The sequence below is a fragment of the Arachis hypogaea genome, chromosome 18 (assembly GCF_003086295.3).
Source record: "Arachis hypogaea cultivar Tifrunner chromosome 18, arahy.Tifrunner.gnm2.J5K5, whole genome shotgun sequence".
Taxonomy (NCBI): Eukaryota; Viridiplantae; Streptophyta; class Magnoliopsida; order Fabales; family Fabaceae; genus Arachis; species Arachis hypogaea.
Window position 1 is genome coordinate 4,953,370 of NC_092053.1, and position 144,179 is coordinate 5,097,548.

Genomic DNA, 144,179 nt, shown 5'->3' on the forward strand with positions numbered 1-144,179 from the left:
ATTCAATTCACGCGTACGCGTGACTTTGTCGCGTGCTGGACGTATCAGAAATCGCTGGGGGCAATTTTTGGGCTGTTTTTGACCCAGTTTTTGGCCCAAAAAATACAGATTAGAGGCTATAAAGTGGAAGAATCCATCCATTCATTCACACAACTTCTCATTATTCACAATTTTAGGTTTTAGATGTAGTTTTCTACAGAGAGAGAGGCTCTCTCCTCTCTCTAGGTTTTATGATTTAGGATTTCTCTTAGTTTTAGGATTATCTCTTCTCAATTCCAGGTTCAATATTTCTTTAATTTAGTTTCTCTTCTACTTTTATTTATTCTAGCATTCTAGTTTATCTATTTTCCTTATTGATTACTTTATGTTGCTATTTGGTTTATGAATTCTCATGATTACTTTGATTTTCTATTTAATGCAAATTAAGGTATTTCAGATTTATGATTACTTTCTTCAATTTATGTGATTGATGCTTTCAATTTAATTTGGATTTCTCTTCTTTTGGCTTTGGTTGAGTAATTGGTGACACTTGAGTTATCAAACTCCTTTGTCGGTTGATAATTGAAATTTGCTGGTTGATTTGGATCTCTCTAAAGCTAGCCTTTCCTTAGGAGTTGACTAGGACTTGAGGAATCAAATTGATTAGTCCACTTGACTTTTCTTTATTTAGTAAGGGTTAACTAAGTGGGAGTAATGAACAATTTTCATCACAATTGATAAGGATAACTAGGACATGATTTCCAGTTCTCATACCTTGCCAAGAGCTTTATTAGTTATTAATTTAATTTCTTGCAATTTACTTTTCTTGTTCCTTATTTCAAAAACTCCAAAAAGATACAATCTCATAAGCAATAATAATTCCACCTCCCTGCAATTTCTTGAGAGACGACCCGAGGTTTAAATACTTCGGTTATTAATTTTATTAGGTTTGCTTTAGTGACAAACAAGTTTTTGTACGAAAGAATTCTTTGTTGGTTTAGAAACTATACTAGCAACGAGAGCTAATTTGTGAAATTCTTTACTAGCAGAAATTCCGTTCGTCAGCTGCCTTCGCGCCAATTGCACAACCCGTCACTTGAAACCGAGAATAAATCGGGTCAAGAGGATATCAACGTCGATGAAACCGAGAAAGCCTTTCCAGTAAGGGACATTGCACGGTTCACTAACCACTACTTTGAGCAGATGTTCCCCATCCTGGCTGAGCGAAACTACAACAATGAGCACCTACTCATCCTCCCTACCCACATTGTTGATTTTGTAGAGCCCCGCATTGAGCGCAGACAATGGAGATTCTTACGGAGGTAGCCACGGCAGGTCAACCTCTCATGGGTAGTTGAATTCTACTCTAATTTTCACATGCCAGTCCTGCAGTCTGTCTACGTCCGTCAAAAGCAAGTCCCTATATCCGAATGGGCCATTCAGCGAGCTTTAGATCTCCCCCCCTGCTCCAGAAGGATTGGACGCATTCCAAGAAGCCTCTGTCAAGCGCCAGATATACCAATTTGGCTGGTGGTGCACGGAATTACAATCACACTTTTGCAACTCCGTACAACTAACCAGCAAGTGCACTGGGTCGTCCAAGTAATACCTTACGTGAGTAAGGATCGATCCCACGGAGATTGTCGGCTTGAAGCAAGCTATGGTTATCTTGTAACTCTTAGTAAGGATATCAATAATTCTCAGATTTGATTGTAAAAAGTAAAAGAACATGAAATAAATACTTGTTATGCAGTAATGAAGAACAGGTTGAGGCGTTAGAGATGCTTTGTCCTCTGAATCTCTGCTTTCCTACTATCTTCTTCTTCATGCACGCAAGGCTCCTTCCATGGCAAGCTTTATGTTGGGCATCACCGTTGTCAATGGCTACTTCCCGTCCTCTCAGTGAAAATGTTCCAAATGTGCTGTCACCGCACGGCTAATCATCTGTCGGTTCTCGATCATGCTGGAATAGGATCCATTAATCCTTTTGCGTCTGTCACACGCCCAACAATCACGAGTTTGAAACTCATCACAGTCATCCCTTCCCAGATCCTACTCAGAATACCACAGACAAGGTTTAGACGTTCCTGATCTCAGGAATGACCGCCAATAATTCTAGCTTATACCACGAAGGTTCCAATCTTAGATTAGAAACCCAAGAGATACACATTCAAGCTTGATTGCATGTAGAACGGAGGTGGTTGTCAGTCACGCGTTCATAGGTGAGAATGATGATGATTGTCACGGATCATCACATTCATCAGGTTGAAGTGCGAATGAATATCTTAGGATAGAAGCAAGAGTGATAGAATGGAAAACAGTAGTAATTGCATTAATTCATGAAGAACAGCAGAGCTCCTCACCCCCAACAATGGGGTTTAGAGACTCATGCCGTAGAAGATACAATATGAAACGTGTAAAATATCATGAGGTAGAAGATGAATCACTAAAAATAATTTTTATAGTAAACTGGTGACCTAGGGTTACAGAAAATGAGTAAGCTAGGGTGTTTAGTGTAAAAATCCACTTCAGGGGCCCACTTGGTGTGTGCTTGGGCTGAGCATTGAAGCTTTCATGTGTAGAGACTTTTCTTGGAGTTAAACGCCAGCTTTTGTGCCAGTTTGGGCGTTTAACTCCAGCTTTTGTGCCAGTTCTGGAGTTAAACGCCAGAATTCTTGAGCTGACTTGGAACGCCTGTTTGAGCCATCAAATCTCAGGCAAAGTATGGACTATTATATATTTCTGGAAATCCCAGGATGTCTACTTTCCAACGCAATTGAGAGCGCGCCAATTGGGCTTTTGTAGCTCCAGAAAATCCACTTCGAGTGCAGGGAGGTCAGAATCCAACAGCATCTGCAGTCCTTTTTCAGCCTCTGAATCAGATTTTTGCTCAGGTCCCTCAATTTCAGCCAAAAAATACCTGAAATCACAGAAAAATACACAAACTCATAGTAAAGTCTAGAAAAGTGATTTTTATTTAAAAACTAATAAAAACATAATAAAAACTAACTAAAATATACTAAAAACATACTAAAAACAATGCCAAAAAGCGTATAAATTATCCGCTCATCACAACACCAAACTTAAATTGTTGCTTGTCCCCAAGCAACTGAAAATCAAATAGGATAAAAAGAAGAGAATATACAATGAATTCCAAAAACATATATGAAGATCAGTATTAATTAGATGAGCGGGCTTTTAGCTTTTTTGCCTCTGAACAGTTTTGGCATCTCACTTTATCCCTTGCAGTTCAGAATGATTGGCTTCTATAGGAACTCAGAATCCAGATAGTGTTATTGATTCTCCTAGTTAAGTATGTTGATTCTTGAACACAGCTACTTTATGAGTCTTGGCCGTGACCCTAAGCATTTTGTTTTCCAGTATTACCACCGGATACATAAATGCCACAGACACATAACTGGGTGAACCTTTTCAGATTGTGACTCAGCTTTGCTAGAGTCCCCAATTAGAGGTGTCCAGAGCTCTTAAGCACACTCTTTTTGCTTTGGACCACGACTTTAACCGCTCAGTCTCAAGTTTTTACTTGACACCTTCACGCCACAAGCACATGGTTAGGGACAGCTTGGTTTAGCCGCTTAGGCCAGGATTTTATTCCTGTGGGCCCTCCTATCCACTGATGCTCAAAGCCTTGGATCCTTTTTATTTTACCCTTGCCTTTTGGTTTAAAGGTCTATTGGCTTTTTCTGCTTGCTTTTTCTTTTTCTTTCTTTATCTTTTTTTTCATTCATTTTTTTCGCATATATATATTTTTTTCTACAAGCTTTTCACTGCTTTTTCTTGCTTCAAGAATCAATTTTATGATTTTTCAGATTATCAAATAACATTTCTCCTTTTCCATCATTCTTTCAAGAGCCAACAATTTTAACATTCATGAATCAACAATTTCAAAAAATATGCACTGTTCAAGCATTCATTCAGAAAAACAATAGTATTGCCACCACATCAAAATAATTAAACTGTTTTAAAATCTGAAATTCATGAACTTCTTTTTCTTTTTCAATTAAAAACATTTTTCATTTAAGAAAGGTGATGGATTCATTTTCATAGATTCAAGGCATAGACACTTAGACACTAATGATCATGTAATAAAGACACAAACATAGATAAACATAAAGCATAATTTTCAAAAAATAGAAAATAAAGAACAAGGAGATTAAAGAACGGGTCCACCTTAGTGATGGCGGCTTGTTCTTTCTCTTGAAGATCTAATGGAGTGCTTGAGCTCCTCAATGTCTCTTCCTTGCCTTTGTTGCTCCTCTCTCATGGTTCTTTGGTCTTCTCTAATTTCATGGAGGAGGATGGAATGCTCTTGGTGCTCCACCCTTAGTTGTCCCATATTGGAACTTAATTCTCCCAAGGAGGTGTTGATTTGCTCCCAATAGTTTTGTGGAGGAAATTTCATCCCTTGAGGTATCTCAGGGATTTCATGATGAGGAAATTCCTCATGCTCTTGTTGAGGTTCATGAGTGGGCTCTCTTGTTTGCTCCATCCTTTTCTTAGTGATGGGCGTGTCCTCATCAATGAGGAGTCTTGGCCACACTTCATAGAAGTGGTCTTTGATGGACCTTTGAGATGAATCTCTCCATCTCCCATGACTCGAAAGTGGAAGCTTTTGCCTTCCCTTTCCTCTTTCTAGAGGTTTCTCCGGCCTTTGGTGCCATAAATGGTTATAGAAAAATAAAAAGCAACGCTTTCACCACACCAAACTTAGAAGGTTTGCTCGTCCTCGAGATAAAGAAGAAAGAAAATAGGAGAAGAAGAAGAAATGGAGGGGATGGAGGGTAGTGAAGGTTTCGGCCAAGGTGGGTGGAGTAGTGTGTAGGAAGTGTGAAAATGAAGGAGTGAAGATGGGTTTATATAGGGGTGGAGAGAGGGTTGGGTTTTGGCCATGTATGGGTGGGTTTGGGAGAGAAAGTGGTTTGGTGAAGGGAGAGAGTGAGTTGAGGTTGGTGGGGATCCTGTGGGGTCCACAGATCCTGAGGTGTCAAGGATTTCTCATCTCTGCACCTGTTAGGCGTGCAAAACGCCCACTGCTGCCAATCCTGGCGTTTAACGCCAGCTTCTTGCCCTTTTCTGGCGTTAAAAGCTAGTCTGGTGCCCATTTCTGGCGTTAAACGCCCAGAATGGTGCCAGACTGGGCGTTTAACGCCCATTCTGCTGCCTTTACTGGCGTTTAAACGCCAGTAGGCTTCTCCTCTAGGGTGTGCCATTTTCATTATATTTTTCGAATTTTTATGCTTTTTTTATTATTTTTGTGACTTCACATGATCATCAACCTATAGAAAACATAAAATAACAATGGAAAATAGAAATTAACATAGATAAGTAAAATTGGGTTGCCTCCCAACAAGCGCTTCTTTAATGTCAGTAGGTTGACAGTGGGCTCTCATGGAGCCTCACAGATACTCAGAACATGATGATGGCCTCTTAACACCAAACTTAGAGTTTGAATGTGGGGGGTTTTATTTGACTCTGTATTGAGAGAAGCCTTTCATGCTTCTTCCTTTTCCTGTCTGCAAACCATGGTGCTTCCTGAATGGCGAAGAGTTGCTCATCCGGAAAGGTTTCAGAGATCTCAGTAGGAGGGTGGGACGCCCCTGCTACTGGTTCTATCCGGGACAGGTGATTAGCTACCTGGTTCTCTGTCCCTTTTCTGTCTCTTATTTCTATATCAAACTCTTGCAGAAGCAACACCCATCTTATGAGTCTGGGTTTTGAATCCTGCTTTGTGAGTAGGTATTTAAGAGCAGCATGGTCAGTATACACAATCACTTTTGAACCTACTAAATAGGATCTAAACTTGTCAATGGCATAAACCACTGCAAGTAACTCTTTTTCTGTGGTTGTGTAATTCTTCTGTGCATCATTTAAAACACGGCTAGCATAGTAAATGACATGCAGAAGCTTGTTATGCCTCTGTCCCAACACTGCACCAATGGCATGGTCACTGGCATCACACATTAGTTCGAATGGTAATGTCCAGTCAGGTGCAGAGATGACTGGTGCTGTGACCAGCTTGGCTTTCAGGGTTTCAAACGCCTGCAGACACTCTGTGTCAAACACAAATGGCGTGTCAACAGCTAGCAGGTTGCTTAGAGGTTTTGCAATTTTTGAAAAATTCTTTATAAACCTCCTATAAAATCCTGCATGTCCTAGAAAGCTTCTGATTGCCTTTACATTGGCAGGTGGTGGTAATTTTTCAATTACTTCCACTTTAGCTTGATCCACCTATATTCCCTTGTTTGAAACTTTATGCCCAAGGACAATTCCTTCAGTCACCATGAAGTGACATTTTTCCCAGTTTAAAACTAGGTTGGTCTCTTGGCATCTTTTCAGAACAAGTGCTAAATGGTCAAGACAGGAGCTGAATGAGTCTCCAAATACTGAAAAGTCATCCATGAAGACTTCCAAATTTTTTTCCACCATATCAGAGAAAATAGAGAGCATGCATCTCTGAAAGGTCGCAGGTGCATTGCACAGACCAAAAGGCATCCTTCTGTAGGCAAATACTCCAGAAGGACATGTGAATGCTGTTTTCTCTTGGTCCTGAGGATCCACTGCAATTTGGTTGTAACCTGAATAGCCATCCAAAAAGCAGTAATATTCATGACCTGCTAGTCTCTCTAGCATCTGGTCTATGAATGGTAAAGGAAAGTGATCCTTTCGGGTGGCTGTATTGAGCCTTCTGTAGTCAATACACATACGCCACCCTGTAACTGTTCTTGTAGAAACCAGTTCATTCTTTTCATTATGAACCACTGTCATGCCTCCCTTCTTGGGGACAACGTGGACAGGGCTCACCCAGGGGCTATCAGAAATAGGATAAATAATCCCAGCCTCTAGTAACTTAGTGACCTCTTTCTGCACCACTTCCTTCATGGCTGGATTTAGCCGCCTCTGTGGTTGAACCATTGGCTTAGCATCATCCTCCAATAGGATCTTGTGCATGCATCTTGCTGGGCTAATGCCCTTAAGGTCACTTATGGACCACCCAAGAGCTGTTTTGTGTGTCCTTAGCACTTGAATTAGTGCTTTCTCTTCCTGTGGATTTAAAGCAGAGCTTATGATCACTGGAAAAGTGTCACCCTCTCCCAGAAATGCATATTTTAGGGATGGTGGTAGTGGTTTGAGCTCGGGTTTAGGAGGTTTCTCCTCTTCTTGAGGGATTTTCAGAGGTTCTTTTATTTCCTCTGATTCCTCCAGATCAGGCTGAACATCTTTAAAGATGTCCTCTAGCTCTGATTCAAGACTTTCAGTCATATTGACCTCTTCCACCAGGGAGTCAATAATATCAATGCTCATGCAGTCATTTGACGTGTCTAGATGCTGCATAGCTTTGACAACATTTAACTTGAACTCATCCTCATTGACTCTCAGGGTCACTTTCCCTTTTTGGACATCAATGAGAGTTCGTCCAGTTGCTAAGAAAGGCCTTCCTAGAATCAGAGTTGCACTCTTGTGCTCCTCCATTTCCAGCACTACAAAGTCAGTGGGAAAGGCAAATGGCCCAACCTTGACAATTATGTCTTCAATTATGCCTGATGGGTATTTAATGGAGCCATCAGCAAGTTGAAGACATATCCGGGTTGGTTTGACCTCTTCAGTCAAGCCAAGCTTTCTGATGGTGGATGCAGGTATTAGATTGATACTTGCTCCAAGGTCACATAGAGCTGTCTTAGTACAAGCACCCTCTATTGTGCATGGTATCATAAAGCTCCCTGGATCTTAAAGCTTCTCTGGTAAGCTTTTCAGAATGACTGCACTGCATTCTTCAGTGAGAAACACTTTTTCAGTTTCTCTCCAATCCTTCTTATGACTTAAGATTTCTTTCATGAACTTAGCATAAGAGGGTATTTGCTCAAGTGCCTCTGCAAATGGGATCTTTATCTCAAGAGTCTTGAGATAGTCTGCAAAGCGGGCAAATTGTTTATCCTGTTCCGCTTGGCGGAGTTTCTGAGGATAAAGCATCTTGGCTTTATATTCTTCAACCTTAGTTGCTGCAGGTTTATTCCTTACAGAGGTGGTTGGAGAAGCCTTCTTAGAGGGGTTACTATCAGCACTTGCAGGTGTCTGATCCCTCATTGGCGTTGGAACGCCAGGATTGGGCATCCACTGGGCGTTTAACGCCAGTCTTTCACCCTTTTCTGGCGTTTGAACGCCAGAATTATTCCTCTTTGGGCTCTTGCTATCCTCAGAGGGATTTTGGGCAGTGGTTTGGTCATCCTCTGTCATTTTTTCCTTTCTTGACTTTTTGCTATTTTGAGCTGAGTTATTTAATGTCTTCCCGCTCCTTAGTTGGACAGCTTGGCATTCTTCTGTTATCTGTTTAGATAGCTGCTGTCTTGTCTGATTCAATTGTGCTTCTATATTCTTGTTAGCATTTTTAGTGTCTTGGATCATCTCTTTGAATTCTGCTAATTGTTTTGTCATAAGGAGTAATTGCTGATTAAGTTCAACAATCTGTTCTTGAGGATTAGGATCAGTAGTTACTGCCATAGCTTCTTCTTTTATGGATGACTCACTGTTTGAGTACAGATGTTGATTTCTAGCAACTGTATCTATGAGCTCTTGAGCTTCTTCAATTATTTTTCTCATGTGTATAGATCCACCTGCTGAGTGGTCTAGGGACATCTGAGCTTTTTCTGTAAGCCCATAGTAGAAGATGTCTAACTGTACCCACTCTGAAAACATTTCAGAGGGGAATTTTCTTAGCATCCCTCTGTACCTCTCCCAGTCATTATAAAGAGATTCATGATCCTCTTGTTTAAAGCCTTGGATGTCCAGCCTTAGCTGTGTCATCCTTTTTGGAGGGTAAAATTGATTCAGAAATTTGTCTGATAACTGTCTCCATGTTTTTATGCTTGCTGTGGGTTGGTTATTTAACCACCTCTTAGCTTGATCTTTTACAGCAAATGGAAATAGTAATAATCTGTAGACATCCTGATCCACTTCTTTATCACGTACTGTGTCAGCAATTTGTAAGAACTGTGCCAGAAACTCAGTAGGTTCTTCCTGTGGAAGACCGGAATACTGGCAATTTTGCTGCACCATGATAATGAGCTGAGGATTTAGCTCAAAGCTGCTTGCTTTGATGGGAGGTATACAGATGCTACTCCCATATGCAGCTGTAATGGGGTTAGCATATGACCCCAGAGTCCTTCTGGACTATTCACTTCCACTTATGTCCATGATGGAGAAAAGGGAATTGATATGAATTATATATATTTTTTTTATTTAATTAAAAGTGACCGAAAATAATAAAATAAAATAAAATTTCAAAAACTAAAAGAAAATAAAATCAAAGCAAATTGAAAACTAAATTAATTAATTAATTAAAAAGATTTTAAAATTAGCAATTAAAAAGATATGATTAAAAATTATTTTGAAAAAAGATATGATTGAGAAGATATGATTGCAAATTAAAAAAAATATGATTGAAAAGATATGATTGAAGAAATTAAAAAGATTTGATTTTTGAAAAAGATTTGAAAAGATCAATTTTTGAAATTAGAATATTGACTTGACTAAAAAGAAAGATATGATTTTGAAAATCTTTGACTAAATTAATGCAAAATTTCGAAATTTATGAGTAAAATAAGGAAGGGATATTTTTTTTATTTTTGAATTTTAATGCGGAAAGAGAAAAATAACAAAATGACACTAAACTTAGAAATTTTAGATCAAAACACAGAGAACAAACAAGAAAACTTTGAATGTCAAGATGAATACCAAGAACACTTTGAAGATCAAGATGAACACCAAGAACAAATTTTTGAAAAATTTTTAAGTAAATAAAAGCACAAAAACACCAAACTTAAAATTTTTAGAAAATCAAGCACAATATTTTCGAAAAATTAAAGGAAAAACAAAGAAGACACCAAACTTAGAATTTTTAAAGATCAAGAAAGACTAAGAACATGCAAATTCGAAAAAATTAAAAGAGAGTAAAAGCATGCAATTGACACCAAACTTAAAATATGAAACTAAACTCAAATAAAAGACTCTAAACCAACAAAAATAAAATATTCCTAATCTAAGCAACAAGATAAATCGTCAGTTGTCCAAACTCGAACAATCCCCGGCAACGGCGCCAAAAACTTGGTGCACGAAATTACAATCACACTTTTGCAACTCCGCACAACTAACCAGCAAGTGCACTGGGTCGTCCAAGTAATACCTTACGTGAGTAAGGGTCGATCCCACGGAGATTGTCGGCTTGAAGCAAGCTATGGTTATCTTGTAACTCTTAGTCAGGATATCAATATTTCTCAGATTTGATTGTAAAAAGTAAAAGAATATGAAATAAATACTTGTTATGCAGTAATGAAGAACAGGTTGAGGCTTTGGAGATGCTTTGTCCTCTGAATCTCTGCTTTCCTACTATCTTCTTCTTCATGCACGCAAGGCTCCTTCCATGGCAAGCTTTATGTTGGGCATCACCGTTGTCAATGGCTACTTCACGTCCTCTCAGTGAAAACGTTCCAAATGCGCTGTCACCACACGGCTAATCATCTGTCGGTTCTCGATCATGCTGGAATAGGATCCATTGATCCTTTTGCGTCTGTCACACGCCCAACAATCGTGAGTTTGAAGCTCGTCACAGTCATCCATTCCCAGATCCTACTCAGAATACCACAGACAAGGTTTAGACGTTCCGAATCTCAGGAATGACCGCCAATAATTCTAGCTTATACCACGAAGGTTCCAATCTTAGATTAGAAACCCAAGAGATACACATTCAAGCTTGATTGCATGTAGAACAGAGGTCGTTGTCAGTCACGCGTTCATAGGTGAGAATGATGATGATTGTCACGGATCATCACATTCATCAGGTTGAAGTGCGAATGAATATCTTAGAATAGAAGCAAGCGTGATAGAATGGAAAACAGTAGTAATTGCATTAATTCATAAAGAACAGCAAAGCTCCTCACCCCCAACAATGGGGTTTAGAGACTCATGCCGTAGAAGATACAATATGAAACGTGTAAAATGTCATGAGGTACAAGATGAATCACTAAAAGTAGTTTTTATAGTAAACTGGTGACCTAGGGTTACAGAAAATGAGTAAGCTAGGGTGTTTAGTGTAAAAATCCACTTCAGGGGCCCACTTGGTGTGTGCTTGGGCTGAGCATTGAAGCTTTCATGTGTAGAGACTTTTCTTGGAGTTAAACGCCAGCTTTTGTGCCAGTTTGGGCGTTTAACTCCAGCTTTTGTGCCAGTTCTGGAGTTAAACGCCAGAATTCTTGAGCTGACTTGGAACGCCTGTTTGGGCCATTAAATCTCGGACAAAGTATGAACTATTATATATTGCTGGAAAGCCCAGGATGTCTACTTTCCAACGCAATTGAGAGCGCACCAATTGGGCTTTTGTAGCTCCAGAAAATCTACTTCCAGTGCAGGGAGGTCAGAATCCAACAGCATCTGCAGTCCTTTTTCAGCCTCTGAATCAGATTTTTGCTCAGGTCCCTCAATTTCAGCCAGAAAATACCTGAAATCACAGAAAAATACACAAACTCATAGTAAAGTCTAGAAAAGTGATTTTTATTTAAAAACTAATAAAAACATAATAAAAACTAATTAAAATATACTAAAAACATACTAAAAATAATGCCAAAAAGCGTATAAATTATCCGCTCATCAACTGGGACGACGTCCTCAGAGTTATAGCACAATCTAGTAGCAGATGGATCTATGGATACCATCGATCCCGACCTAAGGGCATATTGGCTTCAGCACTTACCTTGGAGGCTCGAGTGTGGGCACAGATTATATCCCACTACGTCTTTTCGAGCACTCACGAGTCTTCCTTCACTGTAGACATGGCTGTTCTCATTTGGTATATCCTTACAGACCAGACTCTCAACTTACCAAGACACCTCCGGCACGCCATGGGACACGTACAGATTGTGGACAACCTACCCTTTTTCGCCTTGGTTTCAGATCTAGTCTCGGCAGCCGGGGTCTCCTACAGAGCTGGGGACACCAAGACCATAATTTCGCGGGATGATCAGTATGTCTCCAACGGAAAGTACATCAGTCCCCCAGCAGCCACTACCAGCCAGACTGCAGACCCGGCCGGAGATATTCCTTCTCCTTCCACATCACAAGCACCTTCAACAAATCAGCTACTCCTTCAGATACTTCAGAGGTTGGACCGGCTTGACCGGCAGACGAAGCGAAGGGAGTACCGTAACAAGCACCGATTTACATACCTTAAGGAGCTGATTGTTGGTCACTACCCACCTGAAGAAGAACCAGACACTCCGGACTCCACTTCACCTACCAGTACTGGGAGCCATGATAACCCCGACTGTGGAGATGCTGTTACCAACCCCCCCTTTTTTCCTAACTGATGGCACCGAGGACGGTACCAAGCTTTAAGTGTGGGGAGGTCGATCAGTACCTGACTTCCGGAGGTAATTGCTTCTTCTTAACACCAATAGGTTATTTTTTCTTTCTTTTGTTAGATAGGATAGATTGCATAATAATAAGTGTTTGCATGTATGTTCTACTCGGTTGAAAAATAATAAGTTTCTTTTTAAGATCCTATTTTTGAAAATTTCACTAATTTAAATTGAAAATTTGTGTTAAACTTGTTTGAAGATTGTAATTTGGAACATGGTTTAGAGCTAGAATACACAACCCGGTGAGATTTTGAGCCTAATTGTATGGTTACATGATTTAACCATTATCTTTATTCTTGTGTGTTTTCTCTCCTCTATGATTACAATCTATGGTATATGTCCATTGTTAAGTGTATTCACATGTATGCATATGATTGAGGCCATCATTTGTTATTAGCTCACTTATCCCAAATAGCCTACCATTTCACTTACCTTTATTAGCCACTTTGAGCCTTTTAATCCCCATTTGTTCTATATTTTACCACATCACTAGCCTTAAGCGGAAAAATGAGTAATTACCTGATTTGAATCTTTGGTTAGCTTAAGATAGAGATTGTGTGTCAACTAAGTGTGGGGAAACTGTGGGAACATGGGTTATAGGGAATGTGTTATACTTCTACTTTATTTAAATACTGGGAATTTGGGTACCTACTCATGTGAGACCAGAAAAATTAAAAGTCCATGTGCATTGATATGTTATGTTTACTTTTATATTCTCAATAAATAAAAAAAAAAGAGAAAAAAGAATATATATATATATATATATATATATATATATATAGGGGACAAAAATTACCCCCAATGCTAAGTTTAATAAAAGATCATTGTATGTGTGATAAAATTAAAAAAAAAGTTGATACATGAGTATGTGATACAAAAATGGAAATTTTGGGTAGCTAAGCATGATTTTAGAGTTATATAGAGTGTGTGTGTGTGTGTGTGTGTTTAGGTGAGAACTTAGGTTAGTCAAGAATTCAATTTATAGCTCACTTAGCCATACATATATCCTCACCCTTACCTTAGCCCCATTACAACCTTGAAAAGACCTCATGATGTTTGCATTGGTACATTAAATATTTGTTGATTGGTTAGATGAAGAACAAAATTTTAGAAAGCATGACTAGAGAAGAGTAGAGTGATCCACCCTAGACACTTGAGAGATTAGAGTGCATATACACCACCTGTGAGGGTTCAATGCTTGATTTTATGTTCCCTGCTTTCATGAGCCATCTTCTTACAAGTTTACTTGTCCTTAATGTATGATTTGAATTAGTGGAATCTGATTTATATTTGTCTTGGAGGACTTGTTTATTTTCAACCAATTATGCAGGACCATCTTGGCATATAGTTGCATTCATATATAGGTTGCATTTCATGAGTCTTACTTTCCCCTATACATTCTTTTTGTCTCCTTGAGCTTAGCATGAGGACATGCTAATGTTTAAGTGTGGGGAGATTGATAAACCACTATTTTATGGTTTATCTTGTGCTAATTTGAGTGGTTTTTATCAAACCTTTGCACACTTATTCATACTATTTGCATGGTTTTACAATTCCTTCCCAGATATTGTTCTATAATGGAAAACTTGCTTCCTAAGCCCTTAAATTGCATATTTTAATTCCCCTTTATACCATTCGATGCCGTGATCTGTGTGTTAAGTGTTTTCAGGCTTTATAGGGCAGGAATGACTTAAAGGATGGAAAGGGAGCTTGCGAAAATGGAAGGAGCACAAGAGACTAAGGAGATAACCAGCGAGCATCGACGTGCACGCACGGCTCACGCGTGCGCGTGATCTGGAGATTTTCATAGCGACGCGTGTGCGTACCTGACGCGTGCGCGTGGATTGAAGTATTGCACGGCGACGCGTGCGCGTGCCTGACACGTACGCGTGACACGCGAAGATGACAAACGACGCGTACGCGTAACATGCGCGACCTGCAGAAATCGCAGAAAACATTGGGGGCAATTTTGGGTCGAGTTTGGACCCAGTTTTCGGCCCAGAAACACAGACTAGAGCCAGGAGACAAGTAGAGACTCAAGACACATTCACATTACGCATAGTTGTGGTTTTAGTTTTGAATCTTAGAGAGAGAACACTACTTCTTCTAGGTTTTCTTCACACTCATAGAATTCTAGTTTTTATGCCCTTTTATGCTTTTGCTTTGGATATTGAGAAGAGTCCCTACTTCCGTTGAAGTTTCATTATTCTAGTTTGTTTTTTTAATCCTTTACTTTTTATTGCCCATTAACTCTGCTCAGATAAGTATGTTTATGATTTTGGGATTTATTAATGCAAAGTACTATTTTTATTTTTAATTAATTTTTAGTTATTATTTAATTTATCATATCTTCCTTTTATTCCCTTTTTTATTCTGTGCAAGTAATTTTCATGTCAATGGAGTAGACTCCCAACTTGACTTGGGAGTTGATTAAAAGGAGACCCTAGAGTTAGAATACTCAAGTGATTAGTTAAATTGGAAGTTGTTGGCTAACTCTCTAGTCTCTGACTCTAATCCTTCCTAAGGAGATGATTAGGACTTGAGATTCAGAGTTGATTAGTTGGTTGCTTGACTTTCCTTTATTCAGTAAGGGATGACTAAGTAGAACAACAACCTCTTGCTGTTCCACTTGAGAAAAACCAACAAGGATAAAACTTTCAATTAATCTACCCCATTAATTTTTTCATGACAAAATTTTAAATGTGAGTTAGAAAAAACAAAAATAAAGAAGAAGAAGCTAACGAAGAGAGCAACAATATCATAGAAGAACATGATAATAAAACATAAAACGAGTATTAAATGTGAAAAAATAGAATTAGAAATAAAATTTCTCTTTTTTGTTGAAGAAAAAGAAAAAAAATAAAAGAGAAAGAAGATGAAATAAAAAGAAAAAATCATGCTATCTTAAAAATTGATGTAGTTGCCGCACGATCTCCAAAAAATTCTATTAAAAAGTCTTATTTTAACTTCTTTTAATGCATTTATTTATTATTTATTTATTTATTTAAAATGATTAGAACCATTTATATTATTAAAGATCCATATTACGTCATTTTTTCTTTTAAAATAAATGAACAACTCCAAAAGAATCAAATTCTATACAAATGTATATAAATTTAGTTTTTATGTGACAGTATAAAAAACATTTACCCACTTATCCAATAATATATTATCATAACAAAATAAATATTTTTAAATTATTATTTAAAAATTATTTAAATATATAAATTTAACTAAATAATCGTATAAAATCTTTTATATACTAATATATTAAAATTAAATTCGATATAATATATTTGATAGTCACAGTAAAAAATTATATCTCATGATCAGATTTTCTTTTCTATTTATTATGAAAAAAATCTAAATATCTTTTACATTAAAAAATAATAATAATTAGAGAATAAATCTGTTATTTTATCTTTTTCTTTTCTTTTCTTATAAAAGGAGAACTCACTCTTGAACAAAAATATCAGATTTTGAGAAGCTAGCTCTCTATTTGTAAGTTCTTGTTTTCATCGGCACACACAACCACCAACCAAATCTCTCTCCGATCTTCCACTTCAGTTCTAATGTCTAATCAAGGCGAATCATCGGCACCTTTTGTTTTTTATGTGAGAGAGAAAAGAGTGTATTTTCTAATGATGTGAGAAGAGAAGTGTTTAATTTTGTTATAGAACTATAAATCGGTATCTCTGATTTGTTTTATTTTTTTCCCAAATAATTACAAATCACGGTCCGATTTGTGATTTCGAAAATAAAAAAATTTTTAATGTTAAAATCGGACCGTTCGATTTTTATTTTAAAAAATAAAAAAATACAAAATACAAAACAGATCATGCGATTTGTAGTTTTTTTTTTTTTACAACAAATCGGACCCTTTGATTTGTAGTTTACTTTTTTCTTCAAACAAATCGGACCGTCCGATTTGAATAAAACACCATATAAAAAAAACACCTAATCTTCCAATAATAATGTATTACACATATATTTAAACAATATAAAAAAATTAGCCAATCATCGGACCCGTAAGTTAACTCTTCCATTCTTCTATTTTCTTTCAAAAATCGTCTCTTTCACTCCCCGATAAAAGGTGTATTTGGCAAATACGTTATAAGAAAAAAAGTGATTTTGCTTTCAAAACGACGTTTACAAGAAGCTATAATTTTGAGCTTCTGTGTTTTACCAACGAGTTTTTAGCCATCAATATTCCATCTTTATTTATCTTTTACCAATTTTATCTTTTATGCATGTTATTATATTATTTATAAAATTCTTATTATTTTTGTTTACATGAACTCTCTTTTTCTATTATTTATTATTTTTATTTTTTATTAATTATTTATTCAATTTATTGATTCTATTAGGTAAAGTAAATTAAACAAAAAATTAATTATAAATAATAATAATAATAAATTATAGCATACTAAAAAAGAGTACTAAGAGTACTAAAAATATACTATATAAAAAATATCATAATTTTTTTTATTTATTTCAATTACTACCAAGATAAATATTTATTTTTTTATTATTCTTATTACTTTCTAAAATTTATATTTTGTTAGTTTTAATTAAAAATATATTTTGCTAATTTTTATATATTATTTTTATTTTAGTGTATAAATATTAATTTTATTATAGAATTAATTAATAAGATCTATTCAAATATTTAAATTTAAATGATAAGATAATATATAAAAATTATTTAAGTTGGTGTCTATTTTAGTAATTTTTTATTTAAAAATGATTTTGAGTAGTATAATCCAAACAACATTTATTTTACTATAATTCATTTTGACGCAAAGATTGCCAAACATAAATCACCTTAACACAAATTTACTTTTCATCAAAATCAAATTTGCAAAATCAATTTAGGTAAACTGTAATCTAACCACACACTAAGTAGTTTTTCTTGTTCATGTTAGGTAACTTTTTTATTCTCTTGGAATTATTGAAGTTTTTATTTTTTGTGAATTTGAATTTTCAGAAAATCGAGGGAAGAAGGACTACTCAACGGCGATTCTTGAGCGGAAGAAGTCGCCGAACCGTCTTGTGGTGGATGAAGCCGTCAACGACGACAACTCCATGCACCCTGATACCATGGAGAAGCTCCAGCTCTTTTGTGGCGACACTATTCTCATCAATGTTACTTTTTTATCCTCCTCTATCTTTTTACTTACCTTCTTCTTGCTGTGTCTTAGCTCTTAATTGATCTATTCGATTTCCCCCTGCCCCAAAAAAAAAGTACTCTTTTTCAGAATCTCTTACTGAGGGTTATTTTTGTTTTTTTCTTTCTTAACGTATGGTGTTGTGAGATTTTAAATTTTATTCTATAGAATACTAGGCCATGTATACTAATAAGAAGATCATGATTGATTGACATAGTTGCAAATAGAGTTGGATTAAATTTAAAATATTATTTACGAAAATTTGTATCGAATGAAAGCATTTCAAGTTTGGAGTACAACTATCAGAATGTCTTAAAATTTTAATTAATTTATCTCATATTTGTTCTTTGTGTTGCAACTTTTAAGTCAGATGGGGTTTTTGATTTGTATGTGTTATATCGAAAATAATCGATAAAGATATTATTGAACTCTATAATAAGCCAATATTCGACAAAGATAAGCTTTCACAAGTGCCAATAAAATATTTCGATTAACTTCTAAATACATGTTAAAATTAACTTTGTATTGGAGCCAATTAGGTACTCCTTACGTACTCTCTATTAATCGATTGACACAAATATAAAAATCGAAGAGACAAATAATTTTTTAATAATTTTTTATTCTTTAGTTAATAATTTTTTTAATTAAATTAATTATAAAAATAATTTGTTCATCTAATATTTATAACAAATCCTCACAAAAGTATCTTGTGGAATGATCAGTTGCTTAAACATAGAGACTGAGAATAGATATAATTTTAAAAAGTATTTTAGCATGGGGAGAAGAGAGGATAAATATCTAACGAGTTTTATTTTTAAAATACTTTTTCTTTTAAATTTTGTTTTCTTTAATAGACCTAAGTTTACGGGCCATTGATATTAAATAATGGTATGTCATATTGGTATTGTTGATTTGTTTCTAATTCAGACAAAATCATAGCGTGGTAGAAGATAACAATCATCACTGAAGTACATTAGTATTAGTATTAGACAATTAGTCTTTACTTTTTTTTTTTTTTTTGTCTTTTGAGCTTTTGGCAATGCAATTGAGGCTTTAAATTAGGCCGGTTAGGAAACCTCCGTATTAGAGATTTGTGCCTTCATGTTTTGGATAAGCCCGTCAAAACGTTGGGTCCAACAATTCCTAGCTGACCTACGTTACTTCCCAAAAAATAAAATATTTTAAAATACTCTAAACTTTGGGTTGAATCCATGGGGACCGATTGTGTTTTTGTGTATGTTGGTGTGGGTCGGGCCCTTTGGTCCACACCGTGCCCAAAAATAAAAAGATTATCAACTTTGAAAATTAGCAATATACAAATAGATTTGACTCTTCTAAAATTGTTCATTTATTTTAAAGGAAAAAATAACGCAATCTGAACTCTTAGATAATATAAATAGTTCTGATCATCTTAAATAATAAATAAATGCATTAAACACATAAATTTAAACTACAATATTAGACATAAAACAAGCATCATAAACACATAAAATCACATAAACATATAAATAAATTAATTTAATTTATATCAATATAAATTTATTAGAGATCTATTAAACCAACATCACATCATTAATTATTCTAAACGCCCTTTAATTTGTTAGCAGTTACATCCTTATTTTAAGTATAAAAAAAATTGAGTACATTTATCTAAAAGAGATTGATTACATTTACATGAGTATTTTTTATATTAAAATAAAAAAAACAGTTTTTGACCATTTTAAATTATTTATTTTATTTTTTACCAGACTTTTCAAAAAAATGTTAAAGATTAAAAAGATGAAAAATTACTATCACCATTAATTTTTTTGGTGACAAAATTTTAAATGTGAGTTAGAGAAAACAAAAATAAAGAAGAGAGAGCAACAATATTATAGAAGAACATGATAATAAAACATAAAAAGAATATTAAATGTTATAAAAAAATAGAATTAGAAATAAAATTTTTCTTTTTTGTTGAAGAAAAAGAAAAAAATAAAAGAGAAAGAAGATGAAATAAAAAGAAAAAATCATGATGTGTTCAAAAAGATGAAATAAAAAGAAAAAATCATGCTGTGTTCAAAACTGTTGCAGTTGTCGCACGATCTCTAAATAATCCTATTAAAAAGTTTTTTTTAAACTTCTTTTAATGCATTTATTTACTATTTATTTATTTAATTATTTATTTAAGATGATTAGAACCATTTATATTATTAAAAGTTCAGATTGCGTTATTTTTCCTTTTAAAATAAATGAACAATTCCACAATAGCCAAATTCTATACAAATTTATATAAATTTAATTTTTATGTGATAGTATAAAAAACATTTACCTATTTATCTAATAATATATTATCACAACAAAATAAATATTTTTAAATTATTATATAAAAATTATTTAAAAATATAAATTTAACTAGATAATCATATAAAATCTTTTATATACTAGTATATCAAAATTAAATTCGATATAATATATTTGATAGTCACAGTAAAAAATTATATCTCTTGATCAGATTTCCTTTTCTTTTTATTATGAAAAAATTTAAATATCTTCTACATTCAAAAAAAAAAGATAACAATTAGAGAATAAAATTGTTATAATTAAATTTAAAATATTATTTACAAAAATTTGTATCTAATGAAAGCATTTCAAGTTTGGAGTAGAACTATGAGAATGTCTTAAAATTTTAATTAATTTATCTCTTATATTTGTTCTTTGTATTGCAACTTCTAAATCAGATGGGGTTTTTGATTTGTATATGTTTGCAGGGCAAGAAAAGGAGGGACAGTGGTTGCATAGCTCTTGCTAATGACACGTGTGAAGAGCCCAAGATCAGGATGAACAAAGTTGTGAGGTCGAATTTGCGGGTTCGTCTTGGAGATGTTGTATTATTATTATTATTATTATTATTATTATTATTATTATTATTATTATTTGGAGAGACAGTAGTCTTGACTTGTCAAGCTTCGTAGTCACCTTTCTTGATATTTGATTGAATTGAATTGATTTAAATGCATGCCAAACTGACTCTTAGGCTATGTTTGATTGGAAGAAAAGAAATAGAGAAAAAAAAATAGATAAAAAAAAGAAAGAAAAAGAAAGAAATTGAGTGAATTTTTATTTTTTTAAATGTATTTGGATGAAAGAAAAATAAGAAGAAAAGAAATGTTATAAAAAGATAATTTTACCCTTATATTATAAATTATATAAAAAAATAAAGGGGTAATATTGGAAGTAGAGAGATATTTAGTTTTCTCTCCATTTTCTTTCCATTGTTGGAGGGAAAAAAAATTGGTGGATTCCACTAATATTTTTCCATCCATTTTTCTTTCTCTCCCATTTCTCTCCTCAATCAAACAAGAAAAAATAACTATTTTCCTTCATATTTCTTTCCCTCATTTTTCCTTCTTCCCATTTTCACTTTAAACAAACACACCTGGCACAGGATTCGGTGGTCTAGGAACCAAGTAGAAAATATGTTTTTGGAATTTTTTTATCAATTACTACGTAGTCTTTGAACTAATTTTAATTACAAATTAATTCCATATATTTTATTTAATTATAAAAATAATTTTTTATTTTATAAATTATTATTTTATCAATTATCTATTATATTTATTAACAATCAAATACAAAAATAACAACCAATTATATCCTCCATTCATCCTAATAATTCCAATTGATTAAAAAATTAACTTTGATCTCGTTACGTTCGTCTTCCAAATCGTGTTTCTTTGAAATTCAATCGATTGGTTTTTCAAAACAATCGATTGAATGATAACTCAATCGATTGGTTTACACTATATCACAAAACAATCGATTGAAAGTTGTAAGGTAGAATGGTAAAAAGCTTAAACCAATCGATTGTTTATACTTTTCAATCGAATGAATGCCTCAAAACAATCGATTGTTGTTGTTACTCAATCGATTGAATTCACGAAAATAACATGGATTTGCCAAATACAATCGATTGAAAAGTGATGACATTGAAGTTTTAGCCAAATTCAATCGATTGATAATGGTACCCATCTACTCAATCAATTATTTTTTATTATACCAATAAGCTATTGAACCAACTTGGTTAAACTTGGTTACTAAAATAATTTCGTCATGTAGTATCACGGATTTAATTAATACTAGTAGAAATACATTTCCTTCGTCCAAACTAGACCAAACTACAGGATCAATGATTTAAGTTAAGTGATAAAAATTGTTCTTATGTTAATACATTGATATTGGTGCAAGAAGATAATAAGATCCTGATCATGGTGATTGAAAAAAAAATTTGGATTAATGAGGATTTGTACAACCTATTTGTGATTTATGAAAGTAGAATAGAATAAATTGTGCAAAATCCTACAGAATTCTGAAAAATGAGAACATTACCAAAATTGATTGAGTAGATGGATATTCCATTACCAATCGATTGAAATTGGCAAAACATTCAACTTCATCACCTTCCAATCGATTGAATTACATTACCAATCGATTGAATTTGGCTAAAACTTCAATGTCATCACTTTCCAATCGATTGTTTTGAGGCATTCATTCGATTGGAAAGTATAAACAATCGATTGGTTTAAACTTTTTACCATTTTACCTTACAACTTTCAATCGATTATTTTGTGATATAGTGTAAACCAATCGATTGAATTTCAAGAAAACACGATTTAGAAGCCATTGACGAACGTAACGAGATCAAAGTTAATTTTTTAATCAATTGGAATTATTAGGATAAATGGAGAATATAATTGGTTGTTATTTTTGTATTTGATTGTTAATAAATATAATAGATAATTGATAAAATAATAATTTATAAAATAAAAAACTATTTTTATAATTAAATAAAATATATGGGGTTGATTTGTAATTAAAATTAGTTCAAGGACTACGTAGCAATTGATAAAAAAACTCCAAAAAGATGTTTTCTACTTGGACCACTAAGTAGTCCAAAGGTTCCTGGACTACCAAATCCTGAGCCAACACACCTTAGTAGTATATATAAAATCTACAATGTTCAGTTTCTTGGACGACATTGATATTACATATGGAATATGATTATTTTGGTGCTTGTAAAATATTATAACTTTTTAATGTAAATTTTGCAGTTTACTTCTTGGAAGCTTATCGTCCTGTCAGGAAATGAGATCTATTTCTTGTCAGCGGAGGGATGAGAAGTGTGGAGTTTAAGGTCATTGAAACTGATCCTGGGGAGTACTGAAATCTTCTGTGAGGGGGAGTGACGTGGCGGAAATTAGCGGAAATTAGTCCATAAAGAAATTAGTATAAAAAATACGTTGCAAGTATAGTTCTTAACCACCAAAAATCAACTTATCAATTTAGAAGGGTTGTCACAAATTTAGAATAAAAATTGGGAGTAGGAATCTCAAGTCGTCTCCCAACAAATTGACAAAAGAGTGCTAATTTATTAATCAGGAGTTTTTCAAGGATTTTTTTTTTAAGAATTTGAGGACAGAAAATTAAATGATTGTAATTTAAGGCAATAAAAACTAACGAGAGTTTAGGTAATCAAAGAAAAGCCTTGACATTACTAGTAATTTTTCATCTTTTTGAATTCTTAACATTTTTTTGAAAAGTCTGGTAAAAAATAAAATAAATTAATTTAAAATGGGTCAAAAACTATTTTTTTTATTTTTTATTTTAATATAAAAAATACTCATGTAAATGTACTCAATCTCTTTTAGATAAATGTATTCAAATTTTTTTTATACTTGAAATAAGAATATAACTGATAAAAAATTAAAGAGCGTTTAGAATAACTAATGATGTGATGTTGGTTTAATAGATCTCTAATAAATTTATATTGATATAAATTAAATTAATTTATTTATATTTTTAGGTGATTTTATGTGTTTATAATGCTTGTTTTATGTCTAATGTTGTAGTTTAAGTTGATGTGTTTAATGCATTTATTTACTATTTATTTATATAAGATGATCAGAATCATTTATACCAAGGGTTCAAATTGCTTTATTTTGTTCTCTAAAGTAAATGAACAACTTCAAAAGAGCTAAATCCATTTGTATATTACTAATTTTTAAAGTTGAGAATCTTTTTATTTTTGGACACGGTGTGGGCCAAAGGGCCCGACCCACACCAACATATACAAAAACTCAACCAGGTCTCCCATGAATTCAACCTAAAGTTGAGAGTATTTTAAAATATTTTATTTTTTGGGAAGTAGCGTAGGTCTGTAGTTAGGAATTGTTGGGCCCAACGTTATGACAGGCTTATCCAAAACATGAAGGCTCAAATCTCTAATATGGAGGTTTTCTAACCGGCCTGATTTAAAACTTCAATTGCATTGCCAAAAGCAAAAGTTAAAGACTAAAAAAAACATGTGAAAGAAAAGACTAATTGTCTAATACCAATACTAATGTACGTCAGTGATGATTGTTATCTCCTACCACACTATGATTTTGTCTGAATTAAAACAAATCAACAAAGCCAATATGACATACCATTATTTAATATCAATTGCCTGTGAACTTAGGTCTATTAAAGAAAACAAAATTCAAAAGAAAAAGTATTTTAGAAACAAAATTTGTTAGACATTTATCCTCTCTTTTTTTCTATGTTAAAATACTTTTCAAAATCATATCTATTCTCAATCTCTATATTCGAGCAACTGATTATCCCACAAGATATTTTTGTGAGGATTTGTTATAAATATTAGACGAACAAATTATTTTTATAATTAATTTAATTAAAAAAATTATTAACTAAAATTTTTTATTATTAATTCTTAAGAATTTGCTAGTTAAACTTGGTTATCAATATAACTTAGTCATATAATATTATTGGTTTTTTTATATATTCATTTATATATGATATATCACTTGACTTAAATATTTAAAACTATTTATTAATTAAAATCATAGTTGTGAATAAGTTTAATTTTCTTTAAGTAAGATCTTATACTTATCAGTAGGTTGGCTTTTGAGGTTAAATTCATTAAGAATATTTTTTATTTGTTTGTTGAGACGGAATAAATTTAATTTATTTGTAGAATTATTTCCTTTTGGTGAGTTTGAGTATACCAAAAGGAACATATATAATTGCATATCTTTGCTGCTTTTAGATTCTATTCACAAAAGTATGAAAATAAAAAATTAAATATATAAAAGCAAAAGTAATTGTTATTATTTTGAAATGCATGTAGTAGCATGATTTAGACAAAAACTGAAGAATAATTTTATGGGTCCGACAAGTTTTTTTCTTAGGTTGTGCCAAAGATCAACTGCTGCACTTATTTTTCACCTATTTTTCTGATTTGATGAGTAGCCCACCAAGAGTGAACGCCAATAAAAACCCACTTAAAGTTTTTTTTGTTATAAACAAAAGATAATTTTATTTTATTTTTTTGTACTTTTATCAATCAGTTTTAATATTAAAATAGAAGATATATGAAAAAGATGCACACAAAAATAATACATATTTAGTATTGATTATTGAATTTTGACAAATTTGTTTTATGTAATTTTTTTTAGGAAATGAATAAAAATAGAACTCTAAATATTTTAACTTAAGATTTTTATTTTATTACTATGTTATAAAATTATTTATTCTGAAATTTTAATTAGATAAAAAAGTACAATTAATTATATTTATAATAATTGAGTTTATGCTCTTTTATTTTTTTGTATTTATATATTTAATTAATAAAATATAGTTATCTCCTCTAAGAGAACGAAAGGTGAAAAATCAGAGTGAGTTAATATGGAGAAGTTAAGACAAAAACATATACAATGATGTTATGCTAACAACTCACATAGATTATACTTGTTTTTTTCTTGTATAAAGACTTAAAAATATTAAATTACATATATTCTTTTAATTTCGTGTAGTTGTTTATATGAATGATTAAGGTAGTATTGTTAAAATACATAATACATTGGGGAATATTCATAAGAATAATAAAATTTTAAAAGTGGGCAATTTACTTGATTAAAATGATTGTGAAGATTCTTTACTCAAATACAACATTTTCAATTAATTTACGTGAGTTGAGTGTCCTTTTTGGTTATTATGTAAACTGTGGTGGGTAACTACAATTTTTATTTTGTGCATAAACCGTGGGAGGTTGGCACGATTTACACTTAGGAAAGTTTGAACAAAAACCGGACTGTTTACCACGGATGATGAAGGAAAAATGCTAGTAGAAACCGTGTTTGGTCACAACGGTTTATGAAGAAAAGCTGTGAGCATAAAATCCTGTTCGCTACCACGGTTTATGCTTAGAGTAGTATAAATACATAATCCGCGTTAAGTCATCACGGTTCTCATTTGTGGCTCTCCAAATTTTGTTGAATCTGGGAGGTTGAGAGAGTTTGTGGGAGAGGCTTTGAGGTTTTGAATCATTTGGGTGGTGGAGTCATGGAAGACGAAGCTCGCATGTACCGATTAAATGGCGTTGCGCACGTGGCTGTATACATCGACCAAGAGGTTAGTTATACTACCTTATTGTTGTTGTTGTTGTTGTTGTTGTTGTTGTTGTTAGTATTATTATGGTTGTTATTGTTAGTATAATTATTCCTGTTGGTATTGTTATTATTGTTATTGTTGTTATTATTAGTGTTATTGTTATTATTATTCATATTGATGTTATTGTTATCCTTGTTAGTAACTATTGTTATTGTCGTTATTATTATTGTTATTGTTTCATTATTGTTATTACTATCATTAGAGAAAATAAAAAACTAATGTGGGTGTATAATAATTTTTTTAAATTATATTTGCTGTTATTAGTATTGGTCGTATGTTGAGGATTTTCTTACCCACATTTCGCAGCCTATTAGGGTTATTAGCGGTGTCAGGAGACAACAGAATATGCCTTTACACGACCGGATTATACTGTATCTGGAGACCGCGGGCTTGTATCACTTGGCTAGGCTGAACAGTCAGTGGTTCTGGGTTGATGACCCTCTACTTAGCGCATTCGTTGAGAGGTGGCGTCTTGAGACCCACACCTTTCACATGCCATTTGGGGAGTGCACCATCACTTTGCAAGATGTGGCATATCAGCTAGGTTTGCCCATCGATGGGAGGCCGTTAGTGGGTGCCTGACTGACTTTGAGAATCTGATAGAGAACGAAAGACCCGCATGGGTGTGGTTTCATGAGTTGTTTGGTGAATTACCGTCGCAGAATAAAGTCAAACAGATGATGGTGTGCTACACATGGTTCCATGAGAGGTTTCAGGTTCTCCCAGCAGACGCGAGTGAAGAGACCGTGTGTATATACGCGCGTGCTTATATTCTGATGTTGTTGTCCTCTCAGCTGTTTGCGGACAAGAACGCAAATCGGGTTCACCTTCGCTGGTTGCCTTATTTGGCATCGATGGACGACTTGGGGAGATATAGCTGGGGCTCGGCTATACTGGCCTGGTTGTATAGATGTCTTTGTCGTGGGACAAACAGAAATGTTGTTAACTTGGCCGGGCCTCTACATATGGTGGGAACTATGTTTGATTATGTTCTTAGCAGCATCTTTAAGGTTTTATGTTTCAGACTGTTGTTGTATATTTTATTATATGTATGTGTCTTATATATGTTTTCTGAACTATGGTTATGAACTCACTTGTCACAACTATTACGCTCATTCATAAGCATACCAACGTGTTTCAATTAAACATCTAAAATAAAAGGAGTTAAACAGACGAACTTAATACACTGAACAAACGAACGACATTCATTGACTCAATACCTAACATTACTCAAAGTAAGAATTCCTAATACAACTTAGACAACAAAAACAAGATCATAAACGTCATAACATCTAACCATCTCCGGCAGCAGCATGTCTTCGCTGGTCACAGTTCCTCCGCGTATGACCAGGCTGACGGCAGAGCTCACAGTGCTTCGGGTGGTTCTCAACAGACTGATCCATGCTACTGCGGATCTTGGTTGCCTTCGGACGTCCTTCCCTTGCACAACTCATGTTAGGATCAGGAATGACTGTTGGTCCAGCATATGGGGCCATAGGCCTTCTGGGATAGGCGGAAAAAACCCTTGCTTGTACACGTTGAAGACCTCAGTCATACGATACACCTCCTGACACCTGGAGTCTTTTATGTTCCGATCAATAGCCTTCTCCAACGCCTGACAAAATTCATACCCAGATCCCAGTTGTGCCTCCGCCGTCTGTCCGCAGACCACGAATAGCTCAGCAAGCCTCCCGTAAGTTGACTTAACCAACGAAGTGACCGGAAGGTTGCGAGTTCCCTTTAACACGGAATTCACACATTTACCAATGTTAATTGTCATGTGCCCAAACCGTCTACCGCTATCCTCATGTTGGGTCCACTTGTCATACTCCATCCGGTTGGCCCAGTCACACAAGGCCGGATTCTCATTCCGTATGATGTCAAACCAGTAATAAAACTCTGCTTCAGTCTTTGCATAGGCAGCATTCACCAGCATCCTCCTTGCATCTTTACCTTTAAAGCTAAGGCTAAAATTCGCTGCCACATGACGAATACAGAACGCTCGAAAAGCATGTGGAGGCAGCCAACCATTCTCGAGGGCCTTAATTGCAGCCTTGATGCCATTATACCTGTCAGAGATAACAAGAATACCCTCCTGCGATGTCACATGCGATCGTACATTGGACAAGAAGAATGACCATGACTCCGCATTTTCTTCCTCCACAAGGGCGAAGGCTATGGGGAGGATATTCGAGTTCCTATCCTGCGATATCGCCAACAGTAACGTGCCTCCATACTTGCCATACAAGTGGGTATCGTCAATACTCACCAGGGGCTTGCAATGCCGAAAGGCCTCGATGCAGGGTGGAAATGTCCAGAAAGGACGATGAAAGTACACCGTTGACTCATCGACCTTATCCCCAAGTCAAATAGGAAAGTCTTCAACACAGTTACTGTCCCGGCCATGGTCGACTGTACCCCTAGCATCCAACGTGGCAACTCGGCATACGACTCTTCTCAATCTCCATATATTTGTGCTACTGCCTTCTGTTTTGCCATCCAAACCTTCCTATAACTAGGCCCGAACCCGTAATCGGCTTCTGTTGCTTGTTGCAGGACCTTTACCGTAACGGCAGCATCCGCCCTAACCAACGGATAAATCCTCGCATAGATAACGTGGTAATCAAGCTGTCGGTGATCACTGGAAATAGAGGTGGCCAAGCAAGTGTGCGGACCATTGTACCTCATAACCTCCCAAGTGCCCTTTCGTGCACGAAGTGATATGCGAATCAACCAACTACAACCCTTGCTGAACTCCTTGCATTTTCCATGATACTTCAGATGATCCGATTCCAAGACTCTGTACTCAACACCTCGACAGATGCTATAGTCCTTCACACTCAGAACAACTTCATCTTTATTATGGAATGATTGCCCAATCTGAAATTCAGTAGAAGAACCCCCAATTGTAGCACCTCCGTCTGCCTGTTGACCCAGAGCCTCCAAGTTTAGAGTGGAGAAGTGTGGAGGATACTACTGTGTGCCAGGACTTGAAGGGCCCGTGCTGTGTATGTGGATTAACACCAGTGTCATCATCGTTGTCCCTAATGATATCTACAGGCTCCTCGTCAGAGTCATCGTCCCGCATTGCATTCTCTACTCGATCAGGTTCCCTGAATCCTTGAACATCATGAATCATGCCACCAGCGGTATCAACCTCAAATGCCTACTGCCAGACTCTAGGATTCTCCAATGGTACAGAAGCAATTGCCTCCGTTCGATCTAAATCAGCCGCAAAAGAAGGGGATGCGACCTGCGGAACAGATGGTCCGGCCGCAGGCATCGAACTAGACGCACCACCCGCGGCAGTCGAGCTATGAACTGGAGCTGATGCCCCAGAACTATCGACACCAACCTCCAACTTCGTATACTCGTGTATTCTAACCTCCGAAAAACTCCTAACACAATGAAACAGAACCCTAATATCTTCATCAGCCGCTAGCACAAACGTATCATACTTAACACCGGTCGAGACAACTGCGATGGGAATCTTGTAGAATAGCTTCTTCACCCACTTGCTCCCAAATATCCCAAGCTTATGCAAGATGCTGTTCTTTACATCTGACAAAGTGCTTGATGAACTGATAAATACACTCAATGGTTCTTTGTCAGTGAACTTCACACCATATTTTTTGCTTCTTTTGATTTTCCCAGAGCAATGCACTAAGACAATAAAACTCTCTTCCTCACTTGCCATTGTGATAATGATCTCTTTAGCAGCTTGAATCTCACTCATATATATATATATAATTCTTCTCTTCATAAACCGTGGCAGGTTAGAGGGTTTTATGCTCATTTTTTTGCCTTTGTAAACTGTGGCTACCTACCACGGTTTATGTTCATACATATTCACTCATAAACCGTGTCAACTTACAACGGTTTATGTGTACATTGAAAACCGTGGTTACTTACCACAGTTTACATAATAATAAAGGGTTAATCTATGGTACAGATGCTATTTGATATAGATTTACAGATATTCTCTTTTAATGAATATGAGATGGACACCTGGCTGATTTGTTGCATGGCTTGTCTCTTGCTTTATGTTAGGGGTGGCTGAGCCAGTAAGCCAAGGTTTTTTTGTTTGTTTGTGTTTTTGGACATAGCCTTAGGCCAAAGAATTGACCCAGCCCACACAAATAGAACCCAGCCCGACCCGAAGCACTACCCAGTACCCACGCAGAGACCTGCCCTTCCTTAACAGCCCCAAACCTCCCTTCCTCGCCCTTCCAGCGCTATCTCTGAAGCTTTACATCGTTTGTTGCATGGAGGAAAAATCAAGCACCTAGATCGTCAACCGCGGCCACAATTGGAATCCTTAGGTACTAGCTTCTTGAGGTCGCCCATGCCGCGCCTACCCTGAGTCGATAACTCGGTTGCTCGTGTTCAGTGGTGACCATTTGTGCCTCTTCACAATGACTGCGACCTCTTAACCCTTGTTCCTTTGGTCTTCTTAAGCTTTTCCCGCCAAGGTGTTTCTCCAAAAGTGGGATCCTTAACTACCTCCACGCCTAAGTCACGTGACTTCTTAAAAAAATCATATTCACAAATCGGCGCGCACGCGCAAGGTACGCGCACGCGCCGTTGAGACGTCTTGTAATGTGCGCGGAGGCGTGATGTACGCGTGCGCATCCATGAAGATCCTGGCTCAGCCGCTTCTCAAGCCGGCTCTTGGCTTTGGCTTCACATTGCCCTATCCGCGCGGGCGCGCCAAGTGCGCGCACGCGCCCATGCGGAAATTTTCAAAGCTTAATCCTCATGCTTCCTTCCTTTGTACCCGTCTTCCTTCTCTCTTTCGGTCCATTCCTACTCTATATCCTGAAACCACTTAACACACAAGTCACGGCATCGAATGGCATCAAGAGAAGATTAGAAATGTATCTATTTTAGTGCGAAATAAGCATGTTTTCATTCATGAGGCAAAACTAGGAAAGGAATGCAAAATCTTGTATTTTCATATAGAAAGTGTGTGGAATCATTGATAAAACCCCTGAAATCAGCACAAGATAAACCCTCAAATTGGGGTTTGTCACCTCTCTCTAACACGCATGTCATTTCATTTTCCCTGGACTGCGCTTGCCAATGCCTTGAAGAAGCTCTTTCTCCTGCTTCGTGGTGATTCCGAACCTCACCTCCCGTCTTGCCTCCCCACATGCATTGAAGCTGTCGGCGACTTCTTTCTTGGTCTCTCCTCCCCGTCCCTACTGATTGAAATATAAGCCGGTGGAATTGTTGAACGGATTCATCTCGTAGCCCGCGTTGCCTTCGTCTGGCAGTCGACGCTTCCGCTGCAGGCGCGATCGGAAGTTGCTGTTGTTCTGGTTTGATCATCGTCGCAGGTATGAATGTCATTGTTTTTGCTCTGTTCGATTTCATGGTATTCAAAATTGTGTCTTGCTTTAGAGGTTTATAGCATTGGATAAACTGAATTGAATTGAATCTATAAATTTAAATTGAATTTCCCTTTCAAAGTTTCTGGTTTTGAAACTGGCATAAGAGTATGAGTAGCTGCTTTATCCTTTTCTGTATTTGTCAACTTTACTTTTGTCTTTACACCACTTTCAATGAGACTTTTGTTCTGAATTTTCTTTAACATTTTACTTCCTTCTTACTTTCCTCCATTTGAATTTCTATCACTAGAATGCCTACTTCTCTCGACTAAACCTTAAGCCATGGTTGCTGGTAGTAATAGACTTATGGTGACATTAACTTATTTAGCAAAACGTTTTTAAAAGTGGTATTTACATACTAAGTTAGTTACAAAAATCAGTCATTATATATTTATCTACAAAAATATATTGTTTAGCTCATCTTGAATTTGTATTTTGTATTTCAAACTATATTTTTTACCCGTGGTAATATTTTGGTATGTATCTTGTATGGTTGAATATTTTTTCATCCGACACTTGAACTGCAATCTTGTTTAACCAATTTTAACCAATTTTCATTTGCAAGTTTATTTACAGATGGTTTTTAATTGAGATTAATTTAATATTTGGTTAAAGGTGAAGCCGTGAAGGTGCTAGTGAAGTTATGCATTTTCAAGGGATTGGAATCCTTTCTCACATTACTTGTAGTTTCCTTTATATTAGTGTGCTTGGGTGGGATTTTTATATCTTAAATACAAGGGAAATCAAAGAGAATTTAAATGATGTAGTTAAGATTTTTTTAGTTTTTTGTTTGGTTAAGCTAATTACATTAGTAGTAGTTTTAAATGTTCGGAAAGACGGAAGCGATATCGTGCACTTTTTGAACAATCTCTTGGTATCATTTTTTTCCCTCATCTACTACGAGCACTTCGCCTATGGTTTTGTTATGCTTCAGTACTTTTCGAATAGAGGTTTGCTTGATGGAAATTTTGTTCTAATGTTTTTGGTTTTGGGTTTCGTTAAGGAGCATGTGCATCTAGTTTATCCAATTTTCCTGAACATTTGACTGCCTTCGTACTATCCTCGTTTAACTTTTCTTTCACTACAATGCCAACTTGTCTCGACTAACCTTAATATCGAATGCTTGTAGTAATAGAGTTATGGGATTCATTTACAATTGCTAAGTGTGGCTCAAATTTCTTATCCCTCTTTCTTTAATTATGTTTAACGTTCAAGTATTCCTCCCATAGCGTATATAGTCATTGTTATGGAATACATGATTTATAGTAATGTACCTAATAAGATTAATAAGCATGCTATCAAGTATATGATTATATATGAATTGTGAGAATTTCAATTCTTGGCAGATAGGAATTGCAACTGCACTAATTTTTAGCATAGATTACACATTCCTTTTTAATTCTTTGCCATGGTATTCGTGTCTGTTGTGTATGCCGCATGGGCAATGCAATACTTCGAGTTTGTGTTGTTGATCAAACTATTGCTTGCTTCTTGACTTATTGTAAAATGTGCTATTCAGAAGATCCAATTTTTTTTCTTATTTCACCGCAGAAAGTTGAAGTCGTTTTTGGAAGCATCTCGTTCGCTAACAAGACTAACGCTAGTCGGACTAATGAAAGTTGTCGTAGCCTTTTTCAATGGCTGAAATAGCTGCGGTGTCAGAAGACCCGTTGTAATAATTTGTGAGTGTCTGTGATCTTGCAAACATGTTAGGTGAAAAGGGTGGTTACAGAGTGTTTCCCCCAATGGCACAACCTGATGAGTATCTCAAGAATGAGAGTGCAAAACACTTGAATTTACCCTTTTATGGAATTGTCAACTAAGTCAGTTATTGTTGTGGTTCTGTGGTTTTTTTTTTGTTATTTTAATGTTCGGATTTCAGCTGAATTGATCACGTGAACCATTCATTTAGGTCGAAGATTTTGGAAAGAGAGCAAGAATTGAGGGAATGCTCAAACATAAAAATCTGTTGCCACGGTCGCCACACTCTGACCCAAGATTGGAGACGACTATACGTAAGTTTGTTGTACTTGTTGCTTTCTTGAAGAGTTCACCGGTTATATAATGTGCATTAAGTATGCAGTAGTGTTTAATAGGTAGGCCTGATTTGTGTTTAATTATTGAAATTCCTGCTGGTTGTTACTATACATTCGCGTTGAGGTTATTCCGGCATCTCTCTCATCTGGGAGTAATGATTGCATTAGGTCGAGAAAGCAATATTGTAGGGTGAGGATCACCCGCTTTAGTTAAAGTTTGGTTTACCTATGTACAAATGCTAAGTCTTTTATAACTTCTTAATTCGTTGCGAGAGGTTAAGTAAGTCACATCCACGCTAATGGTTAGTTTTTTGCTGACTAAACATTTTCTAGGTGATTGACTTCCTTTGTTATTGAGGATGGATTAGAGCTTTAAGTTCAGTGGTGGATATGATGATTTAGATTGGGTTAGTGAAGAAGAGTACTTCGGAATGTCCTCCTTGAGTGGGGATGATGAGGACGACCCCATCGACAACGACTCCGATGCGACTGAGATGGGTGATGACCCCCACGCGAGTGGCGTCAGCTCGGATCCAGAGACATGTCTGGGTGATGCTCCCTGTTTTAGGTCAACAGAGGATTTCGTAGACAAGGTGTTTAGTACCGAGGAAGATGCATATGCGGCATACAAACAGTTTGCCCGCCTAAGGGGGTTTGGTGTAAGGAAGGGTGACGTGGCTCGAATAAATGGTGTTTTGGTCAGACGAGACTTTTTTTGTAATCGTCAAGGTACAAGGCATGAGAAATACTACGATCATCCAGAAAGAGTATGGGAGGAGAGGCTGGAGAGCCGCACAGGTTGTTTAGCAAAGTTGAAAATCTACTATGATTTGCAAGACCAAGTTTGAAAAGTCAGGAGGATAGACGACAACCATAACCACCCTCTTGCTACCACCATGTTTACTCATCTTCTTCCAAGTCATCAGAGACTAAGTGAGAGTGATAAGGCTCAAGTGGATAGTCTGAAAAAGTTCGGGATTGCTACTTCAAAGATTATGGCTTACATGGCTGGGCAATTAGGGGGTTATCGGAGGCTTCGTTTTACGAAGAGGGATCTGTACAATTATGTTCATAGCCAACGAATAGCACAAATAGACGACGGAGACGCGGCAGCAACGATAAGTTATTTGGAGGGTAAGGCCAACGCTGACACAATGACGGTCGCCAGGTATACCAAAACAGCAGAGGACAGACTTGGAAGCCTATTCTGAGCTGATGAGCAGATGATGGCGGATTATCCTCTGTTCGGTGACGTGCTTGCATTTGATGCAACATACCGGTCCAACAAGTACAAGAATCCTCTAGTAGTCTTCTCTGGAAGAAATCATCACAGGCAGACGGTAATTTTTGGTTTTGCGTTGCTGGAGGACGAGGAGGTCCGTACATATAGGTGGGTATTGTTGAATATTCTTGATGTCATGGATAACAAGAAGCCTGCCGTTGTGGTCACCGACTGGGATAAACCAATGCGGGCAGCCATTGCGGATGTGTTGCCTTCAGCCAGGCATCGCCTCTGTGGGTGGCACCTGGAAAAAAACTATGTGCTTAGGGTAAAAGAACCTGAATTTCGAAAGGTGTTTAAGAAGGCAGTTTACACAAACTTCGATGTTGCGGAATTTGAGGAGTATTGGAGAACGACTGTAGAGAGTCTAGGGCTGATGAACAATAGCTGGGTTAAAGGCACCTATGATTTAAGAGAGAGTTGGGCAACGGCATATCTACGGGGAACTTTTTGCGCCGGCTACAGGATAACTTCGAGGTGTGAGGGAATAAATGCATTCATCAAAGGGTTCCTTAAGTCGACAAATAGCCTGATGGAATTGGTTCACAGCTTGGACAGGGTGGTTAAAGATTATCGCAATAATGAGGTCACGGCCCAATTTTATTCGTTGTATTACACGCTCGTACTGACAACCGGTCTTGACAAGATAGAGATGTTTGCCTCGAAGTTATACACCGGGAAAGTCTTCAAGGAGGTTAGAAAACAAATAAAAGGGGTTGGGAGTTTGTTGTTTTTGGGGAAAGACAGCATAAGCACGACGTCCGTCTACAAGTTCTCAAGCATGGGGAACTGTCGTAGGATCCGCAAGGTGCTTTACGATCCGACTGAGCCGAAGATTGAATGTGATTGTATGATGTGGAATAGCAAAGGTATTCCTTGCTGCCACATATTTTGCATGATGAAGTATGAGGGTTTAGAAGAAATTCTACCAGGTTTGATACTGAGGCAGTGGTGTATTGATGTCAAAGAATGGACGGCATCATCAACAGAAGGGACAGCGGGGCACGGCAGTCGACTACTAAGGTATGGCACATTGTGCAGTGCAATGAATGTTGTTGCCAAACTAGCTTCTGATGATGTAGCTGACTTTGCGGTAGCGAGGGATGCAATAGCCTCTTTGGCACGGCGGCTTCAGGTGCAAAAAGGGAACACGGTAGACCGTGAGGCTGGGATGAGGCAACAGAATGTTGTGAAGGAACCTTCAGTAGCAAAGACACAGGGGGCCCCTAAGCGCCGCAAGGAGACGGGATCTTCCACACAGATCAAGCTTGGTGGGAAGAGACTGCTGCACTTCTTGCGGGCTTCCAGGTCACATGAAGAGGACGTGCCTGTCCGAGAGGGATATGAGCCAAGTCGATATCCGAGAAGGGCTATCAGCCACGGTCGCGAATTCATCCTCGAGAGAGCCCAGTGGGTATCCTGGAGGAACTAGTTCTTCCAAGGTATTTTTCCTGAGTTCGGATATTTTTTACATGCGAATTAGCTATGCATGGTGACATGGACTAGTTTGGTGAAATTAATAATGCTTTCACACACAATGAAAGAGTTTACTTTAGTTTATAGTAAGTTGTTATTGTGTCTGTACGATATCTGTTACTACCTAGTGTCTCATCCCATCCCAAATATAAGTACCGAAAATGAGAGTCAGCGTATCATGATCAGCAGAAAATCCAGCTGTCATTCCTTTCTATGTGGACGGAGGATCCCATGTTCGTGGAACTATAATAGGAGAAATTTAGTGAATAAGTTGGGCATTTACTATGCATGGTTTTCATGAGTTCTATGTGTTTTCTTATAATATTCCTTTGAGCCATCAATTCTGAATTTTTTAGTTTCTGGGTGTATATGTAAACTAAATTATCAGATTAGGATGAAGTGGTATTTCCTTTTGATGGGATATGAAACCAGTGTGTGTTTTGACATACAAAAATGCCGTGTTTATTAAGGGTGATTGAGTAGTTTCATCTAATTTTCTTCCATGGATGTACCTTTTATGTTTAACACATCATTTTTTGACTTTTTTGAGATGATCTAATTCCGTGATTACTGTTGAAGGAGGAGTTATAATTTTTTGGTCCGACTGTATCGAAGATTGAGTGATGGCTCTTGTGTGTGTAACCTTTAGACATAATAAAGTTACGGTTTCAGGCAGAAGGTTCTTACAGGAAACTTGAATATAGTTTGTACTATACATCTGGCATATACATAGTCATTGCTGTACCCAGAGAGGTACGGTTTCACATAGAACTTTGCTTATCATTTTTGAATTGGTTATTGCAACTCCGTCTACAATTTATTCTTCAAATTCCTTTTGTCCAGCATAATTTGTTCATCTGGTTTGTAGGCTACGGAGGGCTACTCTGGACCGGGTATTCCCGGAGGTTCGGGCTCATACATACCAAGTCCCGCCAAACCAAGTCCAACCCAGTCGTACCAACCCCGGATGAATCCAGGGGGTGGTGGTGGCAACTTCTTCCTTGAGGGCCAGCACATACAACAATTCTTTGCCGTTCCAAGCTGCTCCACACACCATAGGGTCCTTCCTACTCAAGCACCCGCAACGGTGACCTCACCCGAGCAAGCTCCCGTTTTAAATACGACGGACAACGTATATTACCAATGTTAACTCTCGTTTCAGAAAGCAATGGGCAAGTCATCATCCCCCAACAGGTCAGCACATTGAATTTAAAAAACACCATCAGCACTAGTTTACAGGGGACAATGTAGAATGGAGACGGGTTAAACGACGCAGGTTGCGAAGAAGGGCTTGTCTCCCACCATATTCCTAATAAATTCTTAGGTAGGAAAGGAACGGTTGTCCCTCGAAGGGACAACGTGCGTTAGGTGTGGGTTCATGGGGTGGCGTTGTATACTTGGACATATATTTTATGCACTGTATTCGAAGTTGTTGTGGTTTTAGTGCTCCCATTCTCAAGATGAGTCTTGTGTGGCGCCCTTCTTATGAAAACTTGTATACGGTTGGGTTGTGTTAATTTAAACTTATATGAACTTTATAATTAAAGGTTTAACTATAAGATGTCGTAAATGATGATGAATTGTGGCTAGCCTTTTTGTTATAGATATTGGCAGGTTTATTGTTAAGATAGAGGAATAGTGAAGGGTTAGCTACCTTCGGCGGTATCGGTTCTAAACACAGTTGATTCCCTTAGTATAATGCTACAAAGATGTTAAAATACGTAATGAACAAATTCTATTGGGGTGTTACTGATGGGAGCTACGGGTGTGTTTGATAATCACGTTGGAAGTACAAGAAGCACGTTTAATCTCTTTAAACGCTGTAATTTTTGTTTGGCTAATTTTTTTCTTCTGAACGCGAACATGACTCTGGGTTTGAACTCCCGTTCAGCAGAAGCAACAAATTGTAGCTTTTGCGTTTAGCTTCTGCGTTCACTTCATAAATTAAAAAAATTAATTAAAATTCTACCAATTTTTCCATTCAATCTCATCTACACTAAAAAATACGAAAAACAATCAGCAGAGTAATAGAATTTTTTATCATAGCTATGCTTTACAAACAAATATTTTTCTAATATTATTATTAGTACTCTTTTTTAAGTTTTAATTTTTATCTATTTTTTTTTATTTTTTTTTATTAATAGTATGGATATTTTTGTAATGACTTTTTATATGTTCACTTATCTAAGTCATTATATTTTTTTAAAAGAATTTTTAGTATTCATTGTTCATGTCTTTTTTTATTATTTTTATTAATACGCATTTTCTGTAGAACTTTATTTTTTTATTTGACCTTTTATATTTTTACCACGTAATCTTAAATAGTATATTTTTTTATTTATTATTATTAATTTTGATAATGTAAATTTTATTAAAAATATATAGTTAAATACAAAAAGAGTTCCAAAGAAGAGTATTAACAAATTATAACAAAAGAGTACTAATTCTCAATACATAAATTTAAATTCCTTTCAAAAGTAATTATAGTAAAAAAAGTGTTAAAATAATATAGATTTGAATGATATAAATTCATGTCCTTTTAAGTAATTTTTGTCTAAACGTAATTTTGAATAATGTAATCCGAAAAATATTCAGTTTATTATAATCCAATTTGATACAAAATTCTCAAACATAAATCATGTTAAAATCAACTCACTTTTAGTCACAATTAAATTTGTAAAATCAATTTTATGCTTGATCCCGTTTGCAAACTCTAAATGTAACACACACTACCTTGTCAAAGTTGAGCTGAAAATTAAGATAACTGCATGAACCAATGCGGCGGGCGAGATCGAGGTTATTCACAATGTGCAACTGTTTCTATGTGCAACAAGTAAGGCACCTGAGCAATTAGTAATACGAATGGTAGGCCGATGTTCATTAATGCCAACTGTCATGTATGTGGTTACTTAATTATAAGTTCATTGTTTGATTTAAAGCTGTTCCACAAGGTTTAATATTTTGTAAGGAGTGAACCAAGTTAAAGGATAACCAACCAAGTCGAAACCAACCTGGTGTCAGCTAAAGCAACCACAATTGATGCTGCAGAGGTGTATCGAGAGATGACACCATTTTTTGGTATTTACAGGTTACTTCACTTGGAACAAAAGTGCTTTATACCAGTTAGACCTAACAACAGTTATAGTTATCTTGAAAAAAAAAAGCATGCATCAAAATTCTATTGAGAAACCCTAACGTTTCGTGATCCAGGGATATTGTGCAAGGCCATCCAAAAAATGATTCGTATAATCCAATTTTGTAATGAAGCATCACAGTCCTACTATGGTTAAAATGGCGTACAGTTTCCAAACTGGATACTGGTTTCAGGCCGGCCAACTTGTTACCGGCATCCGGGTTGGATACTGCTCTACTTGTAAACAAGTTCAATTGTGGGCGTACTCCCTCGCGGGTTACCACGGGACTAGACTATCGGTCAAAATTAAAATTAACAAAGCTGATGCGCAAGTCAGCATCTTCCTCGATGTCGTCCATCACCAAGACCACGTCGCTATATGCGGAGTAGTCACCAAAAAAAGTTCTCCAAAAGTGGCACCAAAATCAGCCTAACATGTATTCCCAACATAACTCTATCGCTGACGTCCATGTCGTGAAGACCCAGCCTTCTTTCTCCAGTAACACATCGCCTTTTCCACGACATTGATGGCCTTAGCATTGTGTGACCTCAACACGAGATCAAGGGCTATTCGCATCCGAGTAAGATCGTTCACTTCCTGCAAGTCACTCAATCTTAACTTATAAGTTCTTGGATACACAATGCAGTCATATAAGTGATTCATCACTATCAGAATTTCGACAATAAAGTCATATGTGTGTATGAATTGAGTACCGTAACACTGTGTATAGCCCACAGAGCTCCCCTAATCATCCATTGCAAGACCCAGACACCACAATCCATCCGGTTACATGTCACGCACAATATCAATTGTTGTTTCACAGATGAAGATAGACATATTAAAGGTACTATCAATGCACAGTATTAACCAAGTATTAAAAAAACATGATGACAACACGAATAGGGTGTCCTAGTGTGAGTGACAACTCACGATAGCCGATGTTGCTGAGGCACGACAGGCTCTTCAAAGTCGTATGAAGAAAATCGAGGTCGTTCAGCTGTGCACTTGGATAGCCACTTGGGTCCAATAGTTAGCGACTCCAGGTGCAGTGCCTGATTAAAGAAACATGTCAGTCGAAAGCATTTTCGGAGATCATTGAAACCTACACAAACCGCAGTGGGCACGGCCAGCTAATGAAAAGACTTTTTCCACAGGATAGTAAACTCTAAACTTTCGTCCACCCCAGAGATGGTGAGGCATTCAGATGGGACGCTATTTATTAAATCTGCATATTTTTACTTGTGTCAAAATTGCACATTTTTCATTAAATACTCTACCAACACATACAACCCGACAAGATTATGCATGATAGTATCAACTCACCATAAGAGTGGTAATAAAGTTTTACCATGTATAGTATAGTACGCAAAAAGAACTAGGATAACTTTTATTCGAATAACATGCAAACAGCGTTATTGGATGTTGCAAAGACAGCACATATTTCATTAATGTGGGTGACAACAGAATACAAATATAACTAGCCAAAAATTTAACTGCACCGGAAATTCAAAAGTGCATATATATGCACTGTGAGCCGAATACAAGTTTCGTCATGGCTGTAAAGGTGAATACCATAATAGAGGCGTATTAAACATGACCAAACTTATCACTTGTGTCATAGCAAGCTTTCTGCACTCCGTCTCTGTTGTACACTTGAACGAGTCGAAGTACATCAGCTTCTTCCGTCGTACGTCCACCACCATCAAATAGAAATGTTCGTCTGTCCACATTGGTTGAAAAATCTGCAAGGCCCAACTCGGGCACGAAGGTCGATCAGTTGTAAGGACTTACCGCTTCATCATTCAGATCTTCTAACACAAAAGGAAAAACTATACAAACCTCAGTAACCTTGTGAGTCTTGCACCTCATATGCTTGCACACAACGGCGTCCAAGTTAGCCTGTGTTAGACGTGTCCCTTGGATGGCATCTTGCTGCAGGCCTAGGGATGGCAACGGGTCTCCATGGGGGCGGGGCATCCCCGCCCCCCGCCCCCCGTCCCCCACCTCCAGAAACCCTCCCCGTCCTCGCCCCATCTCCGTGACGGGTAACGGGGACCCCGTCCCCGCCGGATATTAGGATATCCGCGGGGCTTGGAGGAATTGAAGAAACAAATAAGAAAAAAATTTAAAAAGAAAAAAAATCCAGTAAACAACAACAATTTCACAAAAATCTCAGAATTATGATTCAATTTTGCAGTAAAAAATTAAAAATCCAAACCTTAATTCCAATTTTACAGTAATAGAATCTAACTCTTATTTAAATTTATCAATCAACAAAATCCAGAACCTAAACATAAACCCAATTTCACATTAACAGAATCAAAACCCTAAATCTAAACCCAGTTCACATAAACAGATGTCCCAATTTCATAGCAATTTCATCAATTAAAAATAAAAACAAGTGTTAAAACCAGTTTAATCAATTAACAGAAACATCCAACTTATTGCAAGGTGGCCGACCACGGAGACGAAGCACACTCATCATCATCTTCGCTGAGCAGAGGCGATGCAGAGTCGTGGTGGGAGAGGTGTCATCGGCGTCGTGGAGCAAAAGCGTTGCTGGAGGAAGCTTGTCATCAACGTCGCAGATCTGAGGCTTTATTGCAAAGCAGAGGTGGAGGCGGCGGTGAAGCTTGCAGCAAGCAGTGAGCAAAGCAGTGAGAGGAAGAGTGAGCGGTGGCAGCGATGGAAGAAGGTGAGCGACGGCAGCAACGGAGAAAAGTGAGCGGCGGTAGTGACAGAGGAAGGTGAGGGACTGAGAGTGATTGAGAACGCATAGATTGAGTGAGAGTGAGAGTGTGAGAGAGGCTCATGTGAGAGAGTGAGAGAGCGGCACAGGGATAATGGTTTGAGGGGTTAGGGTTTCATCAAAGTTATATATATATGAGGGTTATTTTTGTAATTTTATAATCACGGGTAATAAACGGATACCCACGGGGCGGGGACCTCTCCCCCTGCTCCCGCCCCATTTATTATACAGGTACCCGTACCCGCCCCCCACGGGGAAAAAATGTCCCCCAAACCTGCTCCCCGGCGAGTAAATCCCCGTGGATACCTGCCCTGCCGGGGATTTTTGCCATCCCTATGCAGGCCAACATAGCAGGCACCCATACGGTTATCACAAACATGTCGGAATCATGTAATCTTATCATAGATCTTAATAAGAAATAACTAGAGTTCGTATAGGCTCGCCCCTACCATGGTGGTGACTCACCATGATCATTGTCGGCATAAACCATCGGTGACTACTGGATGTCTTCGACAACATTGTTGCCACGACAGTAATAACCTGGAAATTCCAAACTAAAATTAATGTTCTTCGATCCAAAAACCAAGGCCGAATGATAGTGGTCAGATGATCAATAATGGTATCAATAAATACACAACATTCACATCATCCATAACTCTTTCATTTGGGCCAAGCGTTAGCAACGCAGTTCTGTCCGCAACGCAGTGACTGACGTCAGCCAGAACTTCACTGGAAACAATAGTTATGCACAGGTCACGAAAGTTACATGATCCGCATTTCAATAACCAGGAAATAAAAAAAAAGGTAAATAGCAGGCAGAGATTTACGTTGCTGTTGCCTTTAAAAAAATACGATTCTAATGCATTTTCGGCAAGGATTATCATGAACGAGTTAATCGAGTAGTGTGTACGAAGATATGTATTTGTTAACAAAAATTTAATCAGCGATCTAAACATGTAACATAAAAATCTCCGTTCTTATCAAAAATACCAACAATAAATTAGAGTTTGCCACGTAACAGCTCCGTTTGCATTTGTATATTCCTTATTGCTCCAGTTAAATTTTATGTAACCTAATCACTTTACACACCCTACCTCCATACAACAATTCTACAAAGTGAATACATTTGTCCAGTTTATGCACACTTATTAATGGGCTACAGTTAAGGAACTGTATTTTTTGGACTACCCAATGTGATAGTTTTATTTTTTTTCTTGTAACTCTAAAGCCTCCATGAGTAATGGGCAAACATGTTCCAATCTACCTAAACCCGCTATAAGGTAACTAATTTGTAGACTAATTGTTATCAATAAAATGGTACTCGAGACGCAGTGTACACTATCCGGCCTATAACATCAATGAAAATGACATTAGAAATAACTGCACCAGACCAGAAATATACCTTTTCGAAAGATCTTTGCTAAAGATGTATGTGGCAACAGCGAGCTCAACCCCGGCGAGATCCATGCTCCGGGTTGGTACGAAGGCTATCTTGAAAGCCTATTTGTATACAACAAAATATCACAAACAATCTATTGTCAGGTGCAAAGCGGCAGCATATGCTGAGTAATCCAAAAACGGGACCTCACCTTCGGGATCTTCTCGGCAGTCATCAATAACAAGTCTGACTCATGGACCACTCTGTCACTACCAACTGGGGCAAGATAATTATAGTGCCTCTGAAGGGAGGTAGTGCATCGTGGTGATTTACTATGTCGACGTTGAGGCCGTCGATTCTTCTGACCGCGTTCACCAGACAAATCGACCTGGTACGAAAAGAATTATCCGCAACAACAGTCATGGTGAACGATACAGAGAGGTTAATGAAGTAATTAATGGTTTACGGTTTTAGGCATTACCAAGTTAGGGGGCTTCCTTCGTTGTGTTTTGTCCTGGTCAGATCGTGGATTGCGTTGGGCTCTCGTTGACCTCTTTGATCTGAAAGGCATGTGGTCCATGCTGAACTTTACATCCAATGACGGGGCATACGTCGAGTCATCATGTTGCGAAGGGGCTCTCTCCTGAGTGTGATCCTCATCGTTTGCAATACCCTCCATTTGTAGCCGCCGCTTTGACCGGATGACATTCTGACAGGAGCACCTAATTCTGTTTACCCAATCACACTCATTTTCCTTTTTCTGCATTTTTGCCAGCAAGGTCAACGCCTTTTGGAAATCTGCCACAACTACATTATGTTGGCTAATGCATTCCGTCAATCGTCAAATTTCTTTATTCAACCCGGACACGCTGGTGACAACACTGAGTGCAATTGGGTTGTAGTCCTGTAACGAGAACAATTTCGGTACACAAATTTGAACAAGCTCATTCCCTAGGTTGAATGATTTCACGAACTAGTTACATGACGGCACAACATGTAAATACTTACTTTTTCAACGGCCACGCATGAGAATTCAGTACCGGCAGCGACCTGGCTTGAATGAACATTGCTTCGCCAGGGTAAGCTGCAGAGAGAATGATTGTCAATTGCAACAACTGATTCAAAGCAAAAAGAAGTAAACATGGGGAAGCACAACTGGGATATAGGAATTGTCGCTAACCTGTTTGAATGTGGGGGGGTTGTTCGTTTGGCATAAGAACGCATTGATTCAGACATAGCCTGTGATCTAAGTTGGACGGTCACTGGCGCTTCCGACAAGTCAAACCTGGACATCGACCTTCCTCTGGTGTTGCTTGTAGGACACCTGCGAAAACAATAGTAGGTGTTAGTGAACCCTCCATTGTGTATGTATTCTCAGGCCACTGGGCTTCACTATTCACCAAATTTCGTGGTATTTTAAACTTCTTATTGTTTCACTTACCATGCTCATAAATGGGCCATTAGTGGTTACACGTTCAGTTCAACGTATAAGCCACACAGTTTTCCCTTTTATGAGGCCGAACTGTGTGACTATTTTTTAGGCCCATACATGCAGCATAAAAAATATTATGTTAATTTGACAAAAAACAGCTTGTCTTCATTGGGCTTTAAGGAAGTCGTTTAAAGTTTATTTTTGTGGACTTCCAATGAAAATGGGGCCGAAATAGATTTTGGGCTTATTTCCCAAATCAACCCAACGAAGGTTTTTGTACTGGTCCAGGGAAAAAAAACCAATGTCAAGCAAAGCATGAATTGTGCTTCCCTCATGGCCTAAGGGGGTGCAAAGCCACCGAATCAGACAGCGGTGAAGGCACTGTGGTCAACACAGAAGACAATCTAACATGCATCAACAGAACTGAGTACAGGACATTCTAACATGCGTCAACACAACTGACTTTACGTTAATGTGTAAGAAGTCTAAATTCCACAGACTAACCTCCGTGCAGAAGAATTTGAACCTTCACCCCCTTTTGATGATGCCGTGGTATGAATCGGCATCTTCCCGATGCAACGACATGACGCCTCCACGAATGGCTTTGGGAAGTAGAGGCAAGCCTCAAACGTTAGGCTACAAAGATTCGCTGATTATACAACAGACAGTGACCTTCCAATGAAAAAGTTTGTTGATTAAGACGCGTTGCCGACCTCGTAATCTTCATCGGTTACATTGCCATGTCCTTCCAAACACGGGAAAAATTCGCACACCCACAGGTTATCCCGAACAGGAAACAGGTATGTTGGCGACTCACTTGGTTAAGTGAGTTTTTAGTGGTTTTGCTGCTACATGAATGTCACTCTATGGTCCTGCATCATATGCGTTGATAGCAGGTATGGCCGGACAGTCCACCCGTAATGGACCTATGCTATCCCTGGAACATAGTTCTCCATTCCCATCAGGCAGTCCCTTTTTCCATCGAAACCCCAAGTGGTAATTGTGAAAACCAGCGGCAGCGTGTATGGGCATATCCGAGTAATGGATAATATCTCGGGCCAATTATAGGGGCATTGTGGTATTTTACAGTGAAATTAGACTGTAGACCATGTCCTTGGATGCGGCTTCCCGCCAAGTTATGTCAATCGTCATGTCACCTCCTACCAAACCATAGAGCTCCAGCACATGACCACCGGGGACTGCTATCCCCCCCTCAATGTTGCACGCTTTTTCAAATTCATAGGCACGTAAATTTGCGAAACGGGGGATCAGGAACTTGTAACGGATTCTGGTCAGGCAATTCATTTGTCCTCACTTAGGCTAAAAAAATTGGATTTTCAGTTGCGGATGAAAGGTTATGGAAACGACGGCCTCACACAAGTAGAAGCCCGCCATTTTATGTGGTATATTAAACGGTGGCCTCTTTGTGGTTTTTATGGTAGCGTTTGGTGGAGAGACAGAGACGGAAAGACTGAGACTGAGAGACAGAGACTAAGAGATAGGGATTGAAATAAATCTCAGTATTCTGTTTGGTGCAAAATGGGAGACAGAAATTGAAACAAGAATGAAACTCTAATTTAATTTGCACAAAGGGTAAAATTGGAATTAATTAATTGAAATGAAAGTATTTTAGGTATAAAATGTTATTAAAGTTTCAGTCTCCATCTCTAAAAATTTTAGTCCCCTGTGTCCCTACTTTTCAGAGGTACTAAAATACTGAAATTTTAAAGACAGAGACAGAAATTTTAGTACCAGTCTCTGAACTAACAAACACGATACTGAGTCTCAGTGTCTCAGTCTCTGTCTCAGTACTTCAAAACAAACGCTACCTATGTTACTTGGTTAAAAGACCTAATCATCCATCCACTGTCGCTGGGATTATTCTATTTAACTTTTTTTTAATTAAAGTTTATTTCTGTTAGCATATACTTTTGTGGTACTCAAATATATTAAAAACCCCACCGTTTATGGTGGTCCAATGGAGGTTAATAAGAGTTATCCATATAGTAATAACAACATAAATAAAAATAACAATAATATTTATAAACATGATAACATTATTAATAATATAGATACTAATAATATTAATCCTTACAGGGTGGGAAATTATTTAAATAAATGTATTAAAAAATTTAATTGAAATTTTTATTTATTCAAAATTTAAATATAATAATACTCTTTTACATAATTAATAATTTAAAAATTACAAACATTATTCCATTTCATGCGAAGACATTAAAAAAATTAAATATAAATGCAAATAATTACGTATGTACTTAAATTTTAAATAAAACACTCTGCCTAATCAATAATAATTTATAAATTTAAAAGAATTATTTTATTCCAAGCAAAATAGTTAAAAAAAATTATCTAACAAAGTATTTAATTATGAGAGTTTTTCCAAACATTCATAAACTATCAAGAATGGGCTGAAGACCATTGTATAGAATTCGAATTGAAAGCTTATCAATATGTTCAAAGACTCTCATATGTAAATATGTTGTGAATTTTTTTTAATGCATGGAAATAAAACATATTTTGTTTTACTTCTAAATTATTAATTTTTTAAATAAATATATTTAAATTATCTCATTCAAAAGTTTTTTTTTCCATGCAAAACAATTTACTAAAAATAGCTTAAAAGAGTTTAGGAGTGCTATCAAAATGTGATATATCCTAGTGACTTAGATAAATACATGCATGTATAAGAGTATTATTATATTTGAGTTTTGAGTAAATGTAATGTTTAACAAAATTTTGTAATAAATTTAATTAAATTATACCACCAAAAATACTCATATTCCATGCAAAATAATTTACAGAATTTGACTTAAGAAATATTATCCGTGCCGTAAAGATTTCTAATAGCTCGATGCATAGTAATCCGAATCATCCCCCTTCGACTTATTTGTGAACAAAACCAGGGGATAAATCGAAACAGGTTGTTTCGAATTACTAGGTACTTCACATGCGTACTTTGAATTGATCAGGTTCGAGTTAGCCTCCCTCATAAGTTGAACAGCCTTGATTTGAATTACTCCTATTTGTAGTTCGAGTTAGTCTAGTTCAGATTACATAGAGACATGATTTTGGTTGATCCATCATTCCTTTTGTGGGTTTGGTTGAATCATGTAATTTTTCATCCCATCTGACTTAATATTGTATTTCACCCTCGAGTATGCATCCAATGCAGTAATATTAAAACTGGACCGGACAACCCGGTTCGATTGGAAATAAAGCTGAACCGGAGCCAATAGCAGTGCAGTCCTCTTTTTTGGACTGTACACGGAGTAGAATCAGTGATGTCTGATGTGAACCGGTAAAAATCGATCAAATTTATTAACAAAACACTGATGCTGCATATTCTAATTATTCTGGAATAGCTAGCTATTCTTCAAGTATTAGTGGAAATATGTAATTTAAATTCTAATTTCAAATTTTTTAATATTATTAACTTTTAAAAGATATATTCGACTGAGTTAATTGGTTCAACCAGTGACTCACCGGTTGACCCAATGATCCAGTACTATGAGCTGCTCGATCACCGGTTCATTACTGACAACTACGATCCCCTGTTTTCTCTCCTCACGAAAAGACCAAAAAGGTTTTCTATGTTAGGTTACATCAGTTTCGAATAGTAATAAGGATAGACGGTCAAAAATTAGACGAGATAGATAAGCGGTCAGAATTGAAAACTAAATGGAGTAACGAACTCTATTTTAGCAAGTAATCAGAATAACGATAACGACAATAATAATAATATCTCTTCATGCAATTGATGTTCGACAAGTATTTCTCATTTATAGTTCGCCGTAAATAACGCATACCTTAGAAATTTAAAAATTTCCTTTGAATTGTATATTATTTTATAAATTTCAATTTTTTTGTGTACCACAAAAATAGAGACAGGACGGATGATACAAAATAGTGAGAAGTTTTTAAAAAGGTTAAACACGAACTCTATCTATGTCGGTGAACAAAGTTACTTATAGTCGTCATCAAGTAAATCTTCGCGGTACAGTAAGGGTTTCGGGTTTAGCAACTGCTTTGGTGAACAAATCCGTGAGGTGACTAGAACACTGTTTTATCAGTTGCCAAGCTTGGGAACGCTGGTCAAGCCGGTTAAATATTTAATACTTAACAAGTGGACTTGTCCGAATAATAGATGGTCTCATTACGAATAGTAGCATTACATAACAGAAATGTACCATTATTCCAAGGCCCAAACTGGTGACCTAACCGGTCGGGTTACTCTATCAATGGTTCGATCTCTGTTTCACCGGTTGAACCAGTTGGTGCGGTCGTATGTGAATAAAATTATACTCTCAGCAACCAATATTTACTTATAATATGGTATACGCATTCTAAGTAATGCTTTCAGAAGATCGAGCAATTCTAAAAGAATATGGAATCAGAACAATAGCTATCATCAGGGATGAATTTAGAGGGGGGCTAGTAGTGGCCTCGGCCCCACAAAATTTTAAGAAACCATACATTTATCTGAGATATGTATTTAAAAGATAAAAAAATATGTTATAATTTAATAGTTTTATATGTATTATTTTTTACTATATGATGGATTTATTTCTTATACTGTGTCTTTTAAATAATTAATAAATTATAGTTTATTTTCAATTTTTTTATAATTTTTGAAAGAATTTATTTTAATTAATAAGGTATGTGATAATTTTTAACTAAACGCACTATAAATTATTGGTATGTTATAATTTTATAATGTATTATTGATATTGTTATGTTTCTTTTATGTAATTATCATATTAAAAATAAAATTGTGAAAAAAATTATATATATATATATAAATCTTTTAAAGGACTAACTCTAAGAACTACATGTTAATTATCTTTATTAAAAAAAATTATCTAAAATTCGGCCCTCCATATTAAAATTTTTGTATCCATCTCTGGTATCATGTTAACTTTTCTCCATACTAAATACGCCTAATTTGTCCTCCCTTCAAATAATAAAGAAGGCCATTTATAATTACATTTCTCTCTTACTTTTTAAAATAACATGTTGTCATATATTCGTTAACATTAATTTTAATGTATTGTTATTCCAATTAATTTATTCACTAGAAACTAACTATGTACTATAATTAAAGGAATCTCCTCAGAGTGGTCGCGTTCAAATAGTATTCACATAGTAAATCCCTATTCATCAAACTATTCAAGTAGTAATTCCTTCATATTCAGTTGGAAAATTTATCTATGGGTGAGTTCTACCTATAATTAACCTAACGTAATATATAAATTACCCTTCTTGATGTGTCATCTTTTAAGTGGTCATTATCGTAACTATGGTTGAGTAATTTTGTAATTTGCTATTCGGGATGGGTATTGAAAGAATTTCTTAATTTTATAAGTTGAAAGTTAAATAATAATATTGTTACCTAAGTATTCGTAACAACTTCTTTGAACACAAAATTTGTTGTTGATGACTTTGGGTTCCCATCTTCGTCCAGAATTGAAATATTGAGGACACTGTGACACTTAACTCTTGACAAAGTAACATAAATTTGACCATGGATGAACACTGATTAAAGCAAGTAAAGTCCCACACGTGATAATGCTTGACCATGACTCTAGTAATTTGGAAATTGCGAAGCATACCATGAATGAAAAATGTCTCCGTCGGTGAAAATTTAATGGCAATCCTGAATCTGACAGGATCGAGTACGTTGTTAGGATGTACACTTTATCTCCAACGTTTCTAATGGTCACTACCGTCCCTTCACGTTACGTTGTTGAGAAGCTTGATAACTTATAATGTTGAGACGTTGCATTCCGTAAAGTTTAGTCTACGTCTCGCAGCAAAATCACGGCGGCTCTTGAACTCAAAGTCCAATTACGGTTGGGTAGTCCCGAACGTTTGATATCATTAACTCACAACGCGGTTCACCACTCTTGTAGTACATCTTAACTTTCATCAACCTGACATATTGTATCAGAACCCGATTACACCATTTTCAGCCCTGGAAAGATTGTCCAGACGAAAGCGTGTACCTTCTTGACACTCTCAAGGGTACCATGACAAAATCGCTCCAGTACTTTTTTTTCTTTGAACTTGTAATTTGAAAAGGATATTACAGTATCTAATTCTTGTAATTGCTTCATGGATAAATGTTACTGTTATATAACATCAGTCTAAGAAATTGTAAGACGACAACGGCTCTATCCTAAATGTTGAGACACAAAAAAGTAATTAAGTCGTGGTTAGCTGCCAAGAAGGTACACACTCCATTATTGACCATGTCAAATAGAATGTTTGATGGTAAATCTATTTTTCTATAACAGAATATACAAAAATTAATTACATGTACACTGTTAACCACCAATAAAACCATATCGAGTTATATGTATTTAAAATTTTTCAAACATAAATTTTGACAATTAAGTTAAAATGTCACACAGAATTTACAAAGAATAATAATTAGTTAGTAAGTTATTTTAAATTGTTACAAATATTTACGTGAAGAATGCTTCATCTTAATAAAATATTGTAAATTAAACAAAAATATGTAAATACCTTTCTTTAAAACCAATCAGAAGTAATGTATTTCATCCGTAACAAAATAATATTTTTTGGTTGTATGACAATTTAATACGTAAGTTTAAAATGTAGAGAAATGATTTGAACTAAATCTTAGCATGGGTTCTGCAAATAAAGAGAGAAGTGGGGAAGCCTAACTCTTTCTCTAACACATTCCTTGAATTGATAAAGTTAACTAAAAAAAAATGTGCATTCAAAAAATTATTAAGTATAGAGAGTATTAATTATACTAAGACGTCGTGTGAAATTAGTAATTTTTTCGAAGAATTCAAGAAGATAACATGAAGAGGAAGAAGTCTCATGTTACACAAAGAAAAATCTCCTAAACCTTGAATCCTAAACTCTAAATGAATAATTTTTAGAGTAATTTGATAAATTTTATATAAATATATAAAGGAAATTAGTCATTCTGTTATATTAATTTTAGTAACCATGGTTAAGTGATATGGAGAATAATTTTATTAATTATAGTAAGATGTCGTGTGGAATTAGTGATTTCTTCGAGTAATTTTATGCCCATCAGTAACATGATTTAAGAAATTAGTTATTTTTATAGTAATTTTATTAATTAGAGTAACATTATCTTAGAAATTAAAAGTTTTTTTTAAAATCATCTTATTAATTATACTAATATAATATGAGAAATTAATTATTATGTGAAATTAATTTTATTAATTACAGTAATATTTCATGAAAGTGTATTAATTATGTAGTGTATCAATTAAAATAACGATATAAAACTTTTAAAAAATTAATGTTATAAAATTTTAAGTAATATAAAATAATGAAATTAAAAATTGAAATGCATGTGCAAATCCAATAACAATCACCGTATTCATATTATTCGGCGTATGAACTTTGGCTATTTTTAACCTTAGAGAATATCTGTATTTTCTTTAGTTTATGAAAAAAAAAAGTCAAGGAAAAAAATGACTAATGAACTATGGCTCAAATGGCATAGTCCACTATAAGAAAAAGCATTATTTTTGACGCCAAAAATCGACGGTTATTTTTGCCGTCGATATTTTTCGACGGCTTGCTGTCGATATTATCAACAAAAAATAATTAAAAATAAAATATTAAAATCGACGGCCAATTCGTCGATATTATTATGGTGAATTAACCTTGGTCCTATTATCGTCATACTGTCGACGAACGAGGAATAGAAAATACTTTTATTTTAAAATCGACAAACATGGCGTCGATTTTATTATTTAAAATATCGACAACATTTACCGTCGATAAATTTAAACGGTCTAGATCACTTTCTAAAATCAAATGAACGGTGTAAATTTAAAATATAAAATAGACGTGTAAAATGTTTTTTTTTTATTATAAATTAAATCGACACATATGCCGTCGATTTTTATCGCTAAAAACACAAATACTCGCGTCCTCCTCCCGCCTCCAAATTTGAGAAACCCAATTCCCCAAATTCCCCATTTCATCCCCAAATTCCCCAATCACCAGTAACACAATTCCTCCTTGTTCTACCCCAAAATCACGGTTGCGCCGCCGTCGTTCCTCCGTCATTCTCACTCATTTCATAATTCATTCATATGAATCCCATTCTCTCTCTCTCTCTCTCTCTCTCTCTCTCTCTCTCTCTCCACACACATCACACCATCCTCTTCAATTCTTCTTCATCTTCCATATCTCTTTTCTTAGGGTTCCATTCCACGTACGGTTACCGTCATTTGCAATGCTCAATTCTACGTACATTCATTCAATTCAGTCTTGACGCTCTTTTTTTTGTTCTCATCATTTGTAGAAACACCAGAGCTTCTTCAAATCCAACCACCCGAACTCAGATTTCTCTGTAAGTCCATCTTCTTCACCAACTACTTACACTTACAGCTTCTTCTGTATATCTACTCTTCCTTAATTCACATTCTTTCTTTCTTTCTTCTTTGCGGTGTAGTTGAATTAAAGAAACAAAGCTCGTGCCTGGTTCACATTGTAAACAAGTCCGATCAGTATGTTACTTTTAAGGTACTTTCGTTTCTTTCTTTTCTAAACCAATCTTGAATGAATATGCAAAAGTAAAAAACCTCAACTTCGAATCAATGTGCAGGTGAAAACAACGTCTCCAAAGAAATATTGTGTTAGACCTAACTTAGGCATCATCAAGCCAAAGGAAACATGTGATTTTACTGGTATTCTTTTCTTCTTCTAGTTCTACAACCCTTGTATATGCATAATAATAATGGTTTCGGTAGGTCCTCTGTTCTCTGATCCTTTGCTGTCTTGTTGAGTTGTTATTGCCTTAGTTATTTTTTTGTAATTTGCTGTGTCTTTGTTGCTGTTGCTGTTTTGTTGAATTTCTTGCTATGTTGTTGAGTTTTTGTTGTTATTGATATATTGGTAGACTAGATTGGCTATATAGCAGTAGAAACTTTGGACTTTGCAGGCTATATGTTGGTAGAATTGACATTTTATAGCTGTTTACACACAGCACCAATTGCATTCAGAAAATCATGAGCATAGCCATACTCATCTCCCCTCCAAAACCATTCTCATAGCCATTGCAGTGGCCACTACAGTTACCGTACTTCTCACCATTTTTTTTGTCATATTCTTGTTCCGTTGACAAAAGTCTTCCAACAAGAATGGAGCCTGCAAGGATAAGAATCCAAGAGGGCTTCATGACACAAGCAGCAGACTCATTGCTTCAGCAAAGTTGAGCATTAGTTCTAGTCCAGGTAAATTGCAAACACTCAATTCATTTGCATAGTAATTATGTGTTTCTCGGCATGAATTAACTGCTTATGCAGATCATCACATGAATTTGCATTTCCAATAGCACATAAAGTAAATGCTGCCAACATTAACTCAGATATATCCTTAAATGTATTAACATTCTTATTCTTATAAGGGGTAAGTTTAAGACATAGAAGCTAATGAATAAATGCTTGGAAACATTAATTTCAGATGTGAAGGGAGGATGTCTTCAAGGAGGAAACCTTAGTAGGTCACCAGCAGCACCTAAATTCAAAGGAGTACAAGTTTTCACATACAAGGAGATAGAAGTGGCCACAAATGGATTCAGTGAAGCAAATGTCATTGGTAATGGAGGGTTTGGTTTGATGTACAGATGAGTCCTAAGTGATGGTACTTTGGCAGCAATCAAGTTGCTACGCAAAGAATGTAAGCAAGGGGAGCGTGCCTCTAGAGTAGAGGTGAGTTGAGTGTGTTAGCTTCATTTAATGATATAATATATCTCTTTTGTTTTTGGTTAACAATGCAATGATTTAATCTTGGGCATGCACATACGTAAGTCTTTTCTTGAAAGATGTTGCTAATTTGCTGCTGCTCTGCTGATTAGTTCCTTTTTCACTTACTTTTACTCAAACTTATCTTCCATATTGATTGCACAGCACAGAAACAAGACTGAAGATAGGTGCTGGAGTGAAAATGGAATGGGATAGGAGGCTTAGAAAAAAGATGTTGCAGGAGGCATGTTGTTTTGAGTGGCAGAATTTAATTGCGGAAGCATCAAGGAAAGGATATGCCAAGCAGGAAGAGCTGCAGTGGAATTCCTATGGAATCTTGGATAAACAGCTGAAGCAAGAGTGGTCAGAGTGTGTTGAACAAAGGAAACAAATGGTGAGGCCACCAGGTAGCAAACGAGCGCCCAAGTCTCCTGAGCAAAGAAGGAAAACCGCAGAAGCTATTGCTGCAAAATGGGCTGATCCAGTAAGTGTTTGTATATATTAATAATACATGCAATTCTGATTCTACTTTTATGGGTTCTAAAAGAACTAGGCATAATGCAGTAGATGATTCAGTATAGAAGAGGAAATTCCAAAAGCAGAGTGAAGAAGAATCCTCCAACGAAATTGATATCAGAAAATGCAGCTTCTGGATACACCACTAAGCTACAATCTGATGCAAGTAACTTTCTTTCTTTCTCCCCTTTAAAATGCTCAAATGATATAAACTAAGACTTGATGATAACCATTTTGCATTGTAATCAAAGGGTATGTATCTCAAACAATGAAGTTCGGATCTGTTGGTCTGCCACCTTATCGAGCTTACTCACTGGAAGAGATTGAGGTAGCTACAAACAATTTTGACTCAGCTCGTTTCATGGGTGAAGGTTCTCAAGGACAGGTATATATACCAATTCTATTTCACTCCATCTTGTTTTCTTAGTTGTATGAAAGCTTCTGTTTGATGAATATTCTGACACATTGCTTAAGTGTCAATCAATCCAAATTGGTTGATGCATGTGTACTTTGATTCAAAGAAAAATTGAAATCGTAATTCTTCCCTTTCTTTTTCTTTCGTTTCATCTGTTATTGTTGTTGTTGTTTTCTGAAGTGATTTTGAATTTTTGATATCTTGTTGGTTCCGAAGAAAACCGTGGTTATTTTGAAGAGTATTTTTTACTTTGAATATTTAATTAAGTAGATGACAATTTTATTCTATTCTTCAACCTTGTTGTTATAGGATGACAATTTTGAGTTGTTGGCTACTCAATCTCGATTAAGTATATGCTTTTGGAAAATTTTAGTGTTTAAGATCTCATTTTGAATTGGTGCAGATTCTACAAATGATGGACTATTTGAAGTCTGAAGATGAATTTGTGATCCAAACAAGGTGTCCAATGGTGATGAGACATTTCAGGGATGATCTATGACTGGTTTAGCACCATTAGAGAGAATAATGAGAGAAGGATTTGGTGAATAAGAGCTAGCAATGACCTTGTCAGAATATTTAGCACTAAAACATGTCTTGAAAGGGAAGTTAGTCTCATCAAATTAAAGAAAATATGTGTGCTGAGTATTGTTTTTCTAGCTGTAGTTAAACACTTGTATCCCTTGTGTTGAGGGCCATAGGCCATAGCCAAGAAATACACAAGATTCACCCCTATCATCTATCTTATATGAATTATATTGTCTAGTATAAGGGAAGCAAAGGCAACCAAAAGTCTTATTTAATTACTTTACTTTGAATATTTTGTATTATTAGTGGATTGCAATTTAAATGAATATAAGTCTAAGTTTAGTTATTTATCTTATCTTGAGTCTTTATTTTAGAGGATTATTTATTATTTTGATAAGTTTGTAACTCATTATCTAATATTTAGTATAAATTTTATTTTTATATTTAAAAGTTTATTTGTCTTGTTATCTAATATTCTGTATAAATTTTATTTATATAATTAAAAGTTTATTTGTATTAATTGTTTATTATTTTTCAAATAAAAAAAATAATTAAAAAATATAACTATTAAAATCGACGGAAAAGTTGTCGCTTTTTTAAAGTATCTAAATTAATAAATCGACGGCAACCGTGTCGATTTTATTGAATCAAGTATCGACGGCAACGTTGTCAATTTTATTAAGCATATTATAGTAAGAATGTAGAATTTTCAAATATCGACGGAAGTGACGTCGATTTTATATAATAATATCGATGGCAACATTGTCGATTTTAGTAAGAATGTAGAATTTTCAAACTCATATTATAGACAAAAACGCTGTCGATTTTATTACATTATTATCGACGGTAAGGCAAGCCGTCGATTTTATTAGAATTTTGAAAAATCGACAAACTTAATAGCGACCACCTCCACCGTCCATTTTGCCGTCGAAATTTAATATTATCGACGGCTTTGCCGTCGATTTTGCCGTCGATTTTAACGATGTTTCTTGTAGTGGTCTTTTCGTATTTGTCTAAAAGGTTGTGGATTAGAGAATATCTGTAAAATTTGATAATGTGTTTTAAAAATAAATTTTAATAATAAATTTTAATTAATCTATGCACACTAAAATTTTCATGTTGTTAGTATGATAAAAATTTTAACCCCAACACCGAAATCACAAGCTCCCAACTCGAAACTTCCAACTTCAACCTCCAAGCTCTAACTCCTAAACTCTAAATCTTAACCCTTGAACTCTCTTAATTAGTGTTTTGTTTTTTTATAAAAATAAGATAAATATATTTGGTTATACTCAAAATAATATTTGAAAATTTTTATAAATATCTATATAATATTTTAATGTTATCAATTAAAGTATTTTTAATATTTTCTAAAAATTGTATATTTTTTTTTTTTACAAAATCTAATAAAAGAAAGGCTTGCAATAAAAATAAGAATAAATGACAATTTGTACCTATGAGAGATGAAAACACTGACATTTGTACCCATCAAAGCTCGAAACTAATCTTGTACCCATGATAGATGATGTCCGTGTGACAAAAATGCCTTGGCTTGGATCTGAGCTTGGTTCGTGAGTTTCCGAACCTACGTGGCACTCCCAACCCCCCTCCCCCCCAAAGCCATATCTAAGCCAACCATTCACCATCATCATCTTCATCTTCTTCACCATCATCCCCATTCATCATTGTCTCTTCCCAGCCACCATAACCTTCATCACCATCACCTCAGCACCGCCACAGCCACCTCCCTTCACCACAACCTCCGGCAACAACCCACACCGCCGCGCCCCTTTCTCTTCTTCTTCCCCTCTTCTCATCTCCGCTGAGCCCAGAAACCACAGCGCCAGCTCCTCCTCTCCACCATTTGTTGTGCATGCCGAATAAATATATTTTTGTTACCGAACTTTGAACTTCAGAATGGTGAAACGCTTGTACCACAAAACTCAACATTGTAACTGAACGTCATTGAAAACAATTTCTTATTCATGAAGTTTGTCCAATACTTTAACAGTGAACTACACACCTAAGTAATCAAATGTAAAATATCGGTCAATTAAATACAAAATAAAAAACATGGGAGTCCGCGGCCGCCTGTGTATTTCTCCTTGGAATGATAATCACTTGAACCTTCCCATGTTGTTGGTGTATTTGTCTTCAGCACTTGGGAACTAGAATTTAAAATCCATTAGAGTGAGTGTATTGGCACTCCTTTATGTTTCGGGGAGGATGACAGAACCCTGTACAAAAAGAAGGAGAGGTTTGCTGTTAACAAATTATCAAGTTGGATAATTCAGACACAATCCTACACACTCTGTCTCACAAGAGCTGACTAAGGACAACAGAATAGAGATAAACGTAGAACATGGTTTAGGTTGAAATAACAGTGTAAACGGTTGGACAAAAAATGCCAAAATTGAAAAAATGGATCACTTACTTTCCACCAAACAGAATGACCAACATTTCTACAAATTCAAAAGACAATAGAAATCAACAGCCGACCACATGTATAGAGCTCTCTGTGCTTGCAAATTGCTAAAGAAGGACAACCGGAACATGAAATAATGATGGATTTAATTACCTGCATCAAAAGTATGAGCAACCTAACTGTACCAACCAAACAATTGCAAGGGGTACATGCAATTTTAGGACTGTGAGGTGCATGTTTTGCAACAGGTTCTATCTTCCAGAGCTATGAGTTTCACACCGAAATAGTGTAACAGCATCCTCTCATTTATGACCTCATAATACTCAACCATTTGACTTACCTAATATTTCTCATTCCCCACCGTAGACAACTATAAGATTTCAAAGTGAATTCTGAGTCTGTTATTAGGCTAAATAGGTAACATCAACACAAGTACAAAACACAAAAACTCACATCCCACACCATAGAGCTGTTACATGTCGCTTGATTTGTGCCATGAAATCCTACTTACGTCTCCTATGTGGTGACATTGATCGTATTGGTACTTGCAATTTCGGTGCCGAAGACTACAATGTTTCTCACTACGCTCCTATTGCCTCTCAATTGATAACACGTTTTATCGGCATGACCGTAACACCTGTTCAACGGGTTTGTTAAGAACAAAAACCCAAATTCACAAAATTTATCTCTTCCAATGGGCTTCTTACATGACGTGTTACTATACGTCGGATCTGCTTGTTTCCCAAAAAGTGCGCATCCAGGTCTTCTTCTTCTACCTCGTCCTCATCAATTGGGTTGAAAACTTTGTTAATACAGTTATCTTTTTCAGTGTAAAAGTGTGATTAATAATTCTTTAAAAAAAAAGCTCAAACAATTCCAATACTCGTATTTATTTAATCTTGCTGCATTCCTATTGTTACTTAAAATGTTAAATTTTCTCAAGGAAGATAGTAACTAACAATGTTGAGATCATTTTCCAGTGTTAAATGTCGATATTTAATTTATGGCACGTAGTCGAAATCAATTAGAAGCATAATTATTTTTAAGGAAATGTTGGAAATGACTATCAAATCCGATATCGTCGGACATCCTAGCTGGGGATGGAATAAAAGTAAAATGGATCAAGAAAGAAGATGATAGTATTTGGCTGAATGAAAGTGAGTACAGGGTTTACGAGTTCTTCGGTTTAGACCACGAGTATCTTGTGGTTTTTAAGTACAAAGGAAACTCTAAATTTAAATTCGTAGTGAGTCATTCGAGTGCTTCGGATATGGATTATTCAAGTTTCAAAAGTTTCCATAATTTTCACCACCAAATGATTTGGAAAATCATTTCCCACATGGTGATAACCATCATGAAAACTTGTAAAACTTGAGTAATCAATATCCGAGTCACTCGAATGGATCACCACGAATTTATATTTAGATTCCCCTTTGTACTTGAAAACAACAAAATACTCACGAGCAACCCCAAATAACTCGATAACTCCGTACCCACTTTTATTCTACCAAACACTACCATCTTCTTTCTTGCTCCATTTTACTTTTATTCAATCACCGGCTAGTACCTCAAACAGTATCTGATTTAAAAGTCCTTACCAACGTTTATTTAAAAAAAATTGATGCTATCGATTGAAATCGGCCGCATGTACTAAATTAAATATTCACAGGTGACAAATACAAATGCATTACACATTGTTAACCTCCCATTTCCTCGACATGCATATAACTTTTGTTTTATAAACTGGAATGAGTCAAATTTAAATGGAATACGAGTGATTATATTGTTTTTCTTCACAGCACTATTTAATAGAATTTTATACGAAACAAATATTAATATTAAGAATGACTGTATACACAACAATAACTAAAATAGTACGCACCGATTCATGAGTAAGACTAGGGAGGAAGCAGCTACAATGAAAAAAGAAGAAGCGTTGCTGTCCTTCAACTTCCTCTCTCCGTGAGTCCTTTGGGTGACGGTTTTGAACCCACGAGGCGGTTGCGGCAACCCCAATAGTATTGGATGGGATGGGACGTTTAAAGGTCACGACCGTGGCATAGGCAAACAATTTACCTGTGGACATTTACTGAAAAAGAAAATGCACAATGCGTCAATAGCAAATAACATACGGACAAGATTTTACTTATTAATCTTTCTCTTATAGAAGAGCGGATTTCTATCTCATCACTATTTATATTTCGAACATGGCAGAACTATATTTACCATCAACCAGAAGCAGTGTACATACATGACGTTTATAAATGAACAAAGCGAGCGGGATTAAGCGGTGAGTAATTTTCTAAATCCTAACTCGTTCGTACAGTCCAGAAAATCAATTCAAACAAGAAACAATTTATACACTAAATAGATACATGCGTGTAACAATTTAAAAAAAAGGCCTAAATTGAATTGTTCAACCAATTTGGCCAGTTCGTTAGCCGATTAAAAAACTCCTAACACGTAAGTATAAGAAGCTTCCTATTGATGTCGAATGCAAATAGTATGAAGGTGAAAACAACAAAAGCAACATATAGTTACAACTCATACACCAGTTGTGCTCAAAGCTTTTCAAGTCAACCACCGGTTAAGGTTCAATTTACCAACTAAGTTTTCATGCTAAAGACTTGAAGTTCAAGTTCACACCTGCACATCTTACTTTTGCAAAATCTTACTACATCCAAAATTTTACACAATAATTTTCAATATTAAAATCTACAACAAAATTCTCAACATCAAATTTCACAGTAGTGTTTCAACCCAAATATACAGTCAAATTGGAAGTACTTCAATGAAGCAGAAAATTTTTGTTTTCAAAGGACACTGAAGAAGGGAACGCTCTCATAAACGACAGCATACATGGAGTTGTACAGCGACGAGCACAAACAACGTCACCAAGAAAAACCTAACATACACGCGAAATATGGACAACTGATGATGGTACTTGCTTAGCAGCCATCTCCATCTCACAGATCACATAATCCACTCTAATATCTTTCATGTTGCCATACTTTGCCAGATGTGGTTTCAGCAACATTATCACCAGAAAGTGCGCTAAAAATACTGTTGAACATATAGCAATGAACAACTTAGACATTATCCTTCAAAAATACGTATCAAACTCAAAACGCGCATTCTGCATAGTAATAATAACAATAAACATAGTCATTAGTGAATGAAATCCTACACAGATAAAAACCAACAGAGCAAAAAAACATCATAATCACACCTCTATGGTCATTGTAGAATTACAAGCCTCGCTTACCCAAATCGGCCACCACTTGCTCGTCGGAAACATCTCTATCCCGAAAAGGTCCTGTTCCGCCATGTATTGAACCCCCTTAGTCTGCAACCATGATTCCCTGAATACCAGACAAAATTACAAAACCCTACCCAATGGGATTACAAAAAAGGAACAAAAATTAAGCAGGCTGCAGTGATTTTAACAACACCTCAGTAAGTTTCTCCTCTCAGACTTCCGGATACGCGAGGAATACAGCTTTCCCCCATCAGTGATCGCCATCAATAACATTCGCGATTAGATCCACCTTATCCGAAGCTGTTTTCGGTCTGTCATAAGCCATACCCTCAGACGCCGCGAACCTGATATCCAAATCAATCATTCAATACATCACAACGAAAAAGAGAGAGTTTCGAATCAATATATAACAAATTCACACAAGTTAATCGGATAAGATAAGGACGAGGACTTACGTGGAACACGAGAAGGTAGGATAAGGAAAGAGGGATCGACGATTTTCGATACTGATTCTCTTTAATTGGGATTTGGGTTTTAATTATTTCTTACCCGAGCTTGAAACCTGGTAGACTCAACTGTTTCTTATTTTCAACTCTTGGGCTCAGCCCAAACACCCCTACCCGATCAAAAATCCCATCTAGCCCAACCCAATCCATCTCCCAATGAAGTCGACGCATAGAGGTTGTTCTTTCCATCGCTACCGCCACTCAACCATCGCAGCTACTTCCTCCGATTCATCTTTGGTGTCGACTAAGGCCTTTATGACATTGAGCTGGCACGCACAAGCTCTCTCCACTGGCAACAATGATGTCTTCCGCAGGTCCAGTAACGATTACATGGTTTGGCCGCCGATCTACTACGAATGCCATCCAACACAAGGGTTCCACTTGCCCACTGCTCCTGCTTCAACGGTGGTGTCGATTACAACCTCCAAATTCACCTTTCGTTGCTGTACAGAACCACTACCTTCCGTGCTGCTGGTTGCTGTGAATGGCCCGTTTCTGTGAGGCTACCTTGTTCTCATGTCATTCTATTTGTAGGTCACTCATGGCCAAAAATAAAAAAAAATTAAACAACGGCCCAGCCCACTCAATCAATCCACCTTCAGATCCATAACATTGTTTCAGCTGCTTCCATTAGCTGGCTCGTCCATCAACTACCAAGGCAGACAAGGTTACAGAGCTCTGCCAAGCCTGTTCCCTGCAACCTTCATCCTTGCCACTTGTTAGCACCTGCTTACATCTGTATGTATAAATATGTAACTGGCCAATAATAAAACAGGACATGCACGTAAGGAAATTGCAATTGTTGCAATTTAGTAAAGCTTTCTCTCCTTTATTTTATTCAGGTAACTTACCCTTTAAAAATTGATTATTAAAAACAAATAGATTTCTTGTATAACGAATACATTATACCAGTATTATTTAGATATATTAAAGACGAATTAATGGCCTGAGTCCTCATCAAGCTAATAAGTTATAACAGCACACACACAGTGACAAGAACATGTTTGTGGGTCCATCTAGTGTACAGATGTGTTTTGGTACAGATTTACAGATTTTTGTTTTTTGATTTAAAAGCGTATCACTAAAAGTGTTGCTTAAAGAGAAAGTGTTACCCTTAATCATTAACTTGGCTCTGATACCAATTTTACTCTTCATATTTTACTTCGAATAAGTTTATAATTTTGAAATAATTTGCAAATTTATAAAAAATGTTGACCATTTCTATTATTACTAGTATTTATAATTCTGATTTCATTTTTATAGTTTTTCAATCTTGTTTTGGTTTATAATATTCTTTTTTGCATGGATTATTGTATATAAAATCTTTTATCTGTTTGTCTTTTTCTTTAATATAATTTTTCAAATCTTCAAAAACTTCTTTTATTTCTACACTTTCTATTGTTTCTAAATATCTTTTTAATTTTTCAACCTCATTCTCCATTTTTTCTTTCAACAGCTTTAATTCTTTTAAGTCATAATATGGTTTTCCAGGCATTTATAAATTTTTTAAGTTTAACTCCAACTTGTTTATATTTATTCTTATTTCTATCCTTTTTATTATAAGGTCATCAATTTCGATCTGAAGATTATTTAATTCCTTTTTATACTCCTTTATTTTACTTTTTAATTTTTTCGCTCTTTTTCTTTTTATTTTATTTTCTGGTCTTTCAATCTTTGTATGCTTCATTATTTATTTTAGAATTTCTGCAAATTCTATCATCGCTTCATCACTATTTTCTAGAGATTCTATTAATTTTTTTAGCTCTTCAACTTCTCTTTTTAACTTGTCATAGATTATTTTTAGAGCTTCAAATGCTCTTTGATTTATTTCAGAAAACTACAAATAATTCAAACGATTTTCTCTTTCAAAGAGCTCTTGTTTCTTATCTTGATAAGTTACATATATTTCTTCTTTATTTATTGTCATAATTTAGTATTTAGGGTTTAATTTTTCGACCTTTTTTGTTAATTCTTTTATTTCAGAATTTTCTTCTTTAATCTTTAACTTAGATAAACTTAAAGGGCTATTAATTTTAGATTCTCTTATTTGAAAATTTGATGAAACTAATTTTCCTGATAGTTCTTTTAATAATAGAACTGAGTTTTCAATAGCTTTATATTTTGGTATTTCTGTTTTTACAATTTTCTGAAATAATTCATCGACATAAATTCTTTCTCTGTTTTTAAATATTATACTATGATGGCTATTTGTTAAAGCATAATTTATTGCATATGTAATTGAAAATGGTTCATCATCTTGTTCCATTAGATTCTTTCTATGAAATTTATAAGCCAAACTTATAGATCTTCCAAGATTTTCAGTTGATAAAGGTATAGCATATCCAAGATGGGCATTAAATTTAACATTTACATTTGCCAAATTTCCATGAACAATTTCAATTATTTGATCTATTGGGTCATCAGTAATTTTTTTGTTGATCCTTAATTTTCTCAATCTGTTTACTCAATTCTTCATTAAAAGATTTTGTTCTATTAAAAACTTCTTTTAAAAGATTTTGTTTATTAAAATTTTCATTTGATTTGAGATTTAATTCTGTTTTTAGAACAGCCTGCTTTTCATTATCTAATAAAGCAGTTAATCTATAATAATCAGATTCTTCTGTTAATTCTAAACTTTCTAAATAATTCATAATTGAAAGACTAGAATGAAGATGTACCTTTCTGGAGAAAAACTTCCTTTATTTAGTATATTTTACATAAGGGGTTTTTATCTCCAAAGAGGAGATTGTAGATACTAACTCCAGAGGGGAGTTTAGAACTATTTTTCCCTAAGGGAATTCTTCCTCAGACTATAGAATCGCCTCGGCAGCTTCCTCCTTGCTCTCCTAGCATATGAGTACTCTTAGCCTCCTGCTTCCTATTGTCTGATACCTTTACAATTGCCTAAGCAACCTATTTATAATAGTTGGGTTTGATGGACAATTCCCATCCTTACCCTTCTTATGACGTCATTGCTTACGTCATTGTTTGTTCTCTTTCACCAGCTACATTGTTGGTGCTCTATGACCTAAGTGCTTACGTCACTATGCAATAATATTGAGAGATGCTTCAGATGCGCTGTCCTCTTCTTTTATCATGTGACCGTCAGATGCATTGTCTTCTTCCTTCATCATGTGAGTTGATTCCGTTTCATTATTGCTTTCTTCAGATATCTCTGAGGCACATAGCTGGCACTTGTGGTCTTCTCTGTCTTTTATCAAATAGCAGAGATTCCTCTTTATCCTTTCAGGGAGCTTTTCTAAAAGTCCAGATAAGTTGTAGAATGCTGATTCAAATTCCACCAAGAGTCTCATCTCTCTTTCTTCAATTTCATTTCTTTTACTGGACACAAGCAGAATTGTGTGAGATTCTTTCGTTATTTTTTGAGTTCTTTCAAAGACCCTTGCTAATGTGCTGGCTAGCCTTCCTTCATGACTGTAAATTATTAAATCTTGAATCTGATCAATTGGTTAAAAATTTCCTGGGAAGACGGACATGAATATTACTTGGTGTGCTGGAACCAAGCATTCTTCTTTTTCATTAAAAATAGGTTGACCGTTTGTAAATTTTAGGGATATATCCCTTGGATTTACATTGTCAATCATATTTTTAAATCTCTTTACTACATCAAGGAATCCTGCAGGAAACTCACTAATAATTTTTAGATCATTAAAAATTAAAATTGTATCAATTAATCCATATTGGAAAAACTGATAGGTGTCAGATGGGGAAGCATCTGGAAATATAACCAGCTTTGTTAGCTGTTCTTTGGCAATAGGATAATATCCCAAAATTGCCCTTTTTTCTTCAGTCCAATTCAGGACTATGTTAAGGGTTTCTCTGAGATTTGATCTACAGACCCTTTTCTTTTCCTTGATTTCAGCCCTTGTAGGAATGTTTCTGATTATCCCTGTTCTCTGGGTTTGAATTGGAGCTTTATCTGCTCTTTTTAGGGTTTGCTCTGGATGGAGAGCTTCATATTCCCTGAAGGATTCCTTTGCTTCTTCCAGTGTTAGAAACCCTCCTTTATGAATTATCCTTGATTGATGTGTAAATGGTGCTGCTTTTTCCCAGGCATCATATACTCCTTTCATGGGGCCATTATAAATTACATAATATTTTTTATCTTGGGTGGATTTTTTAATGATTTCAGCAATTGTTTTATTTTCTGAAATTTTTTCTTCACCTGATTTGTCCACCATGCTCAGCTGGCTGAACTCTGATGGTTTTGCTTGTTGTGTTGATTTCATTGCTTCAATGGCCTTCTTGAGAGATTGGATCTGTGTCCTTATTTGCTGACAATGCTTACATTTTTCGAGTTCTTGCTCATATTTTTGAATTTCTTGATCTAATGCGTTGTAGACGAACTCCATTCTCTTGTTAATGTATCTGCAATAATATTTTTGTCACCCTTAATATATTCAATTTTTATTGGATATTGTAACAAAAATAATTGCCATCTTACCAATCGTCCATGATTATAATTAACTTTTAAATTATATCGTATGAAACCTGTTAGGTAACTTGAATCTGTCCTTAATGTAAATTCTCTGGGCAGTAAATCAATTTTCCATTTCTTAAGAGATTTAATTGCTGCTAGAGTTTCCTTTTCATGAGTGGTATATCTCTGTTCTGTTGGAGTAAAAGTCCCTGAAATATACCTGCAAAGTAATTTCTTTGGGGAATATTTAGAATCTAGTGATTCTTTTTCTTATTCCAAACTTTTTATAGCTTTCTTAGCTTTTAGACATCCTGACCAGGTTATGTCTGAAGCATCTGTTTCTACTACTAAGTAGTCATTTTCTTCTGGAATATAAAGTTCTGGAAGTTTTTCACATAATTCTTTAATTCTTTGAATTTTCATACTATCTTTTTCATCCCATTTCCATTCTTTTTTAGTACTTATTTTTGGAAATAAGCTTTTAGTGTATTCTGTTATATTTTTTAAAAATCCTTGATCAGAAATATAATTTATACACCCTAAAAATCTTTGTAATTGTTTTCTATCTTCTATTTTATTAGGAAATAAATTTACCTTTTTTAGAACATTTGGTTGAAGTTTTAGCTTTCCTTGAGTGGATAAAATTAATCCAAGAAACTCTATTTCTTGTTTTGCTATTCTTGCTTTCTTTTTGCTAAGAACTAAACCTTTTTCTTTACATCTCTCTAAAACTATTAATAATTTTTGAAGATGATATTCTTTATCCTGTTTTGTAAAAATTAGTATACCATCAATGTATACTAAAACAAATTCATTTAACTCTTTTAGATTTTCTTCCATAAATCTTTGGTAAATACCTGGGACTTGTTTTAATCCGAATGGTAATACATTCCATTTATAGAGCAACATACTTGTTGATTCTTTTGTTGGGCAAGTAAAAGCAGTTAATTTCTTTGTTTCTTCGTCTAAACGAAGTTGCCAATATCCTGATTTTGCATCAAGAGATGAAAACCAAGTTGCTCCTTTGATTTTTTCTAAAATAGAATCATTTCTTGGAAGTTTATGAGCATCACCAATAGTTACTTCATTCATCTTCTTATAGTTAATAACTATTCTTCGTTTTCCCCTTTTAATTTCATTATTGTTTTCGACATAAAAGGCTGGAGCCGCATGAGGACTTTTACTTAATCTTATAATTCCTTTTTCCAAAAGATCTTTACATTCTAATGAGAACTCTTCTCTATCTCTTGCGGAATAAGGAATTTTATTTGGAACATTTATCTCTTTTGTAGGATCTTTTAATTTAATGCTTACTAATTCGTTATTTGTATTTTTAATATCTAAAGGATTTTCAGCACAAATTTCATCCAAAAGTTCTTCTATCTTTATTTCAAGATTATTTTTGGGATATTTATCTGAAAGTATAAATTTAAATAACATGCCTCTAATATAGAAAATATTTTAAATTTTAAGATCTTATCTATAGTAGTAGTTGGTATTTTTATACGTTTTGATTTTTGATTTATTGAAGAATCGTGTGGAGCTTTTAAAACTATATATGTTAATTCTTGAATGAATGGATGATATAGTTTTAAAAAGTTATTTCCTATGATAAAATCCATTCCAGAGTCTAACATATATATAGATGGAACAATGAACCTATAATTTTGAATAAAAATTTCAGCCATCTTTGCTTTTTGGTCAATTTTATGTATTGATTTGTCAGCTATTCTAACTCTTAATGGTTTCTTTAATTTTTTCCAATCAAGTTTTATATTTGTACTAGCAAAGCATTGTGTTGCTCCAGTATCTATGAAAGCATTTATAAACTTTTCTGATATTTTTATAGTAATAAATGTGGCATTATTACTCAGTCTCTGAGTCTGTTTCTGAGACATATTCAAAAATATAATCTAGGTTATCATCAGATTCTTCTAATGGTTCCATGAAACAAGACTTAGTAATTTCTATTTGTTTAGTAAGATCCTTTTTATCCTTCTTTTTTGGACATTCATTTGCATAGTATCCTTCTTCTTGGCAATACCAACACTTACAATTTTCTTTTTTATTTGGACAATAGTCATTTTTTGTCTTTTGTTTTTATTGTTATTTCTCTTCCTAAAATACCTCTTTTTTCTCCAGTTTGGATATTATTTTTTTTTTCTAAATTGATATTTTCTTTTTCTTTGAAAATTTTTATTAAGACCATATTTTTGAGGTATCTCTTCATTATCCTGACAGCAAATTCTAATTATATTTGCAAATCTTTTTTGAGTTGCTTCTTGATATTCTTTATTATAGACTTCTTGTCTATGATCTATAATATTTTTTCCAAAAAATTCTTTATATAGAATCATCATTATATATAATATCTTATCATAAGCTGTTATTTTTGTTGCTAATTCTTCTATTATTTGATTTTCTATTGATGTCATATAATCTCTTATAGTTCCTTTAGTATGAAACCCTATGTAATTCCAAATGTCTCTTCCAGACAATTCACTAAGTTTTGGATTAGTAAAAGCTTCTAATAAAAAGGAATTCAACCAGTTTTCGAAAATTTCTTTTTCATTCTTTTTACCGTCTAAATCGAGCATTCTTTCTCCTTCTATTTCCTGGATTTTAGGAACGTATTTTGATGGTATTTTTGTATATTTTGAATCTTTATTTATAAACCCTTTTTTAAAAGCATAATTATCAAAACCTGTTTCCCATTTAAATTGAGATTGATTATCCTTAGATGTTCCAGCTTCATTTTTTACTTGTATTGGAATTGCTGGTTCTTCGTCACTTGAATAATCTAGGATGTGTTCTTCATTTTCTATATTTTCAGAATTTACTAATTCTTCTTCTATTTGAAAACCCTGTTCCATAATATTATTTTCTTGAGCCATTTTTAATTGTTTAAAAAGCATTGTAACTTCTTCTAATTTTTCTTAAATATTCATAATTTTAGTGGTGGTTTTACTTTTAAATCTGTTATGTTGATTATATTTTGAAATTTTATAGATACTAATATTTCTTCAAGCATATCTACTATAGAATTTAATTGTGGATTAAAAGTATGATAAAGATGTGGGGAATCATTTCCATGGTAACATTTTTTAGAAATTCCGTGTGAAAAATAAGTTTTTTCAGGTTTTTGAAGTCCTTCAATAAAACTTATAGTAAAATAAAGATTTTGAGAAAAATCATTTTGTATTGATTTTAAGAATTCGGTGTCATTACAGTTAACATTAGTTAAAATCATTAATTTTTGATCTATTAATTTTGATAACTTAATTATTTCTTCTCTTAAATCTTCTAATTTACTTTTTTCAATTAGGTGACGCTTTTTTTTGTGAAGAGCTACGGTTTTAAGTGAAAAGTGTGGCTTTGAAAAGTGTAATTTAGTAAGCAAATCTGTAAATCTGTATGACTTTTGCTCTGTATCCTATAATTCACTTATTTATATTTAGAAAAGAAAAGACAAGAAGCAGAAAATACATAGGAAAAAAAAAGTGAAAGAGAAAATAAAGAGATAAAGTAAGATGCGAAATGCTAAGTAAGAAAGAAAAGTAACGCATAGCAATTAGTAATACATAAGAATCATCTGCGGGTTAAGGGGGTCAAATACTCAAATCCTCACAAATGGTTTCAGAAAATTGAAAAACCAAACACCAAAACTAAACTTAACACTGAATGGACTGAACACAGCACTTTCTTTCTTTCTCTCTCTTCAGTATTGTGTTTCTTTTCTCATTCTCTCAGCTTTGCTTAGATCCAGGTACCTCCCATGTCGTTTTTTAGCATTGGTTTATTAAAGTTTGATGCTTTGAGCTTGTACGCTTCGATTAAGGATAAAATCTTTTGTGGGTTTTGCTTGGTTGCTGTATTTAGCTTAGCATGTCTGTGAAATCTTTCAATATATGTTATGTATCTTCTAATTCTCTTAGTTATTTATGTTTCTGTGTTTTGTAATCCAAAGTGTTGCCTTTTGGTTCCACAAAGTGATAAAGGAATAGTGGTTTGGTACTTTGGTTTGTGTGTTAGCTTAGCTGAGCTCAGAGCAGCTGGTTATGCCTAAATGAGAAACCATAGGTGCAAGGTTTGATTTTTCTTCCATTTGTTACAATTTTCATGGAGAACACCTATGGAGTTTTGTGTAAGTGACCCTGGAGGAATAGAGCATTCCTGCATTTTTTCTGCTGAAACATATGGATTCTGCTTCCCTAACCCTTAATGGCCCTCTTACTTGTTAAGGTTCTGCCATGAATGTGTTTATTCTTGTTCTTTTTGTTGCTTAAAGATACCATTTTTTAAGCATCTCATCATGCTTTTCCGTATTAATAGTAAGTTATTGTGATATCTGTGTTATTTTGATAAACAATAAGTATTAGATTAAATTTGTCCCCTTTTTCAATCTTTTCTTCTTAATTTTGGTTTCGTGATTTGAATGACAGGGTGTTGTTGATAGTGTTAACTACTGATAGAAAAACAATGTATTGGTATATGCTTTAAGGAGATACCCTCTGCTTGTGAAATTGACATATAAACTCTGACATCTAGAAGAATTTTAGATATGGAAGAAATACAGTCTCAATCAGATAATTATAGGTCTTCATCATCTTCAGCAAGCAGCCCGGCAAGTAGGGTTCCATCAAGTAACTTCTTCTACTTGCGAAAACCTGGTTCAATCAGGCAGCCAATTTCGTTTGAGGATTCACCTGAGTGGGAGGATACTGATACAGATCTTAGAATTGAGGAAGGAGGTGACTCCATTAATGCTGCGACAACACCGGCTTCTCCTTCTCTCTCAAAGATCAACAGTGGATCCTTGCCGTCACCTCGTGTACCGGAGGGTGTGGTTATACCTCGCAAAATTGCTGGGGCTTCTGTTGCTTGGAAAGATTTGACTATTACAATAAAGGGAAAAAGGAAGTACTCTGATAAGGTTATTAAGAGTTCAACTGGTTATGCTTTACCGGGGACAATGACTGTAATTATGGGTCCTGCCAAATCAGGAAAGTCTACTTTATTGAGAGCCATTGCAGGTATAGAAGCATGCTTTGTTTTGTTCTTTTTTAGTAAGCATTTAATGATCTTCCCATGCATGACTGAATAATCAAAGCTCAAATGAGTTCCTTTCTTTGCCTCAGGAAGATTGCATCCGTCAGCCAGGATGTATGGTGAAGTGTTCGTGAATGGGGCTATGGGTCATATGTGAGTTCATAACTTCATATTCTGATTTGCTGTTTAGTTTTTGAATTTCCATTTCTAGTGATCAATATGATTGAACACAATTGGCTTGTCAACTTTGATCAACCTTATATGCCATTATGCCCCAATATATTAAGATAGACTATATCTGCATTTCTTGCTCAAATAGAAACATTTATGTGCATCAGAGATTCTAAGTTTTGGTTTTTGATCTTTAGAGTATTAGGTGATAACATGATGCTACCTGGGTTTTAACTTTAATTAGCTTTAGGTTGTACAACTTGTATATGTATACTGAAATTTATTTGTTTAATTTTCAGGGCTATGTGTATTTTAAGTATATTAAAAGCAAAATAAACAGGAGGCTCCGATGTTACTAAAGGGAAAGTCTAGAGACACTAATACAGAGCTTATAAAACCGACTAACTATACAGATCATCTTCATCGGCTGCGCCAGCAGCAGTTGCAAAGGGATCAGATCCAGTAGTCCTCTCAGCAGTTTCTGGAAACCTAAACTCACTTCCGAATCCCCTCGACTGCTGTAAGGTCTGAGCAAATGCCTGGTATTTGCGAATATCTGCGTCGCTGACACTCCTGCGGGCAAACTTCATTGACTCTTCAAAATGAGCAGCCTTGATCTCTGCAACTTCGTCGTCGACAACATCTTCATCCATGGCCTCAGGGTTCTCGCTTTTCCTCCTCTCTCGTTCTATGTCCTGAAGTAAATCATACAATTCATCAGAGTTTTGTAATTGACCAATGACAACTTAATCTAATGTTGCATCAAAAGTATACCTTTTCGATGTTTTCTCTAATAGCATATTTGCATGCTCGCTGGCATATCTCAGTAATATCAGCACCACTGAATCCTTGAGTATATCTGGCCAGTGCTCTCAAATCAACATCTTTGGACACAGGTGACTTCCTCAAGCAGGCCTTGAAGATCTGGTGACGGGAATCCTCATCGGGAAGAGGAATATAGATCAATTGATCCAGACGGCCTGGCCGAAGAAGTGCTGGGTCAATGATGTCTGGTCTGTTAGTTGCCCCAATTATGAACACAGTCTTTTTGGCTGACATGCCATCCATTTCAGTCAGAAGTTGATTCAAAACTCTGTCAGCAGCACCACCAGCATCCCCAACACTGCTTCCTCTCTATACATGAATGACACAGTGATGTTTATACAAACAATTGTAAACTATTAACTTTGTCCCACAAGATTACAATGTAACTCAATTTGATTTAGTAGCATATTAATAGAGTAAGAGACTAAGAGTGTGATGTAATAAGAAAAACCAACCTGAGTGGCAATGGAGTCGAGCTCATCGAAGAAGAGGACACACGGAGCCGACTGTCTAGCCTTGTCAAAAATTTCTCTAACATTGGCTTCACTTTCACCAAACCACATTGTAAGTAATTCTGGGCCTTTCACACTGATGAAGTTAGCTTGACATTCATTAGCAATTGCTTTGGCTAACAAAGTTTTTCCACATCCTGGAGGACCATAGAAGAGGACTCCTTTAGATGGTGACATGCCAAACTTCTCAAACTTTTCTGGGTGCTCCACAGGATACTGAACAGTCTGAGTCCACAGAAAAACAAAAAGCAGTTAGAAATTAAATAAATATGTAAAATAAGCAACAGTGTGAAGTGCATAGTAGCAAGATTTACCTCTTGAAGCTCACGCTTGACATTCTCAAGGCCTCCAATGTCCTCCCAACTAACATTAGGCACTTCAACAACCTGTCAAGTGTCAACAAAGGCAATTCGTTACAAAATAAACCATAATGTAGGAAAACCATATCACCTGATCAACTAATGATTTGAGACTATAGGGATACAAAGCAAACACTTACAGTTTCACGCAAAGCAGATGGGTTGCTCGTTCCAAGAGCGGTCTGGAAATGCTCATTTGTAACTGCCATAGAATTCAGTATTTCAGCATCAATAGTTTCATCTTCCAAGTCAATGACATCCATCTTCTCTCTAATGCATTGCAAAGCAGCTTCAGTGCAAAGGGCAGCAAGGTCTGCACCAACATAACCGTGTGTGTCTTTGGAAATCCTCTCTAAATCAACCTACAGGAAAGTGGCGCTAGTGTTAAGCAACAGAAAATTAAGAACATTAAAGAATTAACGAACAACCTACAACCAGTGCCACAGCATGGCATGCACAACCTGGTAGAGTGTATACACGCCAACAAAGATAAGAGACAATGAAACTTACATCATCAGAGAGCTTCATGTTTTTAGTGTGTATACGAAGAACTTCAAGTCGGCCAACCTCATCAGGAACACCAATATCAATTTCCCTATCAAATCTACCAAACCTTCTCAATGCTGGGTCAATGCTGTTTGGGCGATTGGTAGCTCCAATAACAATGACATGAGCACGAGATTTCAATCCATCCATAAGAGTCAAAAGCTGTGAAACAATCCTCCTTTCAACTTCACCATGTGTCTTCTCCCTCTTGGGTGCAATAGAATCAATTTCATCAATGAAGATGATGGATGGTGCATTCTTTTCAGCCTCTTCAAATGCTTTCCTCAGATTGCTTTCACTCTCTCCTGCCAGTTTGGACATAATCTCCGGTCCATTTATACAAAAGAAGAAAGCTCCCGTTTCATTAGCAACAGCTCTTGCTATCAGTGTCTTCCCAGAACCAGGGGGTCCATAAAGTAGAATACCTTTGGGTGGTTTCACACCAATCGACTTAAAGAGTTGTGGATGCCTCAAGGGAAGCTCTACCAACTCACGAATTTGTGCCATTTGTTTCCTGACTCCACCCACATCATCATATCCAACTTCATCCAGCCTCTCTTCATCCTCTCTTTTCAAAGGCTCCCCCTCGCAGAAGATTTCAGTATCTGGAGCAACCACACAGTACTCCCCAGGATCAGTTTCAATGACCTTAAACTCCACACTTCTCATCCCTCCACGGACAAGAAATAGATCTCCTTTTCTGACAGGACGATAAGCTTCCAAGAAGTAAGCTGCAAAATTTACATTAAAAAGTTATAATATTTTACAAGCACCAAAATAATCATATTCCACATGTAATATCAATGTCGTCCAAGAAACTGAAGATTGTAGATTCTATATATACTACTAAGTCAGTTTGGCATGCATTCAAATCAATTCAATTCAATCAAATATCAAGAAAGGTGACAATCAATCATACCAAGTTTGACAAGCCAAGACTACTGTCTCTCCAAATAATAATAATAATAATAATAATAGCTTGCTATAATTATAACACAAGCAATGTGAATGTGAAAAACACAAGTCAAGTATAGCCTAGTCAAAACAAAAAGTTGTAAGGACTTTTAAAAGAGGTAAGAAATTTTGCAAAACACGCTGACAATCAGTAACGAAATCTTATAACATTAATAGAAATACTCAAATTAAAGTATTCATCACTAAGTGCAAGCTCATAAAGCAAGTCAAATTCAGTAGCTAGCCCTAAACCCGCAACTTAAGAGAAGCTCAAGGTAGAAACTCACGTTTCAAGAAAGCATCAAACAGATTGCCAGTGACACCTTCAATGGTATCATCAATAGGCAGAATGTGCACACGGTTCCCGTACTTCACATCAGGGCACTGGTGCACAGACACAACATCTCCAAGACGAACCCGCAAATTCGACCTCACAACTTTGTTCATCCTGATCTTGGGCTCTTCACAGGTGTCATCAGCAAGAGCTATGCAAACAGTATCCCTCCTTTTCTTTCCCTGCAAACATATACAAATCAAAAACCTCATCTGACTTAAAAGTTGCAACACAAGAACAAATATAAAAGATAAATTAATTAAAACTTTAAGACATTCTGATAGTTATACTCCAAACTCGAAATGCTTTCATTTGATACAAATTTTCGTAAATAATATTTTAAATTTAATCCAACTTTATTTGCAACCATGTCAATCAATCATGATCTTCTTAGTATACATGGCCTAGTACTCCACAGTATAAAATTCAAAAGCTCACACTACCATCCGCTAAGAAAGAACAAAACAAAACAGCATCCCAGTAAGAGACTCTGAAAAAGAGTACTTTCTGTGGAGGAATCCAATAAATCAATTAAGAGTTAAGACACAGCAAGAGGAAGGTAAGTAAGAAGATAGAGGAGGGTGAGAAAAGTGACCTTGATGAGGATAGTGTCGCCACGGAAGAGCTGGAGCTTCTCCATGGTATTAGGGTGCATGGACACCACGGAGTTGTCGTCGTTGACGGCTTCATCCACCACGAGACGGTTGGGCGACTTCTTCCGCTCAAGAATCGCCGTTGAGTAGTCCTTCTTCCCCGATTTCCTGAAAATTCAAATTCACAAGAAACAAAAACTTCAATAATCCCAAAAGTATAAAAAAGTTACCTAACACATGAACAAGAAGAACTACTTAGTGGGGAGTGAAAGAGACGATTTTTGAAAGGGAACAGAAGAATGGCAGAGTTGACTTACGGGTCTGATGATTCGCCCTGATTAGACATTGGAAGTTTGGAACTGAAGTGGAAGATCAGAGAGAGACTTGGTTGGTGGTTGTGTGTACCGATGAAAACAAGAACTCGCAAGGAGAAAGCTAGCTTGCTCAAAATCTGATATTTTTGTTCAAGAGCGAGTCCTTCATTTATATGAAAAGAAAAGAAAAGATAAAGATAAAATAACAGTTTTATTCTCTAATTGTTATCTTCTTTTTTTATCTTTGAATGTAGAAGATATTTAGATTTTTTTTCATAATTTAAACTAATCAATTTGAATATTCAAAGAATAAGGTAATAGATAGATATTAGAACAATTAAAAAAAATGATAAAAAAAGGACTTTTAATCACTACATTCAACATTTATTTATTTTTTTTATCAACTTTATTTTTATATATATTATTATATTATTTATAAGATTCTTATTATTATTTTTTATATGAGTTTTTTTTATTATTTATTATTTATATTTTTTATTAATTTTTAATTTGACATTATATATTTTTATAATTATAATTTTTGTGTATTATATTTATTATTATCTTTTTATACTAGAATTTATTGATCTTATTAGGTAAAATAAATTAAACAAAAAAATTAACTATAAATAATAATAATAATAATAGTTAAAAATTATAGCATATTAAAAAGAGTATTAAGAGTACTAAAAATATACCATATAAAAAATATATAAAAAAATATAAAAAAATGAAACATGTATAAAAAAATAACATTATAATTTAATGTCATGTCATTTTAAGTAATTATTTATCTAAAGGTGATTTTAACTAATATTATTTAAACAATATTTATTTTATCAAAATCAATTTTGGTATAGAGTTACCAAACATAAATCATGTTGGCACAAATTTACTTCTACTCAAAATTAATTCTATAAAATCACTTTCATTCAAATTCTAATTTGACAAACTACAATCTTTTTTTTGATGACTTGACAAACTACAATCTAAATACACATAGTTTTTTACTGTGACTATCAAAAATATATATCAAATTTAATTTTGATATACTAGTATATAAAAGATTTTATATGATTATCTAGTTAAATTTATATATTTAAATAATTTTTTAAATAATAATTTTAAATATTTATTTTGTTATGATAATATATTATTAAATAAGTGGGTAAATATTTTTTATACTGTCACATAAAAATTAAATTCATAAACATTTTTTTTGTGTTCGTAAACATTAGTACATTACTAATTTTCAAAGGCACTGTGTGGGCCAAATTGACGTACACCAACATACACAAAAACTCAACTAGAAATTGTTGGACCCAGCGTTATGACGGGCTTAACCAAAAATGAAGGCCCAAATATCTAATAGAAAGGTTTCCTAAGTCAGTGAACAGTGATGATTGCTATCTCCAACCACGCTATGATTTTGTCTCAATTAGAAACAAATCAACAATGCCAATATGACATACCATTATTTAATATCAATGGCCCCTGGACTTACGTCTATTAAAGAAAACAAAATTCAAAAGGAAAAGTATTTTAGAAACAAAACTTGTTAGATAATCCTCTCTTCTCCCCCATGTTAAATACTTTACAAAATCATATCTATTCTCACTCTCTATATTCGAGAAGTGATCATCCCACAAGATATTTTTGTGATGATTTATATCAAGTTTAATATAATATAACAAATATATCATTTACTGCATGAAAAATATTACACGAACAAATTATTTTTATAATTAAATATAATTAATTTTTTTATTTTTTTATTAATTCTTTTAATTAATTCTTAAGATTTTGGTAGTTGAACTTGGTTACCAATATGATTTAATCATGTAATATTATCGGTTTTTTTATATATTCATTTATATATGATATATCACTTGACTTAAATATTTAAAACTATTTATTAATTAAAATCATAGTTGTGAATAAGTTTAATTTTCTTTAAGTAAGATCTTATACTTATCAATAGGTTGGCTTTTGAGGTTAAATTCATTAAGAATGTTTTTTATTTGTTTGTTGAGACGGAATAAATTTAATTTATTTGTAGAATTATTTCCTTTTTGGTGAGTTTGAGTATACCAAAAGGAACATATATAATTGCATATCTTTGCTGCTTTTAGATTCTATTCACAAAAGTATGAAAATAAAAAATTAAATATAGAAAAGCAAAAGTAATTGTTATTATTTTGAAATGTATGTAGTAGCATGATTTAGACAAAAACTGAAGAATAATTTTATGGGTCCGACAAATCATGTCTAGCTCTGTTTTTTTCTTAGGTTGTGCCAAAGATCAACTGCTGCACTTATTTTTCACCTATTTTTCTGATTTGATTTGATGAGTAGCCCACCAAGAGTGAACGCCAATAAAAACCCACTTAAAGTTTTTTTTTTTTATAAAACAAGAGATAATTTTAATTTTTTTGTACTTTTATCAATCAGTTTTAATATTAAAATGGAAGATATATGAAAAAGATGCACACAAAAATAATACATATTTAGTATTGATTATTGAATTTTGACAAATTTGTTTTATGTATTTTTTTTGGAAAATGAATAAAGATAGAACTCTAAATATTTTAACTTAAGAATTTTATTACTATGTTATAAAATTATTTATTCTGAAATTTTAATTAGATAAAAAAGTACAAATAATTATATTTATAATTATTGAGTTTATGCTCTTTTGTTATTTTTGTATTTATATCTTTAATCAATAAAATGTAGTTATCTCCTCTAAGAAATCGAAAGGTGAAAAATGAGATAGAGAGTTAATGTGGAGAAGTCAAGACAAAAATATATACAATGAGGTTATGCCAATGTAACAGCCGAAGCCCCCCACACTCACTCATCAAAACGCGTCATGCTAGGAAGAGGTATCCACACCCTTATAAGGCATGCTTCGTTCCCCTCCCCAACCGATGTGGGACCTTACAGCTAACAACTCACATAGATTATACTTGTTCTTTCCTTGTATAAAGACTTAAAAATATTAAATTACATATATTCTTTTAGTTTCGTGTAGTTGTTTATATGAATGATTAAGGTAGTATTGTTAAAATACATAATACATTGGGAAATATTCATAAGAATAATAAAATTTTAAAAGTTGATTGTTAATTAAAAACAAATAGAGTTCTTGTATAACGAATACATTATACTAGTATTATTTAGACTAGCGGCTCAACAGGCACAGCCGCTTTTCTATTCTTTTTAAGAAATTAATTTTATTTTTTTGTTAATATATCATTCATTTTTTAAATTTATTAAATAAGTATGTTTTTATTTTAATGTTGACGTGACTTTATTTATATCATATTTTATTAAAATTAAAATTACTATAAACCAAAATATAATTCAAAAAATAATGATAATAATATTATTCTGATTCAAAAAGGGTATATATAAATCAAAATACATATTAGTTATTTATAAAAGATAATTTTTACTTAAATATTATGGATATTTATATTTGTCTTCATCTTTTTTAAGTGGTAGTCCAAAATATGAATCTAAATACGAAGAAGTCTTCATTTTTTTTATAAATAGTGAAAAAGCAGACTAAATGAGAATGCTTATTTTTTTTGTTTTTAAATATCAAAATATAAGAATAATTAATAAACAAAATAGGAGAGTATAAAAATTGTGTATCTGGAAAAAATTCTTCGTAATTCATCATACATCTTCCTATCAATAACTTCTTTAGTCTTGAAAAATTGTCAGATTTATTGACCATAAAAATAAATATATAAGCGCTTCAAGATTATTCAATTAAAAATTATGTGTAACAAAATCAAAATAAAAATTTAAAAACATTATTTACAAATTAACTATTTATAAACATTATTAAGTTTAATTACTTATTTTTATAGTATTTAATTTGAAGTCGAGATAAAAATTTATATTCAAAACACTCTCTATCTTCATGCATAATTTCAATTGTTAAAAAATATTTTATTTTTCTTTTTAATTTTATATTTAATTTTTTAAATTATCTTTAATTTTATTATATTTTCAAAATTATTAATTTGTATTTTTATTATATCCCTTACAATATCAAACACTATTCTTTCTCTTGCTATTATTCTCTATACATATACATGTCATTGTCTCATTGCCATTATTATTATTATTATATTACCTTATTCTCCTTTCTCGTTTTTTTCTTCTCTTTTCATCTTCTCTTCACCCAACCGTCCGTAATTAATTATCACAGTTCGCAACTTTTAATATTGTCTATCACTTTGATTTATAACCATATTTTCTGTTAGGTTTTATGAGTCGTTGAAGTTTCGCTAAAAAAAAGTAAGATAAAACATTTAAAATTTTTACTCAAATTATCAAATTAACTTTTAGAATGTATAAAATTTATAAATTTAAATTAAATAAGATATTAAACAAATTTATTATGTTGTTATTATGCATAACAAAATTAAAATAAAAATTTAGAAACATTAGTTACAAATTGACTATTTATAAATGTTATTAAGTTTAATTATTTATTTTGAATAGTATTTAATTTGAAGTCGAGATAAAAATTTATATTCAAAGGACTCTTTATCTTCATGTATAATTTCAATTGATAAAAAATATTTTTTTTAACTTTATATTTAATTTTTAAACTTTTCTTTAATTTTATTATTTTTTAAAATTATTAATTTATAACTTTTGTTATATACCCTTACTATATCAAGCACTATTCTTTCTCTTATTATTATTCTCTATACACATACCTGTCATTGTCTAGTCGCCATTATTACATTACTTTATTCTTTTTGGTTTTTTTCTTCTCCTTCCACCTTCTCTTCAGCCCACCGTAATTAATTATCACCAAGTATTTATATGTTACATCTTTAATACGTTATTAATTATCACCAAATATTTATATGTTACATCTTTAATACGTTAATCAAATAACCAGTGCCATATGCCAAACAAATGATATTATAGAAGTCAAAATAAATTATATTTTTGTAATATAATTCATTTATTTTAGTTTAATTTAAAAATAAATAAATATTTATGTACTCAAATTTTAAATATAATATTCTGTATAATTAATAATTTAAAAATTAAAAAAATAATATTATCCCATATGAAGTAATTTAAAAAAAATGAATTTAATAAAATATTAGACTTTTTCAATTCATCATTGATTAATACAGACATATTTTAAAAAAATTAGTTCTTCCTTAGTAAGATAAAAAGATAAAACACTATCTTTGTACGCTGAAATATTGGGAACAAATTAAAAAGGTAAAAGAATGATGAAAATATTAATTGGGTAAGTAAATTAGAGAAAAAAAATAGGTAAAAGTTATACGGAATGTAGTAATGGCAGTAAAACTAAATGAATTTTGTAACGATGGATGTGATGAAATCGATGATATTAAAGGTAAAAAAAATAATAGGAGAAATATAACAAAGTATATTAAGAAGTCAAAAAAATAGTAGAATTGATGAAATCATAAAAAAAATAAAAAAGATATATTTTTTATGATTACAAAAAACTTCTAATAGAATAATTAGAATGAGGCTAAACTGTTGGACAGACCATTAGAGTATAGTACTCACAGATATACTCAAAACAACACTATACAAACAAAGACTAATATAAAATTAAACAAAATATAATTTAAATGAATACCTCAGAATATAATAAGATCTATTAAAAAAATTATTTATCACCATTGGTTAAACACTTGTTGGCTTCTAATTTTTTTTTTTAATTTCATATATGACCACAAAAAAAAAAATAAAAAAGAGATTGCGGGAGTAAAGAATTGAATAGAAGTTATGCATGAGTTTTTATAACTGTTAGTGAAATATGTTAGAAAATTAAGTAATTGTAGAATATTTTTGAATTATGTTAGTAAGGTTAAAATAGGAAATAGAAAATTGGACACCAAACCCCATGTATTGGCATTATATATTGTTATAGAATATGTAACATAGTAAATTAGAAATAATTAAAAGTTTATTAAGTATGAATTAAAGCTTTTAAAAAATGATAATTTGTACCCACTAATATTATTACCGTTCTATCTATTACTTAAATTTGGACCAATTTTATTATTATTATGAATATCTGAATATTTAAAAGCAAATCTATTATTGGCATGAGTCTAATGTATTTTTAAAATCTATCAATATATTCAATAATATTAATAAGAGATGTGATGAGAAGAGAAAAATAGGTAAGAGTTGACAGGTGAAAATTACGTCAAGTGGCCAAATAGAGTAATAGAAGTTTTTCAGAGATAATTGATATTAAGTGAAGAAGTTGATTAGAAAGGGTAATACTAGAAAAAAATTTTAGACACCAAATCTATTTATTACCATTATATATTATTATAGATATATTAAAGACGAATTAATGGCCTGAGTCCTCATCAAGCTAACAAGTTATAACAGCACACAGAGTGACAAGAACATGTTTGTACAATTTGTATTTTTCTATTTGAAACCAAACCATATTATTTATATATATATATATATATAAGAATGTGAAAAGTTTTCAAGTGTACCGTCATATCGGTATTTTAGTAATTTTTAACTGTTAATTTTAATTATATATATTATATATATTTTTTATAATTAAAATTAACGATTAAAAATTACTAAAACATCGGTATAACGATATACTTGAAAAATTATATATATATATATATATATATATGTATATATATATATATATGTCACCCAGAAGTTAGAACTAAAAATCATTTAACTATGTACAAGACATTATTTTTTTAAACGGTCATGATTTTTTAGGAAAATTTTCATGCAAATCTAATAAGTCACACCAAAATCATAAAAATAATTTCCAAACTTAAAGCGACCAATTAAGGATTAAGTCAATATATATATATATATTGAAAAATAATTAAAAATAATATATTTTAAAAGAAAATTGTGACCTTTATTAATAATATTTTTTTAAATATATTTAAATTTTTTATTTAAGAATTAAAAATAAATTTAAAGAATAAAAAATTTCAGTCCTCACTCGTTGAATTATTAAATTTTCAATGAATCATCACTCTCTTGGTCTATGGCGGCGGAGACTGCCATCTCTTCACTTCACTCTATTGAACTATTATTTATGGATCTAAGCTAACAACCAACAAGTGCTCTTAAAACCAGAAAATTTAGAGGTATTTAAAATACAAAACTATATTTTCTGAATAAAAATTTATCAACAAATTCATTATTATATAGCTAAAAGATGAAAACAAAATGATGATATGATAAAGTCAAATTAAAGAAGTGAAGTGGTGGCACTTGCTGGCACAATGAAACTAACATCATTACACTCGTCTCGTCTCAACAAAAAGAGAAAACAAACAATATTATTTATATTTAGAAAAGAAAAGACAAGAAGCAGAAAATACATAGGAAAAAAAAAGTGAAAGAGAAAATAAAGAGATAAAGTAAGATGCGAAATGCTAAGTAAGAAAGAAAAGTAACGCATAGCAATTAGTAATACATAAGAATCATCTGCGGGTTAAGGGGGTCAAATACTCAAATCCTCACAAATGGTTTCAGAAAATTGAAAAACCAAACACCAAAACTAAACTTAACACTGAATGGACTGAACACAGCACTTTCTTTCTTTCTCTCTCTTCAGTGTTGTGTTTCTTTTCTCATTCTCTCAGCTTTGCTTAGATCCAGGTACCTCCCATGTCATTTTTTTAGCATTGGTTTATTAAAGTTTGATGCTTTGAGCTTGTACGCTTCGATTAAGGATAGAAGCTTTTGTGGGTTTTGCTTGGTTGCTGTATTTAGCTTAGCATGCCTGTGAAATCTTTCAATATATGTTCTTTATCTTCTAATTCTCTTAGTTATTTATGTTTCTGTGTTTTATAATCCAAAGTGTTGCTTTTTGGTTCCACAAAGTGATAAAGGAATAGTGGTTTGGTTTGTGTGTTAGCTTAGCTGAGCTCAGAGCAGCTGGGTATGCCTAAATGAGAAACCATAGGTGCAAGGTTTGATTTTTCTTCCATTTGTGACAATTTTCATGGAGAACACCTATGGAGTTTTGTGTAAGTGACCCTGGAGGAATAGGCATTCCTGCAGTTTTCTGCTGAAACATATGGCTTCTGCTTCCCTAACCCTTAATGGCCCTCTTACTTGTTAAGGTTCTGCCATGAATATGTTTATTCTTGTTCTTTTGTTGCTTAAAGATATCCATTTTTTAAGCATCTCATGCTTTTCCATATTAATAGTAAGTTATTGTGGTATCTGTGTTATTTTGATAAACAATAAGTATTAGATTAAATTTGTCCCCTTTTTCAATCTTTGCTTCTTAATTTTGGTTTCGTGATTTGAATGACAGGGTGTTGTTGATAGTGTTAACTACTGATAGAAAAACAATGTATTGGTATATGCTTTAAGGAGATACCCTCTGCTTGTGAAATTGACATATAAACTCTGACATCTAGAAGAATTTTAGATATGGAAGAAATACAGTCTCAATCAGATAATTATAGGTCTTCATCATCTTCAGCAAGCAGCCCGGCAAGTAGGGTTCCATCAAGTAACTTCTTCTACTTGCGAAAACCTGGTTCAATCAGGCAGCCAATTTCGTTTGAGGATTCACCTGAGTGGGAGGATACTGATACGGATCTTAGAATTGAGGAAGGAGGTGACTCCATTAATGCTGCGACAACGCCGGCTTCTCCTTCTCTCTCAAAGATCAACAGTGGATCCTTGCCGTCACCTCGTGTACCGGAGGGTGTGGTTATACCTCGCAAAATTGCTGGGGCTTCTGTTGCCTGGAAAGATTTGACTATTACAATAAAGGGAAAAAGGAAGTACTCTGATAAGGTTATTAAGAGTTCAACTGGTTATGCTTTACCGGGGACAATGACTGTAATTATGGGTCCTGCCAAATCAGGAAAGTCTACTTTATTGAGAGCCATTGCAGGTATAGAAGCATGCTTTGTTTTGTTCTTTCTTAGTAAGCATTTAATGATCTTCCCATGCATGAATGAATATTCAAAGCTCAAATGAGTTCCTTTCTTTGCCTCAGGAAGATTGCATCCGTCAGCCAGGATGTATGGTGAAGTGTTCGTGAATGGGGCAAAGTCGCACATGCCGTATGGGTCATATGTGAGTTCATAACTTCATATTCTGATTTGCTGTTTAATTTTTGAATTTCCATTTTTAGTGATCAATATGATTGAACACAATTGGCTTGTCAACTTTGATCAACCTTATATGCCATTATGCCCCAATATATTAAGATAGACTATATCTGCACTTCTTGCTCAAATAGAGACACTTATGTGCATCAGAGATTCTAAGTTTTGGTTTTTGATCTTTAGAGTATTAGGTGATTACATGATGCTGCCTGGGTTATAACTTTAGTTAGCTTTAGGTTGTACAACTTATATATGTATACTGAAATTTATTTCTTTAATTTTCAGGGCTATGTGGAGAGAGAAACAACTTTGATTAGTTCCCTCACCGTGCGAGAGTTTCTATCCTATTCAGCCCTACTTCAACTTCCTGGTCTTTTGTGTCAGAAAAAGAGTGTGGTAGAGGATGCAATACATGCAATGTCTTTAGATGACCATGCAAATAAACTTATAGGTGGACATTGTTATATGAAGGGACTTCCTAGCGGGGAGAGAAGGCTTGTCAGTATTGCCAGGGAGCTTGTGATGAGACCACGCATCTTATTTATCGATGAACCTCTTTATCATTTAGACTGGTGTTTATTTTTACTTTTTCAATTTGTTTTGTTCAAAGAGCTTGATTTCATTCCTTATCTTCATGCAACTTACGTCCTTCTCACAATTTATTTATCTTTATTCAGTGTAGCAGCACTTCTGATGATGGTTACATTGAAGAGACTCGCAAGCACCGGTTGTACTCTTATAGTAACCATTTATCAAAGTAGCACAGAAGTCTTTGGCCTTTTTGACCGTATATGTCTGCTTTCAAATGGGAATACGCTGTTCTTTGGGGAAACATTAGCTTGCCTGCAGGTAACCTCTGATGTCTTTCCAATGTTTACGGGAATTTATTTTTATGCTTCGTGGGTTGTACTGTTGTCAAGAGCTTTCTATTTTTGATACTTTCTCTGCTATAAATAGAACACTGATGGCTTTAATTTTATGTTAATGAAGCACTTTTCAAATGCTGGATTTCCTTGTCCAATCATGCAAAGTCCTTCTGATCACTTTCTGAGGGCAATTAATACAGATTTTGACAGAATAATTGCGATGTGTAAAAACTGGCAGGTAATTGTTTCCTGTGAGGTGGTGATTGCTGTCCGATTGCATTGTTAATGTTATGTACTAGATTTCTTCTATGATGGATCATTAATTTCATTGTCATAATAGGATGACAACGGAGATTTTTCTTCTGTGAACATGGACACGGCTGTTGCTATACGCACACTTGAAGCAACTTATAAGTCGTCAGCAGATGCAGCTGCTGTTGAGACTATGATTTTGAAACTCACTGAGAAGGTATGATATAATGGCTGAAACAGGGAACATTGGCTGTCTTTAAGGGGACTGAAATGTAGCTAATATTCAACTTTTCGGACATTTGTAATCTAGAACATTTTGCATGTGCTAATCAATAGATATATCAACTATGTTTTGTGGAAAACCACTCGAAAACTATATTTGCTGATTTATAGGGGAAATAAGCACTTATTTATCTTCTTGAAGTATGTGTTTGCATTTCTCATGCTAGCTTCTTTAGAGATTTATTTCGCTCTAATGCATTTAAGGGAAGTCGGTGTTTGGATGTTAACTTGTGCAATATTTTTGAAACTTGCTTGATTCCCAGGAAGGTCCAGCTCTCAAAAGCAAAGGCAAAGCTAACAATGCTACACGGATAGCAGTCTTGACGTGGCGATCTTTATTAGTTGTTTCTAGGGAATGGAAATATTATTGGCTTCATCTGATTCTCTACATGCTGCTCACACTATGTATTGGTACTGTTTTTTCTGGTTTGGGACATTCCTTGTCTTCTGTTGCGGTGAGTCTGGATGTGCCAATTGCATTGTGTGTCAAATGTGATATATCCCGATTCTAGATAACATAATGCATATGAATTAATTTTACTCTCTTGATTGCAGACAAGAGTTGCAGCAATTTTTGTATTTGTATCATTTTGTTCGCTTTTAAGCATTGCTCGGGTGCCTGCGCTAATGAAAGAAATCAAGGTAATCCTTCGAGTAATACATGCTTAAATGTATGCATATCCTTTTCTTTCCTTCTTAAATTGTTTACCATTTTGCAGATTTATACCTGTGAAGAATCAAATGAGCACTCCAGTACTATAGTATTCTTACTCGCGCAGCTCCTGTCCAGCATCCCATTTCTTTTTCTCATTGCCATTTCATCGAGTCTAGTGTTCTACTTCCTTGTCAGGCTGCAAGATCAGTTCAGCTTGTTAATGTACTTTGTCCTGAATTTTTTCACGACTCTCTTAGTAAATGAAGGAATCATGCTAATTGTGGCTGCTTTGTGACAAGATGTTTTAGGAAGTCTCTTGACTCTCTTGTGCATACATGTGAGTTCCACATATGCTGCTCGAAGTATTTTCGCCTCTAGGCCATGATTTCATTTCCTGAACTAACTAACTACCGATGCAAAATGCGTATCTTTTCAGGTGATAATGATGCTTTCGGCAGGGTATTTTAGGATGCGGAACGCTTTGCCTGGACCTGTGTGGATGTATCCAATGTCCTATATAGCTTTTCATACATACTCTATTCAGGTAACTAGGCTTATGTTTTGGACTTTTGGTATTCTTATTACGTCTTTAATTACTTTTGAAATGTGTATATAACTGTGATTAGGGGCTATTGGAGAATGAGTACCTTGAGAACTCGTTTGCAGTGGGGCAAGTAAGGACCATAAGTGGGTTCCAAGCACTCCAAAATGTGTACAATATTTCACCTGAATATAATTCAAAGTGGAGAAATTTGTTGGTATTGTTTGTAATGGCAATGGGATACCGTATTATAGTGTTGGTTTTGTTATTCTTGTTAGGCAGCAGAAAAATGTGGCTCCTCAAAAGGTTCAAGTGTAATAGGGATACAACAGACACAAGTTGATGTATATATGTCAACCAACCATGTATGTTGACACCTAATTCTTTTTTGTTCATCAAGTTATATTAATATTCATTAACATCCTTTGGTTAATGAACGAGCAAATCTCAGGTTTATTGCTTTATCTTATCTCAAGATTATATACACATTATTACAACAGTTAACGGCTAAGGGAAGATTTATTTTGGGCCTAACCACTACGACCCCTATGCTCCTAGTCTAGCACAAGTAAGAAACCTTCCATGATCACGTCCAAAAAAAAAAAAAAAAGATACCTTCCATGACCAATGAAACGGACAATTCTTAGTAGCTTTCTGAATTTTTATGCTATCTCGTACTCACGTATAGATGGTGTTTGTTTTGAACTGAGATTAGAAGATTGAGATTTAGTATTGTATTTTGTGGTTAGAGACGGGTATCGAAATTTCAATTCTTAATATAAAATTTTAGTTTCTTCAGTACTTTCAGAAAGTGGGAATAGAGAATATTAAAATTTTGGAAAAGTATATGGAACCAAAAGGTAATCAGCCAAAAAGTAAACAAAATCATTTAATTAGAATCACTTTTTGAATAATATGTTTGAAAACTGCTCCTGGGATCACGGAGCACAAACCAAAACCCGATTTTTCATGGAGCATAAACACATTTTGGCTGGTTTTTGGCTGATATGCTTTTGGTTCCCTAGTTGTTCTCTAAAATTTTTGAGTTGGAGACTAAACCTTGAATAATATTTCTTTTAAAAAATATTTTTATTTAATTTTTTAAATTTTAAATCTATTCTTCAATTTTCATATTTATCTTAAACCAAATATGATATTTAGACATAATTCAGTGCAGTACATTTTATATCTGAGTTTTTTAATCTCTCGATCTTTGTTTCTCTTCCAAACACAGACAACTCTCTATATATTAATATTTAAATTAAATTGTAAATTTCATATATATCTACATAATCAATTAAATTCAAATAAAAAGTGAGAAAAACGTCTTAATAACTTTTAATGTATTAACTTCAAATTATTTTCATTAACTGTATTTTATTTTGACATAATAGGAATGGGATATATACTGTGTAGTCCTCATTTATTTGCCACATGAAACATACTTGTTGCATGCATCCCTTCCATCTGCTGAAATTGGAATTAATATTATAATAATAATAAGGCATCTCAATTCAGTGTTATGTAATTGTTTGCGTAGATGAGATGATGAACTCGATTCATGTCAATGTTCAAGTGTTTCGGTATTTTAGATGTTTTAGTATAGTTTTAGTTAATTGAAATAAATAACACACTTGAAACACTAAAACATTTGAAATATTTCCTTATACATAGAAAAATGATTGGTGTACGAGTGTTCATTCAAAGGGAAGTCGTGGTGGATTCTCTGCAACACACAAATTAAAGCAAGTAAAGCATGCATACTACTATTTCCAGGAGTTGACAATTCAGTTCTGTATTCATGGTTTGTAAATATTAACAGTAATAGTAAGGGCCACCGGATCAGAGTAGATAGAGAGCCATGCATGATTATACAGTAGTAGTCTTCAACTCTTTTATATACCAATAATGATCATCTTATTATTATATCTTGAGGCGTGTTAATTAGCAATGTCGTCTTGCATTGTATGTTTCAGGAACATCATGTTGCTTGTCGGGTCAACTAAGCCTGCACATGAAAATCGTTTGCAATTACAATTCAATTGAAGAAAACACACACCCACACACACACATATATATATATACAGAGATAGTAGCGTATATTACAAAGTACACAAATGTTAACACTAATTTATAATAAACATAAGACCAATGATATTAATAAATAAAAAATGATGAAAAGGCAGTTTTTTTTTAATTTTTTATTAATTATTTTTAATATAAAATATATACAAAGATACTGCATATCAATAATATATAATAAATAACGATGAAATGGGGATTGAGATATGACTAGTCCTTTTGTTCATAATACATGCACAGTTTCATTATATATCTTTATCTTTTTCAATGCTGTTACTAGCTTGATAGAAACATGTTTCTAACCTGTTTTGACGATGATGGATGCATGATATATAATTATATATACTGTATACTGAACACTTTCTTGTTCAGGTTCTACCTAACAAACTTAACACTACTTTCTCCTTCGTTAACAACTGGATGGTGAGCTTCAATTCGTTCTATGTTCACATTATCATATATAGTATCAAATAATATAACACATAAAGTAGCACCCAACATTATGGCCTATATAATTAAGTTAGACAATAATAATGTCAACTTATTATTAATTTCCAATATATATGCCCTATTAGGGCTCTGGCAATTCATACTCTACCCGCGGATACCTATTCCGGTCTAACCCATTCGGGTAGGGTAGAGTACGGTCCGAGTATACCTGCGAGTAGGGTATGGTACAGATTTAGGGTGTACCCTACTTTACCCTATCCTACCCGCACCTCATATATAACACATATTTTATTAAGATTAGGTATATAGTGAAGGAAGTGAGAATTGAACCTACAACCTCTCTTATGTAATGACTTACAATAAATAAACAACCACTAAAATTAGTTAGTTAATTTAGTAATTTAGAGCATTAGTTTTTTATTTTTTATGTTATTAACATGTATAAAATTCGAAATGATTGAATTTTATATTTACTTTAAAAAATTTGATATTTCTACGGGTAGGGTAGGGTAGGGTAGGATTTAGAATTTTAGGGTGCGAGTAGGGTTAGGGTTGAGAGATTCTCAACCCATGGATAGAGTATGACAGAGTTTTAATAAAATTTTCAACCTGCGAGTTGGGTTAGGATAGGGTCCAAACCCTACCCTACTCTACCCTACCCATTGCCACCTATGTCCTACACCTATACTTTTTCAAAAAATGGATAAGGACATAGAGATAGAGAGAGAAGAGATGGATTATTATTGCCAACTAGGCACAAGCTCGCACCTTCATAATGCATCACACACAAAAACATAGGCATGAATGAAAAGTGCGATTTGTGGGGTATATAGAGAACTTTTGATGGATTTTGATTTCTTTAGGACATTGTGTCTTGTTCTTCTCAATCCCTAATTTCATTTCTTAAATGTCATTAGTTATTATCAACTAGAGTTCTACTTCAAATTCAATTCCTCTGCAATTAATACATTCTTTTAACGTGACATTCAAACTTAATTTTCAAGTCCATATTGTCTTTTGATCCGCTTGGCTTATATCTATCACTTAATTAATTTACATCACTATATCCTCACTTTGGCTTCTAAATCAAATAATGACATGTAAACATTTTTCAAATTAAATACCTTTTTAAGTTTTAAAATACTCTTTTTACTCTTCAAAAAAAAAAAGAAAAATTATTAGTTACGTTGTAAATAATATAAGAAAGACGATAGGAGCTATTACAATGAATTGGATCTTATCTTGTTTGTCATTACTGCATACACATACACACATGACACAGCCGTACAATAAAGTATATAGAAAATATACGAAACATTATGATATATAAAATTAATATCTGTTGACAGTTACAGAATAAGAAAAAGGGAGCTACTCAAATGAAGATGCAAAAAACATCTTTTTATGAAGATGCTTTGTATAAAAGTGTGATTTATTGATTTGGCCACACTTCAAATAAAAACAACACTTTTATAACATATCAAAATCTAACCCTACATTCCATTATCTAAGGGTCAAAAAGAAAAATCATCACATGAAGACAATTATAATATCTTCATGGGAGTACCCACCTAAGAAAAATATCTAAGAGACAGAGTAGAGTTGTAAAGTTAGATGCAAGAGAAGGAGAGATATGATGAGTCATGAGCATGTTCCTGGAATTTTGTTTAAAAGCTTGAGACTTTTGTGTATCGTGTTTCCTTCTTCATGTAAGTGAGAGGGACTCGTTATTATTATATCAAACGGATCATCCACAAAATGAAATCAAATTACTTATTAGAAATATCATCTTTTTCTCCAAGGGACCCACAAATAATGCCTTAATGGCTAGGGCTCTAGGCTCTTCACTGCATCTCAGTTACTCCCATTTCTATAATTATGTATCTCATCATATCATTTACTCATTATTAGTTTTACATTGATTTATGAGTTCTTAACTTCTTATCAAATGAAATATATATTTAGAAAAAAACTCATAAATGTACGAGTAAAGCGGTAAATAAATTTTTGAAGTATTAGTTTTTTTAAAAAATATTAATAAAATTTTTTGAGATAATAAATATGGACAAATCAGTTTAAATTAAAATTTTTTACTCTAATTATAGTGACTAATTTAACAGTAGTGTATTTATATCTATTATTTTAAAATATTTTAATAAAATATTTTTTTTAAAGACTAATCTATCCGAAATATAAATCTTTAAGAATTTATTTATTATTTTACTCTAGATGTATTATCTTAATAGTAATTAAGCTTTTGAGTTAAGATGTATTTGCCATCTAACTTATATTGCCATTATTATTCATTTAATTTGTTGATTTTAATTTCCTGAATTTTGGACCGGCTAATTGCTTTAATCTCCAAATGCAACACAAATGGCAACCGCGAGGACGAGTACATTAAATTTGAAGTATAATAATTGTGACAAGAATTGGACCTTTAATTTGGATAAGTAATATTTATAATTTTAGATGAGAAGTGTTAAGAAATCAGTAGAATTTGTGATGTTTAGTTATCAATTAGTCATCATCAATATTTTTAACGGTGTGAGATGACATCTAATGATATAAGATTAATCATTTTTTTATGGTTAAGTACTGACGAGATTTTAACAAAAGTGTTGGCCCATAAACTTTCTCATTCTAAATTTTGTTTATAATAACTTCTAAATAGAGTTGGTCCAATAATTTAATATTTTTATCCTAATAGCTTAGTATTTTTAACTAACACATTTAAATATTGTTGGTTAGTTACTGATAAATAGAGTTGATTATAAGATAAGATTTAAATTCCAATCTTATTTTATCCGTAATTTAAATTTTTTCTAAAATTCAACTCAACTTTACTTGAATGTTAAAAATTTTTTAATCTTAACTTTATCTGCACCTTTAAATTCCAATGGTGTAAAAAGAATAACATTAAATCTTAAGAATAAAAATGTCTGAAAATTCTTTGACTTTGTTTATGCCCTTATGTTATGGCTCTTATACAGTAAAAAAAAAAAGAGGCAGGCTAAAATTTCATTCAAACTAACGTAACAGGTTTCAAATGTTGCACCATCTTTCACTTTTTTGGGGATCCGGAGTCTTTCAAGAAAAGGTTCCATCCTTCAATCCCGTGATTAGGTTTAACTGGTCGAACTATCTGAAGTAGAGAAGGGAAGAAGAGAAAAAAAAAAAAGGGACTTGAATGGACAAAGCCTTCAACTTTCATTCCACTTCGATCTCTACCGTCAAAATTTCTTTCTACCTTTGAACGGGGGCTCTCGATATAATATAGAACACCTATGTTATTTGTTGTAGGGTTCAACTTTTTATTCACAATAAGAGGACTCACTAGAATTGTCTCCATTAATTCTGAGTTAGACATTACTTTATAAGATACTTTAATGTAGTAGCACATTTTTATTATGTACTTTTATGAGAGTTGTTTTTTTCTTTATTTGAGTATTTCACTATTGGGTGGGCAAAATTTTTGGTCCATTTTTTGATCACTTTTTTTAAGGGTAAATCTGACCCTCTCTTCTGTTGTGAAATAAAAGATATATATAATAGAGATGTACAAATAGAAGACTCTAGTATTAAAATAATTAGCCCAATAATAATTTATATATATATATAATAATATTATATGTTGTAATGTGTATATATATACAAAGATAGAAAGAAGTATTAAAAATAAAGAGAGAGAGAATCGCATCTGTTTATTGTTGCAATCTCAATATAATAAAGATGGTTAATATTGCTATTAATATTATATGTAAAGAGTAATAGAAAATAGAATTTAAAATACTTATAAAATAAAAGAAGAAAAAGAATTGTAGTAGAAATATAAGGAGAAGAGTATTTGATTGTAACATAAAGAGAGGAGTGATTTTTATTATTTGCTTGTGTTTCTCTCGGAGGCAAAGGCCTCTATTTATACATGTACGAGGGGGATCAATTTCAACATTCATTAATTATTATTCCTTCTTTGAGAATGTGAGTACTGCATGGGAATGGGCATCCACGTCCCATTCTTATCTCAACACTCCCCCTTGGATGCCCATTTAGGATTATTGCCTCATTAAAACCTTACTAAAGGAAAACCCTGTGGGAAAAACCTTAGTGAAGGAAAAAGAGTACAATATCCCTTGTGATGGGGACTGCCTCATTAAAAACCTTGTCAAGAAAAACCCAATGGGAAAAAACCTGACCAAGGGAAAAAGAGTACAGTCTCCCCCTCTTGCCGACATCATTTAAAGTCTCGAAATCGGCGCATTCCAATCTCATGTACCAATCTTTCAAAGGAGGATTTTGGAAGTGACTTTGTAAATAAATCTGCCAGATTGTCACTTGAGCGGATCTGTTGCACATCAATTGTCCCTTGATTTTGAAGATCATGAGTGAAGAAGAATTTGGGAGAAATATACTTTGTTCTATCGCCTTTGATGTATCCGCCTTTAAGTTGAGCAATACATGCTGCATTATCTTCAAACAGGATAGTTGGAGCTATCTTATGATCAATCAGTCCACATGATGACAGAATATATTGAATCAGACTCCTCAGCCAAAAACACTCGCGACTAGCTTCATGAATCGCCAGTATTTCAGCATGATTAGAGGAGGTTGCTGCTATTGTCTGTTTCGTGGACCTCCATGATATAGCTGTACCACCATATGTGAATAGGTATCCTGTTTGAGACCTCCCTTTATGTGGATCAGACAGGTATCCGGCATCTGCATAGCCAACTAGTTGTGACTTGGATCCATAGGGATAAAACAATCCCATATCAACCGTTCCATGAAGATATCGAAAAATTTGTTTGATTCCACTCCAATGTCTTCTGGTTGGAGAGGAACTATACCTTGCTAGTAAATTCACCGCGAATGATATGTCAGGTCGCGTATTATTAGCAAGATACATTAGCGCTCCAATGGCACTAAGATATGGTACTTCAGGACCAAGGAAATCTTCATTTTCTTCTTTAGGACGGAATTGATCATTTTTCACATCTAAAGATCTTACAATCATTGGGGTACTTAATGGATGTGACTTATCCATGTAAAATCTTTTCAAGATCTTTTCTGTGTATGTTGTTTGATGAATAAAGATCCCACTTTTTATATGCTCGATCTGTAGGCCGAGACAAAACTTAGTCTTTCCAAGATCTTTCATCTCAAACTCTTCTTTTAGAATTTTTATAATTGTTGGAATCTCTTCAGGAGTCCCAATGATATTTAAATCATCAACGTACACAGCAATTATAATGAACCCAGATGTAGTTTTTTTTATGAAAACACATGGACAGATATCATCATTCTTGAATCCGTTTTTGGCCAGATACTCAGTAAGACGATTATACCACATTCGTCCAGATTGCTTTAGACCATATAAAGATCTTTGCAATTTGACTGAGTATAACCCTTGCAAATATTCATTGGATGGTTTGGATATCTTTAGTCCTTCAGGGACTTTCATATAGATATCCCGATCTAATGAGCCGTACAAATAGGCTGTTACCACATCCATTAAATGCATATGCAGTTTATGATATGCAGATAAACTGACCAAATAACGCAATGTTATCGCATCCACTACAGGGGAATACGTTTCTTCATAATCTATACCGGGCCTTTGTGAAAAACCTTGTGCCACAAGTCGGGCTTTGTAGCGCACAACTTCATTTTTCTCATTTCGTTTTCTCACAAATACCCATTTGTATCCAACAGGTTTTACATCTGCAGGTGTACGGACTACAGGTCCAAAGACTTCACGTTTTGCAAGTGAGTCTAATTCAGCCTTCATGGCTGCTTCCCATTTTGGCCAATCATTTCTTTGTCGACATTCTTCGACTGATCTTGGCTCAAGATCCTTACTTTCATGCATGATATCTAATGCCACATTATATGCAAATATTTCATTGACAATTGTCTTATTTCGGTCCCATTTCTCTCCTGTAAAGACATAATTTATCGAGATCTCGTCATTTTCACAATTTTCAGGTACCTGAACGTCTTCTGGCGTTATATCAGAATTTTGGACAACTGCGGGTGTCTCTACTATGTCTTTTTCAACAGGAATAGTATTTACCTCTTTTCTCTTTCGAGGATTTCTATCTTTAGAACCGACAGGCCTGCCACGCTTCTGGCGTGTATTTGCTTCAGTGGCTATTTTTCCTACTGGGACATCAATTCGAATTGGGACATTTTCCGCCCTGCCACGCTTCTGGCGTGAATTCGCTTCAGTAGCTACTTGTCCTACTGGGACATCAATTCGAATTGGGGCATTTTCCGCTGGTATATAAGATTTGGTTATCCTCTTTGTATCGGAAAATGCATCAGGCAATTCATTTGCTATTCTTTGCAAATGTACAATCTTTTGAACTTCTAGTTCACATTGCGCTGATCGAGGATCTAAATGCATCAACGATGATGCATTCCAATTAAGTTCCTTTTCAGGAAACTTATTCTCTCCCCCTAATGTTGGAAATTTTGATTCATCAAAATGACAATCGGCAAACCGGGCTTTAAACACATCACCAGTTTGTATCTCAAGATACCTCACTATAGAGGGAGAATCATATCCAACATATATCCCCATTTTTCTTTGGGGTCCCATTTTGGTGCGATTAGGTGGTGCAATGGGAACATATATCGCACACCCAAATATTCTTAAATGGGAAACATTTGGCTGCTGGCCAAAAGCTAATTGTATAGGAGAGAATTGATGATAACTCGTTGGCCTCAAACGAATAAGTGATGCGGCATGTAAAATAGCATGCCCCCAAACCGAGGTTGGGAGATTTGTTCTCATAAGCAAGGGTCTAGCAATTAATTGGAGGCGCTTAATAAGTGATTCTGCTAACCCATTTTGTGTGTGAACATAAGCTACTGGATGTTCAACACTTATTCCATTAGCCATACAATAAGCATCAAAAGCTTGGGAAGTAAATTCACCAGCATTATCAAAACGAATTGCTTTAATTGGATTTTCTGGAAATTGTGCTTTTAATCGAATAATTTGAGCCAGTAATCTCGCAAACGCCAGGTTGCGAGAAGATAATAAGCACACATGTGACCATCTCGAAGATGCGTCTATCAGGACCATAAAATATCTAAAAGATCCACATGGTGGATGAATAGGTCCACATATATCACCTTGAATCCTTTCTAGGAATTCAGGGGACTCAAATCCAATCTTTACTGGTGATGGCCTTAAAATTAATTTCCCTTGAGAACATGCAGCACAACAAAATTCACTAGATTTAAGAATCTTCTGGTTCTTTAGTGAATGTCCATGAGAGTTTTCAATAATTCTTCTCATCATGGTTGTTCCCGGATGACCCAATCGGTCGTGCCAAGTTATGAACTCATTTGAGTTAGTAAACTTCTGGTTTACAGTGGCATGTGATTCAATTGCACTAATCTTGGTATAATACAACCCAGATGAAAGTGAGGGTAATTTTTCTAATATAACTTTCTTATTTGAATCATGAGTTGTTATACATAAATACTCATGATTTCCCTCATTCATCGTCTCAACATGATATCCATTTCGGCGAATATCTTTGAAACTCAACAAGTTTCTCAGAGACTTGGTAGATAATAGTGCATTATTTATTATAAATTTTGTTCCTCCAGGAAACAAAATTATAGCTCTTCCGGAGCCTTCTATCACATTGCCTGAGCCAATAATAGTGTTAACATATTCCTCTTTTGGCACAAGATGGGTAAAATATATATCACTTTTGAGAATAGTGTGCGAACTTGCACTATCTGCAAGGCATACATCTTCATTACATATCCTTGCCATTCTCTTCAAAAACAAATAATAATAAAATGAGTAGTATGCACAGTTAAATTGAATACTTGATCAGAGTTATTTTCTAAGAAACACTGTACATAAAATAATGTCATATACTAAAATTTTATTTTAAAATTTGACACAATTAATAATTTCAAAATTCATAAATATTAATATTTCATTATTTATGTACATCACATTTGAAACTTAAATACATAGAAAATAAAACTTTAACAATAAATTTTTTACATTATTTATTTACATAGATACTTCACAATTTCACATATTAAACTATTCCATCATTGATCAAATGGCCAATATTTCCTTCAGGGTCCTCAAAGAAATCAGATACATCATAATGAGTGATGGAGTTCTCAGCATCATTTGAAACAAAATTTGTTTCCTTTCCTTTGTCGTTCTTTTTCAAAGATGCCTGGTAAAGATCGACTAGGTGCCTTGGGGTACGACAGGTACGTGACCAATGACCCTTTCCACCACAGCGGAAACACTTCTCCTCGGTTGATTTATTCTGCCCGATATTCTTTTCTTTGTCCCACTTCTGGTGAGATCCTCTCTTTTGAACATAATTCTTTTTCCTTTCATAATTTTTCTTGTTATTAAAAGCTTGCCATTTACCTCTTCTGGGGTAATGATTTGCCGCATTTACTTCAGGAAATGGGGCGGCACCAGCTGGGCGCGCTTCATGATTTTTCAATAACAACTCATTGTTGCGTTCGGCAACAAGAAGGCAAGAAATTAACTCAGAATATTTCTTAAACCCTTTCTCTCGATACTGCTGCTGCAGGAGCACATTCGAGGCATGGAAGGTTGAGAAAGTTTTCTCCAACATATCATGATCAGTTATTTTTTCCCCACACAATTTCATTCGTGAGGTGATCCGAAACATTGCAAAATTATATTCATTTATAGATTTAAAATCTTGTAAACGCAAATGCGTCCATTCATACCGGGCTTGAGGAAGTATCACCGTTTTCTGATGATTGTACCTTTCTTCAAGGTCTTTCCAAAGATCTGCAGGATCTTTTAATGTAAGATATTCATTTTTCAATCCTTCGTCAAGATGACGACGGAGAAAAATCATGGCTTTGGCTTTATCCTTCTGGGATGCATTATTTTCAGCCTTAATGGTATCTCCAAGATCCATTGAATCAAGATGGATTTCAGCATCTAGTATCCATGATAAATAATTGTTTCCAGATATGTCAAGAGCATTGAATTCAAGATGAGAGAGTTTTGACATAATGAAAATTTGTTACCTGAGTCTTCCTAAAAATTTGATCAGAGTCTCGTGCTGATAACGTGTTGTAAAATAAAAGATATATATAATAGAGATGTACAAATAGAAGACTCTAGTATTAAAATAATTAGCCCAATAATAATTTATATATATATAATAATATTATATGTTGTAATGTGTATATATATACAAAGATAGAAAGAAGTATTAAAAATAAAGAGAGAGAGAATCGCATCTGTTTATTGTTGCAATCTCAATATAATAAAGATGGTTAATATTGCTATTAATATTATATGTAAAGAGTAATAGAAAATAGAATTTAAAATACTTATAAAATAAAAGAAGAAAAAGAATTGTAGTAGAAATATAAGAAGAAGAGTATTTGATTGTAACATAAAAAGAGAAGTGATTTTTATTATTTGCTTGTGTTTCTCTCGGAGGCAAAGGCCTCTATTTATACATGTACGAGGGGAATCAATTTCAATATTTATTAATTATTATTCCTTCTTTGAGAATGTGAGTACTGCATGGGAATGGGCATCCACGTCCCATTCTTATCTCAATTCTTCTATGCATTTATTAGGGATTTTGGGTATATTACGTCGCATTTCAGATTATTTAGATCCTTAAGCTGAATGGAATGTCCTTAATAGTTTTGGTTCTTATATATTTGTAGTTGGAATTTGTGGTTTTTTCGTGGTCGTAACAATCACTTTAACAAATTAAAATTTAATCACACTGGAATGACTAATATAAAGTCCTCCAATTTCTACGCCTAATCTTATCTGATCCTATCCATATAATAGATCAATTTTTTTTCAATCAAATACAATATTTAATTATTTTGTATTTTATAAATATATCAATAAAATAAAAAATATAAAATTTAGTTCATATTAAAATTAAAAGTAACAAAATCACAATAAAATATGTGGTAAAATTACAAAAGAAAAAAGATGTATGTAGATTCGATCTCCATTAATTTTATTATATATAATAATTTTTAACTACATATTATAATATATTAGGGATGTGAATTGAACAGGATTAAGTATTATTCTGGTTCAACTCATTTCGATATCAACCTGATTCGTTATGGGTCAAGTTGTAATTAATCCTATTTGAATGAGTTTGATCACATTAAATAACTGATGATAGAGTTAGTATTGTCAGCCTTATTGATAAAAAATAGGGTAAAGTATATTTTTTGTCTTTAAAATTTGATAAAAATTTCAAAAATACTCCTAAGTTTTATTTTGTTTCAATTTTGTTCCAAAAATTTTCGATTTGCATCAAATATACCCCTAACGACTATTTTTTCAAAAAATTTAAGATCGATTTAACAACAATTTCATAAGAACAACCCCTCAACACAAGCAAATCAAGCATAATTTTCATGTATTATTATTAGATTGGTCTTAAATTTTTTGAAAATTTAGTTATTGGGGGTATATTTGATGCAAATCGAAAACTTTTGGAACAAAATTAAAACAAAATAAAATTTACGGATATTTTTAAAAATTTTGTCAAATTTCAGGGACAAAAAGTATATTTTACCCTAAAAAATAATAAGTTGTCTCATATATATATATATGTGTGTGTATTTTTTTTTTTTTTGGTTTTCTAAATCATGCTCGGTCTATTATATTGTTAGTTAGGAATGAGATAAAATAATAATGAAATTAAAGAAAAGAAGATGGGAAATCTGTTTCTTGAAAGGTAAAAACTCAGGTAAAATCGACTTTACGTGAAGTTGATACCTGAGAGCCGTTAGATAAAAATTTAGTCAAATTAGTCAACTCATTTAACCACTCTCAGGTATCAACTTTACGTGAAGTCGACTGCACTTTTTCCACCTTCTTGAAAAGTATATTGTGGCATGGTTTTGGTATTTGGAGAAGTGGAAGGTGAGCATATACGATTTATTTTTTGAATAACGGAGAGTAAAGTTGTACAGAAGAGAACATGGCAACATGGGCAGTTTGTACCTAAAGTCATACATCCCCGTGAGCCATATATACTCAAATTAAATGCCTCAACTGGTAGGTTGCACAGAGCAAATGGTCTCAGCCTCACTGATAAATGTGCCCCAATCATTTTTTTATTATTTTTTTTCCGGCAGTCAACAGTGTCCCCAAAATGGAACCGACAACTGGAATTGAATTTTTTTTTTTAAATGTTAGCCAATTACATAAATATTTCACATATTTAAAACATTTGTGGTAATATAATATATCACATGCAAACAATTTAGCTAAAGATTTGTCTTAGGAGTACTAAACCCTTAACCCTAGATTTTGAAATGTTCTAAGAAGATGAGCTATAGTGTATGTAGGAAAAGGGACGTGTCATATGTATAGGAAAGGTGGTAGACAGTGGAGGCACATGCAATGGTCTCCCTAATTTAACTCTATTTCAACCATCGATCTCTCTCTGTTTTCTCAAATAAATATCCATGTAGCTACCCTCCAAATTATATCTTATCTTAAAACTGCCATATACCACATGCACCATCTTTCACTCTATATATATATATACAATCACACAAACTGCACTTTTATACAGTACTACTTGAATTGAGAGCTACTACTTCATTCTACTCTTTATCATAATCATAATGGCCAAGTTAAGTGCTAGAAGCATGAAGAAGAGTGCTACTAGTAACAGTTTCAGGTTTGTGGTGGAGAAACTAATTCATAAGAGTTTGTTAATGGGGAGCAACAACAAGAAGTCATCATCTTGTAATGATTGTGTGCCTGAGGATGTGAAAGAAGGACATTTTGCAGTGATTGCTGAGGGTGGTGGTGATGATGAGGAAGCTCCAAAGAGGTTGGTGATGCCACTGAGTTGTTTGAGAAACCCAGCATTCTTGAGGCTATTGGAGCAGGCTGAAGAGGAGTATGGCTTTGACCATGAAGGTGCACTCACCATTCCTTGCACCCCTTCTCAACTTCAAAGGATACTACTTCTTGAACAGCAACAAACTACCAACAACAACAACAACCACCTCTTCAACTTCTCAACTAATCACCTCCAATTCATCATCTCATAATAAATCCCATCCATATATATAAAATTATAAATATATGAATAATGTTACTATAATATAAAACAACATGTGTACTACTTACTCTCTCTGTTACTAGCTACTACTTCAATCTAATTTTGGTTATTATAATATTAACTTAGCTTCTTTAAAATGTTTCTTAGCTTTCTTTCTTAGCTTGCACCTTTTAATTTGTTGTATTCATATATATGTATATCAATTTTGACTTTTTGCCGTATGATTCTGAGTCTCCTTTTAAATTTTAACTTGAAAATTAACTGCTACTCATTTTTAAGATCATATATCATCATCATACTGTACACATCTTCATTAGCTCATCATCAGTTCATAATGTTTTGCACTCAACAAATTTGATCTGCATATTTTGAGTTCTATGCATAATTCAGTTTTGTTTTAGTCCTGTATTTCTTTCAACAATCATGGTTTTTTTTTTTATGTTTAACCATTAATCAGGTATTTATATAGAATATATATTAAAAATATATAAAATAACATATGTAAAATCTACACAAATACATAATAATAACCAATTTAGTAGTTAATTTATTGTATTTCTTCTGATAAATGTTATTTACATTTTTACTACATCATCTAAGATATGTTAAATAACAGAAACACTTAATTGTACATTTCAGAACAGACAAAATGCCTCTTCCCCAAGTAATTCCTCTTCCTCAGTAATAGGCAGCAGCAACTCCTTCTCAGTGTTGTTAAATTCCTCGTTAATTATATTCTTCTCCCATTTTTCTTGCTACTTATTATCTTTCTTACATAAACCCTTCTTTAATTTGATTTGGGTTAATTATAAGAAAGAAAGAAAAAATTAATGTAGTTTTTGATGTATATTTATAGAGTAATGTTAAATAATTAATTTTTTTAACCAATATTAACTACTTTTTATAAAAATTATTTTATTTATTTTAAATTTTAAATTATAAGTAATAATTATTAATTTTGCATCCTAAATTATAAATCATAAATTCTAAAGTTAATTTGTTAACTAACTAAAAATTGATTCTCTATATTTTTTCGTATCTATACAAAAAATTTCAAATCGTATCTATAAAAAAATTTAAAAATAAGGGACGTGGTATACAAATAACACAACTTTAATTAACGAAAGAGTTTAATTAGGGAACAAACTTTTTCATTTAATATCAACTAACTTTTTGAAAGTAATTTTTTATTTAAAATTATAAATCCTAAATTTTATATAATAAATTCTAAATCTAAATCTAAATCTTAAATCTTAATTCTAATCCTAAATCTTCTAAAAATAAACTTTAAAAAAATAATGATAAAAAATAGATTAATACTGATTAATTAAAAATTAATTTCCTATACTTATAATATTAATAAAATATGTTATTTGATTCACTTTTTTTGCACACTTAAATTCAATTGAAGGGTAAATTTTCTTCTAAGTTTTAAGAATATATAATGAGGAAAATATAATAAATTTATCTTTTTTATATTTTAAAAAATATATACACTCTATATATATAAAGGTACATACAAGAAGATCACATGACATTTCTCTAATTAATTGAACAAGAAACATAATAGAAAAATAAGTATATTATTATTTAATTTAATCATATGATGTATTAAAAAAAATGCTGCAGCATGGAAATGATATGAAGTGGGAAAAAAAAAGTATGAAGATGATTTGCTGGTGTTGCTCAATTCCATTGTTCGATTTTAAGATTTGCTGGCGTTCCTCCTGTTAGAAAGGTAAGAGAGAGCGGTAGAGAAAGAATTTATGTATATTTAAGTTGTTTAAAATGATACAATATATGAAAATATTTATAGATGATAAAAAAATTAAAATAATAAAGACGTAATATCCTATAATAAATATTTAGATATACTAAATAATATTAATTAATCTAATTGATCTTAATTATACTTTAACATTATCCCTCAAATTTAAGTAACAACTTGAGTTTGAAATTTATTTATAGCTTACTAAGCCTCACCAGAGAGGAGCTTATTGGTTGGGAGGCGCCAAATTGAAATTGGACCAAACTGAATGTGGATGGGTCGGGTAACCAACCTGACAGTAAAGGCACTTGTGGAGGTCTCATTAGGGATTGGACGGGTCGCACTATTACCGGCTTCTCGATGAACATTAGAGTTTGTACCATTACCATGGCTGAGATTTGGGGCATGTATATTGGGGTTAAACTAGCATCTGAGTTGGGGATTAGGACGTTGGTGGTGGAATCAGACTCAAAGTGCGCTATAACGCTGACTCAGAAGATGTCACCGGAGATCCATGGTAACTCCTCCCTCATTCGTTCTATCAAGGAGCTTTTGGTGAAGATGGAAGATGTTAAAGTTAGACACATCTACAGAGAGGCGAATTTCTGTGATGATACTCTTGCTAAACTCGGACAGGAACATGAACTAGGAATTAAATTTTGGGAACAACCACCTCCATATTTGTTCCATCATCTTCTTGCTGATGCATGCGGGATGAAGTTCAGCAAAATTGCAGTACAGTAGATTTTCTTTCCTTTGGACCTTGGGTCCCGTTCCTTATAAAAAAATAACGAAATAAAAAAATGCATAAACTGATAAAACGAGTGTAGACGGGACTGTCAGAAGGAAGCGGAGATGAAACTGTCGAAAGGAAAGCGCAGACGGAACTGACGGAAGGAAGCGTAGACAAAACTGCCGGAAGGGAGCGCAAACGGAACTGATGGAAAGGAACACAGACGGAATTGTCGGAAGGGAACGCAGACAGAATTGCCGCAAAAGCGATAAAATGTGAAAAGATGACAAACTATTAGAAGGTGACGAAAAATACATAATTTCTCCATAAGAATAAGTAAGTAGTGAATTCATGAGCTCATCGGTGAGGTGAAAAAGTATTAAAGCATTGACAAAAAAGAAAGAAAAAAATAACACAAAAAAAATATAAAAAAAATACAATAATTTCAATAGAAGAAAAACAACCTATCCTTCTCAAAGATGATACCATGAATCTGATACTATATTAAAAAGATAAAAAGAATAATAAAAAAAATTTATATATATTTAAGTTATTTAAAATAATATAATATAAAAAAATATTTATAAATAAAAAAAATTAAAATAATAAAATATAATATTTTATAATAAATATTTAAATATATTAAATAATACTAATTAATCATAATTATACTTTAACACTTTCATGCATGCACTTTTCTATCTATTCTTGTTCATATAATGCCACATTGCCACACAAATGATTAAAAAGTGCTATATATATAATATCCATATACATATATGATAATTAGGCACAACGTTTTAAGATATCATAGCTACGGTTCTCTTGCATTGTCCCGACTCACTTAAGGTTTTCGAACTTTTTCTCTCTGCCTTTTCTATTCATATAATAAGTATAGGAAAAGTTTTAATTATACTTAAAATATTGATATTTTAGTAATTTTAATCGTTAATTTTAATTAATATATAATATTTTTTTATAATTAAAATTATTTAAATATTAATATTTTAAATAAATTTAAAATTTATCCGTAAACATATATGACCTTCTTTGATGGTAGAACATTTTTTCTCCTCTAAGTATACTTGGCTTTTTGTTATTTAAGCTTTTGAAAAATTTTAAAAGTATTCTTAACAGTTAATTTATTAATTTTTTTTGTTCCTAATCATTTTGTAAGAGTACTCTCTACTACGATTACACATTTCAAGTATATTGCAATTCAAACAAATTTAAAATGTTAATAACAAAATCAAAATAAACTCAACGTTAATAATATTTTAAAATTTTTAAAAAATTTTAAAGAACAAAAATTATCTTTTATCTTTTTCTTTTCTTGGTCAAGACAGAGTGAATATCTTTTTTCATATATAACTATAAAGTTGAGATTTGATAAATGTTTCATTAGAAAATTATTATTTCTTGGTTGTATACATTCTAAAAAAGGGAGTAAAAAAGCTGTAGTGTAATAGAGTTTGTTTTTTGTATAGCTGTCAAGTTGGTTAATTTGTTAGACATAATTATAGCACTATTAGTTAGTAATTTATTTTCCCTTTTGCTATATATATTGTAATTGGTACTCAGTATTTCTGTGTGGTTCTTTTAATCAATCATTCTCTCTTTTCACTTCTTATCAATTCTTCTTCCATTACTTTGAATTTCAATGACCTGAGAGTACATCACCAACCTTCTTCTTTTCTTATAATTATCATTTTTGTAATTCACTTGAATTTTAAGCTTGGTATCATTTTACATGGTATCAGAGCGAGAAGATCCAACTATGGCAGATAATTTAGCTAATCCGAATGCAAGCCCTTCATCAAATTCCGCTGCAGATTTTGAGAATTTCACCGCTTTCATGCGTCAATTCTTTCAGTTCCAAGCACATCTTGGCAGATTTAGTTCCTCTTCTGCAATTTCTGATCCGATTAGCCCTTATTTTCTTCATCCAGGAGAAAGTCCTGGTTTGGCCCTAATTCCACTTAAGTTGACACCTCAAAATTATTATCAGTGGTCGCACGATATGTGGAGAGCACTCAGATCGAAGAACAAGGTGAAATTCCTCGATGGATCCATTCTAAAACCAGGTGAAGGTGATCCTAATTTTGAAGCATGGGATAGGTGTAACAATTTTCTCCTCTCCTGGATCAACCTCTCTCTCAGCCCTGAAATCGCTAAGAGCGTGATGTGGATTAGCTCAGCTCCAGACTTGTGGAATGATTTAAAACGTCGTTACTCACAGGGAGATGTCTTTCGAGTTGGTGCGTTAAAAGAAGAATTTTATGCACTCAAACAAGGTGATCTTACTGTTACCTCTTACTTTGCTATGTTGAAAGCTATTTGGGAAGAATTAGAAAATTTACGTGCTATTCCTAGTTGTGTTGCTTGTGTTAATGGATGTTCATGTGGATTACAAATTGTTCGAGACTATGCTTCTGAGGAATATGTTGTCAAATTCTTAAAAGGATTGAATGAGCAATATTCAAATGTTAAATCACAAATCATGTTAATGAAGCCGTTACCTGAAATCAACACAGTACTATCTATGTTAACCCAACAAGAGCAAGAATTGAATTGTGACCTGTCAAATAGCAACATAGTGACTAACTCTTTAGAGGTGCAAACCTCAACTGGAGGCGGTTCATTTTCTGGAGGCGGTTCAATTTGTGGTGGTTCATTTTCTGGAAGAGGCAGAGGCCGTGGACGAAATTCCGGCAGAGGAGGAAATCAAAAATTTTATAGTCGAGGCTACACTTCAAAGTTTTGTAGCTACTGTAATCGAATTGGTCATTTAGCAGAGACATGCTATAAGAAAAATGGCTTTCCTACTCACCAAAAGCAGCGAGTGGCCAATCAACTTAGCACTGACGAGATAGTTGAGAATTCTGGTGCTGAGATTGCTGATTCTAACCAGGATAAAAGGAGCGATGATACAGTACTTGTGTTGACTCCAGATCAGAAGGAAACCTTACTAGTACTCCTTCAACAACCACGCATGCCAACTTCAAATAGTGTAAACCACATTACTTCTTCGGCCACCCTTACTCAACCAAAAGGTAGGCATTGCTTGAGTGTATCATCAAATTTTACTAAAACTTCTTGGATACTTGACAGTGGAGCTACTAATCATGCATCCTATATTCAAGAGTCTTTCAAAACTTTTCATTATATGAGACCAGTTTTAGTAAATCTACCTGATGGTTCTACCACTACAACAAATATTTGTGGCACTGTGCAACTCTCTAAACATTTGATTCTTACCAATGTTTTATTCATACCTCACTTTAAATATAATTTGATTTCAGTGTCTAAACTCACAAAGTCATTACATTGTGAATTAAAATTTACTGATTCTTTTTGTGAGATACAGGTACTCCCATCATTGAAGATGATTGGGCAAGCTAAAGTCATTGGTGATCTTTATGTGATGGATGCTCAACCTTGGAAACTAACTACACCAGAAGTTAACACACATTCTGTAAATGTCACAGTGCAGCAAGATTTAGGAACTCTATGGCATGCTAGACTAGGTCATTTACCATCCAAAAGAATGTCAATCATGAAAAATACATTTCCATTTATTGAATGCATTTCATCATCTCATGTTTGTGATTCTTGCCACTTGGCTAGACAAAAGAAATTGTCTTTTCCCATTAGTAATACACAATCAGAAAATATTTTTGATTTGTTACATATAGATATTTGGGGACCACTCTCACTTTTATCTACTGCTGGCCATAAATATTTTCTTACAATTGTAGAAGATAAAACGAGGTTTACTTGGATTTATTGCATGAAACTAAAATCCGAAACTAGAGTGTTAGTAGAAAATTTTGTTCAAATGGTGCAAACTCAATTTCATAAAGTTGTGAAACAAATTAGAACAGATAATGGGATGGAATTTAAAATGAACTCCTTCTATAACTCAAAAGGAATATTACATCAAACATCTTGTGTTGAAACTCCTCAACAAAATGGAATTGTTGAGAGGAAGCATCAACATATACTGAATATTGCAAGAGCACTTTTGTTTCATTCTAATGTGCCAAAATGTTTTTGGCACTATGCTATGCAACATTCAGTACATTTAATAAATAGACTACCAAGCACCTTCTTGAATCATCAAACGCCTTATGAGGCACTTTTCAAGAATAAACCAGATTTGACTCATCTCAAGGTGTTTGGTTGTCTTGTTTTTGCTACCACTTTGAGTACTAATAGAAGAAAATTAGATCCTAGAGCTAGAAAATGTGTTTTTCTTGGTTATCAATCAGGAACAAAAGGGTCCATTTTATTTGATTTAAAATCCAAAGAAATTTTTATATCAAGAAACACTGAATTTTATGAACACTATTTTCCATTCAAACAAATACCAAGCACTGATTTTTCTATAGATCAGCCTTCAATTGAATCATCCAATTTTGACCCTTTTGCATTCTTTTATAATAACTCTGCACATACTTCTTCATATGAGCATACTCATGGCATAATTGCACCTCACACCATACATACTACACCTGATTCATCTGCCACTTCTACATCACCCATGGCATCTCTTCATGATATAACAGATTCTGCATCACCCGCCACCTTAGAATCAGCATCTGCATTGGCACCATTGGAACATTCATCCATTCATATTGAGTCACAATCTGCTGCACCAGTTTTGAGAAGGTCTGAACGAGAAAGAAAAACACCCTCTTATCTTAAAGATTTTCATTGTTTCCATATTTCATCACATAGAGATCCAATCAATGCGGCCCAATTACCTTCAACATGTAAGTATCCCCTTTCTCACCATTTGTCATATTCATTGTTCACTCCCAAGCACCAGGCCTTCACTTTTGCTCTCATAAATAACCCGGACCCCAAACACTATTCTGAGGCTGTTATGCATGATTGTTGGAGGAAGGCTATTGAGGCAGAACTCACTGCTCTTGAGCAAAACAAAACCTGGATCATCACTTCTCTTCCTCCTGGAAAGAATGCAGTTGGTTGTAAGTGGATTTTTCGCACAAAATTCAACCCAGATGGCACTATCGAGAGGCATAAGGCACGTCTTGTTGCCCAAGGTTTCACTCAAATTCCTGGAGTTGATTACATTGACACCTTTAGTCCCGTTGTGAAAATGAGCACTGTGCGTGTTCTTCTTACCGTTGCAGCAGCAAAGAATTGGCATCTTCATCAACTTGATGTGAATACAGCTTTTCTCCATGGAGACCTACATGAGGACGTTTATATGAAACTTCCAAAGGGGTTGCAGTGTTCCGATCCAAACTTAGTCTGCAAGTTGACAAAATCTTTGTACGGTTTGAAACAAGCTAGTCGCCAATGGAACATCAAGTTGTCTGCTGCACTTGCTGATCTGGGGTTTACTCCATCTGAAAATGATCACTCGCTTTTTACCAAATCCACAGGTACAAGTTTCACAGCTATTCTTGTTTATGTTGATGATCTTGTGTTAGCTGGAGATGATTTGAGTGAAATTCAAGCTGTCAAAATGTTTTTGGATGATAAGTTCAAAATTAAAGACCTTGGCCTTCTTAAGTTCTTTATTGGGATGGAGGTAGCACGAAGCAATGCTGGTATTGCACTGTATCAAAGAAAGTATGCATTGGATTTGATCACAGACTGCGGTTTGCTTGGTGCAAAACCAGCATCTACTCCTATGGAGTACACTACTTCTCTGTCTAAGGCTTCAGGCTCCCCTCTTCCTGATGCAACCATCTATCGTAGATTGGTGGGCAGACTTCTGTACCTTACTAACACAAGACCAGATCTCAGCTACTCTGTTGGATGCCTATCTCAGTTCATGGATTCACCAACTGATGCCCACTTGAAGGCTGCCTATAGGATCATCCGGTATCTAAAACAATCACCAGCAACTGGCTTATTTTTCTCTGTCAACAATTCTTTCACACTATCTGGTTACACTGATTCTGATTGGGGGGCTTGTAAAGACACCCGAAAATCCATCAGTGGTTATTGTTTCTTCCTTGACCAAACTCTTATTTCTTGGAAGAGTAAGAAGCAGGCTACAGTTTCAAGGTCGTCCTCAGAAGCAGAATATCGCGCCCTTGCTAATGGCACTTGTGAACTCGCCCTTGCTAATGGCACTTGTGAACTCGTTTGGTTACTCAAACTACTAAAAGAATTCAACATTCTTCCTCCTCTTCCGGTTGATATCTTCTGTGATAATAAATCTGCTATCTATATTGCTTCAAATCCTGTCTTTCATGAAAGAACCAAGCATGTTGAGGTTGATTGTCATGTGGCTCGAAACAAGTTCAAAGAAGGGGTTTCTAATCTTAGGCACGTTGTCTCCAGTGAACAACCGGCTGATCTATTCACTAAATCCCTTCCTCCAGGACCATTCTCTCATTTGCTTTCCAAGCTGGGATTACTTGATTTGCACAAACCACATAATACCAGCTTGCGGGGGATGTAACATAATAGAGTTTGTTTTTTGTATAGCTGTCAAGTTGGTTAATTTGTTAGACATAATTATAGCACTATTAGTTAGTAATTTATTTTCCCTTTTGCTATATATATTGTAATTGGTACTCAGTATTTCTGTGTGGTTCTTTTAATCAATCATTCTCTCTTTTCACTTCTTATCAATTCTTCTTCCATTACTTTGAATTTCAATGACCTGAGAGTACATCACCAACCTTCTTCTTTTCTTATAATTATCATTTTTGTAATTCACTTGAATTTTAAGCTTGGTATCATTTTACAAGTATACTTAGCTTTTTGTTATTTAAGCTTTTGAAAAGTTTTAAAAGTATTCTTAACAGTTAATTTATTAATTTTTTTTGTTCCTAATCATTTTGTAAGAGTACTCTCTACTACGATTACACATTTCAAGTATATTGCAATTCAAACAAATTTAAAATGTTAATAACAAAATCAAAATAAACTAAACGTTAATAATATTTTAAAATTTTTAAAAAATTTTAAAGAACAAAAATTATCTTTTATCTTTTTCTTTTCTTGGTCAAGACAGAGTGAATATCTTTTTTCATATATAACTATAAAGTTGAGATTTGATAAATGTTTCATTAGAAAATTATTATTTCTTGGTTGTATACAGGGTTAATAGTCAATTTCGTCCCTGAAAGTGTCCTCGATCTCCATTTTCGTCCCCGAATGTCAAAATTAATCAAAAACATCCTCGAAAGATACCCGTGTTGATCACGTTCGTCCTTCCGTCTTCTGGGTTGATGAGATGGCAAACGGCCGCTTACGTGGCACGTTAACTGCCAAGCTGGCAGTGAAGCAGGATGACGTCGTTTTGGTTGATGGAGGCAGTGGCATTGAAACGTCGCCGTATTGTGTTTTGAACAGGTTTTGAAACGTTGCGATGGCTTACCCCTGTCTCATATCAACCATCGCTCTGTCTTTCGCTCCAAAACTTGTCGTCTCCCACAAGGCATGCCCTAAGTGTGGAACCGAATCTCTGTATCACCCTGACAAGGATCGTTAGTGCTGCTAGACGAATACAGTGGAAAGGCTTTGGCCGTTGAATGCGGAGTGGGTGTTATACTGGAGCAGCATTGCTAGTAAAAGAAGGCATTGAGACATTGAGAGGTAAGGATTGAACTCATAATATCATTTCTTACTTATTCTGTGATGTGGTGTCTTGTTAATATGGTGGTGTTACTGTTCGTCTGGTTTAGGGTTTATTAGTGTTGTTTTAGCATTTTCGTATATGAGATTGTGTTACTTTGTATGGCTCTGTGACAGTAGTCAGTGATGTTTGAATTTAGTGATGGTTCTGTTGCATGTTATTTTTTTTGGGTGAAAGGTTGATTGGTACCAACTGGGTGTAGTAGGTGGTGATTGATACAGAGCAATTGTTGCTGGTCATATTTGTTTATGTTGTTTTCGTGTTTGTTTGTTATTGTAGATGGAGGGTCCTCCCATGACGTTTGTTTTTCACCATGGTGGGTTGTTTCGGACGGGTGAGGATGGTGACATGGTTTACGAACCTGATAACACAGAGGTATTGATGGGTGTTGAGGGAGACACACTTGATGTGTTTTTCGTGAGGGGTTACTATAAGGAGCTGGGATACATTGAGGCTGGCAATTGTTGGTGGAAAGTTCCTGGAGTTCCAATTCCATCTGGGTTGAAGAAGTTGGAGACAGATGCTGACTTGATTGCAATGTGCAAGGATTGTAGGAGGAACCACCACTTGATCAACCTATACTTTGAGGACTGCATCTCACAGCCCTGTGTAGTGGACAACAGAGGGGAAGGTCTACCTCTCCTGGAAGCAGGAACTAGTAAGAAGAAGAAGTTCAGTTCCCAGGCCAAGATGCAGCACTCCCAACCTGTGAAAACTCCCACAATGAACCACCCTCAGCCAAAGAAACCAAGCTATGAGCCCACTAAGGCAGCCTCACAGCCCAGTAGGCCTAAAGCTCAGCCCAGTAAGCCCAATCCTCAGCCCAGGAAGCCATCCTCACAGCCCAGTAAGCCCAATCAGCCTTTTTCTCAGCCCACCAAACCAACACATGAAGCCTCAAAGACCACCTGTCAGCCCGTAAAGACTCCCTTGCAGTCAACAAAACTCCACCCTCAACAAACCAAAAGCAACAGTCAGAGGAAGAAAGTCCCACATCATTCCAAAACATCCTCTCAACCAGCCAAAACGCCAGAAAGTAATAAGAAGAAAGGAAATACCAGTGCATGCAGAGTAACAAGATCCGGAAGAACTGTAAGAGAAGGTCCCATCCAGGATGAAGATTCTGACTCTCATGACTCGTATGAGAGTACTGAAGATGAGTTGTACAAGCCTCCAAAGGTTGTAGGAGACAGTTTATACAGCAGTGAAAGTGATAGTGATAGTGGAAAAGGCTCACAAAGAAAGCAAAAGCAAGCTGAAGCAAAGGAGAAGCATAGGCCTCCTAAGTCTAGACTAGCAGATAAAGAAATTGACACTGATGACTCAAGTTATGAGGGTTTCGAAGATGAAGAAAGCTCTGAATCTGGTAAGCTCTTAATCTGGATTGCTATTGTTTTAATATTTCATTTGGCCAAATTTTAATGTCTTTTATGTTATGATTTGGTAGATGCAGACGAAGATGATGATGATCTTGAAAGTTTCTCAGATCCTGACTCATGGCATTCAGAGGATTCAGGGAAGGAGTTAGACTCTGATGAGGAGACCCCTCCTGTTTATCCCCAGTACAATGCAAAAACCAAATTTGGAAACCTGAAGTTTGAGGTTAGTATGACTTTCAAATCAAAAGCTGAATTTATACAAGCCACTAGGGATTACACTATCCAGTGGGGCAGAAATATATTATTTACCAAGAATGATAGAGTTAGGGTTAGAGCTGTTTGTAAGTCAGATGATTGTCCCTGGGTGGTTTATTGTGCTTGTAACAGTAAAGATTTGTCTTGGCAAATTAAAACGCTTGTTGATAATCACACCTGTCCTAGAAAGAGGAAAAATAGGGCTGCAACCCAAACCTGGACACTTAGCAAGCTAGTACCCAAGCTTAGAAAGCACCCAACTATGAAGCATCGAGAGGTGTATGATTGGTTTGTCCGAAAGTGTAACGTGTACCTCAATAGCACATGCATCACCAGGGCACTAAAAGCTGCTAGGAAAATTGAAGAGGGTGATGAGATAGCCCAGTATGGTTTGGTGTGGGATTATGCAAACGAGTTACTTACTAGCAATCCAGGATCCAGAGTGCAAGTTGGTGTGATCCCAATGCCTGAGAGTCCTCCACTATTTGATCGGTTCTATGTGTGTCTTGATGCTTGCAAAAGGGGGTTTAAGGCAGGTTGTAGACCTCTAATTGGATTAGATGGCGCCTTTCTTAAGACACTACACGGAGGACAAATTCTGACAGCTTGCGGACAAGATGCTAACAATCACATCTTTGTGATTGCATATGCAATTGTCAGTGTGGAAAATAAGGATAATTGGCAATGGTTTCTTGAACTGCTTCACAGTGATCTAGGTGACTATAGAGAGCACAAATGGTGCTTCATCTCAGATATGCAGAAGGTAATAATTTCTGTAAGGACTAATTTGATTTACTTATTATTCTTTGAAGGACTAGTTTGATTTAATGAATTCAAAGTTGAGGACTGAGATGATTTAATATCTTTTCGTGTTTGGTCTTTTGGTGCAGGGTTTAATCCCTGCTGTTCAGGAAGTTTTCCCACGAGTTCACCACCGCTTCTGCGTCTGGCATTTGTGGCGGAATTTCTCAAAGCAGTGGGGTAGTTCTGAGTTGAAAGACCTTGTGTGGGAATGTGCAAGGTCAAGGACAACAACTGAATTTGATAGAAACATGAAGAGAGTTAAATTGATCAACGAGAAAGCTTGGCAGTATCTTGATAAATGGCCAAAAGAGGCATGGACGAAGGCGCATTTCAGTGAGGTTCCAAAAGTGGATAACATATGCAACAATTCCTGTGAGTCATTCAATGCAAAGATCAAACACGAAAGGAGTAAGCCTATCCTGACCCTGGCTGAGGAAGTAAGGAGAATCATCATGAAGAGTATGGTTGATAACAGAAAGAAGTTGCAGAACTACCAAGGAATTCTCCCTCCTGTTCAGCAAAGTAGGTTGGAAGCTATGACGGTGCTGTCCCGTCATTGGGCTCCTCAGTGGTCTGGTGATGAAAAAGAGGAGTTGTACGAGGTACATGGCTGGCCGACGAATATGGTGGTTGACTTGGGCAAGCACACATGCACCTGCAGGTTTTGGCAGCTTACAGGTAACAACTTTCTTCCCTTACTTAATTAACAATGTCTTCATTCATGATATTATAGTTATTGTATGAATTTGTTTGGCTTCATAGGAATGCCGTGTATGCATGCAATATCGGCAATACAAGATAAGAATGACAAGAGACCTGAGGAATATTGCCATGAGTGGTTAAAGATGGAAGCATATAAGCGTACCTACTGTTTTAATGTCAATCCGGTTAAGGGGCAGGATCTATGGGAGAAAACGCCACATCCATCCCCAGTCCCACCCCCAGTGAAGCCTAAACCTGGGAGGCCAACAAAGAAGCGAAGAAGGGACAAAGAAGAACAACCTAGTGGGTCAAAGACAAAAATGAAAAGAAAATACAACCCAATCCGGTGCATGTACTGCGGTGAGGTTGGACACAACAAGAGAGGGTGCGCAAAGAAAAAGGCTGTGGATGCTGAGGAACATGCGAAGCAGATGCAGCTACAATTGGCAGTTGTTACCCCTGCTCCACAAGGTTCTGAACCCCAAGTAAACCCTTCTCCTACTGATACTGACATTGGTACACAAGCTGAGGCACCTATGCCTTCACTTCCATCACCCACTCAGGCTGACTCAGAGAGTGACAACAGTGACTCGGAGTGCATCCCACCAACCCAGGAGCCCCTTAAGGTAGTATCATATATCATCACTCCTAAAAAAATTTGGATGTAGCCTAATCATGTAAGAATCTGATTTGCTACTAAATCATACAGGATCAATTGATTGGTAGGCCACCTAAGTTGCAAGTGATCAAAAGAAAAGCAAGGTCAATTTCCTCCCCAAAGCATATTGCAACTGGATCTGTGGCTGTTTCTGCTGAGACCATTAAAGGGACAAGCTCCAGAACTGCTAAGCGGCTGGAAAAATTCATGACCTTTGTGCCTACTCCAGTCTTCAAGGCTCCAAGGAAGAATGATGATAAAGTTTGAGTTGTTAGGAATGTCTACTTGTTAACTCATTTTGTGTATGAAATAACATTCTGTTTGTTGCTTTTGTTTTGTGTGTGGTAATTTAGTCTATGGACAATGTATTTTGTCAGCTAACAATCTTATGACTTTGTTATGCTATTTATGTATTAAGACAATGTGACAATTAGCCATCAATGACAAGTTACTATTAAGCTTACTTATTATCTTCATTTTGTTTATGCCTCAACATAATTCATGTAAACACAGAATTAGTTCCACAGTTTATACAATTATCCACAGTTGACAGGAAATTGCTTCCAACTTCAAATAACTACTCTCATTCAAATCAACAATTTCAATACATCATTACATGTTCATACAGCATAATCTATTCATTTAGAATTACATAAGAAACAACAAATTATCACAACTACTACAAACAGCAAAATCATTAGCAGTTTCAAAGCTCTAACTTCAGCTTCCACAGTGCCCAACTTCCATGCCACCTTCACCCGCCATTCATCATACTCACCTTCAACCTCCATATCAGCTCCTGCATCTTTCTTTGTACCACACACACCCACTGCTTCAAATTCATCATCATCAACCCACTTAAAATAATTGCAGTGACTGCCCTTCTGCAATTTCATATGGGAGTAAACCAAAAAATCAGAGAACACCCAACAGAGGATAAGAACATGAAAAAGCTTTAACTTCCTTTACCATCACTCACCCGGTACCTTGGACATGCATGGAACAATCTATTCGGGTTCTCCGCTGTCCCAGATTTCTTAATCACAGTCTTCAGCCCACAGAAACATGATCCATCATGAGCATTCACCCTCCTCCTTCGCATCGAAACACTCGATCCATGACTGTCGTGCGATGCATGTGACAAACCGCCACCACAACCACCATCTCCTCTCTCCATCGACGCAGCCAGCAAGGGATTACGTCTCCTAGTTACCTCTACTGCCACCGAAAGTGATCACCTCGAAGTATTTATCGTTCGTTTTGGGATTAGGGTTTATAAACTCGAAGGACTAATTTGATGGCTTAACCATAACTTATCTTGTCAGCAACAACATCCTACACCCTGGCGTTGGCCAGCTTGGCAGTTAACGTGCCACGTAAGCGGCCGTTTGCCATCTCATCAACCCAGAAGACGGAAGGACGAACGTGATCAACACGGGTATCTTTCGAGGACGTTTTTGATTAATTTTGACTTTCGGGGACGAAAATGGAGATCGAGGACACTTTCAAGGACGAAATTGACTATTAACTCGTTGTATACATTCTAAAAAAGGGAGTAAAAAAGCTGTAGTGGACTTATCATACCACATGTCTTGGCTCTCTTGTGCATTTCGATAAGCCTAAAAAGTATAAGTTAGGAGGAGTTTCAGGTATACCAAAAATATCGATGTTCTAGTTGTTTTAACCGTTGATCTGAATTATAAAAAATATATATAATATATATTAATTAAAATCAACGGTTAAAACAACTAAAACACTGGTATTTCCGGATATATCTAATAACTTTTCTATAAGTTAATCTTGATACCCTAAAAGAATTTTATATACAGATAATAATTTAATTAAATTTATATATTTAAATAATTTTTAAAATAATAAATTTAAAAATTAATTATTTTTATTGATGTACCATACACAATTAGTTATTTGTACAAAAAGTTTTACATTAATAATACATATGAAAATTAAATTTAAAACATAAATACCAATAATAACATTATCTTCGTATTATAATATAATTCTAATAAGATCACGCATATAAAAATCTTGGGCTTTACTGGAAAGAATCATTGGAATAAATTGTAGAAAATATACGATAAAAGTAGTTAGTTTTATGTTAAATTGATAGTTAAAAATCTTAAAATAATCTAATATATTTAACTAAATTATTATCTTAACTATCAATATTACATGAAGTTAATTAAAATTTTCATTGAATATATATGTAATATTGAATGTCGGAGCTGGTTCAATCATATTGGCTGAAACATGGGGGAGTGTTTCACGGTGCAGGCGCTGTGTGTATTAAGCCTATTAGCCTATTAGGAATACTCGTAGACACAATAACCTGAGAATTTAACTGAACCAATAACATTCACTTGACTGTTGACCAGTGATCAAATAAAGTTAAATGACTTGCAAGTTCCAGTCACCCCAACTAGTACTTCATTAAAAAGAAAAAATACAAAAAGAAAAAAAGTTTATATCACATCAATTTACTAATTAAAATCCATTGATAAATTTAGGTTTCTTTTTTTAAAAAAATCATATCACTTTTATTTAATATTTCATTTATTTTTGAAGATGCATATGACATCTATTTGATATTTTCTTTTGAATTTAACTAAGAACATATTAAGAACATCAATTAATCTTTTTTTGTATGTATTTTGAGAAACCATATTAAAATCGCAAATTTATTATGTTTTATTTATCAACAATCTTTGTACAAAAGCACTAAAAGACAGGGAGATATCTATATTTTGATTTTGTGTATCTAAACATGGAGAATAACAGCAAAATGATAGTCTATTGTGTGCGTGTGTTTTTTTTTTTTCAGTTTTTTGTCTTCAAACATTTAGTGTAATGATCAAAGTTGAAGAACATACATGGAACCAGAAGAGAAAAACACAACAAAGAGAATAAAATATGCGAGGCGGGCACAGCAAACATCATTCTCCATTCTCCATTGGCAGCCACAAGCTTGAAGCATGGGAAATCAGAGCACCATAATGCCTCTTATCTCAATTTCATTAAGGGATTTAAAAATGGTCCCAAAGTCAAGTCAAGTAGGTTCATTGTTCTCAACACCTTATGATTGCTCTCTCACTCACATTCCAAAATGGTCCAATCAAGAAACAGCCCAGATATATTAATACCCACCATATCAAGGCATCATAAGATTTCCAATCAATGCGGTACACACCACCATACCCTTCCAAAGTAAGAAGTACACAAGAAGTGGATTTTCAAACACTATCTTCTTGTTCCGCCCACAATGGACAAGCCAACATCGATCAAAGCTGCATTAACAACATTATTCTCGAACTCTCCTTAGACTATTCTTTCTTTTTATAGACAGCAAACTGGTTCCGCTCTTTTGTTTGTGGTCCAATCCAAGCATTTGTCTCTCGCTATTTAATTTCAGCAATTCATACGCATATATTTGTTTATATATTTAAAGGAGATAGATGAGGAAATGACCAACTGGATAAAAAAGACTTCACGGAAGAATATTCCAACCTGAATCCAAAAATTGCATTGCACTTTCTCTATCACAGTGAACATCAAGGTTGTCTAGTCGTTGCAGCTCCGAATAAATAGCTTTCGTCGCCTTCATTCCAAATTTCATCTAAACAAGGACCTCACACATTCCAGTAACCGTAATGCATGCTTTAACAGAGTACTACAAAGGAGAGATTCACGAGCATGTACTACTAATAAATCAAAGAAATGAATCCTCTTAATTTTTCTTTTCATTGTTGTTATTAAGTGTTATCCATTCCCATCAATCAATCAGTATGAACTCAGGTATTTACTGTTGTCAACGACTAAATGCTACCTGTTAGACAGGAAGCACCCTTTTTCCCTTTTCCTTTTCTTTGATTTTTAATCTCCGGCAGATTAATACTAAGACACTAATTTATTGTATGCATTTTCATGTTCTAGTTGAGCAAAGTCTAACTTTCTTTCCCCTTTTATTCATTTATCTGTTAATGCTATTTACTATAATAATATTTCGAAGTTCATTCGAGCAAAGCAATAGATTAGTTACTGTCCAGAAAAATGTCAACGGATCTAGCTATGCCCGTTTCATTCAATCATCTTTTACGTGTTAACCATACAAATTTTACTTTTTAAGACGAGACGGTTATTCATCATAAGTAAGCAAACCACTGTCCAGAATAGGTGCGCAAAAATACAGTGCTCTCCGCACAACATATTCATAAAATTCGCCGGATACAAGAGTTAACCAGAATAGACCTTTAGGTATAACATCTAACATAAGGTGAAGTATCTCGTTATATATTAGAAGCACAGCAAAGTAGTAAAAAAAAAAACAAAAATATTACCAATCTAACCGGGGTGGACATTGCCAGCCCCAAAAAAATATTTAGGCCACACGCTTTCTCAATTGGTTCTCTGCCATTCAACTCGACTATAATCAATAATCAACCTCGAGAGAAATCAACTTGAGTACCCTCGAGAGAAATAAACCTTGAGCAAGCATCATCAACATACATTGCACAAGTATTAGATGACAGCTTCAGTCGCGGTTCTGACTATCTTCTTCAGTCAGATAAACCTGCTTTCGCCTTTAGATGCTGCTTGAAATCCATAATATCACCTTCCCATCTGGTGACACATTGGTCTGCACACACCCATATCTCATGGGCCACCTGGTTTATGAGCCTAAAATCATGGCTAACAAGCACCATGCCACCATCCCATTCGTTCAATGCCTCGGCCAACGAGTCGATTGTCTCAATATCCAAATGATTGGTTGGCTCATCCAAGAGTAGCAAGTGAGGTTGCCTATAGGCTAACCATGCAAATATCACACGGCTCCTCTGCCCATCAGATAAATTCTTCATGGGCATCACCTGGGCTTTACCCGATAGGCCAAACTTCCCAATAGCAGCTCTCATCTTCTCTTCCTCATTTCCAGGGTATTCTTTAATCATATACTGGAGAGCTGACATTTCCATGTCTAGCTTTTCGGCCAAGTGCTGGTGATATTGTGCAATCCGAAGATGATTATGGCGTCGAACCATGCCATCTATGGGAACCAGTTCACCTGTCATTAACTTAAGTAATGTACTCTTCCCAGCTCCATTGGGTCCAACCAGAGCAATCCTAGAGTCTAAATCAACCCCAAAGTCAATGTTCTTGTATATGAGAGTCTCAGGAGTGTAACCAAATGTCACCTCAACAAACTGGAGGACAGGAGGGGGAAGTTTTCCCACATCCACAAAGCGGAATACCAAAACTTTGTCCCTAGCCACCTTCTCTGTAAGACCACCCCGCTCCATTTTTGCAAGAGTTTTCTCTTTACTCTGAGCTTGTCGAGCTAGTTTTGCTGACCCATGGCCAAATCGGGCAATGTATTCCTTCATTGAGGCAATCTGGTCCTGTTCCCATTTGTACTGCTTCATCTGGTTCTCTTCAAGTTCAGAACGTGTCTGAACATACTGATCATAGTTACCAGTGTAGAGCTTCAGCTTTTTGCTTTGCATGTGTATGATATTTGTGCAGACACCATTAAGAAAATCCTGGGAGTGTGAAATCACAACCAGAATACGCTCAAACTTCTTAAGATTCTCCTCCAGCCACACACAGGCTTCCAAATCTGCAAATAGATTATAGCAAAGACATTGATGAATGAACAATTACTCAAGGAAAGTTAGAAATATACAGAAGTTGCAAAAAATATAAGGAAGAACATTACTGATCACCTGGATATAGAAACATACGAAACACAATGGAATTCAATTTAAAAGCATAACAAGTAAAATTCTGACTTCCTGATAATGGATCCACATATCCTTGAAGTTAAAATTACATGTGAGCCAATAGGGAAAAAGATTTATCTATCTCGTTGAAGTTAAGTTTACAAATAAGAGTTTTCATTGAAAATATAAAAAAATTTAAGTTTCCAATGCATTTGTTTTGCATTCATTAAATGAAAACATTTAAAAATTACCACTAATGGTAAGCTTATCATGTGCCCTTAGGGCACATGTTAGCTAAACCCTAGGCGAAGCCATCAAACAAAATAACAGTTCAACAAATAAAGGGCATTTCATATGGGACTGGAGGATTACCGAGGTGATTGGTTGGTTCATCAAGCAAGAGAATGGTTGGGTTCATGAATAAAGCTCTGGCTAGAGCAATCCTCATTCTCCAGCCCCCGGAAAAATCACGTGTCTTTTTTGCCTGCATTTGCTTGTTGAAACCAAGACCAAATAGGATTTCAGCAGCACGTTTTTCTGCAGTCGATGCATCCAGGGCTTCCAAACGTTCATATATACGGTCAAGTGCTTCACCACCCCCATCATCCTGGAGCACCAATTAAGATGAGTCAGAAATCCAAGAATATAAAGAAACCCACAAAAAACTCAGATACTATATTACTGAAACAAACCTGAGAGGCTAAAGCTTCAGCTTCTTTCTCCAATCTCAACCTCTCCTCGTCACAGCTTATTACAGCCTCCAGCGCAGACATGTCAGAGGCTTCAATTTCCCTAGCAAGGTGATATATATCCATGTGTTCTGGAATAGGAAGCTCTCGCATACCTATTGCCGTAAGCAAGGTAGATTTTCCACAACCATTTAATCCAAGCAAACCATAGCGTCTGAATGGAATTTAACAGGGGAAAAAATATAAGTAACAATTATAGTTATGAATAACAGCATCCTATGGAAAACAAACGGGTAAGGATAACATACCTTCCATAGTTCAGCTCCAATTCAGAATCAACTATCAGATCATGTCCATGGAAAGTAACTGACAGAGACTCTATCTACAATTAGAACATGAACACAAAATTGTCAATATAACACTGATCATATCATTAAAAATAAACAATACAACACTAAATATAGCAGAAACTCACTTTTAACAACACAATGTTGTAAGTTGTAACAATACCCACCCAAATATTAAGTATTAAGTATTGATTACATTCTTAAAGGAGGAGCAACGACATTAAACATGCAAACATGGTAGAATGCCCATGCTACAGACTGACCCAACCATTAGGCTACAGCACTCAAATACAATCACCCACACTTAACAACAAGAAGCTAAAATAAGACACGCTAAACTAAGACTGTCTACCACACTTTATACAAGTTGTAAGAAATCCAAAGTAATAAGTAATTAAAGTAACATACATTCCAAAATAATAACACTTTCGATTATTATATATATGCATACTGCCGCAAGACAGAACACTTTCGATTGAAGAGCAAGGGCAGAAAAAAACATTTTTGGGAGATCAAAATAATAATAAATAAAGAAATAATCAGCATAGTATCAGTAATCATCACAGGACATTCCAAAATAAACCTACTCCCTAGCTCAACCTTCTGCTTAACCTTACTCGTTCAGCTTTAGATTTAACCGATATGTTCCTTTAACTCTCCAAGAACTTATAGAGATTAGAGAATAAGCATTTAGGATGTGCAACAGATAGAATCAGAACACTAAACAAAGATATGGCATCTACAACTCTGTTTAACCACAGTTTATACTATTCCATTCCTAAACTTAAACCCTAAACATTGCATTACATTCAATTCAATTCAACATCATCCGAAGTTTTACTTACCCTAATATCCCTGGAAAGGGGATGTGAGCAGAGGACACCGGTGCAGGTCCGATCCGATATGACAATATCTCCGACACCGTTGGCGAGCTGGTCGGCTGCCTTCTCCGAGGCTGAAGCTGACGCCGACGCCTTCGAGGAAGCAGCCGCCTTGCCTCCTCTCTTAGCCGCTGCCGCCGCCTTCTTCTGCGCGGCCTTTTTCTTGCTGGCGTCGGACACCATATTCAATAACTGATTTCTGCAAATAGCATCAACGAATCGAATCCATTGAAGAATCAAGAGCCAATAACGCAGCAAGCAAAAGAAAGCTAGAAAAAATAAAAAACGAAAAGCATTAGATGCAAACCTTGGATCTGAAATTCGAGAAGACAAGAATAGATCTAGGATGGTGTGTTGAGTAATCGGAGGAAGAGTTGTAGAGAAGAACCCGAGCTGGTGCTTAGGGTTCGAAGATTCAGTTTCGGGTGCAGCTCAAGTTTCGAATATATAGTGCTGCCGCCTTCCACGTGTTCGGGAGTTGCCTCAACTCCTGCTACTGCTTGCTAGTTGCTAGGTCACAATGAATGAATGAAAACAAGGAAATTGCTCCTCTACTAAGATATTTATAACCTTTTTCTATTTTATGAAAATAAAAATATTAATTAATGGAATTTTTCAATGAATTTTTTTAAAATTTTGTTAATAAATATTTATTTTGAGTTTTGACGTCGTTAAATCAATAAAAAATCTTTTTTAATGAAAAAGATTTTTTTATTTTTTTGTGTTTTTGTCAGATTTTTAATCATAAAAATAAAAATACTAAAAAAATAAAAAATATTTTTTTTGAAAAACTATAATTTACATATTTTTTTTAAAGATTTTTTTTAAAAAATATTTTTCATATAATAAATAAATAAATAAATATTTTTATCTTATTTTATCTAAATATAATTGATAAATAAAAAAATTTTTTTACATAAGATATTCAAACATAAAATTATTTTTATTCTTATAAAAGATCTTTTAAAAATATATTATTTAAAAAATATCTTTTTCAAAAATAAGGCCCAATTAAAATACTTAAACTCTATTTCATTAGATAAAAGATAAATATAAGTTTTAAATTATGAATTCCTTGAAAGTTTTAAAAATTTTAGTTAGTGAAATAATTAAGGACATTGTCATACTTTTTTATTTAAATAAATTAATTTAAAGATGTCATTTTTACATTATTAAATATTTATTGCATTAAAATTTAAAAAATTTCACTATTATTAAAATTCTTAATAAAGGCTCTTACAAATAAAACCTTTAACTTAAAAGGCTTTAACTAAACGAACATTCTATAAGAATCTCCTCGTGTACTGTTTATATTTCAAGTTTCATATTTAACTAACACCTATGTGTAAATAATTATATTAGATCGAATAATAATATAATATATGGAATAAAATTATCACAATAAAATAACCATAATTTTTTTTACTAACATTTTATTTTTTTTAGTTAGTTTATTTACATGGACAAAAAAAATAAATAAAAAATGTACACTTAAAAACGGTGATGTTAACGATTTGTAATTTGTGTACTGAATCTCTCGACAATCACAAGATCGGTGAACGTAACTATCCGTGGCCCAACCCGTTCAATTTATTCAACAAAATAAATGTTAGGTGAACACGTTTCTTGCATTTGTTTATATATATAAATAAAAAAATAACGGTGCAAATACCCAAAAATAAATAACTAAACTGAGATTGTTTTAGAAAAAACAGTTCTAATAGAATCAGCATAAAAATATAAAGCAACAAAAAAAAATTGACAATTGCAAATTATGATCAAACATTGCCAATTTATTTGTGTATGTATTAGTTTCTTTGAATTCGCAGTACAGAGGTCAACTGTTTAGGGATTAGGGTTTAATATAAAAATTAAAAGTTTAGAAGAGTGTAAATCTCTCTAATTTAGGGGGTGGCAATGGATAGAGTACGGTAGGGTTTGGAGTCAACTCTAACCTTATTTGCGAGTTGAGATTTTTATATAAATTCAATCATATCCTACCTGCGGGTTGAGAATATCTCAACCCTAACCCTACCCGCTTTTAATCCGTGGGTTACAAAAAAAGATGTAACATTATTATATAACTTAATAATAATATAAAATAGAACTAACTTTTATGTAAAAAAAAAATATTAAATTATCAATTAATGATCTTCTTTTAATGACTAAGGATTGTTTGCATTTAGTGAGAGGTCTTTGGTTTAACATCCACTTAAAACATATTTTTATATAAGTATATAACATATACATATATAGTGTGCGGGTTGGTCGAGTAGAGTTGAGGCACAACTCACACCGTACCTAACCCGCACGAAAACCCTACCTGCACCCTACCCTACCCGATCCGCTGCGGATCGAGTTGGCAACCCTACCCGATCGAATGGGGTCGGATTGAATACCGGCGAATAGGGTACATGTTGCCACCCCTACTCTAATCTTAAAAGTATAAATTCACCATAATTTTAGAAATTAGTCAAATTTTCAATATTTACAAAGCCAAAATTTAAAATCAAGACAACGAAACCTTTTCCCAAAGTCAGCTCAAAAGGCTTGATAGCAGAAAAATGAGAACCCAATCTTCTTCTAAAAATGCTTCAATCCTCTCTAAGTTCCAATTTGTAACTTCCACATAATTACAAGCCTTCTCTTTTGGCATATATTTTGTGCAGTCTACTTGCACAAAATCAATTTATATTTGAGCTAGAAATATTTGCAAAGTATATAATTTATTATTGTGATTTGAATTACATCAATTTGATTTTATTTTATCTAGACTATTCAAGTTTGAATTTGATATTTAAATTGATTTATTTATATTTTTAAAAAATTGTAATTTTGAGATTTTATCATTAAAAAAATAGAAATAAGTTAAAGTTTATAAATAAATAAATTTTATTTGATTCGGTTCACAAAATGCTATTAAATAACAATAACAATTAGTATTAATAATACATAAATAAATAAGATAAAAATGTGTAATAAATTAAGTATATTATAAATAAAATCTTAAATATGATAATAAAAATAATAATATTATATAAAATTTTACAAGAATTGGATTGAAAGATAAATTTTTTGAAGTAGATTTAAAATTTAATTCATCAAAAAATGAAATCTAATCAAATTTCAATTAATGCGATTTTGATAAAATTTTTATTTAAATTGAATTGAATGTACATCTTTATCCGAATCGATTTGAATTTAAAAACTTTTAATTTTTGTTTGTGACTATTTAAAAACTTTTAATTTAAATCAATACTAACTATTTTTCTTTTCACTAAAAACATATTGACATATAATTCCAGTTTAAGAAAGGGCACCACAATGCATGCTTTTTGTTTTTGGTTGTAAAAATAAAGAAATAATAGTACGAGAAATGAGCTGGTGGCAACTGAATTGGCACTTGGATTTTCACAAGTTGAAAGGGATCATCACATTAGGGTTTGGCCCACACTGAGATATGAATAACAAAATGGTATTATTCGGTCTGAGGTGAACTTCTTGGCCCTTGTTCGATGTATGTACGAAAATTTCTTGTTGTGTAACTTAACAAGTACCAACTATCTATGGCCAAACAATGTAACAACAATTGGGACAATGTTGATATTAGTGGCACAATAGAAAATTATCAAACAGGCTGTAAGTTGTTTCGGCATTATTTGTTGCTTTCATTGTAATGTCTTTAATTCCAACCACATGCCAATGAGAAAACTTTACCGGAATCCTATTTTATTTCTTAACTTTTAAAACGCACGTTGATATTCAATTAATTTTTCAATCTATCAATTGATCATAAAAGCTATAATTTGTTGTTTATGGTAAATGGAAGCTTAAACTTAGAATTATGTTTGCGTTTAAAGAAAATAAGTTAGCCAAATAACAAAGAATGAATACCCTATCTGATCCCTAACAATTATCTCGAAAGGACAACATGACCCTCAAGAAAAAAAAAATCCAATCTGGTCCCTGATCTTTTTTTTTGACTGATTAGTCCCTGTGTCAAAAAAAATAACATTAATTTTTTTTTGTACAGATGCCTCGTTGTCTTTTCGAAATAATTATCAGAGATCGAGTTGAGTTTTTTTTCAAGGATCTCGTTGTCTTTCGAAGTAATTGTTAAGGACTGATTTGAGTTTTTCTCAACAAAAAATAGTTATAGCGTTCAAAAAGATTAAATGTGCTTTTTGTACTTCCAATATATTTGCCAAACACACCCTAATTAACGTAGATAACTTAAAAAGCAATTTTGGTTTGAAAAGTATATAATATATTATTTATTATTATTATTGTCCAAACCATTGAAACTCGTATGTAGTTCAAAAGAGAGAAATCCACCATCTAAGTCCAATAATAGAGGTCTAAATTCCTTAAATTAAAGGTCCCAATTAGAAATTTGGACTAATGATGGTACAATAATGACTTAATTCTCAAGCTGATAACTGCTTATCATTTCTAAATAAGTTTCTCATGGCGGAACTATATATAATTTCATCTTTGAGCAGACTAATTCTTCCCATCTACCTATAAATATTCCTTATATATAAAATTATTTAAGGAGATACCTCATTTAATTTCAAATTTACTCAATTGCTCACTGAACTACCGAAGCATTCTAGTTCATACAAATAAATTTCTCTCTGTAAACCTGACATGAAACTCTGAATTAGTTTCTACCCCAAACCGTTCCTATAATAAGTAATGACACTTATTATAAGTAATCTAATATAATAATTGAAGACAAAAAGACACATGTTGACAAGTATAAAAGATAAAAAATAAAATAAAATAATTTTTTGACTAAGGCCTACTCCGATTGATTAGTTAGTTATCTGATCTATCTGTTCTCTATCAGTCGATTGTCTACTGTATAAACTTATCCTCACACTACAAATATATGTTTTTTTTATATAATTGTTTTTTTATCCTTAGGTTATTCTAGATTTCCATAGGCTGAAAGGACATTTAAAAATGAATTACATTTGTATTAATTTTTTTAGGATAATGCTAGGTAGACAAAAAAAAAAAACAGGCAGAACTTGCCTTATTTAGCATTAATTAATTATCGCAACAATTAATGAATGTTAAATAAGGCAAGTTATGGCTGTTTTTGTCTGATTTTTTTTTTGTTACCAAACATTTCCGTTTTTTTAAGTATATGTATTTTTTTGGATATTAGAAGTAAATTTTTGTCATTTTTTCATTAATTATTTTTTATATCAAAAATAAAAAATAAACATAAAATACATACACAAATCATAAATATAACATTCTTGTATATTTAAATATTAAAATAACATATTAAAAATAATTAATAATTATTTCTATGAAATCATTTTCAATTATTCATATGATGATAATATTATAAATTATTAAATATTTTTTTTTATCAAAGATAGACAAACTCGAACTTGCAATCTCTAAATGAGTATGAAAAAATTATATCATTTAAACTATAACTCATTGGCATAAATTATTAAATAATTTAAATAAAAATATTTAATTAAACATATCAAACTACGACCTCTTAGAAGAGTATAAAGAGACTGTGTCATTTGAGTTATAGCTCATTGACAAACTATTTAACTATTTTTTTTTTTACCAAAGATAGGAGACTCGAACTTGCAACCTCTTAATTGAGTATGGAGAGACTATGCCATTTGAGCTATTACTCATTGGCAACTATTTAACTATTCAAACTTTCATTTTTACACAAAAATATTTAAAATAATTTTCTATAGGCTGAAGTAGAGAGTATAGAATCCAGAAAGAGACAATGTGATATCTAGTGAAACGTCAGTTCAATGTCCGACGTGGCATTCGACGATTTGTTGGGACATCAAATCCCACGTGCTAGGGATGGTTTCCGTCACGTGGGCATAGACCACCTTGTTGTTTGTGGCAGACATGAGGGTGCACAGCTCTTTCTTTCTGCCTTTCGATATATATCACTACAAAATAAATAATGCACATCTAAATCCTTATCCACACATAATCCTCCCTCTAATTACACTTTTTCCCCTTTAATTTTATGTTTGGGTCATCCTTCTCCATATATACTTTATCCTTAGTACAATTATTAAACTATATATTATTAATTAGGTCGCTACAATAAACATTCATCATAATTCAAGTCAAAAGTTAATATATATCAAGTAATAAGAACATATGCTATATATTATATGTCATTGCCAGCTAGCTAGTTGAAGATATTATGGTCCCAATTCCCAAACATGAGTGAAACACTGTTATTTACCCCCTTTTCTTTCTTCCTTTCTTTCTCACACACTCTCTCTCTCGTTATAAAAATAGTTGGGTGCGTGCTATATATATATATATATATATAACACATGAAGAAACTGGTTCATGGCAAAAGCCAATATGTCGCCTTTATCTGCATTTGCACCTGCACTTTACTTGGTTTTCTCAAGAAGGGAGGAACTGAGAAGAGGTGCAGGTACATCTGCAGGTGAATGCCATGTTGGCTGCTACTTCTCATGTTGCTGAAATTGTTCGTACAATTCTAATCTTATGTTGCTGCGGCTGCTTCTGATAATAGCTAGTAGGTAAGTTTGATCACTGCCTACTTCCTGCGTACAATAATTGTATATACCATCAAGGATTTTCGTGCTTCTTTCCATTTTTTTCCTTCTTACAAAAATTTTAGATTTCATTTATATACTCAAAATCTACATGGTGGGTGTATATATATTGTACTTAATTATATATAATAATGCAAATAAATCCAGATCCAAGTATGTATACGCTCGAATCTAGTTGTTGAATTTATATGAAAGCTGAGTATTCTTGTTGATATTTATAAAATAGGGTGATGATATACGTCTAACCGTGTTTTTTTTTTTTTTTTTACCAAAGATATGAGACTCGAACCCGCAACCTCTTAATTGGTATGAGTAGATTATGCCATTTGAGTTATTAATCATTAGCACGTCTAACCGTGTTTGGTAATCAAATTTAATTAAGTTGGTATAAATTCAGTAAATGTTATTATCGTCTATTTGTAGTATGTATTTTTTTTTTAGTGTTAGGTAAACAATGACCATCTTAAATAATATAAACAACTACCAATTAAATAAAAATATACTACATTTTAATTTAATGCTACTAATTAAATTTAAGATTAATTTATTCTTTTAATCCTATTAATTCATATTGTTCAAAAATATTATTGATTACCTATACTTTTTCTTTTTTTTATACTACTTTAGCACAAAAAAATTTGTATATAATACAAAAGTTTTGCACATTAATATATAAACTTATTGATATAGTATATAAATTTTCATACATAGCACAAAAAATTATTAATACAGCACATAATTTTTTGTACATAACATATAAATTTTTGCTAAAAATATATTTTATTGATTAGGTGAGTCAATATTAAAGATATGTGATCTTTTTAAATTTTTTGTGTTATGCATCAAAATTTATATACTCAATAATTTTATTGAATATGTATAGAAGAAAAAAGCGATGACCACGATGATGATAATGAAAGAGGACAAAAAAAAGGAGACAATGACAACGACAATAATAATAATATTGAAAAAATATGCATACAATAAACTTAACTTAGGTTAAAAATTACTTGACTCCCTAATAATAATAATAATAATAATAATAATAATAATAAAAATTTCCATTATTTATATATATTAATTAGTTCTATCCCTCAATGAAAAATATATATATATAGCTAAAATTTTTTCTTTATTTTAATTTTGTCTTGTATATGAACTATTACTAACTAATTTTTTATAAAATGTTTTCTAAAATTATTAGTTTCTAGAAATTTTCCTGCTGAATTATCCTTCTTTAATTTATGTATATGAGCTATACATACATACAGTAAATAAAGTCACCAGAAAAATACATACAGTAAATAAACAGTACTACTTATATTGACAAATATCTTTTATCTTTTTTAAAAAGAAGAACCATAATAATATACAGCAATTTGCCATTTATTATTTTACAAAAAAAAATATTAGATAAAATAAGAACCAAAAGTAGTAAGCACAGATAAAACTAATTAAAAAGATGTTTTAGTCCTTCATTAGGTATTATAATTGTCGCTCTAACATTTCTATATTAATATTTTTATGAACTTATTGTACTGAATTTGTCACGAGAAGAAAAGCCAGAGACAGGATCTGGAAAAGGTTTTGGACTTTTTATAATAACATGAAACCATTGATTTATTTAGAGTCATTTTCCAGTGATTCTTCGGAACTCATGGTTCGGCAGAAAACATGGACGGGACCTGTGAGAAGCTACAAGCTAAGACCTCTTTTTTTTTTTTAATTATTATTATTATTTTCCTACTTTTTTCTAATTGTTATTATCTACTTTATTTTCATTTCCCTTGCCAGAGCCAGACCAATAAATAGTGTATGTTTATTTGCCTTTTGAAAACGACACAACACACACAAGCTAATAAATAAAATCATATCTTATATGGAAAAATTCTCTTTATATGCTTTATGAAAAAGTGGTATATATATACAAAAAGTAAAAAGAGTTAATATGATATGATATGATGTGATGATGCCCTAGTTAGAAATAAAATACTCTTGCTTATACATATGAATAATATTACACATCTAAATTTTTTTTGTTAATTAAGTTTAACTAAATTAGTCTAATATAACAAAAATTAATTATGACTAATATTATTTTAAGTCTTATTATTTAATTTAGTTCATAAAAAGACTTAAATATATAGCTTTATTCATATATTATATATCTTATAATCGATTCAATTTTTCGTATACACATATTAATTTAATTTGAAGACCACCTTTTTGCACTTACAATATAATGATTTTGATTTGCTCTAGATTAGAACTTTATGATCCATGAAGACGCACCTGATTCGGATATGTCTCTACTTTTTTCGATAAGTAAAAGTAAATCACAAAGCAACACAAACAACATCACCATTCATCACCAGCGATCACAACTCTCCTTCTTCAACGAGAATATAAATTTCACGGTTCCGTCGTCACCCACGTCACCATTTTCACAGCTCCCTTAGCCTTGCACCTTTTCATAGTTATGTTTTCGGTTTGAACTTATTCACTACACATACATCGTTGAAGTGAAAGTATTTTCAGCCTTTACTATGACATTAAATTAAAATCTCAATACAATATCAACATCTATTACGTAGCATTTGTTTTGAGGTACTGAGATAGAGACTGGGACACTGAAATTTAGTATTATATTTGTTGGTTTAGAGATTGGTACTAAAATTTCTGTCTCTATTCTCAAAATTTAAGTATTTTAGTACCTCCAAAAAGTAGGGACACAGGGACTAAAATTTTTAGAGATAGAGATTGAAATTTTAATAATATTTTATACCTAAAATACCCTCATTTCAATTAATTAATTTCAATTTTATTTTTTGTACAAATTAAATTAGAATTTCATTCTTATTTCAATTTCTGTCTCTCACTTTACACCAAACAGAATACTGAGATTGATTTTCAATCTCCGTCTCTTAGTCTCTACCTCTCAGTCTCAGTCTTTTCGTCTCTATCTCTCCACCAAACGCTACCTTATTTATCCTACTTAAAGGTTCTTCATTAATTGTTTATGCCCTTTTTATCAATTGTACTACTACTACACTTAAAATTAGTCATATATTTTGAAAATATATTTTAAAAATAAATAAAAATATATAAATACATAATAACTCATTTTAAATATACATATAATATTTTTATTTTCTATATATAATAGATGTTGAAGGAAGAAGACTAAGTCAGCTTACTTGTGGAACTGCTAGTCAAACAGAGAATCAGTCAAAATAGTTATGTAACTGATTCCTTAAGTGGCTCGCTTGTTTAGAGTATTAAGCCACTGTGTGTGTATAAATAATGGTTAGTGGCTCTCTTGTAAAGACACACGATTCTGAATTAAAAGTTCTGCATATTCTAATTTTTCTATGCTGTATAGTTCAGAGCTTTGAGCTCTCTTTAGATTTGTAGTGCAAACTCTTACAATAGAGTCTTTTTTTTGTTGGAAAACTTTTCTATTAACCTATTGATGACTCTCTCTATTTCTTGTATTGATTGCGGGGTACAGCCGTACAGCCATAAATACACTGTATAATTTCATCAGTACTTATTATAGAGAGAGAGTGGTCTCTGACTCTGCTAAACTACTTTAATTTTCTGCATGATAAATGGTTGTACACTTTTATCTTGCTTTGTTTGCAGTGACCTTTGCTACGATTTTACAAATGATATAGACAAGAGAAGGAAGAAGTGAAGAACTGCTAATTGAAATTTCTGTTATTTATTTCTTCTCTTAGCTGCATGATAATAAATAGAACTATAAATAGCTAAATTAAATATTATTTAAGAATTACTAATGTGGAGGATTTAGAAGTATTTGCGATTGAACATATCAAATTGCATTTTGTGCAAGTAAATATATCTAATTTCAATACAAGTGTCAATATATAAGACGCTGTAAAATATAAAATAATTGGCCAATTAAAAACAATAGACAAAAAAATAGTTTCTAAAAGATTTTAAAATTTGACAAGCGTGTCCCGAATTTGCCGGAACAAATCTCTGTCAAGTACAATGCTGACGTGGTCACTGTGTTTTGGTGACTTGACAAACCAATCCCATGAAGAATTACCATGTGTTCATAACACGCAGCGGAAGAAAAGAAAATAATTCTAAAAATCTATTTTGTGTTTAAACTTTATTCCAATAATAAATATATAGTAGATCAGATCTAAATACCTGAGTACACTAATAAAAATCTTTTTCTCCTTCGATAGTATGAAGACGCTATGCGTATCCACACCGAGACCAACTTTTACTGTCAACTCTTTTTCGACGTCAAAAATACTCATTTCCGACATCAAGAATATTATACCCGCCCTTAAGCCGCCAAGCAGTGCGCAACTTATCGGTAATGGCTATATATAGCTTATATGCTTTCCTAGGATTTTGATAACAATGGTGTCCTTATAAGGAGCAGCCAACGCAGTCCTTGCTTCTTTAGTGAAAACAACGCTCGGTGGTTCTTTATTTTCTTACTTTCTGATGCGGGAGCATCTTTTCTATCTTTTTCTGGTGAATTTATATTTGAACTTGTAAGTTTAATCAAGATTTAAGTACCTTTGAGCCACTATGAATGCTACTTTGAGTCGTGTACAATTTGGTTTATTTCAGGTAGCATTTGGATGAATTTGACAAGGTTTGTATAAAAGAAAAGGAAGAAAGTAAATGATGCTGTCAATCCTGACCTCCTTGCACTCTATTAGGAATAACTTGAGCTACAGAGGTCCAATTGATACGATTTTAGTGGCATTAGAAAGCTAACTTCCAAAACTTTCCAACGATATATAATAATATATATTTTTCTCCCATACTGTACGACCTTGGTAGCGCTTAACTTGGAATTCTCCAAGTTAGACGCCGGATGAAGAAATCTCACTCCAATAAGTTCGGGTGCAGCCACGCCCAACTTCAATTTTTTCAAGTTAGGCGTCAATTGAAAGAAGAATTAGTAATTAATTACATGCTGCCAATGTGGTTTTCAAGTTAGGCGCCAATCCTAAGAATGCAATGGATCTCACGTTAAAAAAGGAGTACTCAAAGATTTTATTTTATTTTGATTAAAATTTTAGTTTATTTACAAATAGGAAAACATATTATTTAGTTTTAAAAAATATATTTTATATTAATTAGGATTAGATATAAAAGGGAAAAGAATTAGCCTTTCGGGATCTCTTCTCTTTTATACACCTCATTCTAGAGTTTACAATTTTTCTGAATCCTAGTTTTTTCTTTGAGTCATGAGCAACCAAACCTCCACTGTTAAGGTTAGGAGCTCTGTCTATTCTATGAATTAATACTGTTACTCTTCTATTTTAATTAATGTTTTGATTTAAATTTCAAGAATTTGTTTTCGTTCTTCATCTTAAGAATTTGGGTAGATCGGAAGAATAACTCTTATTCTATTTGAGTTCTTGTGAACCTTGGAAAAACAATTCACTCGAACAACAACTTGAAAACAATTTCTCCTAAATCACTAATTATCTGGACTTAACGGGATACGTAACATATAATTCTCTTATCTTTGGGTAATTAGGGTTTCTGTGGCACATAAACTAGAATTGAACTTAACCCTCTAATTGAACTTAAGTGACTAAGGAATTGGCAGTTAACTAGGTTAGAGGAGACTAAATTACTAAGGAATTAGGGTTTAGTCATTTACAATTTGTCATGAATTGAATCTTGCATGATTAAAATAGTTGGTAAGAAAAGTTAATCCAGAAGATAAATAACTCTAAAACCTTAACTGTTATCTCACATAATCTTCACAACTCGTTTACTGCTTGCTTTTTAATTCTCTAAATTTACTGTTTAATGCTATTGAACTCTCAAACATCATTTTCTATTTGTCTGACTAAGTAAATCACTCAACCATTGTTGCTTAATCCATCAATTCTCGTGGGATCGACCCTCACTCACCTGAGGTATTACTTGGTACGACCCGGTACACTTACCGATTAGTTTGTGGACTTTAAATTCTGCACCACTTCTCCATGACTAAAGCCATACGATCACCCACAAGCGTGTTGTTTCTTATCACTGGTTGTGAAGAAGACCCTTCCAGTACTTTATCGCGGAAAGAAACACGTTGTGTACGCGACCCTGATGAAGCACCTCCCTCAACTCTTAATCCCCCCTCCTTCTCACCATGTGCAAACCCGTCCCCCCTCTCCCCCTTATTCCTTCCGCCGGCATCGCCCACTGCTTCATTGTGTTTCACCCTCTCACTCTCAACCTTATTCTCTCTGCGCCCACTGCTTTACTGTGTTTCACCCTCTCACTCTCAACCCTATTCTCTCTGCCGCTCTCTCCCATATTTTAACCCTACCCAACGTAACACTTTTAATTTGAACAAAGTTAGTTTTTGCTACAATTCAATTACTTATTTAAATATGTTGTAGGACGACAAATGAATGTATTAAGTAAAAAGTGTTTAGCGCGGGAATTTACTATAATCTTTTTAAGTGGATACTCCTATGATGACATTTTCACATGAAGATAGCATTGTGAACCATTAGATGAGTTGATAAGGTTGACTAAATATGTTGATTAATCATCTAAGGGTTCACAATGTCATCTTCATATAAAGATGTCATCATGTGAGTATTCCCCATCTTTTTATAGTGTTATATCTTCTTTTGTTTTCCTTTATAGTGTTTGACACCTTTTACATCTTTCACGAATAAAACCTTTATTCCTGTAAAAACCAAAATAACCATGTAAAATATTTCTTTCAAATACGGCATCATTAATCAATAGTTCAATACATATAAGGTGGGACTAATCTTTAAAACATGCTCTTAAGTTTTTATTTTGGTGGACCTAGTCCTTACTATATCCATCAATTCTCGTGGGATCGACCCTCACTCACCTGAGGTATTACTTGGTACGACCCGATACACTTACCAGTTAGTTTGTGGACTTTAAATTCCGCACCACTTCTCCATGACTAAAGCCATACGATCACCCACAAGCGTGTTGTTTCTTATCACTGGTTGTGAAGAAGACCCTTCCAGTACTTTATCGCGGAAAGAAACACGTTGTGTACGCGACTCTGATGAAGCACCTCCCTCAACTCTTAATCCCCCTTATTCCTTCCGCCGGCATCGCCCACTGCTTCACTGTGTTTCACCCTCTCACTCTCAACCCTATTCTCTCTGCCGCTCTCTCCCATATTTTAACCCTACCCAACGTAACACTTTTAATTTGAACAAAGTTAGTTTTTGCTACAATTCAATTACTTATTTAAATATGTTGTAGGACGACAAATGAATGTATTAAGTAAAAAGTGTTTAGCGCGGGAATTTACTATAATCTTTTTAAGTGGATACTCCTATGATGACATTTTCACATGAAGATAGCATTGTGAACTATTAGATGAGTTGATAAGGTTGACTAAATATGTTGATTAATCATCTAAGGGTTCACAATGTCATCTTCATATAAAGATGTCATCATGTGAGTATTCCCCATCTTTTTATAGTGTTATATCTTCTTTTGTTTTCCTTTATAGTGTTTGACACCTTTTACATCTTTCACGAATAAAACCTTTATTCCTGTAAAAACCAAAATAACCATGTAAAATATTTCTTTCAAATACGGCATCATTAATCAATAGTTCAATACATATAAGGTGGGACTAATCTTTAAAACATGCCCTTAAGTTTTTATTTTGGTGGACCTAGTCCTTACTATATCCATCAATTCTCGTGGGATCGACCCTCACTCACCTGAGGTATTACTTAGTACGACCCGATACACTTACCAGTTAGTTTGTGGACTTTAAATTCCGCACCACTTCTCCATGACTAAAGCCATACGATCACCCACAAGCGTGTTGTTTCTTATCACTGGTTGTGAAGAAGACCCTTCCAGTACTTTATCGCGGAAAGAAACACGTTGTGTACGCGACTCTGATGAAGCACCTCCCTCAACTCTTAATCCCCCTTATTCCTTCCGCCGGCATCGCCCACTGCTTCACTGTGTTTCACCCTCTCACTCTCAACCCTATTCTCTCTGCCGCTCTCTCCCATATTTTAACCCTACCCAACGTAACACTTTTAATTTGAACAAAGTTAGTTTTTGCTACAATTCAATTACTTATTTAAATATGTTGTAGGACGACAAATGAATGTATTAAGTAAAAAGTGTTTAGCGCGAGAATTTACTATAATCTTTTTAAGTGGATACTCCTATGATGACATTTTCACATAAAGATAGCATTGTGAACCATTAGATGAGTTGATAAGGTTGACTAAATATGTTGATTAATCATCTAAGGGTTCACAATGTCACCTTCATATAAAAATGTCATCATGTGAGTATTCTCCATCTTCTTACAGGGTTATATCTTCTTTTGTTTTCCTTTATAGTGTTTGACACCTTTTACATCTTTCACGAATAAAACCTTTATTCCTGTAAAAACCAAAATAACCATGTAAAATATTTCTTTCAAATACGGCATCATCAATCAATAGTTCAATACATATAAGGTGGGACTAATCTTTAAAACATGCCCTTAAGTTTTTATTTTGGTGGACCTAGTCCTTACTATATTATGAACAATTAAGAGTACTTTGTTTGCAAACATGTAGTGTCTTATTTAGTCCCAATGTATGTATAATTGTATATATATAGAAATTATGGTCTTATATTTTGGATCTTGCTTTATCTATAAGCTCTCTTCTGAGAATTTTTCCTGATGCTGTCTTAGGAACAGAATTGATGAATGTAACCCTTTTCAATCGTTTGAAAGGTGCAACCTGCCAACAAAAATAACCAAAAACTTGGGTAACGACAAAAAAAATGCACAAACACTGATAACAGTTCTAAAAGGACAGTAAACTGGGTTATACAGAAATTAAAAAAAAAAAAATCCTGCAATTATGCATTGAGAACCTATGTTTCTTTTTAACTAAGAAAAATGAATAAATCATATATATGTTTCTTACCTGACCAGCAACAAAGTTGATGATGTCTTCTTCAGTGAGTGAACTGTTGGATGAACGAACAACATAGGCAACAGGAACCTCACCAGCCTCAGCATCAGGATAACTATTCAATGCAACAAAAAATGAGACATGAATGCGTTTCTTGTGCAGATAGAATTGAGTAGAAGATAGTGCAAGCATGTGTTACTTACGGGATGACAACAGCATCAAGTATTTGAGGGTGAGAAACAAGAAGGCCTTCTAGCTCTGCTGGCGCAACCTAATTAAACAAACAGAATATGAATTGGTACACTCGAATGGCACGGCATGGCAGGGTCAATTGAATGAATTAGAATAACAAACCTGAAAACCTTTATACTTGATCAGTTCTTTGATGCGATCAACAACAAAAAGATGCCCCTCTTCATCAAAATATCCAAGATCTCCTGTATGTATCCACCCTTGTTTATCTACGGTCAATTCTGTGGCCCGTGGATTGTTATGATAACCTGAAATATTAGTTCTTTACTCTTGTTACACTTGGATTATAATTTAGAAAAGAATAAAGTGACAATTAGATACTCGAGGATTTTGACCTAGAGCTAATTAGTCCTTGAAGAAAAAAAAGTATCAATTAGATTTTCCATGATAGTAACCACTAACTAGTGGACATGTATGTCCTTCTGTCAATAAATAGTATGAAACAAAATAGAATTGCTAATGTATTTCGTTATCTACAGAAGTGCGTGACCATATAAATAGACGATGTGGTTTTGGACAATGAAATATTCATTATCTTTTGAGTTTCCATATAACCTTTATCAATTGCTCTCTACGAATCTTGTTAAAACTGGTAAAATTTTGCTTCAAAAGTTGTTATGTATAAATAGACACATCACAGTAGTTAATGATACATATAAGGACATAAGGTGTCCATCGTTTATTATCGTGGAGGACTAAATTGATATTTTTTTTCTTTAAAGAGTTAATTAGTCCAAAGTAGAAATCTTCATGGACCTACTCGTGACCTTACTCTTTAGAAAATGAGTCTATATACAAATAACGCCAAACTGCATAAGTAAAGGAATCATCAACATAAGTAACAAGCTGCTAAAACTATTGGTCTGCAAGTCCTGAATTTGAAGTTTTGAGCTACTTTAAATTGAAGCCACAAATTGTATTGTGCTCAGAGTTTTAATTTGACACAAAAACCTGTCACTATCTTTATATATATGACAGGAAATTGTTTAGAGAGGGACATCAGGCAAATAGGCAGTGTATGAAGAATATTCCAATAACTAGAAATTCAAAGCTAAACAGTGAAGAAATATTAGTCAATGAAATAAATTGTTTTAAGTATTTGACGGCAAGTTGGGTAGAGAAATAGAAGAAGGCTCTAGGCCTAGAGTACCTTGCATCATGTTAGGACCACGAACCCAAATCTCGCCAATCTTTGAAGGTGGTTGTGGCTTCAGCGAGTCCACGCTAACTATTTGAGCTTCCACTCCCGGAGCTAGCATTCCCGTTGACCCACTGTTCCTGACCCCTCCCCTCGAATTCTCCATGGAAACAATCCCACAAGTCTCCGTCATACCATACCCCTGCATGACGATAGCGCGAGGGAAACGCTTGGAACAGTCGTGCATGAGTTCTTTGCCGAGAGGGGCAGCGCCGGAACCGATGTGGCGCAACGACGAGAGGTCAAACTTGTCAACAAGGGCGTGTTTGGCAAGAGCAAGAACGATGGGAGGCACTACCCACAAGTGAGTGACCTTGTACTTTTCGATGCTTCTCAACAACGCATTCAACTCGAACCTCTTCAAGCACACCACCGCGTTCCCACGCTGCAGCTGCGAGTACAGTATCAACGCCAGCCCGAACACGTGGAACATTGGAAGCACGCATAGGAACACGTCGTGCATCTGCCCCGCCATCTCGTCGTCCATGCATGCCATCTTCGCCGCCGCGATGAAGTTCTGGTGTGTCAGAACCACGCCCTTGCTCAACCCCGTTGTTCCCGAGGAGTACAGCAGCGCCGCCGTGTCGCTCTGCTTCACGCTGCTCTTCGGGAACTCTGTTTCAGTGCCGGCGAGTTTCACGAAATCGTGGAAGCTCATGATCTTGGGGGCCCGTTGCGATGGTGACACGTGGACGGTGGGATCCGAATCGAGGAAAACTGCGGGGAGATTGAAGGTCTTCACCTTATCCCATTGGTCCGGCACGGTTAAGATGAGTTTGGGGTTGCAGTCTTTGAGTTGTTTGGAGACTTCGGAGGCGGTGTAGGAGGGATTGACGGTGGAGGCGATGGCGCCGAGGGCGGTGACCGCGAGGAAGCAGACGGGGTAGTAGATGGTGTTTGGGGAGAGGAAGAGAACGACGTCGTTTTTGGATATCCCGAGGCGTTGGAGGGCGTGGGAGGCTCTAACGGCGAGGGAGTTCATCTCCTCGAAGGTGAGGGATTGGGAGGTGTCGGCGTCGAAGAGAGCGGGTTTAGTGGCGAAGGAAGAGACGTTGGAGAAGAGGTGGGTGGCGAGAGAGAGGTTTGGGTTGTTTGGAAGATGGAGTGAAGGCCTGAGTGACCTGTATACTCCATCGGAGCCGAAGCCTGATCTCTGCATTGCAGTTGTAGATTGCATAGAATAGAGGGGATCGGAGGAAGAACAACTGTGTTTTGGTTTAGGCACTAAGACCAATATGTGGCAGCGCCACACTTACAAGTTACAATCCCTTTTTGTTTTTCTCTAAGGCCGGGAGAATTGAACCGGTCAATGAACCGAGAGATGGTTTAAAATTTAATGTTCGACTGGAATTTAATTAGGTTTAATCAGTTTAATTAAATATTAAATAAAATTATTAAAAATTTAATATATAATTTTAAATATTTAAATTTAATAATTTTTAATTTAATAAAAAATTATAAACAATTTTAAATATCAAAATTTAGAACTAAAATAGATCAATATGTACTTAAATGACAAACACATAATATTTTACTACAATAAAAAAAATTAACAATCAAGTTTTCAACTCCTAGTGTGACTTTGTCTTCATGATGCTGTATCAACTCAATATCTGCGTTTTCGGCGGCATCTCTCTTCCTCATCCTTATGTACACGTTGCAATCAACTTCCGGAGACAATTCTTCATTGTTTTCGGGATTGTGAAGTGGTGCGATTGGTTTGGGTTTTTCTAAGTTTTTCTGATGTGTTTCTTTAGCTCTCACGGAGGTGCATGATTGGTTCAAGCATGGCCTCCTCAATGAATGTTGTTCCAAATTTGCAGCTATAATATGGTCAATTTGGCAAGACAGAAATATGGGTAATTTTCAAGGAGTTTTTGGATCTGCTGGGTCAATTGCGTACAAGGCTCGCAGGTGCATGGTGGATTTTGAATATACAACTCAGAATCGAGTGTGTTGTATCCAAGGATTAAAACCTCTGTGTTGGTCTCCGCCAGAACCTGGTGCTTGGAAGTTAAATTGTGATGGGAGTGTGAAATTGGGGGATGATTGTGCTGGTTTTGGGTGGATAATTCGCGATAGCTCCAGTTAATAGGTAATGGGATGCTCAGGAAATTCCTTTGGATCTAGTGTCATCAAGATGGAGTTGTGGAGTATATGGAAAGGTTTGGCTTGGGCTTGAGAGGCGGGTCTTAAGCTTGTTGTCTGTGAGACAGATTGCGCAGCAGCTTTTGAGCTAGTGACTGGTTGGCAAGTTCCACTCTGGCATCTTGAAAAAGAAGTGATACAACTGATCTTTGACTTGAAGTTAAGAAGAGATTGGGATATTCGTTTTGAGCTTTATCCCAAGAGAAGCTAATGTCGTGGCAGATCGGTTGGTAAAGATGGGATCTGGAGGTAGCGGAACTGATGAGGTTCACCTTTGGCACCAGCCACCAGAGTTGGTTTGTCCTCTCTTACTGTTAAAAACCTGATTTCTTTTCTTTTCCTTTTCTGCTCTTTTATTTTTTTCTCTTGGTTGTTCACCAAAAAAAACTTAACAAAATTACTAATCATCAAAATTGAGAAAATCAGCAACAATCAAAAAATCAGCAACAATATCATTTTAATACCATAATAAAAAAAATCAGCAACAATTTTCATAATTCTTATTTCTGAATCAAAATACACATCAACAACAAAAACTAAATTGAATTCATAGTTGGTAGCCACTCAAGAAGCACTACAAGATTGATACAACTTGAAACCAACAAATATTGTA

At 34.2% G+C, this 144,179-nt stretch overlaps 8 protein-coding genes and 2 long non-coding RNA genes across 13 annotated transcripts; 4 read left to right on the forward strand and 6 right to left on the reverse strand.

Annotated features, from left to right (window-relative positions):
- Positions 1–27,509: 27,509 nt before the first annotated feature.
- Positions 27,510–29,198, reverse strand: LOC112769444 (uncharacterized). The gene is made up of 3 exons (XM_025813963.1): positions 29,037–29,198; positions 28,565–28,984; positions 27,510–28,412 (listed from the first exon to the last, which is right to left on the reverse strand). Exons 1-3 carry the CDS (start codon positions 29,196–29,198, stop codon positions 27,510–27,512), a joined length of 1,485 nt encoding a protein of 494 aa, XP_025669748.1.
- A 23,676-nt stretch (positions 29,199–52,874) lies between these two features.
- Positions 52,875–56,524, forward strand: LOC112773107 (uncharacterized). Of its 3 annotated transcripts, none has more exons than XM_025818146.3 (10): positions 52,875–53,187; positions 53,278–53,325; positions 53,428–53,498; positions 53,581–53,662; positions 54,103–54,208; positions 54,438–54,685; positions 54,884–55,202; positions 55,286–55,400; positions 55,486–55,619; positions 56,053–56,524. In XM_025818146.3, exons 7-10 carry the CDS (start codon positions 54,921–54,923, stop codon positions 56,146–56,148), a joined length of 627 nt encoding a protein of 208 aa, XP_025673931.1. In that variant the 5' UTR covers positions 52,875–53,187; positions 53,278–53,325; positions 53,428–53,498; positions 53,581–53,662; positions 54,103–54,208; positions 54,438–54,685; positions 54,884–54,920; the 3' UTR covers positions 56,149–56,524. The 3 variants fall into 3 exon arrangements, with proteins under 3 accessions (XP_025673931.1, XP_025673930.1, XP_072080107.1); XM_072224006.1 differs by having other exon boundaries at positions 52,887–53,187; positions 54,889–55,202; XM_025818145.3 differs by having other exon boundaries at positions 52,875–53,325.
- A 1,599-nt stretch (positions 56,525–58,123) lies between these two features.
- LOC140181154 (uncharacterized) lies at positions 58,124–60,094 on the reverse strand. Its single transcript, XR_011875861.1, has 3 exons — positions 59,053–60,094; positions 58,753–58,969; positions 58,124–58,411 (listed from the first exon to the last, which is right to left on the reverse strand). It is a non-coding gene; the product is annotated as an uncharacterized lncRNA (long non-coding RNA).
- A 1,164-nt stretch (positions 60,095–61,258) lies between these two features.
- On the reverse strand, positions 61,259–62,306 carry LOC114925866 (uncharacterized). The gene is made up of 3 exons (XR_003815693.2): positions 62,052–62,306; positions 61,829–61,961; positions 61,259–61,735 (listed from the first exon to the last, which is right to left on the reverse strand). It is a non-coding gene; the product is annotated as an uncharacterized lncRNA (long non-coding RNA).
- A 7,976-nt stretch (positions 62,307–70,282) lies between these two features.
- Positions 70,283–73,278, forward strand: LOC112772196 (ABC transporter G family member 3). 2 transcript variants are annotated; one of them, XM_025817089.3, is made up of 4 exons: positions 70,283–70,571; positions 71,248–71,838; positions 71,944–72,007; positions 72,325–73,278. In XM_025817089.3, exons 2-4 carry the CDS (start codon positions 71,367–71,369, stop codon positions 72,359–72,361), a joined length of 573 nt encoding a protein of 190 aa, XP_025672874.1. In that variant the 5' UTR covers positions 70,283–70,571; positions 71,248–71,366; the 3' UTR covers positions 72,362–73,278. The 2 variants fall into 2 exon arrangements, with proteins under 2 accessions (XP_025672874.1, XP_072080108.1); XM_072224007.1 differs by having other exon boundaries at positions 70,415–70,571; positions 71,948–72,007.
- Positions 72,291–76,667, reverse strand: LOC112772195 (cell division cycle protein 48 homolog). The gene is made up of 9 exons (XM_025817087.3): positions 76,466–76,667; positions 76,151–76,316; positions 75,509–75,737; positions 74,232–74,998; positions 73,862–74,083; positions 73,677–73,748; positions 73,306–73,587; positions 72,800–73,159; positions 72,291–72,720 (listed from the first exon to the last, which is right to left on the reverse strand). Exons 1-9 carry the CDS (start codon positions 76,492–76,494, stop codon positions 72,427–72,429), a joined length of 2,421 nt encoding a protein of 806 aa, XP_025672872.1. The 5' UTR covers positions 76,495–76,667; the 3' UTR covers positions 72,291–72,426.
- Positions 76,668–83,815: 7,148 nt separating this feature from the next.
- On the forward strand, positions 83,816–88,658 carry LOC112771180 (ABC transporter G family member 3). Its single transcript, XM_025815827.3, has 12 exons — positions 83,816–84,145; positions 84,810–85,400; positions 85,506–85,585; positions 85,903–86,189; positions 86,295–86,466; positions 86,608–86,721; positions 86,824–86,952; positions 87,281–87,472; positions 87,573–87,659; positions 87,737–88,009; positions 88,109–88,216; positions 88,299–88,658. Exons 2-10 carry the CDS (start codon positions 84,929–84,931, stop codon positions 87,965–87,967), a joined length of 1,764 nt encoding a protein of 587 aa, XP_025671612.1. The 5' UTR covers positions 83,816–84,145; positions 84,810–84,928; the 3' UTR covers positions 87,968–88,009; positions 88,109–88,216; positions 88,299–88,658.
- Positions 88,659–107,103: 18,445 nt separating this feature from the next.
- Positions 107,104–111,798, forward strand: LOC140181212 (uncharacterized). The gene is made up of 3 exons (XM_072224732.1): positions 107,104–108,615; positions 108,721–108,880; positions 109,745–111,798. Exons 1-3 carry the CDS (start codon positions 107,104–107,106, stop codon positions 111,796–111,798), a joined length of 3,726 nt encoding a protein of 1,241 aa, XP_072080833.1.
- Positions 111,799–120,967: 9,169 nt separating this feature from the next.
- LOC112773180 (ABC transporter F family member 1) lies at positions 120,968–124,980 on the reverse strand. Its single transcript, XM_025818239.3, has 6 exons — positions 124,735–124,980; positions 124,392–124,626; positions 123,508–123,581; positions 123,203–123,413; positions 122,883–123,117; positions 120,968–122,407 (listed from the first exon to the last, which is right to left on the reverse strand). Exons 2-6 carry the CDS (start codon positions 124,608–124,610, stop codon positions 121,350–121,352), a joined length of 1,797 nt encoding a protein of 598 aa, XP_025674024.1. The 5' UTR covers positions 124,611–124,626; positions 124,735–124,980; the 3' UTR covers positions 120,968–121,349.
- Positions 124,981–139,459: 14,479 nt separating this feature from the next.
- Positions 139,460–142,975, reverse strand: LOC112771440 (probable CoA ligase CCL7). Its single transcript, XM_025816195.3, has 5 exons — positions 141,371–142,975; positions 140,323–140,468; positions 140,172–140,239; positions 139,981–140,083; positions 139,460–139,791 (listed from the first exon to the last, which is right to left on the reverse strand). Exons 1-5 carry the CDS (start codon positions 142,593–142,595, stop codon positions 139,678–139,680), a joined length of 1,656 nt encoding a protein of 551 aa, XP_025671980.1. The 5' UTR covers positions 142,596–142,975; the 3' UTR covers positions 139,460–139,677.
- Positions 142,976–144,179: the final 1,204 nt, after the last annotated feature.

Bases quoted from the DNA above. Each gene is read 5' to 3' on its own strand.
- LOC112771180 (XM_025815827.3), top strand. From the start codon at position 84,929: ATGGAAGAAATACAGTCTCAATCAGATAATTATAGGTCTTCATCATCT. The intron at 86,190-86,294 runs GTGTTTATTTTT...ATCTTTATTCAG, and splicing joins CCTCTTTATCATTTAGACTG to TGTAGCAGCACTTCTGATGA. The intron at 87,473-87,572 runs GTGAGTCTGGAT...TCTTGATTGCAG, and splicing joins ATTCCTTGTCTTCTGTTGCG to ACAAGAGTTGCAGCAATTTT.
- LOC140181212 (XM_072224732.1), top strand. From the start codon at position 107,104: ATGGTATCAGAGCGAGAAGATCCAACTATGGCAGATAATTTAGCTAAT. The intron at 108,616-108,720 runs GTTTTATTCATA...TGTGAGATACAG, and splicing joins AACATTTGATTCTTACCAAT to GTACTCCCATCATTGAAGAT. The intron at 108,881-109,744 runs GTCATTTACCAT...ATTTTTCTATAG, and splicing joins TCTATGGCATGCTAGACTAG to ATCAGCCTTCAATTGAATCA.
- LOC112773107 (XM_025818145.3), top strand. From the start codon at position 54,921: ATGGAATGGGATAGGAGGCTTAGAAAAAAGATGTTGCAGGAGGCATGT. The intron at 55,203-55,285 runs GTAAGTGTTTGT...ATAATGCAGTAG, and splicing joins CTGCAAAATGGGCTGATCCA to ATGATTCAGTATAGAAGAGG. The intron at 55,401-55,485 runs GTAACTTTCTTT...TTGTAATCAAAG, and splicing joins TAAGCTACAATCTGATGCAA to GGTATGTATCTCAAACAATG.
- LOC112773180 (XM_025818239.3), bottom strand. From the start codon at position 124,610: ATGGTGTCCGACGCCAGCAAGAAAAAGGCCGCGCAGAAGAAGGCGGCG. The intron at 123,118-123,202 runs GTTTGTTTCAGT...TTGGTGCTCCAG, and splicing joins CTGAAGCTTTAGCCTCTCAG to GATGATGGGGGTGGTGAAGC. The intron at 122,408-122,882 runs GTAATCCTCCAG...ATCTATTTGCAG, and splicing joins TGAACCAACCAATCACCTCG to ATTTGGAAGCCTGTGTGTGG.
- LOC112769444 (XM_025813963.1), bottom strand. From the start codon at position 29,198: ATGATTCATGATGTTCAAGGATTCAGGGAACCTGATCGAGTAGAGAAT. The intron at 28,985-29,036 runs GTAGTATCCTCC...CTGGGTCAACAG, and splicing joins CCTTCAAGTCCTGGCACACA to GCAGACGGAGGTGCTACAAT. The intron at 28,413-28,564 runs GTTTGGATGGCA...CTTGGGGATAAG, and splicing joins TCGGGCCTAGTTATAGGAAG to GTCGATGAGTCAACGGTGTA.
- LOC112771440 (XM_025816195.3), bottom strand. From the start codon at position 142,595: ATGCAATCTACAACTGCAATGCAGAGATCAGGCTTCGGCTCCGATGGA. The intron at 140,084-140,171 runs GTAAGTAACACA...TGCATTGAATAG, and splicing joins CTTGATGCTGTTGTCATCCC to TTATCCTGATGCTGAGGCTG. The intron at 139,792-139,980 runs GTAAGAAACATA...TTTTGTTGGCAG, and splicing joins TCAACTTTGTTGCTGGTCAG to GTTGCACCTTTCAAACGATT.
- LOC112772195 (XM_025817087.3), bottom strand. From the start codon at position 76,494: ATGTCTAATCAGGGCGAATCATCAGACCC. The intron at 74,084-74,231 runs GTAAGTTTCATT...ACTTTCCTGTAG, and splicing joins ACATGAAGCTCTCTGATGAT to GTTGATTTAGAGAGGATTTC. The intron at 72,721-72,799 runs GTATACTTTTGA...GATTTACTTCAG, and splicing joins TTAGAGAAAACATCGAAAAG to GACATAGAACGAGAGAGGAG.
- LOC112772196 (XM_025817089.3), top strand. From the start codon at position 71,367: ATGGAAGAAATACAGTCTCAATCAGATAATTATAGGTCTTCATCATCT. The intron at 71,839-71,943 runs GTATAGAAGCAT...TCTTTGCCTCAG, and splicing joins TTTATTGAGAGCCATTGCAG to GAAGATTGCATCCGTCAGCC. The intron at 72,008-72,324 runs GTGAGTTCATAA...TTTAATTTTCAG, and splicing joins AATGGGGCTATGGGTCATAT to GGCTATGTGTATTTTAAGTA.